The sequence below is a fragment of the Myotis nattereri genome, assembly GCF_964212035.1.
Source record: "Myotis nattereri genome assembly, chromosome: 9".
Lineage (NCBI taxonomy): Eukaryota > Metazoa > Chordata > Mammalia > Chiroptera > Vespertilionidae > Myotis > Myotis nattereri.
Genome location: NC_138084.1, coordinates 61251919 through 61396097, shown reverse-complemented (window position 1 = coordinate 61396097; position 144179 = coordinate 61251919). Strand labels below are relative to the sequence as shown.

The window sequence follows — 144179 nt, the reverse complement described above, 5'->3', positions numbered from 1 at the left end:
AGCAACCCTGGGACTCCTCCCTCCAGGTCCCAGGTGACTTGACTAGGGTGGATATATTGCCTAAAGAGTCCCTCTCTTAAAATTTTGTAGGAGGATGCCTGGAGATGACTGTCTTTGTTTGTTACCAGATTTGAGAGATGAGTGGCTATACTGGGCTGGGCCATGAGAACAATAAGTAACTAGTGAGAGAAGGAAACGAGTGGAGCAGACAAGAAACGAGAAATAGAGGCAAAACCTCACTGCCCCCGGGAGGTGCCAAGAGATCCCTGGAAACATCCTAGTTTCCTACAACCCGTTCCCGTGGGGCCCAGCTGTCCTTGCCTTCTGGAATTCTGTGCAGTTTCCCTATTTATTTTAATAAACTATTTTCTGTGTTTTAGCTGGAATGGATTTCTGTTTCTTCCTACCAAAAGGTCCTTGACAAGAGTACCTTCAAATCCTTCCCTAACTGAGTCATAAACTTATCTTTTTAATCCGCTATTTTTAACCAGAGATACTTATTGTCCCACAAATGCATCTAGCCTTTTGCTGCCTTTATATTTTGGTTGATGGGTTCTCTTCACTTGGAACACCCATCACCTATGTCCAAGTGTTTTCGGTGGAAGTGGAGTTCTTGAGGTGCTGCAGGGACAAGATTATTTCCTAAGGCCCCCACATTGTTGATTGTGTAAAATTAAGAGAGTTCCCTTCCAATGCCCACTCCCTCCATCTCGCCATGGAAAAAGTCCAGTCTTGTCATCAGCATGCCAGAATGAAGGCCACTGCCTGGAGTTTCTGCTCCATATTTAAGTCCAGTCCAGTCCAGTCCAGTCCGGCATCTGGCTAGTGTAGCTTGTGTTCCCAGCTGCAGTTCATTGCATGTGGGGTCTGCATGGCCATGGCCCATGTGGCTGCTTGAGGCCATATGGTCATGGAGAGACAGGGGTGAGTGTGGGTCATAGAGCACAAAAGAAGAAGGAACAAGGAGAACAAGAGAGAGAGGGAACTCTCTGGGGATTTTACCCTCCGAGATTTTGTGTGCTTGCAGTGGCTTCATCCTCCAAGCCAATGATCTTTTCCTCAGACTAGACTGACAAACTAGCACCTCGCTATGTCACCCTGACTTCACTCCGCGTGTGCCCATCTCCCCCTTTGTTCGATCCCTTCCCACCATGATCTGCAGGGAATGGACCAGTGAATCCCTGAGTGGCATGAAGCAGTAGCTTCCAAAGGACCATGCTTACAATGTCTGGCTTCCCCTTTGCTCTTTTTCTATTGTTAATGTTAATAAACTAGCTAATTATGATGATAACACAAGTGTCTACATCCCAGCCAGCTTTGAACCGCAGCTGGAAACTTCCTCCAGACGGAACCCTCTTGGTTACCCGTAATCTCTCCCTCCTTCTCAGGATCCTCTATGTAGGTTTCCTGGCTGTGGTGCTTTCTGCCTTACGATAGAGCTATTAGTATTACCCAGCTTACCTTTCCTAATAGATTGTAAGCTCCTGGAGGCAGAGACTTTTGTCTTGTTCTTTGCAAACCTCATTAGAGTTTAGCACACAATAGACACTCAAATGTTATTTATAGATTTAGTAAATAAATAAGTAAATTTGAATTACCAGAAAGCATAATTAACTGAAAAGTATCCATACTTGAATATTAGAAAGGGGAAAAACAAATAGAGAACTTAGATCATATCAAACATATGGTCAAAATACAAACTACAGTATGCCAGAGGTCAGTACAAATTCATTCAAATCTTGGCCTTAACCTCTAAGGTTTCTTCCCCTAAACAAAACGCGTATTTATGGGAGTCTATGTTTTATAGAGCTGCAGCATTCTGAGCCTTAAGATGCAAAGCATTTTCAGTGACTAAAAGACAACCTTGTTTAGAAATACTGGAACCCAACAAAGAATTAAATTTTACTTTGCTAAGAGAAAATGTCAGTCCTACTATCCATCTACTATAGTACTTACCACCATATCACCTGGTATATAATTATTTCTTATATCTATTTGTTTATTATCTCATGAGCACCATAAGGAAATGATCTTTGTTTTACTCACTGATGTATCATCCCATATGCCTATAATAAGTGGTTGGCATAGAGGTGGTACACAATAAATAATTACTGAAATTAATTATGAAAGGATGACTGAATGATGGATGAATAGGAAACAAAAATATATACATATGTGCTATAGCCTCTAGCTATCTTTAGTGTAGAAGACTCTTTCAGTGCCCCACCCAGATCCCCTTTACCAACCAATACCCCTAACCCCCAGCTATTGCAAGTGGCTGCAAACAACTGGCAGCTTCCCTCTTCTTCTGAGAACTGGCCTTAGTGGATGGGCACATCTCTCCCAGAAAGGCCTACAAGGATGCACACTGATTCTAAAGGTGTCTTGTAGCCAATGACTGACTGAAAAAGGAATTCAAAAAGTACTGCCCTTGCCTTGCTATGGAAAAGTTCTGTGCTGTCATTTTTCATCTGGAGCTCCCCCTGAGATCAAGCTACCGTAGCCATCAGCTGCACACACACCTTCCCTGGCTCTTCCTCATTCTGCTTCTCTCACTACTCCCTCCCTTACAGGCTTTACCTGACAGCGCTCCCCCAATAAATCACCGCCAGAAAAATCCTTGTCTCAGGGCCTGATGGGATTATTTATTATGTGCCATGCACTATTTATGAGATTTCATATTCACTTTGGAATTTAATTTAATCTAATATTACCTTCACAACCAATTTTCAGGACAGTTATTATCATCTGTAAATTGCTCAATCTGACATATAAACGTTGAATATATTCTATATGGTCAAGGTGAGATTTGAACCCTGACCTACCTACCTCCAGAATCTCTGTGCCTCATATTACATTACATTAGGGCAGGAGTTCATTCATATATTTCAGAAACATTTTTAATGACAAAAAGAGAAGTACATAAGATTTTGTGGGTGATCTTTGGTTAACCAAAATATGAAATTAATCATAACCACCCAATCTCTAAAATGCAAGCTAATCAAGTAGTCTCTCTTTCCTCAAACTGTCTTTCCCATCACATTCTGAGGAGAGTCACAGTAGGCACTCAAATGGAGTTTACATTTTAAGGAATCTTTCAGTATTTTTCAATGCATCGGACCTTTAAGTGAATTCACAGCGCCATGGGAAAGCAGATACATGTTTACCTGTTCTGTTGGTTGATGAAGACATCCAGATGTTGAGTGATCTCCCTTGAGGCCACATAACACATCTGCATCAGCACCAAGCATTTCAAATTCCTTCCCCATGCCTCATACTTGTACATTTTTATCTCGCACGAATCCACCATTTCTGCTTTCACCATTACTGAAAGAGATGAGACCTGTTTTGACTCTTGTTTGATTCTATTAGTCAAGAACGGAGCAAAAATTTTTATAAGACAAGAGCAACCATTGTACCAGGACAGAGTTTGCAGTCTCAAAGATCAGATTTAAATGGAATTTGCAGTGGATAATATGTAAAATTTAAATATTTAAAGTATTTAAAAGAAAGAGAAATGGACAACTTGGACATTTTTCTACTTGAAATACTGGGACTGCTTTGCTTCCAGAACCTATCTCTTTTGGTGGGGGTGTTGTATTCTTATAAAGAAGATTTTGAGCTTCTAAACACTTTAAAAATTTTTTTGCTGATCTGAAAAAGAAGGGAAAAATAGCAGATAAATGTATTTCAGGCAAAATGTGGGTTAGAATGATAAAATACAAGCATAATACCCATAGAATGGGAAATTATATTGAAATTGTGCTCATAGATGCTGCTGGTTCTTTCAATGGAATTTTTTAAAAGTATATGAGTTAGATATGGATTTCTGTATTCTTTTTTTTTATCACTGGTTATGTTTTTTTCTATCAAAACAATACTGTAGATTTTCAGACCTATCTAGATTTGGTTTGCGTTGGACAATAGACTTTGAAAATACAGAAGGGAGATTTCAAATAGGTCTCCAGTGTAAAACAGGAGAATTGCAATGTAATCTCCAGTGCATAAAAAAACAAAATCTGCAACTGCATTCTCCTGTGGGTATAGCTTTTTTCCTTATTTTGAATGACTCCATTCTCTAAAATTGAATCTCCCAAAACAAAGATTTTCAAAAACATTTTCAATTCAATAAGGTATACTTGGATATCAACTTCTCAAACAATTATTACAATGTGAACCTCAAAGGTGGTGTCATAGAGTGGAAAGACCAGTGCCCTGGGTGTTGGGGCCTATGATTCCACCCAACACAAACTAATTTTGTGATATTGGACATTTTACTTATTCTTTCTTGGTTCCCATTTCCTCAATTGCATATTGAGAGGATTGAACGAGACAACTCTTAGGGTTTCTTTCAGCTCTATCTTTCTGTGAATGCATAATAAAATTAGTTTAAGTACTTTGGAGAAGGAACTCAGAACCTCCATAATAATTTTTCCAAATTAGGTGAATTATATTTCTCGGAGCATTTCATCTTAGGCTGTGGTTATATGAGAATACATAGCTTTCTCCCCCAGAAACATACGTCATGTTGAGATCTGTTCATATCAAATATATTGATATTTTTATTGAAAGTATGTTAAGACCAGATATGTAAACAAAGAAAATATGATAGGCATGGAGAAAGGAAATTGTATAAGAGCAAAGATCTGGGTAGTGACTCTGGAGAAGTACTCAAGATTAAAAAGGCTAGACAGACAACATAAATCTAGATAAGTCAGAAGTCAAGTCCAAACAAATCAGCCAATGCAGAAAGGGTAGAATATGTGCTGTAGGTCAGAACAGACAGTCTGGGATTGGACAATGAATTTTAATAGTACCGAAAACAGAAAATATCAAGGAAAGGTCAGATTTTAGGGCATAACTTATTTCCTCTCTATGCTGTTTATATTTATAGGTAGCTGTGCCCAGGGATGATCATTGTAGTCGGAATAACGTGAGAAGGAATACTGATGAAGTAAGATACTGCCTCAAGTAAGATACTGGTAAAAATTTTGGAGGATTACTTTCCATCAAAGAACATCAGAAGATTCCGATAATTTAGAGATACTGGAGGCAGGAGAGGAGATGAGATAAAAAAAAAAAAGGAGAAAGCAATATGTCTTTCTTTGACATGTATTTTGTTTGGGCCTTGTATGGAAAGAAAACAAGCCACTCCCTGCTTCCCTCTCATTCTCCTACCATGCTGAACCAGTAGAGCTAGCACCAGGGAACATGATCTGGGTAATGAAGGCAGGGCCACAACCCCCACGCTGATAGAGGACTCCGCACAATACCATAGCCTCCAACTCTTTTACAGCAACCCCTCTTGGCTGCCCACAGGAGATCAATGTAGAAGGCCAAACTGTATAAAGACTTTCTCTTATCCATCTGGCTCTGTGGGAAAATGCTCTGGTCCATGCTTCATAAAAAAAGAAAAAAAAAAGATTTAAGAGAATAGTTGTTATAGAAATACATGGCAACACAAAAGGTGCTGTGGACACAAGAGGGGTTTCTCTTCTCAAAGGGAATTCTTCTTGTGTACCAATTGACTAGTTGGAGAGGGATATTATGATTTATGTTTTAAATAAATCTCCTAGTTGCTTTATAAAGAGTGTATTTCAGGAGTGAATATGGAAGGAGAGAAATTAGGATACCTTTTTGGAATCCAAGTGTGAGATGGTGACTCAGAATTCTGATGTTCATATGTATCTGTTTTCCTCACCTTCTACCCACATGGAAGAGTTATACCTCCTTGTTCCCTTTGCAGTTGGATGGTGCCATGTGATAGTTCTGGCCAATGGACTGGTGGCAGAAGTCGTATGGAACACTCCCAGACTAGAGCCCTTGATTGCTGGGTGAGACCTTCCTGGACTACTTATCGCCTGCAAGTGTATATGTAGCCCAAGGAATAGATAGCCCAAGTAAGAAATAGACATTTGCTGTTTAAGCCACAGAGATTCAGGGGTTATTGTTACCATAAAATAACCTAGTATATCCTAACCTAGTATATCCTAACCAATAAAGATACTAAGAAGAGCCTGGCTGGTGTGGCTCAGTGGTTGAGCATCCACCCATGAACCAGGAGGTTCCCAGTTTGATTCCCAGTTATGGCACATGCCCAGGTTGTAGGCTTGTTACCCGGGGGAGGGGAGGGGGGCGGCAAGTGGGAGGCAACCAATCCATGATTCTCTCTCATCATTGATGTTTATATCTCTCTCTCCCTCTCCTTTCCTCTCTCTCTAAAAATCAATAAAAACTTTAAAAATATATGTATACTAACAAGAAATGGTGAAAAGTAATCAGATTGAGGATATAGCTCACAGCTTATAGGACTTTCTGACAGATTGGAGAGAAGAATCAAGGATGACTGCAGCACTACAATGAGCCCATAGCTGGTTCAGCTAATCAATTATCATTCTTGTTTCCACTGAGCTCAACACAGTCTCACAATCCTTGTTAACACAATGCTATAGAAATGTCAGAAGGAGAGATGAATGGCATGAATTGCCATATCTGGGATTGTATGGTCTCTTGCATTTTCTAGTTAGAACAGTATTTAATTCTATGAGGGGCTTATAGGCAGATGGTTAGAATTTTTTATCATTGGTTTGAGATGGAGTAAACAAAAAACAAATTCCTTTCAACTTCCCCAAAAAGTATAACTGAGGACACTTCTATATCATCACCAGCTACAAAGACAGTAAGGAAATAACTGAAGCATTAGAAGAAATCTACCTCAGATATTTTATAACTAGAGGCCCAATGCTTGAAATTCATGTAAGAGTAGGCCCTCGCAGCCGTGGCTTCATCCAGAAGGTTGTATGGAAGGTCCTCTGGGTGGTCGTTCTGCTATTCAGCCATCTGGTCTAATTAGCATATTATGCTTTTATTATTATCGATAACCAGAAATCAGAAAGAAAGAACTAACTATTCTTTGGTATTACCTGTTGGTAAATTTAGGTATTCAATATATTTTACCTTAAAACTTGTATTTGATCGGCCTAGATTTAAAAGAGAATTTCAAAAGCCCTTTGTTGAAAAATCTTGCTGACACAAACCATGTGACTTTGGACAAGTCACTCTACCGTCTGTGAGTTTTAGCTTAGTCATTTATAAATCAGGAGTAATCATGAGGGTTATTTTGAGAATCAAATGAAATCATGTGTGTGAAACTCTTTGTAAACGATACAGTACTAGTCTAATATGCAAAATTATTAATATTTTTAAAGAATGAAGCACAGAGGCTTCTCTCTCCCTTATTTTTGAGTCCATGTCTGATCCTGATGAAGCTATGCAAGGGGAAATTTGATATCCATGTGCCCATCAGCAGAAGAGAGGATAAAAAAGCTGTGGTCCATTTACACAATGGAATACTACACAGCTATAAAAAGAAATAACTCTTACCATTTGCATGGATGGACCTGGAGAGTATCATGCTAAGTGAAATAAGGCAATCAGAGAAAGATAAGTATCACATGATCTCACTCATATGTGGAATCTAATGAACAAAATAAACTGATGAACAAAAAGATCCAGAGACATAGAAGCATGGAACAGAAGCAAGGCAGGGGTGAGGTTGGGTGGGTGGGGATGTTTAACCCAAGAACTTATATGCATATATGCATAGCCCATGGACACAGACAATAGAGTGGTGAAGGCCTGGGAGGGGCAGGTGGAGGGTGGAGGGCGTCAATGGGGAAAAACAAAAAAAAAACAAAGGGGACATCTGTAATACTTTTAACAACAAAGATAAATTTTTAAAAAACTAGGGCTCAATTAGTTGTTAAGGAAAACTAATGGCTTCGTGATCATTTTAACCTTTTTTACCTCATGGCACACATAAACTAATTACTAAAATTCTGAGGCACACCCAAAAATATATTTTTTGCAGATTCGACCAAAAAAAAAAATAGGTCTAATTTTGAATCATTCACACTGGACGACTATTGTTATGTTGACTGTTGTCATTTTTTAATTTGAAAATCTAAGGAAAGAGAGGTCAGTGGCCCTGACTAAATAATCAGGTCCTGCATGTTTTAAAAATTCTTGCTGCAAAAAAGAAGGAATTCTTACCATTTGCAACAGCATGGATGGAACTGGAGAGCATTATGCTGAGTGAAATAAGCCAGTCAGAGAAAGATAAATATCACATGCTCTTGCTCATTTGTGGAATATAATGAACAACATAAACTGATGAACAAAAACAGATCCAGAGACAGAGAAGCGTTGATCAGATCATCAAACCTCAGAGGAAAGCTAGGGGAGCGCGGGGGTAAGGGAGAGAGATCAACCAAAGGACTTGTATGCATGCATTTAAGCCTAAGCAATGGACACAGACACCAGAGGGGTGAAGGCATGAGTGAGGGGGGGGGGGTACTGGGGGGTTAAGGACACATGTTAATCAATAAAGAAAAAAATAGCACTATGCCTAAATGTTTGTGAGGATCCTCTAGATTCTACTTCGTTAAAGAAAGTTACCAGCTTAAAAAAAATTCTTGCTGCACAATGGTTGAAAATCTCTGCCTTAGAGAACAGACACCTTATCTAAGTTATTGAAAATCCAAAAGAGAAGGAAGTCAAGATGTGGTCACATTTGTTTAGAATCTAATTAGAGAAACTCTTTAAAATTGTACACACCCTTTATTAGAGTTGATCACATTCCTAAACTGTGCCAGGAGTAGCTTATTTTTGCTTTTCACGGCAGCCCTGTAGTGGAGCTCAGGCATGTCTCTCTGTCTAATCTCGGGATTAAATGCTATTGTGTGCTTGCATTACACTGAAAGGTCACTCAGAGATTCGTCTTGATGGGCTCTCCTTCTTCCTTCCTCATTGCTTCTATCTCTAGGTCTACACAACACAAAGCAATGAAAAAGCAGAACAAGTATACAGTAAGTCTGGGAAAGCTAACTGGTAAGGTACTGCCTAGAGTAGACTGTTCAAAATGACCCAAAGGCCAGTCTGTGGGATGAATTCACATAATAGTTTCTGGTCCTCCACTCTGATAGCAGTTTTAAGAAATATTTATTGAGCATTTATAATGGACCAGACACTTGTGTCAGATACTAGGAATGCAAAAGTGATTTAAACTTCCCTACCCTTCAGGTGCTTAGGGGCTAATGGGAAAGACAGATATACAAACCCTATCAGCACAATGTGTTAAATATTTAGAAAGATTTACAGGTTATGAGAAACATTCAGCACACCTTGACTTTCTGAAAGAGATGGCACCTGAGTTGAATTTTAATGACATATAGGAGTCAGCCAGGTGAATAAAGCAGAGAAGGTCAGATTTGGAGACTACAAAGAGGTCAGCTTAAGATGTATTGTGAAAGAATGAAGTAAACTAAGGGGGCATTTTTAAGAAATATTTTTATTGATTTCAGAGAGAAAGGGAGAGGAAGAGAAAGTTAGAAACATCAATGATGAGAATCACTGATCGGCTGCCTCCTGCACACCCACTACTGGGGATCAACCTGAGCATGTGCCCTTTACCAGAATCAAACCTGAAACTCTTCAATCCACAGGTCAACGCTCTATATACTGAGCCAAACCAGCTAGGGCCTGAGGAGGCATCTTGATATAAAAAAACAAAAACAAAATAAAGCTTAGAGGAGAGTTATAAGTTGGGCCTACAGATTTGGGAGTCATCAACTGATGGGGACAAAATGAAGCCAGGAAAACATATGAAAATAAAATTTCAGAAGGTGAATTGGGACTCTGAGGGACACAGGCTTAAGGGGCAAAACAAAAAGAGAGAAAGACTTCTTGAAGAGACAACAGGAAATGGTAGAAAAAGAACCTGGGAGGAAATTTAGAATGTTGAAAGTTTCAAGCAATGGCCAACTATGACAAATATTCCACAAACATCAGTCTAAAACAGGTGTGGAAAACATCTGGCCCATGGGCCATATAAGACCCGTGAGATCATTTGGTCTGGCCCTGCCAAAGTATTAGGGGTGAGTTAATTAAATGTTTGACCAAATATAGCAGGCTAATTTTTAAGTTGATTATTTTGTATGGCCCACAAATTATGTTATAAATAACCAAATGGCCCTTGGCAGGAAAAAGGTTCCCCACCCCAGGCCTAAATAATATGCATTTCATTAACAATATGAAGAGCATTTGCTTAACAAGAAGTTTCAATGGTGTGGGGGTTGGAGGAGTAAAGAAGGAGCTAGAATTTAGATTGTGCTTCTTGACTAAGTAGGGAGTTGAAGGAAATATAGGGCAAGGTAGGGTAGTTTTAAGTTGGAGAAATTAGAGGGCATTATAAGCTAAGGAGAAGAATCACTAGAAACTAACAAATTAAATACGTAGAGAAGATAGAAGGTAGTGGAAGGAGTGGGAACGCTGTGGAAATGTGAAGGGGTGGGGATAGGGGTCTTGAACAGGATGATGTTTTTAATATTTTTTACCATGATCCACTATAAGGAATACACCTCACTCAAGACCCAGTACACACACAAAGATATACACATGATCATATATGTAAAATAAAGTTTATGAGATAATATCTGTCCTTACTATATATTTTATACCCTGAAGTCCTATTCTATTCTATTCTATTCTATTCTATTCTATTCTATTCTATTCTATTTGATTAACAAATGCTGGTCACAATTCACTATGTTGATCTCATATCCTACTAGCTCATTTGGGCCTAAAGTTAAAAAAATAAAACAAAAAAAACCCCACAAAACACCCCGCCCAACATTGCTCAATGATTGAACTAGGAGGTCATGGTTTGATTCCTGGTCAGGGAACATGCCAGGGTTGTGGGCTGGATCCCCAGTGTGGGGTATGCAGGAGGCAGCAGATCAATGATTCTCTCTCATAATTGATGTTTCTGTCTCTCTTCCTCTCCCTTCCTCTCTGAAATAAATAAAAATATATTTTAAAAAAAACACACGTAGGGAATGAGAGACTCTTTAATGTCTAACTCTTCCAAAATTAGAAGAAAATAAAGTTGAGTAGAGATGAGGATAGATATATAGTGATACAGAGAAAGTTGAGGCATTCCAGGCCTTATGGCCTCACATTTCTTCAAGTAGGAGTTGAAACCATCTGTTGAGAATGGGTTGAATGGAGTCAGAGTGGAGGGCACAAGTGGAGGGGAGATTTGGAAAAGTCACTGAGGACAATGGAGGAGGATGCTCAGCAAAGAGAAGGAAAGGACTGTCCGGCAGAAAAAAGAGAAAGGATTCTTGAAGGGAAATGGTAGAAAAAAGAACCTGGGAGGAAATTTAGAATGCTGAACGTTGCAAGCAGTGGCCAATGATGACAAATACTCAATGAATATCAGCCTGAAACAGGTGTGGGAAACATCTGGCCCATGGGCCATATAAGGCCTGTGAAATCATTTGGTCTGGCCCTGCCAAAGTATTAGGGGTGAGTTAATGAAATGGTTGACCAAATATAGCAGGTAATTTTGTATGGCCCACAAATGATGTTATAAATATCCAAATGGCCCATGTGAGCCAGAAACCAAAGCGTGTGTTGCAGCACCGGCTTCGATGGCTCTGCAGAGCAGACTCTCAGTCCCACCAGGCTTGTCATGTTTGCTTTCTACTCTGTCACCAGGGGATCCAGTAAATTCTCAATAAATAGTTACTAGGTGAATGTGGAATCAAAGATACTCTCTCTAGATAAGCTAATTCACTGCCTGAGTCTAAAATGTTACACTGATTACTTAATTCCTCCCTCTCATGCTGAAAAGATACGGGGCACGCTCCTCAGATTCTATCCCCATTAAGACTTTCCTTGGATGCTTCTGCACTCCGAGAATTCTTCAGCTGTCAAGTTGATGGCACCAAACATGGCACTTGGCACCCTGTGTATGCCAGTTGTTTGTTGATTGGCATCCAGCTTGCAATGTTCTGTGGAAATATGCCATGTAACCAGCCTTTTTGTTTATACTGTTTGTCCGACCGAACAATCCTACGGGATAAACTGTGACTGTTTGGAATAATCTGGCTCCACTCATTCATTCATTTAACAAATATTTATTGAGCACTAACTACATGCCAGGCACTATTCTAGGACTGGGGAAGAGAGTGTTAAGGAGAATGGCATGGCCCTTGCACTCAAGGAGCTAACATTCTTTCTGGGGGAGGAAAGAAAATGATTTTGTTTTGTTTTGTTTTGTTTTGTTTTGTTTTGTTTTGTTTTGGTGGGGGGGAGATGGTGGTAGGGTGGACAATAAGTGTGCAGGAAGAGAGAATAGCTTAAAGCTAGGTATGACATGGAACCTGGTGATGGAGTGTTCCATGAGCTGATGTGGCTACCACCTGGTGACCGAGAAACAGGGCCCAGACTGTTGGCCTTGTGGGCATGTTAAGGATATTCTCTCTCCCAAGAGCAAAGAGAAAAGCCATTTTAGATGGGAACGATGAACAGAGTGCCATTCGTGGATGGACCTCAAAGTCTGTATACCACCCAATTGTTTATCCCAAGCGGGCACCTCTCAGCTGGCAGACTCGTTCCAAGATCTGGTTTCCCTTTTGCTTTGTTTTGCCCTCGCCCCAAATGTAAGCTTTGTTGAGCAGGGTCTGCCTTTTGACCCACTTCCCTTCCACCCTCACATTTCACTTTGTCTGGGGCTGCTTCTGCTTCTACCCACTTCAACTTTCAGGTCAAATGTCAACAGGAGTCTTTGGGGAAATTTGACCTTTCTAAGAGCAGGTACCACTGAGCACTCAGAAAGAGTTGCAGGGGACTGCTGGAGTTTCAGTATCACAACATGGAACCATGTGGCTAACGGGGGAGGGTTTTGCCTCCACTCCACTCCACAATGCCTATTTCCTTCCAGAGGGGAAATCTTAGAACTGCCAACTCCATTTTGCCTTCGGGGTTTCCTTCTGGATGTCCTGTTGCCCAGGAGCCTCAGAATCCACTCAAGCAGCCCTCCCCTTCCCTCAGCTCCAGAGGTGACTGCAGACCCCGGCTGGTATGCCGAGCTCATTCTGGGAAGTGCACCAGGCCGGGTGTGGCAACAGAAATGCCAGCTCCTATGTCATGCACAGGGCTTATGTCTGGTAACTGCAAATCCCTGGGCTTAATGATTAATTAGAATGACAACAGAGCCCTGCTCAAGAGGGCTGCCCAGGATTCAAGCACAGCTGCACCTCAGGGACGCCTGACAACCTTGCCCCTGTGACCATGAACATGAGACCAAGGTACTATGTAGATTTTATTCAAAATATCCCTTGCCAGGCAGACCATGAAATCAGTATGAAGCCACCACCTCCACCTGACTGGGAGGCGGCGGGGAGCTATTATCTGTCACCCTAGGAGAAAAAGCCAGCATCACCATTATTTTTGTAATTATCTCCTTCCATTTGCTGACCTTTGGCTCTGCCCCTTATGCATTCTGATACTTTCCCTCCTACTCCACTAAATTCTAGGAAATTTGCATTTTTAAAAAAATCAGTTCTTTCTACTAAAATCTTCTTAAATAGAAATTTTCCTATGGTTGCAATGAAATGGAATTAACTCAACAAACAGACCTGGCTTTGAGTCGAAGCTCTGACTACTTTAACAATCTAACCTTATTTTCTCAATTATACAATAGCAGGGACAATAGAAGCCACGGCATTGAGTTCTTGGGAAGATTACATTAAATAAAATAATGCAGTGTCTGGCATATAGTATGTGCTCAATAAAGGTTAATTGTTATCATTATCCTCCATTAGTCCAGGCAGGAGGGAACCACCTGAGGGTTGAGCTGACATAGACATCACAGACACCCGAAGAAGGTGCAGTTTGTCCATTGCAGCTCAGTTCTGTGTGGCGCAGAATTTAGCCAGGATTTCTAACAGCTCTGACCTCCAAGCTTAGGAGGCATGGACGGGGCTGAATGCCACCTGCTAAACACAGTCTGTGTTATTCAGATGTTCTTCAGGACTTGTGCTCTTCCAAACAAATACATTCATTTTATGGAAGCACCAGTTTTCTTTATTTAGTCAAAATGCAGAGGCAGGCTAGTCCCAAGCCAATGAACACAGGGTTCCAAACTCTTAATTTTCTAGAATTTGGTAAAATCCTCCCAGACACTGTGGGTGTGTGGCTTTGGAAACAACACACTAATCAATTTCATGCTTCATCCCTTGTCTGTAGCTAATTCCACAGCTGAGTCCTCTCTCCTTCCTCCTGTGGCTAAGCAAGCTCTCGCTGGGCCTTCTGGATGCTCATGTCTCAGCCCTCCATTGCAGTGACTCACAGCTTGTTTACTAAACCTTGGATGGGCTTCTGGGTTTTGTGCAACATGTTCCAGAATCATAGGCCTGGATTTAAGTTCCCTTCAACTTTTCTATTTGCTAGGAGAATTGTACTTCTCCTTGTCCCCAAACATACCTGATTCTTTCCTGCCTCCAGACTTCGCTCAGACCATTTCATTTCCTGGGGAACCATCCCCATTGCCTGCTCTCCCTCCCTATGGCCATGACTGCTGCCTGTCAATATTCTTCCTATGGATTTAAGCTCAATGTAAATATCACTCCTCCTTAAAGCTTCTCTCTTATCCTCCCATGTCCCACTTCCTCCTCTGAATTCTTAACTTACAGTCCCTATCTTATTTAAATAATTACTTACAGTATTATTTTCTATGTACACATTTCTCTTCCCTAATCCTATATAATAAAGAGGTAATATGCAAATTGATCATCACTCCAACACACAAGATGGCCACCCTCATGTGGACACAAAATGGCCGTCAGGGGAGGGCAGTTCAGAGGGACCAGGCCAGTAAGGGAGGGCAGTTGGGGGTGGCCAGGCCAGCAGGGGAGGGCAGTTAGGGGTGACCAGGTTGGCAGGGGAGGGCAGTTGGGGGTGATCAGGCCGGCAGGGGAGCAGTTAGGCCTCGATCAGACTGGCAGGGGAGTGGTTAGGGGGCAATCAGGCTGGCAGGCAGGCGAGCAGTTGGGAGCCAGCAGTCCTGGATTGTGAGAGGGATGTCCGACTGCTGGTTTAGGCCAGGGTGTGTGTCCCACTGGGATTGGGCCTAAATGGGCAGTCGGACATCTCTCGAGGGGTCCAAGATTGGAGAGGGTTCAGGCTGGGCTGAGGGACACACACACACCCCTGTGCATGAATTTCGTGCACTGGGCCTCTAGTTTAGCATAATATACTAGGAAAAGAAATCTATGTTTTCATCACTGTGTCTCTCACAAAACTTACAGAACTTAACAGTATACACTAACAGTTGAGCGATTGATTACATGAATTTATTCATTCAACAAATATTTATTGACTGCCACTGTGAGCCTATAGAGGTGATTAGAAAGGCAAAGCCCTGGTCTTTGGGGAGCTGTATGAATAAATTATGAATAGATGTATGAATAATGATGTATGTATTTTTTAATCACTCTGAAAATAATTTAAAATGAGATGTTCAATTTAAGAACATTGACCTTGCAGATTTAAAAAAGTAAAAGAAGAGTTTGATTCTGGCTCTACTACTTAAGACCTATGTTGTTGTGAGGCATCCTGCAAGTGAATAAACTGCTTTGCAGTTGCTGTAAAATAGGGATAATATTATTTGGCTTAACTATTGAGAAGAAAAAATGGGATAACATGGTGGAACACCCAACATAATGTTGGTACATGGAAGGTTCTCACTAATATTTCTTTCCTTAAACAATAATAATGATAATAACAATTTAAAAAAAGATTTGGTTGGGTACATTTTTTTAAAATATAAATAATAAGAGCCAGAGTAGGTCTGGGATGAATTCTTATTACCTTTGCTTTAAAAAAATCTTGTCATTTGGAGGCACGGGTGCTCATAATTTTAAAAATGCCATTGATGGGCCAAAGGAGTTCTGAGTTAGCCTACTTCCCAAGAAGTTTGCCTGTCACACATTATCTTGCACTGGCCAGGTAATTGTCCTGCTTGAAATACCTGCAGGATTCACAAGAAGACTGTAAGTCAATTTAGCCCTTTAGCTCTGAAAGCTTTATAATGGAGGGAGTTTCAAGTGACCAGAGTTCCCATTATCCCAGAGAGGTGAACGTTACTCTCATTTCCTGGAGGTTTTCAGTCTGGTGATCTGATCTACTATCTCAAGATATCCTAGGAATAAGGTGAGCAAGATCTCAAGAAAACCCTCAAGAGTGTTTGAAACATGAGAACGCAATGTCAGCTCATTTGATTTTTTCCCACCCAGTTCCATGGGGAAAGCTATGGGCACAGTAGCCAGGTACATAGCAGATTCTCAGCCAATGTTACTTCTTCTCCTCACTCTTCTCCTAGGAAAGGTCCTCATTTCACAGCCACAGTATTTGGGCAAAACCTAAAAGTTGATTAAAGAAAGATAAACAAAAGAGTAAGCACAATGTCATGGCCTCAGCAGCTACTAAGCCATGGAATGTTTTTCACTTGCCATTTGCAAGTTAATTATCTTTCTAGTCTCTTATCAGTTCTGTGAGCTAGGTATTGTTATCGTCATGGTTACAAATAAGGACAGTGATTATCAGAAAGGTCAGAAAGTTCCCCAAGATCACTCCGCTTGTGAGAGTTAAAGTCTGATTAAAACAGAGGTCTCTGGACTGCAAATATGGCTCTCTCCATACATCCAGCCTTTGGCTCTAAAGTTACATCTTTAAGATCTTTTCCCGCCTCTAAATACCTACATGATTTATTATTTCATTTACTCAAAAAATTGAGGTCCTACTACTATGCAGGTTCTACCACCAGGAATAATAAAACATGAAATGTAAGATCTTGTTTGACACACACACACACACACACACATAATGGTCATAATACATGATAGAAAGAGAAACAGTCATCTAGGGCTCTAAAACAAAGGGCTCAGGGACTTTGGAAGAGAGAGGAATTGATCTTGCGGAGTGAGCCAAGAGACTTCCTGGTAGAGGAAGAGCATGATCTGGACCCCAAATGTCCATTCAGTGTTCAAAGCAAGAGACCCTTCTATTGCCCAGGGGTCAAAACTTCTAAGGTTTTCCTGCTTCTCCATTAAGGTTGAAAGAGCTTGGTATTATTTTGGACAATACAAAGGCAAGAGAACTTCAAGTGCCAAAATAAAATACATTTCAAAGTGCTTGATTTAAAAAGCCATGACATTTAAGGTGCAGTTCATCATCTTTGTCATTTCTTCTATAAATCATGCACACATGGACATCCAAAGAATACAGAAGGCTTATTGTCATGTCTCTCCTCTTAGAGGCCAGGGAGAAGGATTAGATTTTAAACCTTTGACACTAAACAGAGCTGTACTTGGTTAGAAGTCACACTGTGGCAACAGCAAACACAAGTACCCCTCACCACGTGCTAGGCATGGCTCTAAGTGCTTTACATTATAAATATTATTCTCATTTAATAGATGCAATCATCCTATGGGACAGATACTATTAATATTCCTATTTTACAGATGGAGAAACCAAGATTTCAAGAGGTTAAATAATTTATCAAAGGTGCCCAGCCACACTAGTGTCACAGACAAGGTATAAACTGGTAAAGCCTGGTTCTAGAGACTATGCTCATCACCGCTATTGCACATGACACCTGGTTTAAAGCACTGAAAAAGGAAAACGAACCCTAGCTTAGTGGTCGGCAAACTCATTAGTCAACAGAGCCAAATATCAACAGTACAACGATTGAAATTTCTTTTGAGAGCCAAATTTTTTAAACTTAAACTATATAGGTAGGTACATTGTTATTAACTTAATTAGGGTACTCCTAAGGCTTAGGAAGAGCCACACTCAAGGGGCCAAAGAGCCACATGTCGCTCGTGAGCCGTAGTTTGCTGGCCACTGCCCTAGCTGCTTTGGCTCAATTGATAGAGCATCGGCCTGAAGACTGAAGGGTCCCAGGTTTGATTCCAGCCAAGGGCACATGCCTGGGTTGCGGGCTCGATCCCCAGCAGGGGGCGTGCAGGAGGCAGCCAATCAATGATTCTCTCTCATCACTGATGTTTCTATCTCTCTCTCCCTCTCCCTTTCTCTCTAAAATCAATAAAATATATTTTAAAAAAAGACAAACTAGTGTGATTGTAATATTTAGGGAAAGCCAAAAATGTTATTAGTTTGTTCGCGTATACGTTTTCAGTTCAATACATACTCATAGTTTAATGGTCTGAATTTTGCAGCCTTAGATTTGAAATTTATTGTTAGAGTATTTATATTGCTATTTTCATAACTGTAAATGTAGATCAAGGTCACTGTGGAAAAATTTAAAATACAGGATAAAAAAGAAAACAAGTTACTTATAAAACAACCACTATTTATATATTGAAGTATTGCTTCCTCCATTATTTGGTCCTATGTACAGCTATGATGTGCCTGCTCGATATGAATATTGGAGACCACAGTGTACCCGATTTAGTATCTTCATCTTTGTCCATAGTGGACCTTATTAAAAATTCTTCTACAGCCTCATTTTAAGGGCAGGAAAATATACCACCAAATGAGTATTCTAGGACTTATTTAATCAAGTCTTTATTGTAGGCACTCAGGGTGTTTCCATTTCCCTTATTAAAAAATGTTTCCATAAATATTTTTTTCAATAAATATATTTGTACATTTTTATAACTGATATTACTTTTGCAGGCTTTATTAGGATTATAAGATTTAATTAATTTATTCTATACGTGTTTACTAACTATCTACAATGTGCCAGCTATAGTTGAAGGGTTGAGGATACTATGGTGTTGTTACCCGTGGAAGTGGGGTTCTTGGGATACCCCATGAGAGGATGAGATATTGCAGAAAGCTTTATTTCCGTGGAATTACACCCCTGGGTTTCCAAAGTCCCATTTCACTTAGTCCAGTCATAGAAGAAATGTAGCAGGGGCGTCAGTAGAGCTGGAAGCAAAGCCAGTGTCCATATGGCTCCATGTGCGAGCTGGGTCCAGCTCAGCATCAGGCTAGTTAAAGTCTGTTAGTCCACTGGTCCTGTGGGGTCCACAAGGCTGTGGGCCATGTGGGCGAATGAGGAAAGCAGGGGCAAAGAGCCCCCTAAGCCCAGAGTCACACAGATCCCCAGAGAGCAAAGAGACCGAACTCCTTGCAGTTTGTTCTCAACCTTCTGGCCCTTTAAATACAGTTCCTCATGTTGTGACCCAACCATAAAATTATTTGCGTTGCTACTTCACAACTGTAATGTTGCTACTGTTATGAATCGTAATGTAAATATCCGATATGCAGGTTGGTCTTAGGCGACCCCTGTGAAAGGGTCGTTGGACCGCCAAAGGGATTGCGACCCACAGGTTGAGAACCGCTGGAGGAGGTTATGTATCTTCTCCCTGCCCCTACCCTTCCAGTGGCCACACCCATTCTGACCAAACATTTCTGTCCTTAGGTGTGATTGACAGGAAGCACCTTCCTTAGTCCCCCCAACTTTGCTGTATGAGGCTACCTTCCCTTTGTTGGGCCCCGGTGGAGTGTAAAGTTGTAGCTTCCTGGTGAAGCTGCCCAAATGACATGTCTGTCATATCTGGCCTTCCCTTTGCTCCTTTCCTAGTATTAATAACCAGCTAATTACGACGATATCAGTGTTACTGGGTCAAAAGGGAAGACTATGATTAAGAATCTTGACACATGTGGCCAACTGCTTCATTTGAAAGGTTGCTCTACTAATTTATCCTGCATGAGCTGTTCGAGACTTCGCATTTCACTAATTCCTCCACAGATTAAGAATCATATTTCTAATTTGAAAGGTGAAAATTTATATTTCATTGTTTCTTTTGTGCTTTTTAATTTCTAGTGAGGTTATACCTTTTGTATATTTATTATTCATAAATGTTTAATTTTTAAACTCTTGTTCAGGCCTCATCTAATTGAAGAAATTTCTCATTTCATACTTCTTTATAGCTAGAGAAAATGCAAAAATATTCCCTGAAAGCCTTAATGTTGCCGTTTAGTATCCATAAAAGTCAAGGTCAAGCTTTTAAGACACTCAGCTCTCAGAAATCTGGGTTATTGGGGAACATCAAAATAGGCCCACTGTGTGAACTGAGGGCTTGGTATGACCTAGGCAGAGACATTAAACAAAATTGGGCAGATGATATAAAATCTGTTGGTTTTCTGGCTCAAGGAAGTTAAACACATGCTATATCATAGTTGGAGTTCTTCTTTTTAAAGACTATTTTTATAATCCCAGGTTTGTTTCTAGGACTAATTGTTGGCTAATATAACTTCATGTAAGTTAATGTATTGTTACTTAATGTCATGTGTACATCTCATTGAATCCTACAGGCATAAAGTACTTCAAAGCCCACTAACAAGTATTTTTGCAACCCAAGCTCAGAAATGATATCCTTTCATCTTTACCATATTCTATTAGTTTGAGGTGAGTCACTAGGTCCAGTTCACACTCAGGTGATCACACAGGACCTGACTATCAGAAGGCAGAACTTATTAGGGACCATCTCAGAGGCTGCCAATCACACTCTCTATCCTTTTCCATATTTTCTAGTTTCCATAGCACTTACCATTAGCTAATAATTGCTTATGTTTTTATAGTGTGTCTCCCTCTAGAATGTAAGCTCCATGAGGGCAGTGACTCTATCTTTCTACTAGAGGCCCAGTGCACAAATTTGTGCACAGGTGGGGTCCAGCCAGCCCGGGGCCCAATCAGGGTGGATTGGGGCCAGGCTTATCAAGAGGAGGACATGGTGGTGGGAAGTTGGCCAGCCCACCTGCCCCACTGGGGCCTGATCAGGGCTGGGCCAGCTGGAGGGAGGGGCCGAGGATGATTGGCTGGCGGACCAATTGGGGTAGGGGGGGGGCGATTGGGGGCCAGTGGCCTGGGGGAGGGGCCATGGGTGGTTGGCTGGCCAGCCCTGCCCCTGATCTTAGTGGGGAGGGGGGGGCTGATGGGGGTGGAACTGACTGGGGGGAGGGGCTGCGGGAGGTTGACCATCTGACCCCACCCCCCAATCGGGCCAGTTCGCTGGCTACAGTGGGCGTCATAACAACCAGTCATTCTGGTCGTTACCATGTTCCACTCCCTAGCTTTTTACATATATAGATTTGCATGTTACCCCTAGACCTTCAACAGCAACTGGTATAGAGTAGGTTTTAAATGAATATTGTTTAGTTAATTAATTTATCAACTTGATAGGCTGCAATGGACTGGGAAAGTAGAATGTTTCATAGTCAAGAGCAACGTTTATGAAGTCAAACAGACCTGAGATAAATTTCTGTTTTTTGCTCCTAACTAACCAGGAACTTGCACACATCACCTCAATGTCCATATCCAGAAAATGGGGATAGTAATAGCTACCTTGCAGAATTATTAGAATTCACTTCAGTCATATACATGTGATCACACCGGGAGACATTTGCTATGAACACCAGCCTGGAGAGCAATGTGCGCCACTTTCCAGGAGGCTTTATCTCCTCTCCACCCACAGGCCTTGGTTGACCAAAGTTAGCCATGGAGAAGGAGACAGGGAGCAGACCAAAGGAGTGACCCATTGTACGGACCCACAGGCCCTCCCAGGCCCTGACCACTACGCTCTCGCCCAGCTGCGGACCCTCGTAATGAGTTGGTCCTTTTGGATTTCCTGCTCTATCTCCTGAGTATGCAAAGGGGAGGCCCTGCCTGCAAAGTTTGCTGTGCCTTACCCCAAGTAAGGGCAGGATAAGTCAAGAAGCCCACCCTTGGCACACGTTCTGGCCAACTGAACTAAACTGTGATGGCCACAGTCCATGGAAACAAGACAAGTCGACCAAATTAAGGCTAAACTTTTCCACTTACAGCAGATGACTCAGAGTTTTGCCCTAAATAAGCAAAAAAAAAAAAAAAATGCACACAAACATTTACAATAATAATATGCCCATTATGTACTTGTCCAGATACCCCCACAAGCATTTATTTAGTACTCATGTGCAAAGCATCATGCACCAAGCTAAAGGATGCATGGCTGGGAGAATTGACATAAAATTGTCACAGGGCAATGAGAGCTGCCAGGGAATGCCCAGTTCAGGTATTCATTTAGGGGGAAGAAAACCCTTTGAAGTAGGTCTTGAAGAATAAAGGATCCCTTCCTTTAACTCATACTTATCAAGATCTTACTCCATGCTAAGGAAAGTCTAGGTATTAGAGAAAAAAAACAATGAATACGACACAGTTCCTGCCTTCAAATTGTTCACTATCTTGTGGGGGAATAAAAGAGTAGGGGGAAGTTTCTGGGGAGTAGATGGTGCAGGATTTTAGAACAGGGAAGTTCACAGCTGTTTAGGAGACAGTATATTAGTGTAGCGATATATAAATAGAAAATGTGGGGTGAGAAGAACTTGGAGGGCATTGGTGGGAGACAAGCCTGAAGGCAGAAGTTTGGTCTAGACGTGAAGAGCCTCATGTCAACTTCAGGAGGGAGTTGCGACATGGTGCTGTAGTCCGTGGAAGGCCGCAGAGGGCTGGGGGGGCATGATGTTATCAGATCGGTGTCTACAGGAATCCCTCAGGCACGTGTGTGATATATGTAGGTTGGAGGGGAGAATAGTTTTGCAATTTTCCAGGCAAGAAAAGAGTGGGCCCTGAACCTTATCGGCAAGTGCAGATGGGGAGATGGAGAAAGATTCAAGATCTAGATCAGAGGAATAAAAGCTATAAAATATTGAGAGAGAACAGCACTATTCTCAAAGGATTTCAGCATCTTTTTGAGTCATCTACTCCAGCCATTCTACAGAGATAAGGAAAAGTTCTTCCAGAAAGGTTGAGAAATTGGTCCAAGATCTCACAGCTGCCATCTTTACCTTGTCTGGAGTGATAGCAGTCATTTTTTTTTATTGCTGTATATGTTAGCTTTTTAGGGCTGCAAAGTACCAAAAATTAGGTGGCTTAAAACAACAGAAACTTACTGCCTCACAGCTCTGGAGGCTCCCTCTGAGACCTCCAAGAGAACCCTTGCCCCCTCCTGGCTTCTGCTGGTTGCTGGCAATCTTGGGCAGCCCTTGGCTGGTGCGTGCATCATTCCAGTTCCCTGTCTTCACATGGCCTTCTCCTCTATGTGTCTGTCCTTTTCATACTGTCATTTTCCTGTAAGGACACCAGTTATATTTAAGGGACCCACATTACTCCTGTATGACCTCATTTTAACTTAAATAACTGCATCTGCAATGAACCTATTCCTAAATAGTGGCACCTTCTGAGGTGCTTGGGTTAGGACTCCAACCTGTCTTTGTGTGGTAGCGGGAAGGGGCACAATTCAACCCATAACACTATGTCAGGTAATTCTGACACAAAATGGCTTTCTCTGGAAATAAATCGGTTCCCCCTTAAACAAATACACATAGCAATCTGGTAGGACCTATATACCAAGGTGCAGTCATTAAAGAAACAGTCAGGTCTTGATGCTTAATGAAAGCTGCAGGTACAAATTTACCTATTTCTAACTTCTCCACTTGGACTTGAAGTGCTGCGAGGAGATCTCAACTTTCTGTGGCATTGTTTCCCTCCTCAGCATCTCTGTCCTGCTGTCCCAATGTGGAGCCATGGTTCACAAACCCCTGAGCCTGCCCACAGCGATCAGTGTATCTCTGGGACGTGGGAAGAGGAAAAGAGGCAGTTTCCCGATCCCTCCTCCGTGAGGCAGTAAGCTTTGCGTGAACAAGGCATTTAATCTGATACAACAAATGTATTTCTCAGGAGAAAGGAAATAATAAAATGTTACCATGTCCCACATCTTCTTGACTGCTGACTAATAAGGAACCGGAGTCTAAAATAGCTGATTGGGTCTCGCCCAGGAAGTACATCTCCCACCACTTCCTTCTGCCTCCCCTCTGGCCATCACAGCTGCTCTGACCTCGAACCTGCCCTGGGCTTTCACATCCCTACCCACTTCTGCCCCAGTCTCCAGAAAGCTTTTCTAAACCCCTTTGGGGACCAGGAGCAGGTCCCCTAGAGGGAAGTTCAGATGAGGGAGGGGGATGGTGACAGGGTGGGTTCAGATACTTCAGTTACATCTTTCTGGTGAAGCATGCCAGGGCTTTATAGAATGACTAGAGGCCTGGTGCACCAACTTGTGCACAGGTGGGGTCCCTTGACCTGGTCACGGGAGGTTGGCTGGTGGGGGGAGGGGCTGCGGGAGGTTGGTGGGCAGGGAGAGGGGCCACAGGAGGTTGGCTGCCCTGATTGGGGCCATCAGGCCAGCTGGCGGCGGGGGGGTGGGGGGGGGGGGCTGACAGGGGGCAGGGGCCACGGGAGGTTGGCTGTGGGAGCTCCTGCATTGAGTGTCTGCCCTCTGGTGGTCAGTGCACATCATAGTGACCGGTCATTCGGTCACTTAGACTTTTATATATATAGACTAGAAGGCCCATTGCATTCGTCTCAAGCTCCCAGAAAAGTGAAACTCAGACCACACTAATGCCACCTTCGTTTGCAGTTTTGGGGTCATTCAAACAGAGCCTGAGCTGAAATTTAATTTTGCCCTAGCAGTGAGGATTTGCCGAGCCAATTAATGCCGGCGTGTAAACAAGGCTTTCCAGGTCTGCCTAAGAGCCTGGAAAGAACAACTATGCTTTCAAGGCTTGGAAGCAATCCTTTTACATGCTAATTACAACCCCTCCGTGTTTGTGAAAGCTGGTCCCTCCGGGATTTCTATTTGCCAACAAGTTGTTTATTTCCAGTTTCAAGGGGATGGAGGGTCTATGAATTATTGAGGAGCTGCAGTGTGTTTTGCCCGTGCTGGGTGAGAGATTGTGTATCTTTATCTTCACAGCCATCCTTGGAGCTAAGCTTGGCCCAGTCTGCACCTGGGGAACTGAGATTTGGCCAGAGGGCAGAGCCTGTAAATCCTGGAGCTGGACTGTAAAACCCGAGTGAGCCTTAACTCCAGAACCTGCCTGCCCCCCTCCAGCGCGTCATCAATCTTTGGACATATTAAGTCTGCTTTTCTCTAAAGTATGTTCCCTAAGTCAGTCTTCTCAGTATTTCGAATGGCCTGTCCCTCATTAGCCCAAACTACCTCGCTGTTGTCAACTCTGTTTTCATCCCAGTTCTGAGGAAAATGAGGCCTTCAGTCAAGAAAGAAGCTGTCGCAGGAGAGAGAGGTTGCAGCAGAAATCATAATCCTTGCTGCTTCCTGAAACCAGCCAACGACTCAGACACCACACGATGGAAAGTCACTCCCTCTTTGTTTATAGTCTTTTCTTTTGGAAAGACCTGTTGTCACCACTCAGAGGAGACACTGCCTCTGGCCTTCCTGCAGACATTGTCTTGTCAGTGGGGCAGGCTGGAGAGGTAAGAACCTGCGGGGGTGTGTAATAGGCTGTTTAACTCTTTCAGCCCCTTGCCAGCACGGCTGTCACTGTCCACTAGGTCAAAAAAACTGACTAAGTGTCAGGACATAACCGCATGTTCTCTGAAATGTTACACAGCTTAACCCTCCCCCACCAAGAGGTGATACCTCCGGGTTACATCATAGCCTTCCCGCTTACACTTATTTTTAAAGCACGCACAAAACACATCTTAGTGGAATTAGAGAATTGGAGCTTTTGACCCAGAAATGGAACAGCTGTTGGCTTCCAGACTGCTTGTCATTACAGAGAAGACAGGAACCATCAGAAGCAAGTTCAAATTCTATAAGGTACCGTATTGAAGTGTATATGTAGCTCATGTGCCTAGAGCTGCCAACTGCCCCATAATGCATGGAACAGAACAGGTTTCAAACAATGATAAGGCATGATGTGTAATCAAGCCTTTAAAATATGTATTAATGCTAAAATTTTCATTGCAAAGTAACCCTCGCAGAAAAGCACCAGATATGCCTCTTTTTACCCCTAGGACTGGCTGTTTGGATGCAAATAATCTTAACTGCGTGCACACCCATTCGTACCCTTTCAGCAAGGAGACATTCGGTCTCGGCTTTAAGTGCAGAGGAAGTGCAAATAGCTCCTGCACTTCAGAGCTGAGCTTGCTTTGCTAGGAGACCGTTGAGCAAAATCCCAGCTCGCTCTGATTCATTCTGCCTGCTGATTGGTCCTCCTCCAGACCGCTGACATCATCCTGTTGCTGGGTGGAAAACTTCTGCTGCACAGCCCTGGCTACTGACTTCAGAGTCTCGTGAAGGGGACATTGTACCCAACAACAAAATCACGTTATAGTCCAAGTGGAACGAGAAGATCTCCTTTTTGTGTGATAGTTTCAGTCATCTTACACCTCTTAAATCCTAGTGAGCATCCCCCCCCCCCCCATAATCTAGCGAAGGCTTTGGTGTGGCACTCCCTCCTCCCAGCCATTTACACATCTCCCAGGTGAGGCTGGCCTTCTGATTAGTTTATGTTTGCTTTTATCAACAGAATCAATGTGTGTGTCCTTGCTTGCTACAGTGGATTGTGACTTTCTGTAATAAATGCCTTTTGAGCTCTCATGGATCGTCCCAGTATTCTGAGAGGCAAAGATACATGGAGGACGTGATGGCAGCAGAGGCCCACTTGTCTATTGCCCTTTACATTCTGCAGAGCACGTTTCACGAACGCTTTCTCATCTGTCTCTCACAACAACCCTATGGACCAGATCGATCGCTTCCCTCACTTTATAGATAAGGAATCAAGCCCCCAAACATGAAAACTTTTGCCAGCCACATAGCTCATAAATGACAAGATTGGGACCCATGACCCTTGTTTCTGAACTCTTCTTACTGGGACACAGCACCTCAGCCCCAGGAGGCTAGGTGGCTTGCAAGGGCCCGTCCAAAGTAAGTAGCCAACCCAGTGCCAGACCCAGCAATCCTCGGTCTCCATCCAGGGTCCTTTCTGCTCAGCCTCTTCTGGCTCTCAAAACGCCATTCTTCAGGTTTTCCTTCGAGATGTTCTTAGACACACATTTATTTTAGAAACCTCTAGGCTTTCACAAGCTTTTACTCATTAAGAGCAGCTTTGGGAGGTGGAGAGGGGGTGGGCAGGGGCAAGGAAGAGAAGCCTAATAATTCAGGTGCACATTTGCATACATTACATAAGGCTCCTATAAGGGGTGAGATCCTCTAGTTGCAGACTCATTTTAAGTTTTAATGGAATGACTTTGACAGAGCAGACATTGCAGGCTTAGCACCCAGCTCGGTAACAGCGAGTCAGGGACATTTCTCCCGCTCACCTCTCGGGCGACGCTGGCTTTCTCCAGTTGATCTTGACTTTCACCTTGCCTGGCACAGCTTTTCCTTTCATCTCATTCATGGCTCTGAAGCCTTCCTCTCCTCGACTTTTAAGACACATTTAAAAATAATTTCAGCGTCCCTGAGTTATTTTTACATGAGCGGAGCAAAAAAACCACAGTTACTCCTGGGAGCCCACCACATCTGGTTTGCTCAGGCGAAAACAATACTCCCTCACCCATCCTCATTTTCAAATGAATCAAGAGAACCCTTCAACAGAGGCTTAGGAGAGTGAAATGCTGGTGGAGGGAATGGGGGACCGAGGGGCACAGATGACTCAGTCATGAAAATGCAGGTTTTTATTCTCTTTCTTAGTCTTTCTGACTGCAGCCCCCAAACACAGAGCACTGTGACTTCAGTTTCACAACTGACGTAGCTAATTTCGTGTACTTTTTATGCTTCTGTCACTTTCCCAATAATTGCCCTTTTTTTCCCCCTTTGGTGACATTGTGTGTCCCCCTCAATCCTCATGTCTCATGCTTCCTGTGTACGGCTTATGTACCCACAGGTTACTCTCAATTTCAGCAAAATGCTCTCTCTAAAACTGGTTTCATTTCACACTGCTCAGGTGTTCATGTTTTCACCGCTGGTGGAAGTACAAACTTACTGATTTTTTTTATTTTCTGTGTTATTGAAAGGTAAATAATTTTTCATATTGACAAAGAGAATCAGTCTGGCCGGCCTGGCTCAGTGGTTGAGCATTGACCTATGAACCAGGAGGTCACGGTTCGATAACTGGTCAGGGCACATGCCCAGGTTGCAGGCTCCGTCCACAGTGAGGGGGTGTGTAGGAGGCAGCCCATCAAGGATTCTCTCTCATCATTGATGTTTCTATCTCTCTCTCCCTCTGCCTTCCTCTCTGAAATCAATAAAAAAGCTTTTTTAAAAAAAGAAAGAGAGAGAGAGAGAAAGAAAGAAAGAAAGAAAGAAAGAAAGAAAGAAAGAAAGAAAAGCTTAGAATCTTAGCCTCATGGATTCTCCAGCATGAACCTTGACAGTTCCCACATTGTCCCACGCTCTGCTCAGTGAACTCACCACACCTTTGCTCCTACTACGCCTTTGCCTGAAATGTTTGTCCTAAAAAAAAAAAAAAAGAAAAGAAAAGGCAGAGTTAGCACTCAATAAAGGTTCAAGAAAAAAAAAATCCTATGGCCATATAGCTAGTTGGTGGCAGTTAAAACTAAAATTAGATCCCAACCTCACTCGATTATTAAACAAATATTTTATTGATGAAGAAATATGTTAATGTAGGTTAAGAAATGTATCCATTCGGTTCCACAGCTCCAGACATGAAAGCTCTCTCCGAGGATCCCGGAGTTATATCCCCCATCTCCCACTCCACCATCTCCCCTTCCTGCCTTTTGCTTTCCACTGGGAGATTTATAGTGCCCGGAAAGTGACATAGCAAATCAGGGCCACAAGCACACATCCTGTTCTGAGCAAGAGGAGCTCAGAGGGCCTTCCAGCATGGCGTTCCAGGTCTTGGACCCTTTGTAAAGTTGCGTGTGCTGGGCTAAGAATTTGGGCTCTGAAACCAGGACATATTCAAACCCTGAGCCCTGCAAATCAGCTCTCCTCCCAAGGAGGGCGAGAAACCAACACAAATGTGTGGATAATTTCACCTCCCCAATCTCTGATTTTTTTTTTTAATAAAGCAAGGTTAGTTACGTATGTAGTTCCTATAGAACAGGATTAAATAAGATAATGCCTGTGAAGTCCATGTTGCAGAACTGGGATGTGGGATGTAGAAAAGCTCCAGTAAGTGTCACTAAGTATTTTTGCCAAACTGACATAAATTTAGATACAATAAGAGGGGGGAAAAGTCAAGGTAGTGAGGACTCAATGAAAGCAAATTTCAAAATGAATGGTACCCATAGTTTAAAGAAAAAAAAAAGTTAGATCATCAGGAATAGTATGGAAAACTACAAATATGTCTAGATGATTAACAACCAAAAGGAGAATTTTTTGGTGGTTGTTATTAATGAGCTTTGCCAATTAAACTATGGTGTCTGTTGTATTGGTATACCTGTTACCTAGAGTTCTATTGGCACAATCCAATAGAATTCTAGTTGGCATACCCTTTTGACATTCCCTGTTAAATTGGGATCAGTGATGTATAGAAGGAGTTACACAGATCTTTTCTCTTGATTTCACTGCAGAATCCCTAGGATAAACTAAAGACATGGAAAACTTGCACAAAGTACCAGGAGATGTTACAGAGAGCACAGCATATGACCCTGCAGAACCTACTCTGGGACCTGGCCGCAGACCTGGGAAACACCAGAAGGGATAAACTTTACACTTCAATCCTTGAAATGTATCAAATTGCCTGGCTGTTTTGTACAATTTCTGCAAGTCCATAAAAACTCTGCAGGCTGTCACTGAACAAATGTCTACTGAGTGTCCACCAGACGCAACATGCTGTACGTGGGTGGGGAATACGGTGATGAGTAAAACAGCAGTCCCATCTCTGGTAGGGATGTAACAAAATTAAAATTCAACTCATAGGCACTGCGACATGGGTGTTCACAGGTGCATGGGTTCCCATCAATAGTGCACTTATTTCTTGCTACAAGGTAGGGAGATGCCTGCCAGGAAAAAAATGCTGTATGGTACCCAACCTGTATTGATTAATCAATCAATAATCACCCAGAAGGGTGTTTCTACTACGGCCATACTAGTGGGCTTAAGAACCCTCTGAGACCTGTCGCCAATGTTTTAAGTAGGGTCTTCAATTAACAAAAAGAAGACCTGTTCATCAAGTCTGCATGTGGCATAACGTTGTTAGAGAGAGGGAGTAAATTGAACTGCTGAAAGCAAGACTTGAAAAGATGTAGCAAGCTGGAAGAACGGCCTGAAACCAAGAAAATGTACATTTATACTAAAAAACTAAACCTATAAAAACGGGACAAGAGAAAACTGTCTCCGAAGCAATCTATGAAGGAAGACATAGGGCATGATCACCTGGAAGTGCTTGGTTTTTCTATAAGCTTAAAGCAGCAAAATGTCATTATTAAACTCTACTATCCTTAAGGGCAGAGATCACATCTTAAATATTTTAATATCCCTCCTCTACCGAGATAGGGCCTAATACAGAGTATGAGCTCAACAGAACTTTCTTAAATGGAGCCAAAACTGAAAAAAAAAAAAAAAAAAAAAAGCCTAGAGCAATAGTCTCCACTAAAGAACGGGTGGTGGTATGAACACCAGGAAGGGCTGCCGGCTCTCCTCTGATGTACAACCTGCCTGACACTGCTCTGGGCTTCCTTCTCTCGTTTTCTTCTTAAGATAAAAATCAGAATCTTCGGCGTGATTTGGAAGGCTGACTTGGTGCCCCTTCTGACCTCCGGCCCCGTATGACAGGCTCTTCTTCGCTCCAGCTCTGAGTTCCTGCAAAGTCCCAGTGTCCTTCCAGCTGGATCTAGTCCTGGCCTCCGCATGGAAGGCTCCTCCCCACCCCCTCGCACATACAACTTTCCACCTGCTTCTCTGGGTTCGCCCTGGGTGCCGCTTTAACTTACCCGGGGAACCGTTTAACTGGACCCACAGCCCAGTTAAAATCCTTTTATGCTATTGCATGATCTTCTGGTCCCCCGCATGTCCCCTTTCTAGCACTTGTCACAGTCATCATCCACTGCTAACCCTGGAACTATTGTTGCAAATCGGCCTCCCCTGATAGAGTGTAGACTCCATGAGGGACCTCAGCTTTCCTCATCTCTGAATCTTTCTTCACCTCTGAGTCCTGAGTACCCAGGCTAGTGTTTCTCTTACTGCAATGTGCCGGTGAGTGGCCTGGGCGGGGCGGGGGGGGGGGGGGGGGGGTGTTAATCCACAGATTCTGAGTCCGTGAGTCTGGGGTGGGCCTGAGACCCTGCATGTCTTCCAAGTGGTGCTGATGCTACTGGTTCTCTGATCTGCTTTGAGTGGCCAAGTCCTGTAACAGCATGTCCGTGTGTCCTCTCTGTCTTTTCACCACAACCTTCTCTCCATCCTCAAACCCTTGCCTTAATGGAATCTTTCTGCACCTCTTGCCCAGATGACCTGGTCTCCTGGCTGGTCCCCCTGCCTCACTTTCCTAGACGTCTGGTCCTTGGGCCGTATACCTTCGAAATGCCTTCCTACAATTAAACCTAATCACATTGTCCCCTTTCTTTAAAGTCTTTAGAGACTCACTATCACCTTGTAGGAAGAAAATCCAAGCTTCTCAGTAGGCATTCATGGCCTTACCCCGCCCCCTTTTCTGGTCTTACCTCTTCTGTAGCCCCATCTCACACACACCCCACACCCCTGTCCTGTCAAAGCCTTTGCAGTGCTTTGAACTAGCTTTGCTGTTTCATTCCTCCCTTCCTTCGCTCAGGTGGCTGACTCTGGAACACGCCCCCTGCCCCTCACTCCCCCCCCCACCCCCCCCCCGCCCCCGCTCCCCGAAGCTTCATTTGTCTGTTCGAAGTCCACATTCCTGCCCTGACTCAACTCCCTGTGTAGGAAGCACTTCCAGGATTCCCCTCTCCAAGGAGAACTGGTCACTCCCTCATCGGGGTTCCACTGTGGCTCCCTGCGATGAACTAGCTTATTTCCAGGGCAGCCTCCTCTTTCTGGGCAGTGATGCCTCAGTGTCTCATTCGTCCCTGTTAACCTTCATGCTTGGCACGTGGCTGGCACCTCAGGATTGCATAACACTAATGAATGATGCTCTGCTTCAGATGCATGTTTTAAGGGGGTTGCTTTGACACAGTGGGGTCCTTCTGAGGAAGGAACACCAGCATTGGTCCAGAAGCCCCGTAATATGCAAAACAGTTCCAAAAAAAACAGTCTAAAAATAAAGCTTGGAGAAAATATATGCCTGCACCTAGTAGGTGCCCAATAAATGTTTATTGAATGAATGAACAAACGAGTCCTACCAGCTCTCTTCATAGGGAGCGGTCGGGTACAAAAGAGATTAATTACATGCATTCTGAGTTACCTGTGGCTCCAAAAGCTCCAACATTATATCTAGGCAGAGATCTCAGTCCAATAAAATAACGATCGTACCAACAGGACCAAGATGGACCAAACTTCACTTCCTCTAGGAGCCATCTAAACGATCTCGTTCTTTTACAAATACAAAAGCTAAGTCACACACCCAATCTCTGGACCAGTTAAGAGTTATTTTGGTGGCAGTTGACAGAAAAAAATAAGTGTGGTGCCTTATTGCTTCTGATGGTGTCTCTCTCTCCCTTCTCCTCACCACCCCCACCTCCCCCTGTGTTGGCTTCAGTGTAGAGACCTCCACAGCCCGAGATCACTTCTCTCCAAACCAAAAAAGGGACATGCTCCCACTCCACACCCCTCTTACAGGACTGACTGCAACGGTGGCTGAACAAAGCCCATGGCTCCAGGAAGGCAGTTCTCTGCTGGAACTGAGAGTCCCATGCTAGCATTGCAGCTGCCGCACCAGGGGGAGGAAGGCAAGGACAGGGCTGAGACTGAGGGAGGTGGGGTGGGGGTGGGGGGAGGGCAATTTCCCAGAGTAAAACTGGCTAAGAGTTACTCAAAGGAAAATAAAAGAGCTGGAGGACAAAACAGCAGTTAGCCACGGAGGCCTGAATGCTTATTCTTAACCTAGAATGTATAACTACATTAAGTATAGCATTTGCACATAATATAAATTCTGGTGCGACCACTGGTTATTAAGAACTCCTGAGCCATTCAACCCACATTTTATTAACCCGGTAAGAATTCACTATTCTTATAACACAGACCAGAAGACCTTTCTGCATTGACTTTCTCCATTCATTACTTCCAGAATGTTTTATTGTAGGAGGGATGCAATGATGAGGAAGACTGTCCTCACGAAGTCTATAATCTCTTGGAGAAGGTAGTCAAGGAAAGCAACAATGACAAAGCAGGTGGCGAGTCGTGTAAGGAAGGAACCTATCTCCATAGTGTGGTGCCGAGATATAAAAAGGTAAAGCGAATGTTTAATACAGCTCCTCCATGGCTGTCCATGTTTTGTTCACTTGACCAGCTGCCTCTCTGAGCTATGACGCAGATTGGCAGGAAGGGTAATGTTGCTGACATGATCTCAACGTGGCCCTGCCTTCCAGAAGAAGGAAAGGTATCCACTTGCTTGAAGCTCTCAGTTCCAAGCCCAGCAAGACTCAAGGGTGTAATATCGCAGACACTGAAATCGGCATCTTCAGAGCACAGAAAACAACAGGTCACTTCAGGGGAAATGAGCGGCTTCTATCGGTGGCTGGGTCTGCAAAGAATAAGAAGGAAGAAAGCGAGGAGCTTGGCAGTGTCTCGATTCCCACACTATTTAATCCCTTATGCCGCCCCTACTTCTGACTTTGGTCCTCAGTGTCACTTAGTTGTCTCAGGTTCCTGTTTGGAATGCCCATCATGATACCACAAAGCGGATGGCCTCTCAGGTACCATCTTTGCTGGGGGACAGCCTTTTCTCCGTCCGCAGGTGAGGCGGGCTCCCCGTCCTTCCGAATCTGCAGCAGGTGAGAAGGCTTGGGTGATACGCTGTTCTCAGGCCGGCCACAGCAATGCTTTATGTTACTTGTCTTTCCAGCCTCCATCGGTGCTGAGCGATGGCAGTGGTCACTGAACTACAAAGCTTACCAGAATGCTGATCTCTGCTAGGCACCTAATTTTATTTTTTCAGTTTTCCTGCTGCTCATTAACCACTTAGTTGCTATTGTCAAGTAGCGCCCTGTGTTTACCCTGAGCTGAGGAGCTTTCGGAAGCTGCTCTGGATTGTTTTGTTGTCCTTTTGTTGTCCCTTTTGCCGCGCAGGTGTGCCACACTCAGGTGATCCAAGAGGCAATCAGCTCCAATGTGATCGCTGGCCCACACTGTGGGCCCAGCTGGGCTGACATGTTCATCTCAGTCTCTTTTTTGGTTTCCATTATCCTGGAGGCCAAGGTATAAACGTGTCTGGAATCACAATTTGTGGAAGATCAGTAGAATTTTGGAACAGGGCCAGGACCATTCAGTGCTTGGGTTGGATTTCCTGGAGTCTCTCCAAATGTATGGCTTGTCCATTTGTGCCATGTGGCCAGATTTGGGTCTAGAATAGACATTTATGCTTACTGCTGCCTACTTGTAGAATGGGAAAAAAAAACAGAGGTGAATGGTCAGGAGAGGGTTGCTTCTGTGCTTTAGAAGGCTGGTTGCAGAGGGGCATGCTGCTTGGGTGTGGTGTGGTGAGGCTTGAAGATGCTCAGGAACCAGTTACTATCCTATTTAATAAAAGGCTAATATGCAAATCAACCGAACAGTGGAATGACCAGTCGCTATGAAGTGCGCTGACCACCAAGGGGCAGACGCTAAACGCAGGAGCTGCCCCCTGGTGGTCAGTGCACTCCCCTAGGGGGAGTGCCGCTCAGCCAGAAGCCAGGCTCACGGAGTGCAGTGGTGGTGGCGGGAGCCTCTCCCGCCTCCGAGGCAGTTGGACATCCTCCAAGGGCTCCCGGACTGTGAAAGGGCACAGGCCAGGCTGAGGGACTCCTCCTCCCCCACACCCCCTCCCAGTGAAATTCATGCACTAGGACTCTAGTACAAACACAAAAGATGATCTAAAGGGGAAATGATGGCTAAGACCAAAGAGCCTCTGGTTTTGGGCAAATGTTCTGTCTACTGAAAATGCAGGTAGTTCTACATAATGAATAAATGCTTGGCATTCTGGGTCAGCCTGGGTTGGTCTCCAGCTCCACTACTTGCCAGCTGCAAAACCTGGAAGAAAACAGCAATATTGTGAAGCTGAGGTTACTAGTAAATGATGTAATATGTATAAACTGTTTAGCATAATGCTCGACATTAGAAAGCGTCCTGCTGAGCCTTTTAAGAAGACAGGCTCAAATGTGGCTTATCCAGTGGCTTATCACGTTTTTGAGGTCTCAGATTACTATGGGAGTTTAATGAAAACTCTGGGTCCTTGTTTCTCAAGGAAAAAACTGCATATATACAAGATTTTTGCACAGTTTCAGGGATTCGGAGAGACAAGGCTGTACAGTAATAGACTTCAGCGTAATAACCTTTGTTCCAGGGCTAGACCCATTCCCAAGAGAGAGAATAAAGTCCTCAGTTTGTTTGTTTATTTATTTATTTATTTATTCATTCATTCATTTTTTAATATATTTTATTGATTTTTTTACAGAGAGGAAGGGAGAGGGATAGAGAGTTAGAAACATCGATGAGAGAGAAACATCGATCTGCTGCCTCCTGCACACTCCCCACTGGGGATGTGCCCACAACCAAGGTACACGCCCTTGACAGGAATCGAACCTGGGACCCTTGAGTCTGCAGGCTGATGCTCTATCCACTGAGCCAAACCGGTCAGGGCTATTTATTTATTTATTTATTTATTACAGTTTTTGATCATCCATAATCATAGTCTTATAACTTTTTACATTTGGAAGGGATTTTTTTTATCTTGTCTAACCCCTGCCCCCCTTTTTAGGAATAACATATCAAGGGCCTAAGAAAACAGTAGGTATTTCAGATAAACAGGAAACTGTATCAATTTTAACATTTCTATAATAAAAAAACTAAATTTTCTCTTTATCAACTACCCTTCACTTTGGAGATATTCCTACTTTGCATAATTCTGTCCTCTTTGACACATGTACAGCCCTCAGAAGCTCATGTTCATTCAAAGCCCCATGATGGAAACAATGATCATTTCTTTTCCGTGTGTTTTAATGAGCATATCAAAATCTATTCTGCAGTACCCGTTGGATACTGTGCTATTTAATGGAGAAGAGCCTTTTTGAAATCCAGTACTAGAGCAACAACTTCATCAGGTAGGAATTGAAATGAACGGACTTACTGAGCACCTCCAGTGGGACAGGCTCCGTTCCGTGCATGTGAGGTACGGGAATGAATGCAGCCCGACAGAGATGTGTGCCCTTGAAGCTTACAGTCTAAGAGTGAAAGGGACCTTTTCTTTTGGAGGCATGTGGCTACGCCAGAGGTAACCTGTAAGGTTCCCGCCATGTGGATGCTATCCATGCCTCCATGACCATTCCTCAAGGACATCTGCCTTCGTTTGCTTAAGCAATGCTGACTCAGGCGGGCAGCGCTAAACACAATCGCCAACCTGCGTCTGGGCAAAATCCTACCTGTACCGTCCCCCTGGCAGGAGGAAGAATTACATCAAGTGGCAAATAGGCCATCCTAGAGGTAAGTCATCACCAGGCTTTTCCCTACCAAAAATATATATATATACATATTTTTAAGCATTTCTATTTTGCTTCCATGATACTTTGAGTGACTTTTGAGGAGATTATGAACAAAAGAGCAAAGGAGCTTGGTTTTAGCAGTTTGTTATAATTAGGTGGTGGCAGGGAGTAGGGCTGATAATGTGGAAAATAAGCAGATTAATAAAAAGGATGGGAGCCTAACTGGCGTGGCTCAGTGGTTGAGCCGTCGACCTATGAACCAGGAGGACGCGGTTCAATTCCCGGTCAGGGCGCATGCCTGGGCTGCAGGCTCAATACCCAGTGTGGGGCCTGCAAGGGGCAGCCAATCAATGATTCTCTCTCATCATTGATGTTTCTCTCTCTCTCTCTCTCTCTCCCTCTCCCTTCCTCTCTGAAATCAATAAAAATATATTTTTTAAAAAATCACTATTTGGAAGTGATTTATTACACAGCCATAGACAAATAGCTAAAACACAGAGCACTATTAATTATAAATAAATAAATAAATAAATAAATAAATAAATAAATTTATTTTAAAAAGGGATGGGAGACTAGAACATGGAAAGTTGGCATTAGGTCAGATAAGTGACAAGACCAAAGTCAAGAGACAGTGAAAGGCTTTGAACTCATGCAGTCTTATTAAATCTGCAGCCCCTGAAGCAGATTCAACTGCATAAAGTCAGTGTCACCAGCATGCCATTGGAATCTATGGACTCTGAGGAATTCACCTGACCTCACTCCAGAATAAGGCTAGAATGGTGGTGCCGAAGGCAGAGGGCAAAGAGAACAGACTTGAGGTGGTGCTAAAGGAGCTCGGGAGCTGGCAGCTTGGGGCTCGGGCCTCTGCTCACCTTGGCTTGCTGTCCTACCTAGGGGAACAGACGACCGATCTTCATTCAGAAGCTACTTTGGGCAGCAGCTGGGTTACAGAAACTGTGGCATCCACACACCCAAGCAGATGCATCTTTGCTTTTTCTGCCTAGAAAAATCTGGCCCCTCCTCGCTACCCTCCACATCTAGAACCGTACCCTTGTTTGGCTCAATACACTCCTCAGTTTTTGGAAACAGGAACAAACTCTTCTGGATGCTCTCAGGAGGATCCAACTCAAGGCTTTGCTTCGGCCCCTTTTTATCTGAGATGTGACTGCACTTTGGGCTCAGAATGATAGTGAAACAGCAAAGAACAATGTTCCTAACATCTGAGGAAGGTGAAATCAATGTACACGAGTTGCGTCAGTCGCTCAAGATTACAGAATCATTTACTTGTGACCTGGTAATGCAATGACCTTTTGCATGTGCATTCCTACTTTGTAAGCCACAATATTTTTGGCATATGCATTGCTTATCTCCTCTCCCAGTGAACGCTTTGATAGACAACAGTATAAATATCCTGTAGCCTGGTTCCTTGGTTATATAAACAACCAGGAAATAAATAAGGCATTTTGCCTGATGACCAAGGCAGACTCGCAAATAGGCTTCTATAAACAGAAGGCAATCTTTGTAAAAGGCAAGGATGACAGGACCTGTGGCTGGGTCCATGCTTTCTATATCCTGCCCATTACACCACCAGGACCTATGTTTTTAAAAAGCAGGCCTATTTATAATTATGGTTAGGTTCTTCCCTGAGTCATACAGAATGTATCAGGTACATTATCTTCCATGATTTTGTTCATAACATGGAAGGTAGTCACCTCTAGGAGAGTGAAGCTGGGAATCATCCGCTATTGGCTAGTAGGCAAAGGTCTAGAAGTATTCCATGGCTCCCTGTCTTAGAATTCCAGCTCTTAAATGGGAATATTATTTCCTTTTCATTAACTGGCAAACTGAAAATCTTCAGTTAAAAGGTTAAAGAATGGTTATGACATGCTATCTCTAGCTTAGAAAAAAGAATTTGTTGAGAGCAGGACACATAAAGGTAAATATTCATCTTTGTGAGTGTCTGTGGGTATGTGCGTGTGCACACACTCACCTACATACAAGTTCTAGTCCAAGAAGATGGTAAAGAAGATGGTCTTTCTTCATTTCTAGAGAGGTCATCTAATTTCCCCAAGCAGTTAGGTTCTTCATTATTCAATAGTATCTTTGACACAGAGTTCTCTATCTTGGAATGTGATAGAATAGACTAACAGAAGACAAAAATGCACTTCCAAACACAAGTGTAATAAAGACGCTTGGTGGTAAACCTTGCATGACATCAAATATGTGAGGGGCCTTTCACGTAAATCAAACCAACAGTGTCAAATGGTATCAGGGAACCCATTAAAATTCAAGTAAATTTCAATTGCTATGGAAAAAACATATGATTGTGGCGTGAAACCTTACAGAAGTAATTATAGCTAACACTGAGTTCTCATAGGAGGGACACTGTTCTAACCACTTTACACATTACCCTTTCATTTAACCCTGAAAATAAAAAACACACACACAAAAGAACAACCTATAAAGAAAGTACAAGAAAATGAAATTTAAAGGCTTTTTGAACAGTCACTAGATTATATAAAATCACCATAGAAAAAAAAGTTTTCAAGTTCACCCTTGCAGAACTCTTAGGTAATGCATTTCAGGTCACAGCTAAAAACAACTTGTACAAAATGTTTCCATTTGTTTCTGTCCCTCAGCATTCTAGTTCCTCCTAACCATGTGCATCTCTAGATGTGCATGTTTTCTCAGATAAATAGAAAATGCAAAGTATCAGGTCTTCTATATACAGAAATAACAGTAGAATTATCTCATCAACAGCAAGTCCAAAACAACCACAGCCTATCTAGTATTACCCAGAGAGAAGCACCATTTCCTTTTCTTCCTCAAACACAAAGTGTTCAGAGATCTGGCAAAAGATGATCCTCACTGGTAAAGGGAAGTACCCCCTTTATTTTCCAAGGTCATCGCAAATCCCAGGAACTATTTTTTCTGTAAGATTAACTGACAAACGGCAAATCCCAGGAACTCTTTTTTCTGTAAGACAGAGAACAGATTCAGGGGCTGCTGAGCTTAGAATAAGCCCAATATAAAAGAGAGAGAGAGAGGGGGGTGGGGGGAGAGAGAGAGAGCGAGAGAGAGAGAGAGAGAGAGGGGTGGGGGGAGAGAGAGAGAGCGAGAGAGAGAGAGAGAGAGAGAGAGAGAGGCTTAAAACTGGAAGAAAAAAGCAGTGATTCCTATAGAGACAAGACATGAGAGGCACAGAAAGTAATGGAAGCCAAGAGAAGTCCAGATCTATATGGTTAGCTGAGATGAGCTACTCTAAGGCTAGTGGCTGGTTCTACAGCAGCAGGTCAGTTGTTGAAGCCCATTCCACATCTGGGAGGCTGGATCAAATTAGAACACTTATACATGTTTCTATTTCTAAAACAGATGACCTCCTTGGATATGCCTGGTCCCCTTTACACCCCATAAAGACAACCACAGTGGTTTAACCTGCAAGCTGATGCAGCCTCCCCTCATTCACTGTGTCTTTTTCTTGACTACGCAGTTCTTGGAAACTTTTAAGGAAATTTAATTTTGATTTGTTTGTCTTTACTTTTTAGAAAATATTTTTGGTTCAAAACCCTTAGAAAAATCATTAAACTGGGCCAGCAGGCATTACATTTGAATGAAGGATAAAAAGTAGAAAGGGAAAAAGTTTTGTCTCTGAGTTTTCTTCAGAGGTAGTTGCTACTGCAGACAAACCAGAGTTGCTTTGACATTAAGCCTGGAGCAGAAAAGCAGTTTGGGTAAGAGATTACCGATCTCCATTCTCCAACTGGGAACACAAAAAGGTCCTGAAACGTTTGAGCTTTTTGCAGAGCAGAGTTTCTTCATAAAATGTAGGCTGTGAGAATTTTTTATGTACAGACATGAAAACAGGGATTTCTGGCCCAGTGAGTTCTAGTTTTTTGTTCTTTTAGAGTGCCTGACTTTCACATCCATGTAGTAATGAGAACTAACAGTGATATATGTGTAAGTGCCTGCTATGGAAATGAAGGTTGTTTCAGTCTGTCTCTTTTGGTTGAAGAAACAAAGACACACTCAACTTACTTCCCAAAATTAGCAGAGAGAAGATTAGATTGAGGAGGGCAGGAGGGATTGCTACGAGAATACACAGCAGGGACAGGAACTGGAAACCACCAGAATTGAAGGCAGCTCTAAACACCAGTGTGGTCGTGTCTTTGCTTTTTTTTTTTTTTTTTCCTTTTTTCTGTGCATTGCCCCCTTCTCCTGTCCCCAGCAGCTTCCTCAACCTTTACTCTCTATCTGTTCTGTTCCTTCCTAGTTTTAGCTTGCATATGGTTCATGGCATCCTCTCACAATCTGACTTTGCTGCCAACTGGCTTAGTGTCTTAGTCTGCCATTGCCAAGTTTCCAAGAAAGGCATCTGATTGGCCCAGATTATCATTTTAAGTTAGTCCATACAGATGGCTGGCCAGGTCCCAGAATGGCTGTCTTTGAAGTCAAGTGTCTACCCTTTGGTCCACTCATCTGAAACAAGGAGCAAAACACATAGTATAGAATCTGACTATTTAGAATGAGGCCACAAGAAGAAAGATTTCTTTAGAGGAGAATATGGATGGGACAGGTATGCAGGCAGATTAATTGGAAACCAGTTTATTCATCTTCTTTTTAGAGGAGCTCATCTCAGCTATTCACAATAGTCCTGGGTGATCCTCGATACAGCCTGTATCATGAGAGTAGCAACAGCGCCTTCTTTCCTCTCCACTTTTCCTCAATTTTATCTCCATTACATCCATCACTTTATGACTAACCAAGTCCCTAGGAATCTTTAGATTTACATGTCAAAACATTTGGAATTTCAACTTAGAGTACCAACAAAAGTATTTTTCACATCCCAAGGTCACTCAATTGTTGTATTTTAGAGTAATATGCCAGTAGACAATAAAATTGTAGAATAGGGAATAAGGGACACTTCTCTTCCTACTCCCATAGAATTTATTTCATTAAGAATCCATTAATAGAGGTGCCAAACTATATTTGTCCACTAAGTCAGTGGACCTCACAGTTGGGTAGCCTAATACAGAGAATGAGTTCAGAAGAATATTTACAATAATGACTGGCTATATAATGCCAAGGCAGGATTGCAGAACACTAGAAACACTGGCATCAACTAAATCTAGGTTCAAATAACAGCTCTGTTTTGTAATGGTGTGACTCTGACCAAACTTTTAATCCATATAAATCATTTTTAAAATGGAGATAATAATAACCACTTCATAGCTTTTTATAAATATTAGGCAAGATGATTTATGTAGATTATTGCAAAACTGGCATGTAGCAAGCACTCAGTACATGGTAGTAGTCTCTTCTATTCCTATATCTATTATGATTATACTATTATTATCATGGTGTGATGGGGACCAGAGAATATAGATTAATAATATGAGGGTTATCTTCAAATACTTTGCAGTCTTAAGGCAGATAATATAAATGTATATATTAGAAATGGTACATACATGTAACTTGCACATACAAAAGTGGAACGCAAGCAGAATGGTGAACTCAATGAGAATGTTAAAAATGAAATAATGATGTTCAGTGATATTCTTTAATCAGGAAATATCTTTCAATATTCTTTTAAAATGCTGGTGCCTGGCTGGCATGGCTCAGTGATTGAATGTCAACCTATGAACCAGGAGGTTATGGTTCGATTCCTGGTCAGGTCACATGCCTGGGTTGTGAGCTCGATCCCCAGTGGGGGGCATGCAAGAGGTAGCCGATCAATGATTCTCTCTCATCATTGATGTTTCTATCTCTCTCTCCCTCTCCCTTCCCCTCTGAAATCAATAAAAATATAAAAATAAGATAAAATAAAATGCTGGTGAATAGTGCCTCTTAGAAAAGGAAGGAGGGTTGCTCCCAGCATGAAAGTGTATCTATTGTAATGTAAAAAGCCAGGATTCCTACGAATTTTATAACTGGGGCATGAACTGTATTTAAAGGGAGAATTGAAACATTGAGAGTTGCAAGTGGAAAGGACCTACTCAATGGAAGTCACTGTCAGAAACTAGGGGATAGCCCAGTCGGGTTTCCATTTCACTTCCTTAGAGAAGCCCAGGCCGCATTAGATTTCCCCGCTGCACATTCCCTTCCTGTGCTTTCCCTACTATCATACTCACTACATATGGACACCACATATGTGCTAGGTTTTAAGTTCTGTAAGACCCCAACTCTCAGTCTTTCACTTTATCTCCATGGCTAGCCAAGTGCTTGGCACATGGTAGATACTCCACCAAGATATGTTGAGTGAATGAATGAATGCATGAATGCAAGAATGAATTAAGTAATGATCATGGAATTCGGAGGTGATTTCATCATATACCGGCTGTATTGCTCTCTAACACTTATAAGAGTTAATCCCTAGCTTCCTGTTGACTTGGAAATTGCATTGAGACACAACAAACCGTCTGTATCATGATTCCATCGCTGCTACAAAGAGGCATCTGGTTACAGGTATAAGTGCTCAAAAGAGCTTTCTGGGCTCTTTGCTAATAATCCTTTTTACCTCTAGTTCCCATTTTCTATTTATCTCCCACCAATGCAGAGATTATACCTCAGTCTCACTGTTAGATTATGAACTGTTTGTTAGTTTTGTCACCAGGACTCACCACCTGGTAAGGGTCCAATAAATAAGTGAGTGAATAAAAGAATATCTGGATAGAATACATTTCAGAGCATGTTCTTCCAAATTTGCAGCCTTCCAGAATCTCCCAAATTGCTGTGGTGATTCCAAGCTTGCAACTCATGTAGGAATGCGCTATCCCAAGCCAACATGTTATCTTTGAAACTGCTGTCTTTATTATTACTATGCACATAAATGCTGAAAGTTTCTCCTTGCTAACAAGGCACATTTTACATTTGCATGAACATATTTTTACAGTTCTAGGACAATTTGGGGAACTTTTGTTGGTAAAAATAATATGTCCACTTCCTGTCTAGTTAAACTTCTAATAACAGCCAATCATTTCACACAACAAGCTTTTTTTGAATGCCTCTTAGGTTCCAAGTACTTAGAACACTCAGATAAATAAGGTGCATCCCTGAAGATGCTCAGTCTGTACGTACCATAGTCACATTCACAGGGTTTGGAAGTTGAAGTGTAGGCTATTCTCAGGGCCCCTCCAATCTCACCTCAGTCTGACATGTTGACTCCCTGCAAGTCCCTCCCAATAGAACATTATTGCATCTAAATTCTGAGTCTACAAATTATAAATCCTCTGTCCTCCCTTAACTAGAGCCTACTCCCAAACTCTCTTACTCTCATATCGATTCTTAATTTTATTCATCCACTTTCCTTATTAACACCTAGACAGCCAGCTTATTTCACAATGATATTTAACATGTATGAAATATTTCTGTCTCGGGCTCCTCAACTCCAAAAGAAGGATACTGAGGATTTGGGAGAGTAAGTCTGGAATATCAAGGAGATAAACAGACTAACAGGAAAAATGATCCCTGAGGGAACCGAGGGAAACCAGCACAATTCTGGGGCTGGGGGAGCTCTTTCTTCCTCCCTGCCTCCTTGAAGGAATTCTCCCACCTCTCCTACATCCTGCTCACGCTAGGTTCTCATGAGAATGCCAAGTCAAAACAACTTCGCAAAATTTTAAAGTTTGAAAAGATCTTTGCAATTCTCTACTCAGACAGGGGTTAACCACACAGACAATGAAGTTTAAACTTCACTAGTCCAGCCCATCACTAGCATTGGTGCCTTCCAAGGCCCTGAGAGAGGCCTGGGCAATGTGTTCACATGGCCAGATTTTTCATGAAATGTCAAAAGTAAGATATTTTAACCATTATTGGTAAAGACCACAGTCTCTTTGCCCTCCCACTCACCTCCTTTAAACTCTCCCTCCTGTTGGAGAAATTAGGGAAGCATGGGTATTTTTGTTGATCTGGCTAAGGGGAAGTTGAGATGAGATACTTTTAGCTCAGGTTTAGTGAGTTACAGAGATATATGTGAGTCAATCATTTCAGTGTGTGGTTGCTATTTCAAGTGTTTCCCATGTAAGAATGGGTTCTAGGAATATTTCCACTGCTCAACAGGCCAATTCACCATCATTATGTCACCAAAATGTAGTGTTAGAGTTTGTTTCATGATGCTTTTATGTTCGGGAGCACTCAGCACTAGAAATGTATGCTAGGGGGAACATAATCCTTTTACTCTTTCCATAAAAGATAATATTGCAAACATCATTGTCACATGAAGAGCAAGTCAGATTACACAGCCCCAAATCTGCAGGGAAAAAGTAACATAGGGTTGTGTCAGATAATTAATAATCAGTTATTTATTGAGCAGCAAGGAGGTTGGCAGAGTTCTCCAAATAAAGGAAATTCTCCCTTAGGACTGAAAACAAACAAACAAAAAACCCCCATCATTTATTTATTTGGATTTTTGTGATGTGATTTTTTCAGCTTTTAAAAATCTATTGTGATTTTGTTGCTCATTCTAAATAAGTATTCATTAATGTTGCGTCTCTAGTTTTAAATGTTTCCTTAAAGAAAGTTAAGAAAAACCCTAAAACCTGAATCTGCCCCTGAGCCTTGACTTAATCACCCCTCCATATTTAACAGATGAGGAAACCCAGGCCGAAAATCACATAGCTCACAGCAGTACTGAACTGAACCCTAGGTCTCCTGACTTTCGGTCTATTACTATTTCTACTCCCCCACATTATCTAACTTTTGAGGAGTACCTCAAAAATCAAAGATTTCTACTGGGGGTGGAGGGAGAAACAAATAAAAGGCCATAGTAAACAATAATAGCAAACACTTAAATAGCATTTCTTATATGCTAGCTAGGCAATGTTTTAAAGTGCTCTATAAGTAACTCATTTAAACCTCAAACAGCTCTATGACTAAGTTAATATTAATACCCTTGTTTCTCAGATGATGAAAATTGATTCAGAGAAAGGTTAAGTAAGTAGACCAAGGCTATACAGTATGTGAAGAGCATACCATCTTTTGTATTATGGCGCCAGCAGCAAACATTTTTTGAGGGCTTACAGTGTTCTAGTCACTTTGTTGAGAACTATAGTATATGATCTTATTCAATTTTTATACTCACCCTTACAGATAGGTAGCATTATTGCTCCATTTTACAGATGAGAAAACTCAAGTATAGAGAAGTTAAGTTTCCCAAGGTCGTATGCCTAGTAAAGAGTAGTCAGCACTCAGATCCACATCTGACTCCAGAGCCAGATGACTTTGTCTCTATATGATTATGTCCATCATAGATAACATCCCCAATGTCCTTCCACTATTGCCCCATTCCCCGTGGTTCCCTTTTCCTAAACCTACAATTAGAATAGAAATGTGGACAGAGTTAGAATAAGGAGTGAGATTAGCAGCTCAAAGAACATGGTAATTCCTTCTCAGGAGATACATATATATAATCTCCATCCCATTGTGTACACACTCCCAAACATATATGTGGTGTCAGGATGTCTAGCTATACATCATGATATTGCATCTGATTCCTGTCCTCAACTTTTGCTGTAACCTAGAGATGGCAAGTTTATTCTTAATTTCTATTCTATGATAAAGTTAAGTGACAACCAGCAGATCCATAACTTAGATGCTGGAGAAAGTTTGTGGAGGTGGAGCAAATCTCTACAATAATGTAAATAAAATGGCAAAATGGAGCCCCCAGGGAGCAATAGAAAACTTGGTAAACTAGAAAGTATTTATCCAAACCCAAATAGCAGTACTAGGCCCCGGTAAACGGTTGCCATGTGGCAGTATCAGTTCAGTGTGACCAGATGTCATATGCTTTCAAGAGAAACTGGAAGTCTAGATTTGGGGTGTAAAATCTCCTAAGTTGTAAATATTTTAAAGTAATTTGATTTTTTTAAAGCACTTTGTTGGCTAACATTGTGCAGGCCAAACAAACAACAACAAACGCCACATCTACAAGCCTCTCAGTCAGAGTCTGCCCTACCTGGGGTTAGGCACAGGAAGCTCTGAAATGGGAAGTTAGAAGAGAAGGCTGACAGAAACCTGGATCCTGGTGGAATATTTGCTCTTTGAAAAATGAGCTTTGGGATGAATAATTTTCTCGGTGGAGGTGGAGGATTGAGGGGGTGGGATGGGAATGGGCACCAAAGCCGTGGCCTTTTTGTAAGAGATCCTCCTCATTTCTCCTTTGGAGTAATATTGGTCTTGGGCCCTGGGGGAAAAAAAAATAGCAGGACTCTAATTAACAGCTCAAAGGGAGTAATCAATTTACAATTGTGTGAAGTGCAAATTCCTTTGTGCACAAAACAAATAACAGTATTTGTAAATAATACAGCACTTTGCCTGTAGTCCAAAGGCTTTGGGTGCTGAGACAAAGAAGTCTGCGAAGCAAAATGTGAGAAAATGACCTATTGTCTCAAGAAATGGAATTTTAAAAAACAATTGATTTTCAATTGAATCCTCATTTAGGAAACTATAAAGGGGCCCCATTCTGAGGTCAGTAGAATGAAGATATCTAGAGAAGTAAACAATTTCAAATCCAAAAGTCACAGCCTGTTGTTAACAAGGTAACTTCTTTCAAAAGTACTGAACATAAAAATTTGCCCCCAACCTTAGTTTGTGGCAAGAACTTTCATTTTATAAAAGAGATAGCAGATCTGGGCCTTAATAATTATTACATTCATTATTAGAGAGAGAATTGGTGACAGAAAAGGACATAAATCCAATCTCTCTGCTCCACAGCAATAGTGTGTGTGTGTGTGTGTGTGTCCGTGTGTGTGTGTGTGTGTGTGTGTGTGTGTGTTTAAACATTCAATTCACAAATATTGGGACCCTTTTATAAGATCCTGTAGCTATTATTAGAGATTCAAAAGTGATGCCCTAGAACCATGGTTGGCAAACTGCAACCAATCAATTATTTTCTCTCATCACTGATGTTTCTCTCCCTCTCCCTTTCCCTTCCTCTCTGAAATCAATAAAAAATATTTAAAAAAATTTTTAAAGTAGTTTTTCAACATTGGTTCCAACTTTACTCATATCCCACATTCCTAAAGTTCTTTCTTGTTCAGACATACAAAATAACAAAAAGGACGGAGTTTTTTTTGCTCTGTGTGAAATCAAGAGAAGTGGCTTTTGTTTCATTCTCTCTTAACAGTAGGAGGAATAGAGTGAAGAAATAAAATGGAGTCACTATAACCAAGCTGCTGAATTACTAAAATCAAGTAGGTTGAGGTATGAGGAAAACAATTCTATTCTTGTTCTAACTAGCCTGGGAACTTAAACTTTTATGTTTTTCAGGATATACACCAAAGCTCCAGATAACCTTCTGATTACCGACTGAAGGACCCAGGAAAGAATGTTCGTGACACCAGTCACCTAGAAGATTACCATTTCGGACCAAGCCGGAGGCTTAGATTGCAAAACCGACTCTCCTTGAGAATGTACTTTTTACTTATAAAGAACCCTCAGCTTTTCTTTCTTCTTTTAAGAACTCTGGGCGTTGCCTAGTTGTGTTTCCAGTTTGCAAACCCTATGACCCTTGAGTAAATCTTTATCAGTATTTCCAGCAAAGCTTCCAAACATTTTTTCCATTCATTTGGCATATATGGTGCCAGTGTGATGGAATTTGAAGAACACTCCACTTTGATTCTTGTGCCACAAGTTGGGCTTGAGCCCTAGTGCTCTGTTGCTCCCCCAGCGGCCTTGGGATTTCAGTGGAGAGTTCTCTCAGTTCTAAACCTCCCTACTTCGGTTGAGATTCAGAGCTTTTATTCTTGGGTCCTTTGATACTGTTTTTGTTTGTTTGTTTGTTTTTAATGGGGGTGCCCTATTTCTAAGGCTATTATGGAGGTCCATTCTAGTCCATTCTCTGCTAAGTATTTTTAGATGGGCTTCTGATATGAAGGACAATTTGGATTTACAGTGAGCACTCTGGGGATTTTTGGAGATCCCTAAATGAGTATATTTCTGTGCCAATTGGAGAATCTTAGAAATGTTAAACAAGCTGAATGAGAAGCATTTTTCAATTGCTACTTAGAAGCTTCTAAGAAATTAAATTATTCAAAAATGATCACCTTAACTGCTCTTTCGTCTTTGTGTCCAGCCATGACAACTTTCGGGGACATTCACCTGTAGCGTGGGACCTTCACCCTTTAGTTGGGAACTCCAGCTAGTTATATATACAAACATTTTGGTTCCTTCTCTTGTGCCTTTTTAATCAAATGGACCAACTTAGCCAAATTAATTTAAAACTCAAATGGCCATTCAGGAAATCCTTTAAGTCTACACCTCAAGGGCCCTCCTTAGAGAGAATTCCAAACTTCTTGGGAACAACAGAATGCATTCTTTCATTGACAGGCACAGATTCTAAAAGACAAATTGACTTTCAAAATAGTTCTAAAAGGACCCTAAAAGAAACTTTGCAGGTGCTTTAAAATTTCTATTTCTCCCTCCTGAAACCTGATATTTCAAAAAATGTAATAACTCTATGATCAGAAATTCAGCAAAATTAGAAAAAGATTCAAAGCCTAATAGAAAATTTTTTAAAGCCTTCTCCCTTAAACTAAAATAAAACTATGTATCCAGAGGGAAAGAAGCAAATTAGGAAGATGTGCTTGGATGGGTAGATATCCAAACTACATGGTTAAATTACAATCCAGTTCTTTGGAGGAATTGAGAGCAACTATCATAATCTTCTAAATTTTTGTGAAACCAGAAATGCAACTCTAAAAGCAGTTCAAAGCCCATCTATCTTTACCATCCTCAATTCCTCGGACTGAAGAAAAAAAGAAAATGAGGGTTTTTAAAAACACTAACTGCTGATCTGGCTCCAAGATTTCTTGCCAAGGGCAAATACAAATCTTAATTGTCTTCTGAACAAATATTAATAAGAACAAAGCCTTAACCATCTGAATGAATAAATGTAACTTATAAATTAGTGGGTTTTGTCTTATTATACCTGTCTCATGGCTAAAATTTTAAAAACAAATCAGGTATGTGTTTACATCTGTCTGTGTTGTGCGCTATCTTCTACTTTCAGATGATATTGCTAGTTTGTAAAAGCTGTTTAATTGGATTAAATGAATTCAGTGCTTATATAAAAATTCTCAAAAATAACAGAAACTAACCCATATGCTTTTCAGAATCACTTGATCTGAGAAAATATTTCATGGTAAAGCTGTTTTGAGCTTGGTCTGGTTAAATAAGAATGTCTTTAGAGTTATAAGAATTAAGTATAATACTTTTATTTTACCTGGGATTACAAAAAGAAGTTCATATGATCTCTACTACAAAATTTGTCAGCAGGAAAAAATACCTTGGGATAATAACTACTCAATTATAATTATTGCTTGATATCTCCTGGAGTTTTAATGGGTAATCTAAACATAATTACTAAGAACTAATAATCTAAATAGATGTAAGTAAGATAAAAAGTTAGATAAAATGTTTTAGCAATAATTGTTATATATACTTAAAATTGTTTCCCAAAATCTTTTGATAACTTGAAACTTTAGTTTTACTAAGTTAAGTTAAATAAGTTAAATTCATTGAATATCAAGATAATTTTCAAGTAAGATAAAATACTGAATCATTAATTGTTGTGTTAAATAAGTATGTATTTATCTACTTTTGACTTCTTATTACAGAGAAGCTGTAAGATAAATTTGGATTTGCTAATGAATATGTCTTGTGTTTTGTTGAGGAAGCATATGTTTCTAAAAATTAGGAAATATATTTGTCACTAAAAGAAACTTTGTTTCTAAAAGCTATGAAGTGTATTCATACATTTGCCAATCTAAAGAATGCTAATTGCTTACTGTTTAGTTGTCATTAGAAATTAAGGTTTCTAAAGGGTAGGAGTTCTAATTAATATGGAACAATGCATTTTCAGCAGAAGAAGGTTAAAAGTATGGAAATGTTGCCCAGCCTGCATGGCTCAGTGTTTGTGTGTCAACCTATGAAACAGGAGGTCACAGTTCAATTCCCAATCTAGGCACATGCCTGGGTTTCAGACTCCATCCCAAGTGGGTTCATGCAGGAGGCAGCCAATCAATGATTCTCTCTCATCATTGATGTTTCCATCTCTCTCTCCCTCTTCTGTTCCCTCTGAAATCAATAAAAATATTTTAAAACAATAAATAAAGTATGGAAATGCATTTTTGAGAGAATTAAAAGAAAATGGTTTATTTTAAAATAAATTGATTCTTTCTGAATGAGTAAGAAGAGACAAACTAAGAGAGACAAGGAAAGTTGTAGAAGATTTGGGAAAAGAAATCTTGGGGAAAAAATTTAATATGTGACCAAGATGAAAAAGACTGAAGAAATTTGTTAAAAAGATTTTTTACTAATAAGCTTTAATATCACTAGTGTGCTAAAATAATAGTCTTTCATCTGCTAAAAGGAAAACGTCTTCTTAGACTATTTGTCTGCTCCTATTAAGGTAATGTGAAAAGTTTTCATCTAATAAAGCAAAGTTTCTGTGTTCTATAAAAGAAATCTGTTTTATGTTGCCTTAATCAAGTCTTTGATTAGCTAAGAAAACTGAATCTTCTCAATGATAAGAGCTAGCATTCTGTATCTGTCTTTAAAATCTTTTATTGTTACTTTGGTCATATAGATAATTGTGTTATTTTGTAATAATTTGTGACTATTTAAGTGTATAAACGTTAAGCCTTCTTTATGTTGTATCTGGATAGTGTATGTTGTAATTGCTCCAGAACTTGTGTGAAAATCTGGAAGTCTCATATGTCCGGGCTTAAGATGTCTGTCATCAAAACTGAGGCTCCCATTAAAGTGACTGAACCTGAGTGTCAGGATAATGCCCTGGTTGACTTATACAAAAGCAGCAACAACAACATCTATAAAGACCGTGGCACATGTGGATGCAGTCTCTTCTGCTTCTGCAGAAATGACCCCTCAGTGCCAGACTTCAGTCGTCTTGATGCCCTTGTACCATGGCAACAGTCTGCTCCTAAATCAGAGAACCTAAGATGGGGACACAGTGGCTGTATATGGAATGAACAGTTGGAGTTATGGGAAACCCAAGACAACCTGTGGCATTTCCAGTTTTTGCATTCCTTCATCCAGCATAGTGCGTGTAAGCTGGACTTCATCCAACTGCCACTCAGTATAGGTTATCAATATGTTCTTGTATGAATGTTTTCCAGATGGTTTGAAGCCTTCCTCTGCTGTAAGGCCAATGTCCTGCCAGTAGCAAAGAAACTATTAGAAAATGTATTTCCCACTTGTGGATATATCTTCCACAATTTCTAGTGTTCAAGGCACAGTTCACTGGGAAAATCATACAAGCCGTGATGGAAAGCCTTACAAACTTCCTGGAATTATCACTGACACTGACACCCTTAATCATCAGGCAAAGTTGAGAGAACAAATGGAAAAACTGGATTCATAAAACTGTTAACAAAAAGATCAAGATCAACAAGAATTAATAACATGAGACTGATAAGGATAATGATCATTTTTATGACTTTTTGTTTGAAATATTACTGGGTCTTTAATCTTCTGTTTACCAGATACAAGGAAACCTTTTCTCTGGCGCTACCTATGACTTAGAGCAATTTGGTAAACTACCCTATGTGAGCAGATATGAAAGATTTCTCTTTTTATCCCTATTTAATACCTCCAGAATTCAGAAGCTCTCAGTGAGTCTTCTTATTTTTTATGGCAAATTTGCATAAGTTCAATAAGAATCTGTTCTCCTTGTAATAGGACATAATTGGAAACTGGTTATATTACCAAGGCTTTGACTGAAATGTCATATTTGAAGAAGACATGCATAGACTCAGATATGAGCAGACAGCTTTAAGGAACTGCCTTACGAAAGCCAATAAAACCATTGGGTATATCAGCTTGGTACCTTGCTTACAAGATTCCCAGCAGCCTTACCAGGTGAGTCAGGTAGGTCAGTTCCTGGCAGTGCAGGAATCTTAAGATATTTGGGGGATATTGAGAAGAGAGGAACTCACCCAAGTATTGCAGGCAAATTTTCCTTATGAAAAATTCCAGAAAGATTTAATAGAGCCTATAAGGTTAATTATTATTTTTCTGCTCCTATGTAAATAACAGGCTGTTTATTGAAACTAGAGCCATTTTGCAAACAATTTAGTATTAATTTGGCTATCGGTGGTAAAAATGAGACTGATTTAGAGAGAAAAATTGTTTCAATCATATACTTTTGTGGATGTTAGAGACTAATGCTGTTCATTATGTTTTAAGGTTTTGCTCCTACCCATAAACTGGACTGGATCTTGAATTATTCTAGTTTCTCCCAACATCTGGCTTATTCTCCAAAATAAATTTCTAATTTTTCTCTCACCCTTCTGATATGGAATCATTGAGAACTAAAACTGCCCTTTTTCCAACACAGTGCAAGCTAAAATGGAACAACTTAATATAGACTTTTCATATAGAGATAATAATTTGCCTTTTGTGGGAAAATCACCAGGGCCATTCAAACTGCTAACCAGGAGAATCTATCAGATTGCCACTGCCTGCCTTCACTCCATCTGAAGTTGCTTCAAGCCAGACATCTCAAAATCTTCTCAACTAGCTACCTTTAACACTCAGAAACTAGAATTATAGTGTGCTTAAATTAGACATTGCTTTTCTTTTGTTTTTATAGAGATGCCTCTTATTAAATACTTGATTGCTTGTACCATAGGCCTAACTTTGGGAGTCACCTGCATCATTGACTTCTGAGATGAGAGACAACTGTTTAATTGAACTGACCTATTCTCAAGACTGAGACTGGTTTCTAAAACTGATATCCTAACATATAAAAACCCAGGGTCCATAATGCTCAAAATGACAGATAGCTTGACCGACTGGAACTCAGTCCTGGGTTGCCATGGTGACCCAGCACTGACTGCCCCTGCTGCGGGCACAGCGACCCAGCACTGACTGCTGAGGAGGCTGTGAATTAGGCCCAGAGAGAGGCATGGAGAGAGAAGCAGGGTCTGATCCATAGCCTCCGTGGCAGCTGTTGATCAGCTCTTGCCTCTCTCTTTCTCTCTGGGCCTGGCCAGCAGCTGTGCCTCTCTTTTCTCTCCAGGACTCTGAGGGGCTTCTGATCAGCCCCACCTCTCTGATCAGGCCCAAAGACAGGCCCATAGATGCTGACTGGCATAGAAACTGACCAATCAGAACCAAATCTAGGTGAAATGCGAGGAGCCAATGGCTGCCTAGGAGATGGAGATTGACGCTGACTGGCATAGTAACTGACCAATCAGAACCTAATCTGGGTGAACTGCGAAGGCAGAACCTAAGGTGGGGACTGAGGAGGGGAAGGGCAACAGCTGTTTGGTCTAAGGTGTAAGAAAGTGGTTCAATTTTTTAATGAGCACTTTGACAGTATAGTGCATATGGCTGGCTATCAGTCCAGATATAGGGATTATGTGTTTTTGTCTGCCAAGAGCATCTCCTCCTGCTGAAAAAAATCCGCCCCCCCCCCATTTAAACAATTCTATCCTATATAATCTATCTATAGCAGGGGTGGGCAAACTTTTTGACTCGAGGGCCACAATGGGTTCTTAAACTGGACCAGAGGGCCGGAACAAAAGCATGGATGGAGTGTTTGTGTGAACTAATATAAATTCAAAGTAAACATCATTACATAAAAGGATACAGTCTTTTTTTTTTTAGTTTTATTCATTTCAAACAGGCTGGATCCGGCCCGCGGGCCGTAGTTTGCCCACGGCTGATCTATACTAATAAAAGGGCAATGTGTTAATTAGACTGGGTAGACCGGCCATCTTCTGGAAGTCTGACTTCCTTCTGGACAAAGCCATGGTGATGGGGGCTGAGGCAGATGCAGTTAGGGGCAATCAGGCCAGCAGGGGGAGGGGGCAGTTGGTGGTGAGATCAGGCCAGGGGGGGGGGGCAGTTGGGGATGAGATCAGGCCTGCAGGGGAGGGAAGTTGGGGGTGATCAGGCAGGCAGATGGGTTAGGGGAGATCAGGTAGTCAGGCAGAGGGGTTAGGGGCAATCAAGCAGGCAGGCAGAGGCAGTTAGGGGCGATCAGGCAGGCAGGCAGGTGAGCGGTTAGGAGCCAGTGGTCCCAGATTTCGAGAGGGATGTCTGACTGCCAATCCCACAGGGATAGGGTCTAAACTGGCAGTTAGACATCCCCCAAGGGATCCCCCATTGGAGAGGGTGCAGGCTGGGCTGAGGGAACCCACCCCGTGCACGAATTTCATGCACTGGGTCAGTAGTATAATTATAATGTCTCAATTGGTCCTTTCCCAATGACTCAAACTAAAGTATTGAGCTGACTATAAATTCATATATAGCAAGCATGTCTTTAATCCATATACCAGCTCTGATAAACCTAAGAAAGACATTGCCACCTTGCCATCAGATGACTTCAAAATGTTTTGTTGGATCTATGATGTCTTCTGAGAGGAAAATCCTGATCAGAGGGGGAAAACGAGGAATAGAGTAAAGAAATAAAAAGGAGTACTGTAGCAAACTGCTAAATTATTAAAATCAAGTAGGTTAAGGTATGAGGAAACAATCTATTCTTGTTCTAACTAGCCTGGGAACTTAAACATTTTTTAACTTTCTTGTGCTGTGTCAATGTCTGTGTATGTATATATATATATATTTCAAACCTCCAGATGACCCTCCGATTACGCCCTGAAGGACTAAAGAAAGAATGTTCTTGGATCCAGACCACTTGATGTCCAGTGTCCAGACCATGGGCCATGGAGACGATTACCATTTCCCCCCAATCCAGAGGCTAGGATTGCAGGACCGATTCTTCTTAAGAGTGTACTTTTTACTATAAGAACCTCAGCTTTTCTTTCTTCTTTGGAGAACTCTGGCTATTGCCTGGTTGTGTTTCCAGTTTGCAAACTCAGAACTTTTAATAAATCTTTATCAGTTATTTCTAGCAAAGCCCCAGACTCTTTTTGATTTGGATCAACAAGTGTGATCCAAGATTTATTTGCAAGTCGCTTATTTTCTAAGTCCCACTCTCTTGATGATATCCAGGCTAGCTAGGAAAAGAAGGGAGGGCAGGTGAGGAATGGATGAGACAGAAAGGGTCCAGATGCTGAAAATTACCACAGAGTAGCGAGAAGGTATGGTAGGCCTGAGGGTGTGAGAACCAGAAGAAAGTGTGGTTGCTGTGCATTGAGAATGAGTTACCAGATTGAAATTTTCAGGCGTGGAACATAAACACACATGTAACAGTTCAACATAAGAAATGGCACAATACAATACATGGTTAACTGTCAATAAATGGCATTATAGACAATTAATGTTATAAAAACTTGGGGAAGTTTGGTGGAGAGAGCCATCATTAGGTCACATACATGTATCTGGCCATATATTAGTGATGATATTCCTTTAAAACTTCCCTTTAACAATCTTTGTTAGAGGAAATAACTGTGTAGGGATGAACTCTCCTGCCATTCTTTCTGGAAAAATTTAGTTACTGAAGAAGCTAAAAGGGCTTCATTGTTAAATAATTTTATCTATTAAGTAAAAAGAAATGTTATAAAAAGAATATGATAGAAAATAATTTGGGCTCAGTTGGTTAGAGCATTTTCCTGATATGGCAAGGTTGCAGATTCCATCCCTGGTCAGGGCACATATAAGAATCAACTAATGAATACATAAATAAGTGGAACAACAAATTAATGTTTCTCACTCTCTCTCTCTTCTCTCTCTCTCTCTCTCTCTCTCTCTCTCTCTCTCTCTCCAAAAATCAATCAATAAGTAAAACTTGTGAAGTGTTTATTTCTAAAACAAACAATAAATAAAATAATTAAAAGTTAATATGCTATTTGAGGAATTTCAATCTCTGCACAAAAACTGACTTCATCTTTCCATTTCTTCTTTCCTTTAAAATGTAGTCACATGAAATCTGCTTTATAAGACAGAACCAGTTAGGAATGTAGTCCAAGAAATTTACCACTAAATTGAGACACATACATATTTTAGTTCTGGGAAAACTGGGCCTTGCTAACTTTCTTCCCGAATTTCTTGGTTGTTTTTTTGTTTTTTTGTTTTTTTTGCATTGGAAAGTATTTGGTAATTTCCCCCATTGCTGAACTTTCTTGCTTTTTACAGTTTCTCCTACCTGAATTTTAAGCACCTTGTCCATTCTATTGCTATTCTAAGCTATATTCTAGTCTACATAGCATTAAGAGACTTTTAGCTGTCACTAGTTTAATGGATCAACACATTTACCCAACCACATAACTTAGACCCTTTGGGGGTTTTCCAGTCTATTTTAATCTATTTAAACCCAACACTGGCAGATTTCCACTTCCTTTGTTCCTTGTGTAGACTTTGGTTTATGCCTGTTGGTCTCTAAAAAGGAGAGAGGAGGCAGCTGTTGAAAAAAAAATGAGATTGGCAGTTTTAACCACACAGTTTGGTCTGATAGCTTTGATATGCTAAACTTGCTAGCTCCTCCCATTGTACCTTTCTGACTTTGCATCACAACACCACACTGAATCCCAAAGGAAACCGGGGCAGTTTTTTTAAATTAAAAAGGAAAGAAAGAAATGCAAACCAGCGAGACGGTTCCTCTCAATCATCACAGACTCAATCTGCTAACTGCAGGCCTTCACAAATCTGCGCGCACTAGCGACCTTTAAAACGGGAGAAGCCGAGAATACTGATCGTGCTCTAAAGAGGGAAAACAGGTGATGTCATAGCGCACAGTCCTGTCTGGCTGCAGCCCAGGCCGGGCGGGGAGTTGGGGACGCAGAGCTCGGCGTCAGTGGCTGAAACAAGTTATCTCCGGGGCCCCAGGACACCGGTGAGATCCCGGCACCAATCAGGTTCTTGCTCGGCGCCTGCCTTTGTTCTCACTGGGGAACAGGTTTCGGGGTGTCTAGCCTCGGGAACCGCATTCGACCCGCACGCGCATTGCTGGCCTCCTCGGGCGATCTGGCTCTCCCATTGGCCTTGTCCCCCTCCCATCCGGTCAGCTAGAGCTTTCCCCAATGACATCTGCCTTCTCTCTCCAGGGCGCGAACGCAAAAGCCCTGACACACCATTTTTTTTTTTAGCTGTGGAAGAGGCCGGTACAGACCAATAGTTTTAAAAGGCAATTTGTTCTCCGAACCTTTAGAGAACAGGGCTGTGCGTTCTGCAGGTATTTGACCAGCTGCTTTAGAAAGGACTTTTGGGTGAGAAAATAAACCTGTCTCCTTGCCCCTTTAGTGCTAGACAAATAAAGGAACTTCCATTACCGAGGGGACTGCGAGAAGGGGCTTCAGATGCAGAGGAAACCGCGAAACCAGAGGTTTTGTGTCCTTCCCCCCCTTAACTGATTAATGGTGTAAATATGCCTCAAGCATCCCCTACTTTACGCCCTTGCCTCAGGTAACTGGTCTTTTGCAAACCGAGACTCACGATAAATGATGCATAAAGTTCTTAGAGCTCCCTGGATGCAAAGCGCTACGTGACTGCAGTCTTCTTTACAGCTAAGGTAACATTTGGGCAGAGAGAAAGCCTACCCATTGACGTGATGGTATGAAAATTTTAGTTCCCCATCCCCACGCCACCTTCCAAACCTTTCTCAAGAAATCAGGAAATATTTAGTTCAGTTTTAGATCAACTAGCAAGCTCTAGCTCCCAGCTATTTATCTCACTCACTATTCCTGCAGGGACCTAGAGAAGGGGGCGTGGCTTGGCTGCGGGGAGGGACTGGGCTTCCCGAGTTAATTTGCATATGACACACCTTCTTCCTCCTATTGGCGGAGCAGCACAAACTGTATCCCCTCCCATCTCACAGCCTAACTAACCCGCCTTCTCCCTTCAGTACTGAGCCGCCGGGATGAACTTAACTTGCCCAGAGATTCAAGGCATCCTCGGCCTCTGTGATTGGCCGACGCCGCTCCCGACCGAGCTGTAGTTGCTCATAGGCGGCGGGCTAGCGCCCGGGGGCGTGGCCGGAGCTGTCCGATTGGTGGGAGGGGGCGGTACCGGAGCGTGAGGTGGTGAAGGTGGTGGGGAGGCAGGGGCGGGGCCGCACTGAGGCGCTGCGGCGGCGGCGGCGGAGGCAGCGGTGGCGGCTGCTCGTCCTAGCCAGGCGGGGGCGGGGGTCTGGAGGATGGGGGCGGGTGGAACAACGGGCCGGTGAGGAGCAGCCGCCGCCGTCTCCGCCGTCGCTTCGGCAGCCGCCGCGGTGGTCGCCTCGGACAGCGCCGCCTGCTCTCGGGTCGTCTCGCCTCCTAGCCCGATATCCCGCCGGAGGAGCGCGGCCGGCGGCGCGGGGACCGTCCGGCTCTGCAGCGGCCCAGGCGGCCGCAGTGACAGCCCCGTCCCGGCCCGCCCGCCCGCCCTCGGTGCCCACAGCCACGATGAACCGGGGCGGCAGCAGCCCGTCGGCCGCCACCAACTACCTGATCTGTACCAACTGCCGGAAAGTGCTGCGGAAGGTACGGGCTCGGCCTGGGGTCCGGTGCGGAGGGGCGCTCTCCGCCGGCCTGGGCTCGGGCTGCTCGGCCGGCCGGGCGCGCTCCTGCAGCGAGGCTCCGAGGGACCCCGGGCACCTTCCCCCGCCGAGGCCGGGAAAGGGGGCGTAGGTGGAGGGTGCAGGGTGGAGGCTGCTGCTTTGTAGCTCGGCGGGGACAGACTCTGGTCCCGAGGGGTTGGCGATTTTTTTTTAACTTTTTATTTTTTTGGTAAGGGGGTGCTGTGTGCTGTGTCTCGGCTCATCTTACCTAACCAGCCGGCTCCTCGGGCGCAGGGCAGGGTGCGGGGAGGACCTGTTCGATTCTCCTGCCGGTGCTGTTGATGGAGGCCGGAGTGAAGTCGGAACGGCCAGGTCTGGTCTGGAGGAACCTGGCTCCCTCCCTCTTCGCGTTGGCTCTCTCTTGCGGGTGTTTTTGTTGACTCGGTTCCCTTCTGCCTCCCTGGCGTGCTCTCTCCCCTTAACAACCTCCCCCCCCCCTTTTTTTTTACATTTTTCTGATGGTCGTCTTGTGCCTATAACTCAATCACGCAAGGAATTGGTAAAGCAGCTTGAACTTTATGCCCATGGGAAATGCTATTCGACCTTACAGTTCCTCCGGCAGGGATGGGGCGGGGGTCGGGGGGGCGGGAGGAGACGGGGGTGAACGAGAGTGATTCCTTTTTTAGCAGCCCCTCCCCCGCTCGCGTGTGACCCGAAAAATCGGACGCACCACCAGCTTATTGCTTCCCGGAGTGACTGATGGAAAGTTTACTCCGGTATTGTTTGGCTTACTTGGCTTAATCGCTCCGTTAGAGGGAGGAGGAGGGGGGGGGCGGGCATGTCGCTTTAGACCGAGAAGAGCTTTTAATCAGACTTTAACACTGGCCACTGGGTAATATCATAATCAATCTATTCTTTCCCAAACCCTGTTTTTTGCATGTCGTTAAGTGCGGACATTCGTGGCGGTGCTTCTGTTTGCCCAGTACAAATGAATTAAAATTGCTGAGTTGTGCAAACGCGTCGGGACTGAAGGACTAAGATGAATAGGGCACCGTTTTTTAGTCCACTTCTCTAAATACAGTTCAGTTGGGATTGCTCTTTATATATTAAAGAAAAGAAAAAGAAAGGAAGCAAGCATATAAGTAAGCAAGCTCAAATATTTGCGCTCTTTGTCCAAAAACTGTTTTTCTTCCTCTGTGGGTCAGGCCAAGTGCCAATCAAAGTTGTTTTTCAAGCCTCTTTTCCCTGCAGTAGGGCTGCTGCTTCCCTCCGTCCCCCCCCCCCCCCATTTTATTGGAGAGCTTGAAGAAGGCAAAGAGATTGCAGATTTGAAGTTAATCGAACAGTTAAATATGTCTTAAATTGTGTTTATTGAGTATGTTTTTCTTGAAACAGATTTTTATTCAATGTTCACGTTGAGTATGTGCAGTTATTTTTTTCCATAAACTCTGGGATCAAATTACAGTTGATACTTGTTCAGCTCATTGTAGGGCAGCTTGTGAGAAATGTAATGGATCAGAAGTGCAGATCTGCTTAGTTCAATGTTAACTCTTTCGCTTCAGGGCCAGATGTCCACTGAACTAAACTTTTTAAAAAATTATTATTTCCTAACTGTAAAAGTGGTAAGTTATGTCTTTAACGTGAAAAAAAAGGTGTTGTTTAATACACATTTGATTAAACTCCAGCCTGGTTAAAATACCTTTTTTTTTACTGAAGCAGCGGTTCTCAACCTGTGGGTCGCGACCCCTTTGGAGGTCGAATGACCCTTTCACAGGGGTCGCCTAAGACCATCCTGCATATCAGATATTTACATTACGATTCTTAACAGTAGCAACATTACAGTTACGAAGTAGCAACGAAAATAATTTTATGGTTGGGTCACAACATGAGGAACTGTATTTAAAGGGCCAGAAGGTTGAGAGCCACTGATAGAGAGCTATATTGATTTTGCTTTTTTTTTTTTTTTTTTTTAGTGGCTTTGTCAATTTGGTAGGCTAATAAAATGGAGGGGACTTTTTTTTTCTTTTGTTTGAACTATGGCTATGGATTCATCTTATTTTGCTACTACCATTCTTTATATCTTTCTCTTAGCTTTTAGGAAACCATTTCTGTTTACCTAGAAAGAACATCATCATTTCTAGCCATTATTAAAAGAAAAAGGTAAACGGAAAATGGATATTCACCATTTTTATAGTTTAATTACTATGCATACCTCTGCCAATATTCCAGTTTTTAACAACTCCAAGGGATATTTAATATTGATTCATGCAGTAGCATGAAATAGCTTTAGATGGAAATGGAATTGTTTGAGCCAGTTATGACATGACTTGGCAACATAAGTAGCTTTTTAAGAGTAGTATTCTTAAGTGCTCTTTAAAAATAAATATCAAGTATTTAGCATTTTAAATTCTTTATCATTCTAAAAGCATGTAAGAGTTTATTTCTAATAAAGAGATGGTTTTCTTTTTGATACAAAGTATATATATATAAATTTTGATACACAGTATATAAAATTCATCTGCAACCCTCAAAATGTGATTCTCCACATTTATTCTGTTTTCTGTTTAATAATGTGTTTAGTAATAACCAAGTGAGTCATAGCATTTTGAATTTTTGTTGGGAAGAATGAAACTCATGCACACCCAGTGTAAATTATTCTTTGCAGTTATAATCCTCATTAATGATGGGGAAGAGTCACCTTTATAGGTGGCATGATGCCTTTTTCTAAGTGGCTTAATTTGTTGAAGTGTGTTGATTTGGGGGTATCTTCAAAAGGAACTGGATTCACCTTCACATGAAATAATTTGGTTTAACTCTGTATCTGAAAATTGAATTGTATATTGTATGAGAATCACATTTATTCTTAGAAGTGCCTTTATAATTTTGATTCAGTGTCCTCCAAAATAAAGAGACTTCTTAAAATATTGAATATAATTTGGTAACCTTCGGTCAGTAAAAAGAATGGAGAAGTAAACCACAGAGGGAAACAAAACAAAAAGACTGCCCTCAAATCTGTAACTCCTACTAAGTCCAACTTCCTCTGTTATCAGTGAAATAATTCAACAAGGTTTCTAATAAAAGAGGAAATGCCTATATTAAGGAAAAGTTAATGAATTTTTGAAGAGTAATACATTTTACTTGAAGAAATTCCAGGAGCAACTAGATAATATTTTAAAGTGGAGTGCTGAACTACATTAAGAAAGGTAGGTCACTGTCAGTCCACTCATTTTCCAATAAGTAAAAGGTGGCCTATTACAATAGGCTATTAAGCAGTTAGTGCTATTGAAGTAAATAAAACTCTGCACCATAAGTTAAAGGTTTAAACATTTAAAAATTCTTAGTATGTTCAGTAGTTCCAGTGGTATATGTTTGTTGGTTTGTTGCGTTTTTCCACTTTGCTTATATAGTAACATATTTTGACACCTTTTCTTATGGGTTTATAAGTGAAGAGACTATGAAATAAAATGAGAAATATTGGGTTGAGCTATATGGACCTCATTTTTCTAGTCAAATTTGTCAGTTAATAGCAATTTTATATGGTTGAACCAATAGAATAGAATTGCTATGACTATGGATTAGTGGTTGTATTCTACCTTGGTTAATCAGGTTTCTTATGTACATAATTTTGATTGTCAAAAGCAGTTTTTTACTGTTTTATTTTAAACTAGAGGCCCAGTGCACAAGATTCTTGCACTGGAGTGAGGGGTAGGGTGTCCCTCAGCCACACCTGCACCCTCTCCCAGTCCAAGACCCCTTGTTCCTTCCCCTCCCCCCCCTTGCCTACAGGGGAGGAAGGAGAGAATATGCTTGCCAGCTGTGAACTCCGCCAGCTAGCTGTGAACTCCAGCTAGCTTCTGGCTGGGGAGCGCTCCCCCTGTGGGAGCGCACTGACCACCAGGGGGCAGCTCGTACATTGAGCATCTGCCCCCCTGATTGTCAGTGCATGTCATAGTAACCAGTCATTCCACTGTTCAGTCTATTTGCATATTATGCTTTTATTATATAGGATGAACTAAGCAGAAATTAAGCAGTGAATTTATGATAGCAATCCAATATGCAATGGTTTGCAAGCTGTTTTTTATGGAGCCCTAAAATGCTTGTGTTCAAAAATGCTTGAGTTGGATTAAATTTTCAAGTATATTTTAAATTACTTTAAAATTATAATTTAAAAATATTGCTATCCCAAAATATGTTTTATCAAATTTTAACATTGTTTAAAAAGTTATCTTTTGCTACAAGATTATTCTGGTACAGGGTTAAAATTCAATTCTGTACATATCTACTTATGTTAAATTTTTACTTGTGAGAACACAAAGTTACTGTTATCAGTAGTTGTTACTTTGTCACAAAAACACATAAAAATAATGGTTTTGTGTATTTATGTACTTCATAGTTCAGTTTCAACATAAGATTTCATTTGTAAAAGGGATTCCACTGCTCTTCCCACTTCCCCCATCACCAAATAAATTGCTAAAACATAACTGCTAATGTAGTGATTCTGGAATTCACAAAATGTACTCACAGTTAGGTCTTTGGTAGGTTCTTATATTTTGGGCAGGTTAGTTAACTTCCTTGAAATCTAGTTTCCTCTGTAAAATGTTGATAACTTCTACTTACTTTATAGTTAGCTGCATAGCTTGAGAGAAGTAATGAATGTCAAAATACATTATAAACCATAAAGTACAACTATAAATATAAGAAAGAAAAAGTCAAAACTATTAATTTTCTTTTATCCAGATACCTTAATTATTTGTATGTGGTGGCAATATATTTCAGTACATATTGAGTAATTTGGTTAGTCTTCACTTTTCTGTCCTGTTTCCTTATTGCCTGTAAATGAGAGGTAAAAATATGCTTTTAGTTAGAATGATCAATACTTTAAAATTTGTATGTATATATATATTTATATCCAACTCCCACTTAAATAATAATTCATTGAGTACCTTTTGGTTTTTCAAATAATTAAATAAAATTGCCTTTTGGACACTTTTAACAGTTGAGGGAAATTGGTACTCAATTTGAAAAGACTAATAGTTAAGGATGGTTGTGTTTAATAGAAGTTGGGGCAAATCAAGGGTAAAGCAAATAATTTTTAATTATTTTAATTTGGGAAAAAAGTTATGAAAGTAAAAGTCTGTCTTTTGCCCCCATGCCTTCATCCCTTCCTTTTTTGCTCTTTTGAAGGGATTGGGTTATGTTTGTCTAGAGTCGGGTTCTCAACCTTCCTAATGCCGTGACCCTTTAATACAGTTCCTCATGTTGTGGGGACCCCCAACCATAAAATTATTTTCGTTGCTACTTCATAACTGTAATTTTGCTACTGTTATGAATCATAATGTAAATATTTGATATGCAGGATGTATTTTCATTGTTACAAATTGAACATAATTAAAGCATAGTGATTAATCACAAAAACAATATGTAATTATATATGTGTTTTCCGATGGTCTTAGGCGACCCCTGTGAAAGGGTCGTTTGACCCCCAAAGGGGTCGCGACCCACAGGTTGAGAACCGCTGGTCTATCCAGTGGTTGGCAAACTGCGGCTCGCGAGCCACACGCGGCTCTTTGGCCCCTTGAGTGTGGCTCTTCCACAAAATACCAACTTCTGCGCATGGGCCACGAAGTTTCAATCACACTGTATGTGTGCGCCCGCACGTGGTATTTTGTGGAAGAGCCACACTCAAGGGGCCAAAGAGCCGCATGTGGCTTGCGAGCCGTAGTTTGCCGACCACGGGTCCAGACCATTACAGTTTTTAGAGTGTTTTCATGTAGTCTTAATTGATTGTCACAAACTGAGAAAATTCAAGTGGCATGGACTTTGCCATATAATTAGTAAGATGCCCATTTAATTCTCATTACTGCTTCTATAGTAACTAAACCGTATTTCCATACTTCTATTGTCTCTTGCAGTGTTGAGGTTTTCGGGGAATATCCCCACTCCCAGCTTTGCATCTGGGAAATGTCTATAAGTACCTAAAACTCTCCAGGTAATATTGGTTGGAAGTATGAATTTTAGCTACCCTAACACATTATTGCAGATAACTGGAGGGAAAGGAGAGGATATAGCTGGCTATTTTTATTATCTCTGTAACAGTTTTTGTTATATTCCTTAATAAGATAAAGTAGCACTTGTCAAATATGATCTTCAGATCCTGGGGGGGGATGTCCAATACACTTTGGGGATCAAGAGGTCAAACTATTTTTATAATCATACCAAGACTTTATTGCCTTTTTCACTGTGCAAAAGCATTAGAAGTAAAACTCTGCTGGCCCCATAGTGTAAGTTAACCCTTTGAGTGCCAACCAGTATCCTAGGAACTATGCTAAAATGGCCAAGGCATTTTAGCTGATTTTACAGCAGTTTAGGAAAAAAATTATGAATCGCAAGTAAATGAGGTTACATATTCAAAAACTTAAAGAAACCTTTACTACATTTGTTTTCTGCACTTAGGTGCCATCTGTCAATAAAGAGTGAACTACTAGCATCTAATAGTGACACTGCAGGAGGAGCGCGATTGCGCTCCCGCACTTTTGGCGAAAGACAGAGGAGCGCGATCTCTAGGGGTTAAGGTAGTGGCACCAAGCAGTTATCATTGTATTCTTCACTACCATATATTCAGTGAAAAAAAATGCCAGTTACATTTAAGAGTGTCCTTGAAGAAGCAGTAAAAATTTAAAATGTTAATACCTTAATCCTTGATTGTCCATCTTTTAAAAATATCTTGCATGACAAAATGAGAAGGATATAAAGCACTTCTATTGCATAGCATACTCCTCATTTCTATAGAAAAAACCCTTGAGCAGTTGTTTTAGTTACAAGCTAAACTAACCACTTTTTAAATGTAACCACACTTTAAAAAATGTTTATAGCAGTTTTATTCAAAACTAGAGGCTTGACGCACGAAATTCATGCAAGGGGCTTGGCCCTCGCAGCCTGGCTTCATCCGGAAGGACATCCAGAAGGTTGTTCGGCTACCCGGTCTAATTAGCATATTACACTTTTATTATTATAGATTGCCCAAAACTGGAAACACATATCCTTCAGTGGGTGAATGTAAAACAAACTACATCCATACAATGGAAACTTATCCATAAAAAGCAAATATATATGAATCTCAAAGATGTTACACACTGAAAGAAGCCAGTCTCCATATGTTACATCCTCTATGATTCTATGTACATGACATTCTGGAAAAAGCCAATCTAAAGGGACAGATTGGTGGTGAAGGTTTGACTAGAAAAGGGCAGTGTAAGGGGATTTTCTAGGGCTATGGAACTGCTATGTCGTGACTGTGGAGATAGGAAGACAAATATGTTAAGACACACAGAACTGCACATACGAAAAAGTTAATTTTATGGTATGTTAATTTTAAAGTTTTCAAACTGTAACCCCATTTTTATTTAAAAAAACAAACTTTGGATATTTGATTAAAATTTTCAAAAAACACATGGACACGGACAGTGTGGTGATTGATTGCCCAGGGAAGTTCAGGTGGGGGAAGGTGCAGAAGGGTATGAGGGGATGAGTGGTGATAGATGGAGACTTGACTTGGGGTGGTGATCACACAATACAGTGTACAGATGATATGCTGTAGAATTGTGCACCTGAAATCTGTATAATTTCATTACCTAGTGTCACCCCAATAAATTCAATAAAAAGGAAAAAAATCTTAAAAAAGAATAACGTGACCCTAAAAATTCAAAGAAAAAACTGACAATATTCATTGCCTTGAAGAAATTCAAACTTTTAAGGAAATAGTAGAATTTTGGAAAATGTGTATCTGCCATCATTAGCCTGAAAGCTTCCCAGTTCTTAAAGGCTTTCTCTTCGGTGATGTTAATGGATATGCTTTTTTGATGCTGTATAACAAAATGTGTCAACATTATGAAGATCTGCATAATTTAATAATCAATATCTTCCAGATGATCAATATATAAAGCCATTGCTACTCAGAGCCTTTCTTTTACAGCTAAGAACCAGCCAAGTAAGCACAATGGGCATAATCTTTGCCATCTGACCATTCTTCTTTATCCCAGGAAATAAATGTCAGTTGTTTTTCTTGAATTTTCAGGATCACTTGACTCATTTTTGAGAAAATGTTTATCAAAATCATACACGGATCAAATAAAAGATCCATTCAACGTATAAGACAGACAAATGGATTTTAATAAAACAGGATAGAAAGTTAAGTTTACTGGTGGAGTTTCAGATTCTACATGGCAGCTAACCTTCAAGAAGCTACTTGTCACGTTTCAGTGTGGTATCGAAGAATATTCACAGTTGTCTTTTTTGTTTTCCAACTACATATCTGTGGGAGCCATATTTTCTGCACTTGAAAGCATATCACAAGAGATTGAATGAAGAAGCAAATATGAAATTCAGCTGTCTTCTATTAAACAGAGATTTGCAAAAAATGTAAACTCCATTCTTTACTGTTTTTGTTTTGGAAAATTTATTTGTACAAAAATATGTGACTTAAGTTAACATTAATGGATTATTTAAATGAATCAAACATTTATATTTTTCTCAGTTTTAATTTATAATAAAATAAATATTGGCAGTTATAACCCACACATAACCAACAGCTTTTTGGGGTCTTCAATACTTAAGAGTGTGAAGGAGTTTCAAAGCCAGTATTTAAGAACTGCTCAGCCAGAGTTCCTCACAGCACTGAGTGGTACCTATAAATTCTTCAAAACCCTGTGACAGCTCCAGACAGTCTTCTCTAATCTTCAAACTCTGCCTTCTCCCTCTGTTCACAGGACTGCCATGCTACCCAAGTATACTGCATTTATTGCACTTAGTACATTGAGTTAGAATTAACAGTTTGCATATATCGTTCCCCTATGAGGTTGCCTCTTATTTGGGATCTGGTTAATGGAAAATTTATTTTTAGCAAAATAGGATTTTGATTTAAATATGTATTGCACTTACATATATTAGCAGTATATTTACATTGGATACAATATAATCCAATAAAATGAAATTTTTCTCATTTTCCAAAATATGTCAGATGTGGTATGTCTGTTCTTTACAGCCATATTTTGTTCTCTTTATCCATAAGGAACACTTTCAGAAGTTCAGTAGCAAGGATTATTTTGTCATATTTGTGACCATGGGAATGTTTGACTTAAATATTATACCACATTTTGGACAAAGTTCTGATAGGGAGCAAGAATGTTAGTCCATTTAGAGGGTCAGGATACTGGCATTGGCTGTTGATTCTTCTCAGAAATGTAAAATGGCCATTGCTTTTATATGGACATACGCTCTGCTTCATGGAATCTTCTAGTATTCTGTAAGGGATGGCTGTTTCAGAGTAGTTCAAGGCATACCTTCAAACTTCCAAGATTTTCTGTAGGCCATCTCCTAAGGTTCACTTCCCCATAGAATTCTGTCTAAACCATTTCCTCTTCCACCTCCCCTCCTCCTTACCCCCCAAGTCCTTTACTTTGGAAGTATCCCAAGCCAGCTGTGATATCCTTGGCCAGCAGGCACTCCCTTGGTAACTGAACCAGAGAATTGTTCATAGGCTTGGACTACCTCTTAGCTAGCCTTTACTTTTTAAATTCACCCAGAAGTGAGTCATTCATTCCTCTGTGGGCCAGGATATTGACTGCCTCCTGAGGGACACGTGAATATTATGGGTTATTCAATGATGGTTTGAAATACCTTGTATTTTGCTGCTCAAAGCTTCTGAAAGGAATGGCAGGCATTTAGCTTTATGTTTCATAACAAATGTATTAAGTATATATTTGAATAAGTATGACCAATTATAAAAATGGCTGGTTTGGGGTGATTTTTCTTGAACCAGAGATTTCTTAACAAGTATAAAGTATATATTTGTGTAAGACTTATTTTCTCTACTAATTAGTAGCTACTTGTAATGGAAGTATATGTTCTTGTTTCCAGATATTTTATTTTTACATCTTCCTCTATTGCAAAGATGGAACTAGTCAGTAGAAGAAATGAAATGTCTTTCCAAATAATGGAGATGCATAAGATGTACCTCATGGCTAACTAAAGCTAGACTTTGTGGCATATTATTGTAATTCTCTGGTACTGTAACTCTTAGCTTTGAAATGCATTTTATAATATCAATAACAACAGTAGCTTCCCTACTTCTTATGTGCCATAGACTGTGCTAAGTATTTAAGCCCTACTTGTGTATCACATTTACTTATTATGAACCTATGAAAAATTATTACATTTTGTGGATGAAGAAACTAGGGCTCAGAGAACTTCAGTTACTTGCCTAAGGTCAGAGTACCAATAAGTGGCAGAACTTTGAAACCTGAGTTTCAAAGCCTGGCTCATTTTACAGGTATAAACACTGTATTGCCTTACATTATACATGTTTTTCTTTTATACAATGTAAAGATATAAAATGTAAAATTAACTAAACTTAATAGGACCTAATTGAGAGAATAATAGGAGTGATTTCAAATTCAGATATTTTCTACTTTATTTTTACATTAGAAATGCAAATTTTTCTATCTATAATAAGTTAATTGAGAAGCAAATTGAAGTTCTCATTGCACAATTTGACCCCTCTAGCTAGCTCTTTTATCTATGTAAGTCTGTTGTTAATGATGTGGCCATTCTTTCCTAATACCAGAATATACTTTTCCTAATTTCCCAGCAAATTTTGGCTTCTTCTTTTTGCCAATCAGTCATTTATTAGTTCATAGCATTGATCAGTGTTGCTATAGTATCTGTTGTATAAGACACTGTCTGGAAACATTTTGAGTTTAATATTGTCTTTTGAATGGGACCTCTAAGAAACGCCCTCGCTTTCTAGTAAAGTTTTTGCAGTAAAAATGATTTATTTATGAAGATAAGCAATATGAATGCTCATTTCCACCATTCATTTTTGCTTTCTGTGTAAGGCAAAAATAGTGGTAAAGGAAGGAAATCCTGGGACTGGTATCCTTCCATAGGCCTTTTTCTACTTACAGCTTCTATAATAATTACTACAACTAGAGAAGAGTTTCTAGTCTTACAAAGGGTATATGGTTGGGAGATGTGGTTCTGCTACATGTAAATTAGAACTCTTGAGAGTTTTCCATGGAAACACAGTGAAATATCTAGTTAAATTCCAGAGAATTATTAATATGACAGATAATAGTCAATAGGCATTTACTGATTAGCCTGGAAACCTAACCACTAGGTACAACATTGTTTCCAGGGGAAAATGCATCTTGAAATCTAAGTAATTGATTCACTGGAGGCTATCTTTCTTAATTTGTTATATTTAACACTATAAAAAGCGTGGTGATTTTGTCAAAAACCTTTTTAATTTATTCACTCTGAGGATATGTTTGGTTATTGTTGTGTCTAATAGGAAAACTGTTAATGCAGTTGCATTCAGTATTCAAAGAGGAGTTGAAATGAAGAAAGGGATAAAAATTGGGTGATAATCAGGGTGTTGGGATAATCAAGGGCCAACATCAAGCTGGCTTATCCTTGTTCACTTTGTACTAAGCCTCTGGCCCAGCATTTTAAACTAGATGCCGAATTTTTTGCTACCTATCATTGTCTTTAAGGTAATATAAATGAAAAAAATAATCAATTTTAACCCCGTAGGAAGTTTTCTTTTTATATGAAATAAGGAATTTAACATGCATAACTTAATTTTGGGTATAAATTAATAAAGGAAAACAAGCCTAGCAAATTTATTCCACTAAAAAAAGAATGAAAACAAAACAAAATTGCCTAACCTAAAGGTACCTTAGCACTGAGCCCCAAGTAATGTGAAAACTATTTTATCAAAACCTTTTGTATAATATATTACATAAAATTAGTGAATATTTAGTTTGGGTATAGAACACCCATTTGTGTTGTTTTATTTTCTAATGGAGTATGATCTGTAGTCTTTTGAGACATCTATTTATATAAAACCCTAACATGCAAATAGACCAAATGGCAGGACAACCGAACAACCGGTCGCTTTGACATGCACTGACCACCAGGGGGCGCGCATGCAACATGGTGAGCCTCGGCTGTGGTGGGATGGTGGAGCAGGTGAGTGGAAGCTCCAAATCAGGGCGAGGTGCCAGTCGCTGTAATCAGGGCAAGCCTCTGGTGGTTACTAAAAATTCTTTGCTCCCACACACTGCAGTCCTGCTCGGTGCTCACACCTGCTGCCAGTGCCAGCCCCACTCACACCCGCTGCCAGTGCCAGAGCTGCTGCTCACACCCACTGCCAGTGCCTGGTGCTGGCCCGGTGGCTCAGCGCTGTCAGCAGGTGTGAGCAGCAGCTGCCAGCCTCGATTGCTCCTCGGGGCTTCTCCACCTCACCTGCCTCCTGAGGGGTGATCCGGGCAGCAACTGCTGTTGCACCCACTGCTGGCGCCAGCCCCAATCTCTCCATGCTGTCAGTGGGTGCGAGTGGGACCGGCGCCCCCGGCAGCGCATGGGAGTGGTGGCAGCGGGAGTGGGGCTGCAGGCAGACGGGGGGAGGGGCCACATGGGCGTGTGGAGGATGGGCAGAGACCCGCCCCTGTGCCCACCGCATCCTTGCGGCCCAGTTCCTTTCAAGGTGCATGAATTTTTTTGCACTGGGCCCCTGGTTTTATATTGTGTAGCTTTACAATAACTACAAGGTACAGTTTCTAATATTCTTTAGGCAAAGTGTATTGGTTGTTGAACACCCAAGATTAGCATGAACTCATAAGTATTCTTTTGATTATGCAAGATACCTATTTAGTATTTAGTGCCCTTAAAAAACAAAGGAAAATATGTTTTGGTAAATGAGAATGTAGAAACAGTTCTCTCTGTTTTTGGTAAAAATATATAGATTGCCATTACATGCCTATTCTATGTCTCAATGCTCTTACCCTTTAATGGCCTTCATATTCTTAAGCAATCGAGAAATGTAAAGGCTGTACACATTTATAAACCAGCCACGCATACACTATGTGAATGTTTTATTCATTTATTTAGTCATTCAACAAACATTAATGTTAGGCACTGAAAGAACACAGACAGTGAGGACATCAGGGTTCTTGCCCAAGCAGTGTGGTGAGTTGCAGCATACACCTGGATCTCACAAAGAGATCTTCAAGATTATGCCCCTCACTTAACAAAGAGTAGAGAATAGATTTGGCAAACTTTCTCTGTAAAGAGCTAGATAGTAAATAATTTCAGGGTTCAGGCCTGAAGTACGGCCTAAACAGTTGTTTCTGTGACACCTACTCGAGTTTGCCTTTGTATATGAAACCAGCCATAATCAGTTCATTAAAGAAGGGATGTGGCTTTGTTCCAATAAAACTTTATTTATGGACACTGAAACTTTCATATAGTTTTCATAAACATTCTTCTCATCTTTTTCAATCACTTAAAAATACAAAATTCAATCTTAGCTCTCAGGTAGTGTAAAAAGAGGCTGGATTTGGCCAGCAGTCCATAGTTTGCTGACCTCCTGGAATAAAAGAACGTGCAATGATTTTGGCGTGAGAGGCCTAGGGTATGTGATATTCCTAAATTGTGTTTTGCTCATATTAAAATATAGATAGTTATAGTACCTATTTTTAAAAAAGGTTTTCTGTATCATTCTAATTATACTTTTATTGGTGTGCAAAATTAATCAAAAGGCAATTATATGATAAACACTGTCATTTGTTAAAACTTTTCATTTGAGTGACCTATCTACATAGCACCTGGATAAATACCATATAATTTGGATAGAAAGTTACATTTGTACTCTTTCCCAAAACCTAATTTATATGAAGGGTTTGGATTGATATGTCCTAGCACAAAATGAATCCCTCAAGAATCAGACTGTTTTATGCTGGTCAGAGTCCCCATGTTAGGATTACAGAACTCTGTTATCCATGTTGTTTTTGAGGTCTCTGGTGAAAATAATATGCAGTAGTTCTATAGACATTCTGTGACTACAGATAGGCAGAGTAGTTTTTCTACAGTAAATAATTGTCTTATTCCCTTGAAGGCCTAATTCCATAACTGACTTCCTCAACCAATATTAATGTAGTGGCACTCAAGAAATGCCACTATGTAATAAGTGAACCAAACACATACTTAGGAGCTATCAAGGGTAGGATATACCTGAAGACAGAGATACATGAATGTTGGTGTTGGATCTTTTGCATGAGGGGATGGTATAATTCAGTAGAAGCAGACATCTCTAATGAGCAGAAGTGATGGCTGTCAGTAATTTTAAAATGGGAAATCGATAGTTACTCGAAATATTTTTATGGAGATGAGATTTAAAAATTTCACACTGAGCACTTAACCAGTAAGTATAATATGGGACCATTTATCTGGGTTGCACATTTGTAAAAGTATCAGTATATGTTTCCATGATTGAGATCTAATGACAACCAGAGCAGTGACGCAGGCAGTGCATTGTTCAAGGTTCAAACCCTGTTCAATCGGAATTTTCGTTGAAATGAAGATTGACAACTATGCATTTTCATAATGTGTGGTTCAAACTAGATCTGTAGGGAGTTCTTTTGACCAACTCCTGTTATGATTGTATATTATCTATATATATAAAGGCCTAAGCAACCTTAATGACTGGACGACCAGACGACCGGCCGGTAGCTATGATGCACACTGACCACCAGGGGGCAGATGCTCAACACAGAAGCTGCCCCCTGGTGGTCAGTGTGCTCCCACAGCCAACCTCCTGTGGCTGGCCAAACTCCTGCAGTCCCTCCCCTGGCTGGCCATGGTCCTTCCGCCCAGCTGGCCGGCCCCGCCTGGCCGTCCCAATCACCAGCCAGGCTGAGGGATCCCAGCTGTGCACGAATTTGTGCACCGGGCCTCTAGTGATTATATATGGGAGAATTAAGAGTATATAACACATTCATTGATAGAGATGATCATTCTTCTTTTATGAAATAATCACTAATCTGATGCACTATATTTTAAAAAGCAAATTCCCATGATGTATAAGCAGCCATTAGTATAAATTATTATAAAATATCTTATTTTTCATTGATGTGTTTTTTTCTCTTCTGTCCTTTACTATTGGTCTTTATTAAAGCTATTGCAGAGAACATATCTGCCACAATGGCAAATGGAAAGAATGGATCATTAATGATTACCTTTATGAAAACTCCATTTAACTTCAGATATTTTTAGAAACAATTGGATTTTGAAAAATACCAAGTAAGAAATTAACTTAGGATCCTGCCACCAATGTGTTACAGAATGTTACTTCTTTAATATTAGTGCCTCTAAAATTTGAACCTTTTGTGGCAGTGTGCATTTGTTAATTCTAGTTTTTACTAAGACACTGTTACCATTCATTAATGTTATTCTGATGTCATAAAAACAAAGTAATTTGTCCTCTAGAACTCCTCCATTACTTTTTCAGTGGCAGGTATGCATTTCATGACCGTAAAAGAAGAGTGCTTGTTCTACAAAGCCATTTCCTTTTATTCTATCTTTATAGTCATTTTAATGCATTTTAGTGTTTATGGATAATTAACTATTTGATGAGTTGTAGAGCACTTGAAAACTAAAATGTAATGTGGTGTTTCCAATGGTTGTAGATGAATTTAAGATAAGGAATTTCTAAAATAAAGATGTAAGCCAGTTGGAAGTTAGACTGGACTCACAGAAATTTGGTACATGCCTTCTTCTGGAACACATATAATGCATAATTGCTTTACAGTTATTTCTAAGAAAAATTTACATTCAAAGACTAAATTCCTCCTCAAAATTTTATAGTAGATACTTGCTTTTCAAGGCCAGTTGAATTCACAGGCGACATAGGCATTTACTGCTGGTCAGGGGTTTATTTCCCTGAATATCATTGTAACTCACAGCAGTTCTCCAACCACTGGATAGCAATTTTTAGGAATTAACTTGGGGTTTTTTTATTGAATTAATATCCTTTTCAAATTGGCTGTTTGTTCTCCTAGAGACTAGAGCTATTGTTTAATTGAAAGTGGTTCATTTTGGGAAAAATTGAAGTAATTTATTAACCAGGAATAACAATTTCTATAGACTAATAAGCTTATTTAATGCCTGGGACAGTGGTTCTTGAAGTGTGGTCCTGGAACCAGCAGCATTAGCACAACGTGGGTGTTTGTTAGAAATGCAGAATTTTGGACCCACCCCAAACCTGCTGAATCAGAAATTCTGGAGGCGGGGCCCATTAATAGGTATTTTAATAAGCTCTCAAGTGAGAAAGTAGAACCACTGTTGCAGGATTGTTAACCAAATGCTTCTTCAAGTCAAAATTATGTATATCCATTTTATTTTCAGTATGCATTGTCAATTATTTGAGCAATATAGTGAAAAAAGGAAATTAAAACAATACAGTACTCTTTATAGATAATAATGGCAGTACCAGCTCTAGAATCAGGGAGATTCAAGATTCCTTTAGCCTGTTTTTTAAAAAATAATTATAAATTGGGACCTTCAGGTATAATATGTTCTAACCTTAAGAAAAATATGTCTTATTTTATTGTTGCTAGATTCTAAACTTTAGCTTAAGGAATAAGAAGAGAGATGGGCTTTGAAAGCTTGGTTATGACTGAAATCAAGTGATAGTTTTTCTTGGAATTGCTTGTTTACATAAAAGTGTTTTCGTGCTAGTACCCATCTGACACCATACATATTATTACAATATTATTGACTATACTAGAGGCCTGGTGCATGAATTTGTGCACAGGTGGGGTCCCTTGGCCTGGCTAGCGATCAGGGCCATCGGGGCTGTCTCACCCAGTCCCAATCGGCAGCCGGCCAGGGGGAGGGACTGCAGGAGGTTGGCTGTGGGAATGCACTGACCACCAGGGGGCAGCTCCTGCATTGAGCATCTCCCCTAGGTGGTCAGTGCACATCATAGCAACTGGTCGACCTGTTGTAACAGTCGCTTAATTTACTAGTACATCACAGTGACTATTTATCTAACTGGCAATTTATTCCTCTCAAGGATTTTTTTTCTTAAACAGAATAAACGATAATGTCTGTCCTAAAGATAGTTTTAGTATTGATACATTGTGGGATCTTTTTTATTGTACTGAGTCTCTTAGACAATATTAAATATGCATGTAAATTATGGATATTCTTTTTCACCTGTAAATTGGTAGCTTACTCTTCAGTTACAATTACAAATGGAGTGTCAGGCACATCAGGAAGCCTGAAAATTAAAACAGAACAAACCTAAGGAATGAATATCATATGGACCTTAGATAAAGCAAAGGGATAAAAGATTGCTCGTGAAAAGGAGAGATTATTTCAGTTTGTTGCAGTTCTATCTAGGATACTGAATATAAGTAATTTCTTTTTACTATTTGGTTGCATGTAATTTTGAGGTAATGAGAGTTTTCCTCATATTGCTTCTAGCTTAATATTAAAATTTAACCTCTGTTGGTCTTACTCATGAAAGGTAAGGGACTGTATTAAATTATGCCCCCAACCCCACTTTCAAATTCCTTATATGTCAGCTGCCCCAGAAGCATATATAGTACTTAATTCTAAACCCCGGAGAGTGATGTTTTTCTATTGACCACTTTCCTATCCTTTTTCTGTGAGGAGAGAACTAATATAGTACCTTAAATAGAACCGTCTCCATGGCAATGGGCAGTCAGCTTTTGACTTTGAGACTCATAAAAAAGGAAATTTTAAAAAGCATTTTCATGGTCTAAAATAGCAGTATGGCAAAGTAAGGTATACGAATATTTCCTGTCAGTTTTTGCTTGACTGATTAAGCTAGTATAATATGGGGTTTTGTGTGTGTGTGTGTGTGTGTGTGTGTGTGTGTGTGTGTAAACAGCACTTTTTATCTTGAGTATTTCAAAATGCTATACAATTCCTTCCCTTAATTAATAAGTGGTAATATCTTTAGGTTAATAGAAATACTTTTAGGGAAGAAAGTTGCCTAGTGCTGGTTGCAGTTCTCTCATAAAAAAATAAAAATACTGACAAAATGATGGGTCATTCTTGCTTATATTTAAACAATTATTTCTGGCACACTGGGAGCAATAACAAGATTAAAAACAAAACCACAATTTGTGCATTTTTTCCCTAGCTGGTGCCTGTAATTTGGGGTCTAAGGATCACTTAAAAGACTCTGGGGACAGCCTGCGGCCTTGCTCCCTATTGCAGCCACACCCACTGCAGAGGCACAGCCATTGCTCTCACTGTGGGGCCACCCAGCCTTCAGTGAAGGTCAGGGCCAGTGCTGCACTAAGAACTGAAATATAATACATTATCCGTTGTAATCTTCTTTTGTTCTTTTCTATATTTATTTTCTCCTTGAATGAGCCTTATCTCAGCATAGGGTTAATTTCCAGTTGAATCATCTCATATCTTTAAAGTATCAGTAAATGCTTAATACTCGGAGGTTACTGTTAAAGAAGGAATTTGGTTTAACGAATGATTTGACATAAATACAATGAAGTACTGGATGCCTCTTAGGATGTAGATCTACATATTGAAGAGAACAGAGGTCCATAATAGGGATTTTTTCCCCTAAAGGTGTGAAGTTTTTATTTGCACTTAAAAAAGTAAAAAGATATAGACAGAAGGATGTATTCCAAAATTAAAGTATTAATTTCTAGTAGTGGAATTTCTGGAAATTATTATTACCATCTACTTCTCTTCATTGTCTTTTGTTTATTTTAATAGTAAACATGTATTTGTAAAAATTCAAGAGTTTGACGTAATAAGAGTAGGACAAATAATTTAAGTGAAGAATAGTGCACAGAGGAAATTCAAATGAGATGGTAAATTAAATGGGATAGTAAATTAAAGGTACATTGAGATAAAAACAAGAGTTCATAGATTTAATATATGAGCTACCCATAGAAGCTGTGGCTAAACTGCCAAGGGAATAATAATGTCTGGGTAGGTGGCTAATAAGAACTCAGATGTGTAGACATAGATATATACCATCTGAAAATGAATGAAGATAGTATAGCTGTCTCCATAGCACATTCCTTCATGCTATAGCAGCCATTCCAGGGTTTCTTTATAGGACAGAGGTACTTCATAATATTTAATCAGGAAATTACTTTTTTCTCTTTAATATTGAATTTAAAAGATAGCTACAATATTTTTTGCTCTACTCTTTATGATAGATAAGACTTGCTATATACAGCAACATAGTATTCCAATGTGTAGATGTATCAGTTTTCTAAGCCACTCATCTGCTGGGCACTTAGGCTGTTTCCAAATCTTAGCTATTATAAATTGTGCTGCTATGAACATAGGGGTGTATGTATCCTTTCTTATTGGTGTTTCTGTTTTTTTAAAAGAAGGAATTCTTAGCATTTGCAACAACATGGATGGAACTGGGGAGCATTATGCTAAGTGAAATAAGCCAGTCAGAGAAAGATAAATATCACATGATCTCACTCATTTGTGGAATATAATGAACAACATAAACTGATGAACAAAAATAGAACCAGAGACAGAGAAACATCCATCAGACCGTCAAACGTCAGAGGCAAGGTTGAGGGTGAGGGGGTAAGAGATCAACCAAAGGACTTGTATGCATACATATGAGCATAACCAATGGACACAGACGGAGGGTGGGGTTGTGAGGGCATGTGCTGGGGAGTGGGGATGGCTGGGGAGAGGTCTATGGGGGAAAAAGGAGACTTATGTAATACTTTAAACAATAAAAAAATTAAATTAACAAAAAAGACTGTATAAATTTAAATGAATTTATCAAATATATAACTTGAACATTGCATGTTAACCTATAGGTGTTATCAGTTAGAATGTGCACATAGGACAAGATGGTTATTTTATGAAATTATTTTATTTTACAGTTAATATTTACTTTCTAGGGTTTTGTAATCTTTACCCGAGGATATGTTTATTCTTATTCTTTTTCTTTTCTTTTAAATATATTTTTATTGATTTCAGAGAGGAAGGGAGAAGGAAAGAGAGATAGAAATATCAATGATGAAAGAAAATCATTAATTGGCTGCCTCCTGCATGCCTCCTACTGGGGATCAACCCCACACCCCGGGCATGTACCCTGACCAGGAATCAAACTGTGACCTCCTGGTTCATGGTTGGCACTCAACCACTGAGCCACACCAGTTGGGCTGATTTTTTGTTTTAGAGAGAGGCAGAGAGAGAGAGAAACATCGATAAGCTTCCTCTTGTACATGCCCTGACCAAGGGTCTAACCCTCAACCTATGTGCCCTGAGCAGGAATCAAACCTGAGACCTTTTAGTGTATAGGATGATGCTCCAAGTAACGCCACTCTGCCAGGGCTACCTTCTAGGATTTTTGAACAATAAAAAGGTATACAGCATGGCTGGTATGGCTCAGTAGTTGAGCATCAACCCATGAACCAAGAAGAGATTGGTTTAATTCCTGGTTAGGTCACATGCCTGGGTTGCAGGCTAGATTCCCAGTAAGTGGAGTGGAGTACAGGAGGCGGCTGATCAGTGTTTCTCTCTCATCCGTGTTTCTATCTCTCAATTCCTCTCCCTTCCTCTATTTCAAAAAAATCAATAAAATCATACTTTTTAAAAAAGGTATACAGAATATGCCCTAGTTTTTAGAGAGCTTAATGTGTGATTGGAGAGAAAGATGTTTTCTAAATAATTGTGAAGGGAGGTAAAAATGAAAAATATATACCCTTTTGACTTTTTTTTTTAAATACTGCAGAACTCTGCCTTTCAAACTTTATTATACATCAGTGTCACCTGGAAAACTGGTTATCATGCATATTTCTGGGCTTGTATTATGATTCAGTAATTCTGAGGTGAGGCCCAGGAGTCTGCATTTTTTAAAATATATTTTATTGATTTTTTACAGAGAGGAAGGGAGAGGAATAGAGAGTTAGAAACATCGATGAGAGAGAAACATCGATCAGCTGCCTCCTGCTCACCTCCCACTGGGGATGTGCCTGCAACCAAGGTACATGCCCTTGACTGGAATCGAACCTGGGACCCTTGAGTCTGCAGGCTGATGCTCTATCCACTGAGCCAAACCAGTTAGGGCAATTAATTCCCTTTTAATGTGCACAAATTTCGTGCACCAGGCTACTAGTAAATTCATAAGCTTTGATATTGATATTTTAATGAATAGACTGTATTCTTTACTTTTCCATTTTTAATGAAATAAACTGACGAAAAGTAAAATTAAGTTTGATAATTTATTTGAAAGTATTTAGTAGCTTTAAATGCAGCAATTATTTTTGGCATTCAGCATTTTCAGGGCAAGTAATTTACTGATTACATCTAAAGACATAATTTTAAGAATTTGTAACTTGTAAGTTTCTTAATTTTCTATTGAGATTAATTTATATAAAGTGATTTGGTAAATTGTTTATCTGTTAAGTGTCAAAATAAGCAATTTTCTAAATATAATTTATCTTTATCCTTTCAGTGTTTTGGTTTCCAGCAGATAATTAGGCATACTCTCAACTGATATATTTCAAGCATAACTTCTTTCAGCTATAACGTATCTGAAAAAAGATACTTCCCTTATGGTAGCATTCTTGAGATCACCCTTGGAAAATATCTCTTAGAACATATAGAACTGACATGTAGAAAGTAACAGTTCCTATTATATAGTTACAATTTGTTCTTGATTGAAATTATGAGATTTCTTACTTATTTGAATTTTTAGTTATTTGAACATTGTCATCAAATTAAGACAAGATCCCAGCCGGTGTGCTCAGTGGTTGAGTATCAACCCATGAACCAGTGCCCATGCTCAGGTTTTGAGCTCAATCCTCAATCAATGGAAGCAGCTAATCAATGATTATCTCTTATCATTGATGTTTCTATCTCTCTCTCTCCCCCTCCCTTCCTCTCTCTGAAACCAACAAAAACATTTTAAAAAATTAAGACTGAAGAACAGTATCTTCTCCAACTTGCCTTTGTAGTTCATTTATTTTACTGTGGGGTTTTTTCAGTTTCAATATTCAAATCAATTTTTATATCTATGAAGTAAGCTTAGTACATGTTTATTGTGCTTATTTTACTCCTGAATTTTTAGCCATTTTGTATCTTTTCATCAGCCCAGTAACTAGAATCAGGACTGATAACGCTATGGAGCAGTGCTGTACCATAGAACCTTTGGCGATGATGGAAAAATCCTAGATTTGCATTGTCCATCATGGTACCCAGCAGCCACATGTGACTATGGCACCTTTGAAATTTAACTAGTGTAATTGAGACACTAAATTTTTAACTTTAATCATCTTAAATTTAAATAGCTACATGTGACTAGTAGCTACTGTAAATGGACTATGCAACTAAAAAAGCCTCAAGGGCTTAATTGTTAGTTTTGGATTTTCATAGAAACAAAACAAGCCTTATGATTGAAAAGCCATTGTACAAGATTCAGCACTAGTATGATCAAAGTCATTTGTTCCCCAGAATAAGATATTAGCTTTATACTAAGCTCAGAGAGGAGGACATGGCAGTGTTGTTCTTCAGAACCAGTGCAGCAGCAGGTTATTTCACTTACAGAACAACCCTTCAGTTATTCTATTAGAGTGGCATCTGCTGAGAAAATATAGCTATTCCAGTTTGGGGTGTTTTGTTTTACATTAGGGAAAGTTAGCAGGAGAAAAAATAAAAATAAGACCTTATTTTGTTTTGTGATTTGAATTTTTTACATTTTTTATGTGTTGTCTTCTCAAAGCCTCCAAACGAGGGAAAGCCAAGACCTAATATTGATATTATTCTCAGTTGTGAGAGGAAAACTCTTATGGTTGAAGGGTCCGTTGAAAGGATGACAAAGATTTAGTTAGGGAAGAGCAATGATAGGATTTGGCAGCTGTTTGAATGCAGACTCCTAGGATAAAGAGTCAAGGGTAGCTGTAAATTGGAGCCAGGGTAACTGAGGGGGGTGAGGGGAGTGATTTTATAACTTATAGAGGAGAGTAAGCAGGAATAGCTGATTTGGGGCAGCAGATTAGTTTTAGATATGTTGATTTGAAGGTGCTAGTATTACAAACAGATGATGTCACAGGCAGTTCAGAATGCCCAAAGCCAGACCAAAAGGCTAAACTCCTAGATGGATGTAAAAGATGCAGGGGTCAGTTGTATGGCTTGCTCATTTTCATATCACACATCCCTTTTTTCTACTCTCTTCTCCCAATATAGTGACTGTCACACAATTCAGTAGAATTTTGTTTGTGCAATAAAAGATGTAAGCCATGGAAGAAACACTTGAGAGAATGACTCTTGAAAGAAATGTAGGGAACGAATAGGAAAAGTGTGAAAGTGGATGAAGAAGTGGAGTGGGTGGTTCGGTGCTGTGGAAGCCCGGCAAGGAGAGAGTTGCACAGGAAGAGGCAGATCTGAATTGTGTTGGGAGGTGAGGAAGGCCGGTGATTACACAGCATCTCAGCTGGGATCTGAAGAGTGTGCTTACATGAAAAGCAGGAAGTAGTGGTTGTCCAGGGCTGAGGGGTGAGGGAAATGAGGAGTTGTTCAGTGGTGTAAAATTGCAGTTAGGAAGATGAAAAAATCCTAAACATTTGTTGTACAACACTGTTTACAGTAAAGAATACTGTACTGTACGCTAAATTGTTAAGAAGGTAGACCTCGTGTGTTTTTTACCATCATTGTTTAAAAGGGGCAGAAGAGGGGGGAAATTCCTTGATATTTTTCTGGAGACTGTAATGTGAGCAGAAAATGAGACAAGGATTCTTTGGAACTGATTTTTTTTGTCTTTGCCCCCTGCATTGCTCCTGTCTGGATTCACTCTTAGTTTGGTTGAGAGGATTTCTGCAATTACATTAAAATGCTTGGTTATGGAATTGAGTAGGAGTAACCATCAAAGCAATAACTCCGCAGAGCAGTCATTTAACATTTCAGAAAGGCATTAAAATGCCTGAAGATGTGAATTTAAAAATAAGTGTCTTAGAGCAACCTCGCTGGTAGAACCTTCTGCGATGCCAGATGGAATCATCTGCACTCTCCTGTACAGTAGCCATAGCCACATGTGGCTGTTGGGCACTTGAATTGTGACTAGCATGATTGAGAAACTGCATTTTTAACTTTATTTAATTTTAATTCATTTAAATTTAGTCAAATGTGGCTGATTACTACCATATAAAGCAACACAGGTCAGGAGACTTCAGACAAGCTAGTTGGGGTATGAATGAAGTAGAAATTCAGTCCTAAACATTTTGGATTTGAAATAAAAGCTGAAGAAAGGAGACCAGAACTTCAGCTTATTGTTTTAAAGTGAATCTTTTGGATATGATGCAATCCTATTTATTTTGTGTTTGATCTTATCAGCTTTAAAAAGTTGATAGAAAGTATGTGGAGAAAAGAAACTTTCAGTAAAATGAGTTTACAGTAGAATTTATTAGCTGCTTTGGTCATTTTTAAAATTTTGTTTTTCACCTTCATATAAATATCCAAAGCAACCAGCTGACACGGTTGTAGAGTCCTCACCAGAAAAGGCGCTCCTTATGCAGAAGCAGGAGCTAGGCTGACCTTTCCAGAGTGATGCCATTTCAGAAATGCAACTGAGGAGAGGGTACTGATGGTGAAACTTAAAAATGTTCGTTTTTCCTTCTCTTCAGTGTCTAAACAACTCTTAGGTCAGGCACCTTATCTCTCCCTGGGCTATTGCTGTAACTTCCCAGCTGTTTTTGTGCCTGTGTGTATGTGTGTGGGGAGAGCATTGTTTTTTTTGTTTTGTGTGTGTGTGTGTGTGTGTGTGTGTGTGTCAGACCCAGGGGCTATATCACCCCCAGAATTATATTGTTGAAAACAGATCTCATCCACAGATATGCTTAAGAAATTTTACCTCAAATCAGTTTATAATAAAAAGTTTTGCACACATTTTTGGATATTGTTTTTCACTTTTGTAGTTAATGTGTTAAGTGGACCCAGCTGAAGGAAATAAACTTGGTAAAACTTTTTTAAAAATTTTTATTTATTGATTTGAAAGAGATCAATTTGTTGCTCCACTGATTGAACCTGTAACCTTGGCATATCTGGATGATACTAACCAACTGAGCTACCCAGGCAGGGCGGTAAAACACTTTTTGTTAGTATATTGGCAACAAGAACTTTATATTTACAGTCCAAACCCCAATAAATTCACATCTGGGAATCTTCCTGAAGAAACTAGCCTAAATACCACAAAATATGCCCCCCAAAACTCTTTGTACAAAGATACTTAGGATAGCATTATTTATAATAGTGAAAACTGTATACAACTTTGATATTCAACAATAGGGAAATAAAGTAAGTTGTAAATGCTAAAATTAATGTCTTTCCACATCACTTTGTGTATGCAACCACTATGGAACATATCATATACTATATGCAGTCAGTTGCATGCAGTTCTGCCGATCTAACCATTCTTTGTGTCCCTATTGTGCCTAGAACAGTGTAAATGTTTAATAGTTTGCTGAATAAATTAATGTTGACACAAATGAAATTTTGTTTCAGTTGCTTATTAATTGGTTAAAACTAAGAGATGTTATATTCTTTTAAGTGCAGTAATTTTCAGTAATCTGAAAATGAATTTCAGATGCAAACATCTCTTATTCCAGAAAATATTATTGTAAGCAAAATAACAATTTCAAACATTGAAAGGTAAGTTTAAATGAGTGTGTATCAAATAGTGATTTTTTTAATAAATCATCTTAGTAGTAAATCATTCTGCATCTCCAAATTCCCTTTGTACACTTTTATTTCTTCTCCCTGTATTTTTATGAATTTTATGTATTTTTATAAATGTAATTAAAAGATTCTACTTACCTTCCTATTGGCATTTTTCTCCTCAAACCTATGATTTCTCCTCAGAATTAGTTTCTCTGACTTCATTGTTTATTTGAAATGATCAGTTGTAAGGGAAATTGCTTTTTACATACTAGTGCATTAGGCTATATTAAATGGAGAGTATTAAAGTTTTTACTTCCTATAATTTCCAGAGAGTAGCAAAGGGAAGAAATCTGTTATTTTCTTTGAAGTTATTTTTCTGGGTAAATCTTGATTATGGTTGATGTAGGCAAGAAATGCCAATATTTAAAATTTGAAATTATTTATTTTTACATGGAGTCCTCTAATGTACTTGACCAGTAAATTGAGATCTATTTGTCATCACTTTATAAATATAACATAGATGATGCCTAGTTCTTTCTGAGTATGTAGCAGTTTAAGATTACCATTATTAAATATATTTATTTCTATAGAACCCTGAAACTTGATGATGAATTTGTGCCAAACTCATCAGGGCAGGGACCATATCTGTTTTGTTCACCCAGTGATTAAAGATCTGATTAAGCTCTTTAAAAACATCATTGACTGCCCCACTGCCTACTTTTGCCAACTTGTATGGTGACTGCTTCCTAATAAAGTAAGGGATTGAAGCCACTATTTTGTGTTTGGTGGGCTGTTTGTAACGAACAAAAAGACTCAGATTACTTTGTGCAGAGCTAAAGAAGGAGGGAGGAAAGGAGAGAAGAGAGCTATGATTAGGCTTTGCTTTCTCTAGTGAATCCATGGAAACTAGTGGTTTTCTCCTTAGAAGCAGGCATGGTTGATGCTTACTCTGGTGCCTCTTCATTATTCTCTCTTTGCTCCTGCTTCTGAGTGCTATTTGTTCCTCTTCTCCATCAGGTTACATTGCTTTCATACAACTCCAGTACTCGAGAGTGACTTCTAGTGTTGTGGAATCCTACTGCTCCAGCTAATTACCCTCAGCTATTTAGGCAGAACTCTCACCAAGGCACCCATGGGCTGCAGGTCAGCTTCCATGTTTATTGGTCTAGTCCAGCGATTTTCAACCGCTGTGCCGCAAGAATTCTTAAAACATATAATACCTGACTTTTTCATCCAGGGCACTGACTTCTTTTCCTCAGATTGTCAAGAAAAGAAATGACAATAGCCATCCAATGTGAATGAAATCAATATACCTTTCTTTTGTTGTCAGATCAGCAAAATACATTTTTTGGTGTGCTGCAGAATTTTAGTAATTAGTTTATGTGTGCCGTAAGATAAAAAAGGTTGAAAATCGCTGCTTAGTCAGCTGTAGCCATGGGAAAGAGATGTTGCCATCCTCAGATAAGAAATATCACCTGGAGGCTACCTCCTCAATTTAGACTCTTCCTGAGGAGGGCTTAGTGACACCGAAAGCTTAATTCACTCTTTTCCGGTTCCCATGCTCTGTAATTTCCCACTCAGTGTTTATAGTCTTTATAAACCATGGCACCGTACCTATTTTTATATTACAGTTTTGGAGGACTTCTTTTTCAGAACTTTAAAATATTACTTGTATTATAGAAAATCAAGTGGCCATTTCTCCAGTCTCTTCTCCTGCCTAAGAAGAGCTTCAAAGCTGGAGGGCCTCCCTTGACTATTCCCTGCTCTTCCACATGCCTTTGGAGAAGGAGTTAGTCCCTGATTGGAATTTTTGTGGCTTACAGATAATCACACTTAAATGGGGATCTAACAGATCAACATGTCATTGGCAATCTACCAGTTGTTAATACTAAATAGAATAGCAAGTGTCACAATAAGCATTGTTGTGTTCTCCTATTTCTTTGGTTAAATTAACTTCTACTTCTCCAAGTTTTACATTTTTCTTACTTAAACCCTCAAAACTTTATCTTTGATATAATTATTCCTATTTTATTTTTAAAAGCCACACAGGTCAAGTCATTCATTGCTTTGGGGAGTTGCATGGAATTTAATTCTTTGAATTTAAACTTTCCTTTAGCTTCCAATTTGAGGTCCTGTTAGGCAGGTTTTTATTATAGAGGCTGATAGTTTTCATTCATGTCAGCTATGGACTGAAAGTCTGTGGTGCTGTAGAATGTGCTGAGGAAGTGACATTTTGGGAGCCTACTGTGCACGCAGCATTGGTGAGGAGCTGGCCCCATTATCTCAGCCATACAGTGGCCCTATGGTTTTTGTTGATTTGAGATCTAACACTGATTTTACATAATTCTGTTTTAGTACTTTAGCAATAAGCATGCACCAGTGTAACTTTCTTAGAAAGTCGCCACTAATACATACAACTTCTCTTTTAACAACAGGATAAAAGGATCAGAGTGTCTCAGCCCTTGACAAGAGGACCAAGTGCCTTTATTCCAGAGAAGGAAGTAAGTTTATTTGTCATAAAATACATGACAGTCTGATAAATAGTAATTATATCAAAGAATATCTCCATTTTTTAATATAGAAATAAACGTGTTTTGCTTGTTTCTTATTTACATGTCATAAAACTACGGAGATATTTTCTTTTCAAGTTCACTTAAAATATTGTATGTGTAATAATCTGCCTAAAATAATCATTATTATTAGTAAGATTAGAAACAAATTTTAACATGTTTGATTTCAAATATAACTTTTCTAAGCAAAGCAGCTAACAGTCATAAAATTTAATATTAATCTGAAGGTTTTAGGTTTTAAAATGGCCACTGTCATGTTGATTATAGGTTACATAAATGTTAAAGGATATTTTGAAATGAAAAAGTAAGTTTCCCAACTAAACCTGTTAAGTTTCCTTATTAAACCAGTTATTAAACAAAACATGGTATTACATCACTAGTAGTTACTCTTTTCGTTTGTTTCTAAGTCTTGATTGTACAAAATGCTACAGAGTCTCTGATAAAATCTGTACCTTTGGTGAGGGTGGGGAGTCAAGGTGGGGAATGCAAGAAGGAAAGATTGTAAAATGACACAAAGGAGATTAAAGTCAGTGCAGGATTTGTGCCTGTTGTGTGGGTGTGCATCTCTATGAGGATCACAGCAATGTGCAGGACCTTCTAGATTCCTAGATGCCTCCCAGATACAGGTGGGCTAAGAAACGTTTGGGAACCACTAATAAAGGAGTTTTTCTCTGCTTCAGGGGGTTATTAACTCATATTGAATATGGTTATATATACTGATTCACTGTGTATTGCAAAGATACCATTTATCTCAAAGCATCAACATAATTCCCATATTGTTCTGAAATTAGTCAACAAATATTTATAGAGCATCTGTTTTGTGCCAGGCATTGTCTTAAGGTATGAGTAGAATTCAAATAAGACAGTCTAGGTCATTGCCAAAGTCAGCAGTTCCTTTACCTTCATTTCACTTTTTTAGTGACCTTGTAATTTAAATGAAAGATAGCAGTAATGTTTTAGGGGCTCAGTGACTATAGCTGACCTAGGAGGTGGCCATGCATTAAGAAACTGCTGTGCTAGCACCTAGTTCCCTCATATAGCATAGGTGTTACATATAAAGACTTCCTGAAAGAATCACTTTCACAGTATATATTTGAAGATAATCTGATCTGCAAAAGCTATCACTGTTTTCAGGATCTATTGCATCACATCAATCATTTGTTAATGTATGTTAGACATCAGTCTAACAGAAGAAACTTCTGGGGAAAACAGAACAAAAACAACAAATACATGGTATACTATCTCTAATTATATGTAGTTTATCAGGATCCTATTATTTTTAACAATCATCTTGGTCCCTATAGTTAACAAAATGGGGGAAATGGGTAAATGAACATATATTTTGGCTTTCTAATGAGCTAAAGTGAAATTGCTTTTTTACACCATTGTAATTAGCATTTCTTTGCAATTTACACTTTTCAAACACTATATTTCCTTTGGGATTAAATTTTTCTGTCAGTAGTGCCTTTTATATAACTTATTTTAAGAAGAGACTGTAGAGCCAGCCCTGTAAGTTAACAGGGTTTCTTTCGAGTAGTGTGGGTCTTTGGAAAGACGGTTAGTTTGGCCTTTAAGAGAACTGTTTCCAGATCAGGCTCTGCTAATAACAAGGTGCATGAGCTTAAATTTAATCTTGAATTTAATACAAGGAATACATTCTTCTTAAGTCTAGAACTCTAACTCTAAAATCAGTAAGTAATGAACCAGTACTAGAAATAGCATCTCATGCCTATTCATTCCCACAGAGCTGGGTCCTTCTACAAGGTGCTAATAAGCTCTTTACACCTTCCAAGCCAATTCTTGGTGTGATGCCCAACCTGTCATTGTGTATAAAATTATAATACAAAAAACCTATTTTTGAATAAGCTCTATTGATTCACTAGGATGGAGGATGTCCATGTTAATAATTTACCTTGATTTTATAATTAACATCATAGTCTCAAAATAGGAACAACAGTATTCTCATGTTATTAATTTTTCAGTTAACACTTTCCCATAAATGATCATATTTTCCTTTGTCCCTAAAAAGGATTTTAGAAGGCCCCTTTATAATTTTGAAAAACAAAAACAAAGGATCAGACTGAAAATATTTGTCTAAAAATAATGTGACTAAATAACTTCATAGGCTATTGACATAAAATTATAGATGTATATAATCAAATGCCACTATTTTGCCTCACCACAAATTGGTGTGACAATGGCCATGCATGTGGGCCCTGAAATATTTGCCTTATGTTCCTGGCAAAGCAGATGGAAGCTTCTTTTCTCCGATTTCATAGCTGTGTGTGCAGTGTTTGATAATTTGACATTTGTTGTTTAATAAATGATGGTACCAGAGCCAAAAATGAGTGGTGCTTTCTTTTTTACTTCTGTTTCCCATATGAGCAACTGTGTAATTCCAGCATCTGTTAATATCAAAAGAACATTCATTTGCTTCAATAGTGGCATAATTTATGTAAACCAAGGATGTGTTTACTTCTCAATAATTATCTTGTTTTGGGTTTCTTGGTTGTAAGGTTGCTCAAGCAAACACAGCAGATGAACGTACTAACTTTCTTGTGGAAGAATACTCTACATCCGGTCGTCTGGACAACATCACCCAGGTCATGAGTCTGCACACTCAGTACCTGGAGTCTTTCCTGAGGAGCCAGTTCTACATGCTGCGCATGGACGGCCCCCTTCCTCTACCACACAGGCACTACATCGCAATAATGGTGACGCTGCACTCACTTCTTTCTTCTTCCCTCTAGCATTATGAGTGTGGGTGTGTAGAACTAAGTATAATTGTAAGGACTGAAGAACTCAAGAAGGCTGTGGCCTTTTGGATACCAGGTCCCTTGGGTACATTCTGAATGCTTTAAACCACTTAATGTACTGAAAATTTCTCATTTAATTTTCACTAAAATCATTTTCTATACTTACTCTCTTATGATTAAAGATGCTTGTAGGGGCCAAAGTAATATTCCACAGGTTTTGTTTTTGCTCTTGATATCTTGTTTTTATTATTAGTATATAACCAGTTTGTCACATTTTATTTAGTCATTTTATACATGAAAATAATTACTATTTTGGCTAAGAGGAAAGTACCAGTCTGCACCAATGGAGACTCTGGAGAAGAGACGAATTCTTAAGTGAATGAAAATACTTTTAAGTATAGTACTTGGCACTAGTTAACTAGTTAATGTTTGTAGGAGAGAATTATAAATTGGGGTGTTAAGCAGCAGGAATGAGAAGGGTAGAAAGAAGCAGTGCCACAGTTGAACTATTCCCAGAGAAAAAGAGGAATGAATGTGATGCAAGTGCTTTATATTTGGAGATTTAGACCAGCTGGGCTGGCAGAGCTAGCAGAGATGGCCAGGACTTAGCAGATTGGTTTTACCAGGTTTACTTTGATTATCTTGTTTATGCTCTCACTGAAGTTTTAAACAAACACAAAAGGCAGCATTCTGTGTTTTATTGAATGATGAACTTGACTAAGAATATAATTTTAGCTTAAGGTTTTGATGATAGTAAGGCTGAAAACAGACCTAGAATGGTCATAAACTAAGAAAGAAATAAGATATAGAAAACAGAAATAATAAAGCAACCCTGTTTTACGGAGGAGCGCGGAGGAAAGGATCTGCGACAGTTTGCTGTGTGTGGGTTTATCTAGTTTGCAGTATCGTGGCTGATTTTGGCTGCAGAGGAGGGAAAGGGCTGGTGATCTTCAGTTTCTGCTCGGTGGTGTGCACAGAGAAGACTGATGTCACAGTTACACCAAAGGCAATAGGACAGTGGTTCTCAACCTTCTGGCCCTTTAAATACAGTTCCTCATGTCGTGACCCAACCATAAAATTATTTTCGTTGCTACTTCATAACCGTAATGTTGCTACTGTTATGAATCGTAATGTAAATATCTGATATGCAGGATGGTCTTAGGCGACCCCTGTGAAAGGGTCGTTCAACCGCCAAAGGGGTCTCAACCCGCAGGTTGAGAACCGCTGCAATAAGAGAAGAGAATTACCCAAATTAGAATGCATTCTGAATTGGTAGAATACAAGTTAATGAGATTTTATTGTTTTAAATAGACTACAGTTGATGTAATTTACCATAATGAAACAAACATGTACTTTCTTCACAAAATAAGAAAGTGGCTTTTAAGTTGACTGGCACCAACTTCTAGATGAGGAAGTAATTGACTTTGTGTGACAATTCATATGCTATATAAATGTCAGCTTCCTGTATTGATTCAAGAATCTGGCCTCATTGTGATGAAAGTTTTAAAAGGAGGAATATTCTGTAAGACAAGAATTACTGGCTATAAAAATGATTAATTCCATCTAGATTTTTGTTTAGAAATAGTAGAATAAGACCCTACCATGACTTTTTATCAACCAACTCTCTGTGTTTCAGGCTGCAGCCAGACATCAATGTTCTTACCTAATAAACATGCATGTGGATGAATTCCTAAAGACAGGAGGTATCGCTGAGTGGTTGAATGGTTTGAAATATGTACCACAAAGACTGAAAAACCTTAATGAAATAAATAAGCTGCTAGCACACCGACCCTGGCTGATCACGAAAGAGCACATTCAGGTACTGGATGTTTCTTTAAAATAAAAAAGATATTTACTAATGATTCCAACTGAGTAATTTTCTAGTTAGGTATTTTGCTTAAGACTCAATTTTTAAAACTTGCATATATGAGGAACTTGAAAAATGAAATATTAATATATGTAGAAAAATAAATTTAGGAAGTCAGTGGGTTTACTATAAGTATGAATGACTGCTTCTCTTTGAGTAATCAATAATTAGCTTGCACAAGTACTTTGAGTGGCTATGAGAGAAGCAGTGGGCAGAAGAAAGAAAATACACAGGCATGATAGGATACCTCTGCTCCTCAAAAGGTTGTGACCTTCAGTAAATTAACTTCTTTGGGCCTCAGTAGTTCCCCTGCTATAAAATAAAGGGCCTAGATTCCATGAGTTCTAAGTTCTTTTCAAGTTCTAACATTTAATCATTTTAAGATTCTCACAGAATGGTTTTGCAAATAAAGTGATTTGCCAGCTGGTGTGTGAATGTTTAAATACCTGTGATGGCATTTAGAGTTGTGATGGACTAAGCACTTGTACTTCAAAAGGACCTTTCATCAAAGGCCAGCAGGGTGAGGTGGTTATAGAATATTCTTAATACTGTGTGGGGCACATAGTAACTACTAAATAGGAGCAATCATCTAAGTTATTGTCAATACAAGCCTAAGGCATTTAAAATCTCTGTTTCTAATGCATTGAAATGTCCTTTTAAAAAAATATTACTAGTTTACATTTTTGTTAGTTATTTGCCCAGTTATACTCACTTAGTTTTTGTCAATCTGTATACGCTCAGATTTCAATTACCTGTTTGGGAATCTCTGAAGAACAGTGTTGTCCTGATGCTTATGTTCTGGTTTTGCAATATGTTCGTTAGATAAAGGAGTCACTCATTATTTTTATGTCACATGTTAATTACTTTGTGTCGGAAACTGGTGGGTCTAAAAGGATGGACACTGCCCTTGGGCCTGCTTGGAGTCTAGAGGAAGAGAGACAGTGATGGCAGCATTAATAGCATATGAATGTGTGAATAAAGAGAATTGACCCCAGGTTTCATGAAAGAGGTCACATTTGAGCTACATCTTGAAGAATAAGGGGGAGTTTTGGAATAGAAGAAGACATTCCAGACCGAGAGCAGAGTATCTACACTAATAAAAGACAAAGATGCTAATTGACCATACCTTCACTATACTCATCAGCCAATCAGAAGAGTATGCAAATTAATCCAGCAAAGATGGCCATTAAATTTGCATATTGCAGGTGGGGCGGGACAGCAAAATCCGCCGCCCGCCCGCCGCCATCCGGGCCTGCCATCTGAGACCAGGGGAGGCAGGGCAGGCACCGTGGGATCGGGCCTGCCATCTGCTACCTGTGGAGCGGGCCTAAGCCAGCAGGTGGTTCTCTCCCGAGGGGTCCCAGACTGTGAGAGGGCACAGGTCGGGCTGAGGGATACCCCCCGCCAGTGCACAAATTTTTGTGCACCAGGCCTCTAGTGGAATATTAGGATATGCTGAAAAAGTACTTGGCAGCTTTAGGCTACTGAAGTGGAGGAGTGGTTATGTGCAGTGGGGACAGGGGATGGAAAGAATTGGGATCCTATTGTATGACCCAATGAATACTGTGTTAAAGAATTTGTGTTTTACCCTCAGAAAGGTATGGTACCTCACAGAGTGCACAAGATAGTCCTTCAAAATGTTAGAAAATGTGTATGTGTATTCATATGTCATTCTTTTATCATTTTTGTTTCATAATAGTATTATAGTGCATGTATATAACTATAAAATTTTGTAAATATATATTTTGTAAATAAATGTATTATCAGAGGTAGGCTTCCAATTGTTACTGATAGAAATATATGTGCTCAAAAGAGCTTAGAAATCACTATGATAGAGAGTCAAGAATCATTAAGGTTTTGAGCTGAGTTGCAATATGAGTATATTTGTTGATGCAGAAGATAAATTATAGATGGTACAGACTAGAAGCAGGGAGGCTAGTCATAAAACAGTTGCAGTAATCCACCTGAGACACTACCTTTTTTAAATTCATAGGCAGATGAAGAGGAGGGATCAGTATACAGTTATTCTGCAGAAGAATAAGCAGGACTTAGTGACTGGCAGAATGTGAGGATGAAAAAGGAAGTGGGGTAGGAGAACCATTTTAAGGTTCTACCTTCCTGATTGGGCAAAAGGCAATGGCTTCAGCAGGAGATAACACACAGGCCTGAGAACAGGAGATTGTGGCATCCATGTGATGATGCCCAGCTACTGGAGGAACAGCAGGTCTGTAACTCAAGATAAAGGATAGAGAAGAAATAAAATTGGATAGTTATTTACAGACTAGAGGCCTGGTGCACAAATTCGTGCACAGGCGGGGTCCCTCGGCCTACCCGGGGATTGAGGCCGATCGGACGGCCACCTCTGGGGAGGGACTGCGGGAGGTTGGCCAGCCGTTGGAGGTTGGCTATGGGAGTGCACTGACCACCAGGGGGCTGCTCCTTCATTGACCATCTGCCCCCTGGTGGTCAGTGCGCATCATAGATACTGGCTGGTCGTCTGGTTGTAACAGTCACTTAGGCTTTTTTATATATAGACTAGAGGCCCAGTGCACAAAAATTTGTGCACTGGGGGGCGGGGGGGGGGGCGCGCGGAGAAGGGGTCCCTCAGCCCGGCCTGCGCCCTCTTGCAGTCTGGGACCCCTCGGGAGATAATGACCTGCTGGCTTAGGCCTGCTCCCGGGTGGCAGAGGGCAGGCCCAATCCCTAGGTGCAGCCCCTGGTCGGGCTCAGAGCAGGGCCGATTAGGGAGTTGGGGCGCCACCCCCTGTCATGCACAGAGCAGGGTGGATCGGGAGCTTGCGATGCCACTCCTAGTCACGCTCAGGGTAGGGCCAATTGGGGGGTTGGGGCACCGCCCCCTGTCACACTCAAGGCAGGGTCGATAGGGAGGTTGTGGTGCCACCCCCTGTCACGCACAGAGCCGCAGGACAATCAGGGGGTTGGGGAGCTCCCCCCTGTCACACACAGAGCAGGGCCGATCAGGGGGTTGGGGCGCCGCACCCTGTCACGCTGATCCCGGTGCTGGGAGGCCTTGCGGCTCCGCTGATCCCCGTGCTGGGAGGCATATTACCCTTTTACTATATAGGATAGAAGCCTGGTGCATGGGTGGGGCTGGCTGGTTTGCCCTGAAGGGTGTCCTGGATCAGGGTGGGGGTCCCGCTTGGGTGCCTGGCCAGCCTGGGTGAGGGGATGATGGCTGTTTGCATCTGGTCACACACCCTTTAGGGTGGGGGTCCCCACTGGGGTGCCTGGCCAGCCTGGGTGAGGGGCTGAGGGCTGTTTTCAGGCTGGCGGGTGACTGAAGCTCCCAGCCTGTCCTTTTTTCCTTTTTTTTTTAATTCTGGGCCAGCTTTAGCTCTGAGGCTCGGCTCCAGCTATGAGACCTCCGCCGCTGAAAGCAGGTTTCTGGCCTTTGTTTTCCTTCTGTATTTGAAACAATGTTGTGGTCCTGCTGGCTGAAGCCCGGGGTTTTGTTTAGCTTCTATATTTGTTACAGTGTTGCTTAGAGTGCAGCTGAGAGGCGGGCAAGGCAGGCGGGGAAGCTTGGCTTCCTCCCTCACTGAAGCAAGCAAGCCTCCCTGTTCATGTCAGCTGCCTGGCTGCCGGCCACCATCTTGGCTGGCAGTTAATTTGCATATCACCCTGATTAGCCAATGGGAAGGGTAGCGGTCATACGCTAATTACCATGTTTCTCTTTTATTAGATAGGGTAAGCAAAGGTCAGGTTGAAAGAATGAATGATCCATTCAGGGAGAAATTACAGAAAAGGAGTTCATGGGCAGAATAGAGAAGCCAACATTGTGGAGACAAGTAGAAAAAGGAGGAGTCTGCTTGGGAGATGGAGTCAAGGGAGATGAATTCCAAGAAGGAAGCGAGGAAAATGTAAATTCTACAGAGATCAAATAGGATAAGGACTAAAAAGAAATAGAAAATAGCTTCAGGAGTTTGTTTGAAAAAGAAATCAGATTACATTACAATAAATTAAAAAAGAAGTGAATATGAGGTGAGAAATTTGAAATGATGAATATTGGCTATCCTTTCACATCCCTCCCCGGCCGTGATCGTGCACCGGTGGGGTCTCTCAGTCTGGCCTGCCCTCTCTCGCAATCTGGGCTGACACCCTCCCACCCCCACCCCCACCCTGACTACACGAATTTTGTGTACTGGGCCTCTACTATATATATATATGAATTTAGATGAAGCCACAACAAAATCATAGTTAGGTTTGATAGTGTAATGTAATATTATTTGACTAGAGCCACTTCTTTAATATAGGAAACATTTTTAAAAGAGAATTTTAAGTTTTATTCATATAAATGAACATATATGAAATTTAATATATTTTTCTATGCTTTCTATTGCTTTGTAGACGTCTGTGATTTTCATTTTTACTCTGATTTGCTTTCTCATTTTAGAAACTTGTCAAAACTGGAGAAAATAATTGGTCTCTGCCCGAACTGGTACATGCTGTGGTCCTACTGACACATTATCATGCTTTGGCAAGCTTTGTTTTTGGTAGTGGCATCAATCCGGAGAGAGATCCAGAAATCTCCAATGGATTCAGGCTAATATCAGTCAACAATTTCTGTGTTTGTGACCTCGCTAATGACAACAACATAGAGAATGCATCCCTTACAGGCAACAACTTCGGGGTCAGTTTTCTCCTCTCCTTATTGTTTTGCCTTTGTAATTTCTAAAATTAACAATATCTAGAGGCCCCAACTGGTGTTGCTTAGTGGTTGAGTGTTGCCATGAACCAAGAGGTCACCGGTTCAATTCCCAGTCAGAACATATGCCTGGGTTGTTGGCTTGATTCCCAGTAGGTGGCATGCAGGAGGCAGCCAATTGATGCTGTTTCCTTCTCATCAATATTTCTAACTCTATCCCTATCCCTTCCTTTCTCTCTAAAAATCAATAAAAACATTTTAAAAATATCTACAGAGAATTTATTCTCTGATTAAATAAGATACATATATCCAAATATATTTATATTTGACATATTTTAGCATAATTATTACTATAAAAATGTATCCTGTACCTGAAATTCTGAATTGTCTTGAAGAGGCTTTTACAGCAGATAGATATTATTACAAATCATAAAGACTAAAAAACAAGGCTGCATTCCAGTGATCCTAGGCTTTTAAAGTTAGATCCTTTGAACAGCAGATCCTAGAACAGTTTATCTTTGGTCCATAAGATGCTGGACCAACCAATAGAAAATACATCTTATGACAGAAAAATTAGAAATTTGAAGTGGCCTCACTTTAAAAAATAAACCATAATATGATTTAATATATATCAAATGCTAGAATTCTAGATCAAATATATATCTCAACTTTCTACTGGTATATTTTATAACTGAAAATGTTTGAAGCTGTGATATGATTTTCTTTGGGGTTGGTGGGAATCCCACTCAGGAACTTAATAATAGTACTGATGCCTCCGTACATCACAAGGTGCCTGTGGGAGGGAGAGATGTTTGCTGGAGCCACTTCTCATATTAACACCATCGTCTTACCTGTCTCCAGATTGTAGGTTCCCTAAGTGAGCTGGAGGCCTTGATGGAAAGAATGAAAAGGCTTCAAGAAGAAAGGGAAGATGGAGACACATCTCAGGAAGAAATGACCACTCGTTTTGAGAAGGAGACGAAAGAAAGTCTTTTCGTTGTCTCTGGAGATACTTTTCATTCATTTCCTCATTCAGGTGCCTTTTTTTCACTGTCTTTTAGTTGTTCTTGGAACCCTGACAGGCCACCTTCAGTGTTTTCCATGTGGTTTTGTAAAAATGGTTGTGCTACCACGTTCCCTTTATTTCTTTCTCGTCCTCTGCGTTAATAGATGGTATACCTGACACTACTGCTTCCTCTATTATGTTGGTTCATCTCTGAATATATTTCAGATCCAGGTGGGAGGAACGCCCAACTTTGTACTTCATACTCTATCCTGGATAAAATGTATTCAAAGCAGACCAGTTGCTTATAAAATTAGATAGAAATATTTAATTCATCCTATTTTTGTGAATTTTTTTTCATGATCAGTGAAATCCTGTTTCAGTAGATATAATTTTTTAAAAATATCTCTGCCTTTTGTGTGGGTGGAGAGTATGTAGGAGGACTATTCTCACACTGCTGCTTTTCCAGGTTAGTTTAAAATTATATTGTACTTGCATTTGCATTTCTTTGGAGAAATCTTTGGAATTTATAAAAACATATTATTTGGGTTATTTTCTTAGGTTAAATTTGGAGGAATTTATTTCATACTTAAAGCTAGGCTTCTTTGCTGTAGTCTTAAAAATACGTTTTTATCTAATACTCTAAGAGACTTTGAAAAAGGAGGGAAACTTTTTAATTATGACTAAAAAAGATATTAAACACCATGTAGTAAGTGTTATTAAAATAGCATAGACTCAGTAGAAAGCATAAATCCTTCAAAGTCATCCATCTACATAACATTTATTTTTAAATAACAGTTCCATTTTGGCTTAAAAGGGGGCTTCAAAATGACTAGTCTTAAGACTAGTCAGTCTCATAAGTTCTGAGAGTAATTGATTTGGCCATACTTACTTGTTAACTTTAAACATAGCATCAACCAATAGCTCTCGGAAATTTTGCCAGGAAAAATAAGAATTCCTTTTATTATTTCTCATGATGATCCTTTTTTTCTATGAAGATATTTATCCTCAAAATTGAGTATTTTAAGTACTAGTTTCTCAGAGCTTCTAATCAGTATGAAATCCCCCCAAAAAAGGAAACCTGGTGTTTTAGTTATTTGTTTAATATTCGCTCTACAAACATTTACTGAGCCCCCCATATTCTCTCAGCACTGTGGCAGATAGATTTTCAGCCTACATGAGGCATGGTTCCTGCTTCCAGGGAGCTGTCATTGCTGGTGGGAAAGGGAAGTAATGACAATGCAGAGTGGAATGCAGAAGGTTTGTGAGCCCAGAAGAGGACCCTGAACCCAGCCTTAGTGGGGGGAGGAGTGTGGACAGAAGGGGTGCCCAGAGGATGACTTTCTCCAACCATTTGGCTCTAAGCTGAGTCTTAGATCTTGAGTGCAGGGATGTCAGGCAGTGGCTGGGGGACAGGGAAGTTGGTGTAATCAGCATCCACGCCTGAGCCAAGGCACGATGGTAAGGAAATAGGATGCTTGCTTCAGGAACAAATGGCCGTGTTGTTAGGACATAAATCATGAGATAGGTAATGTGACAAGGAGCTGGGTAGGTGGACAGGGTCTTATCATGGTGATTGATCTTTCTAACCTTAAGGAACAGATAAGCTGCCTTAGTTTGGACATTTGGAGTTCCTATGTGTATACAACATTCAGTCCAGGGATGTCTGCCCAGTGCTTCTCAAGCTTTGCTGTGCATGTGAGTCACTGGGGAATCTGGCTGGAGCGCAGTCAGTCTGGGCTAGGACGGGATAGGCCACACTTTCTGTCACAGCTCCAACTGGGACTAATGCTAGTCTGCAAACACACTTGGAGTAGTAGTGATGATCAGGAGAGGGCTTTTAGCTCAAGATAAAGTTTTGGAAGTTTTCAGCATATAATTAGGGGTTAAAATCAAAATAATTATAAAAATCATCCAGATAAAACAAATGGGACAATGAACAATAATGGGCCTAGGGCCCTGGCTGGGTGGCTCAGCTGGTTGGAGCGTAGTCTCATACACTAAAAGGTGGTGAGTCAACCCATCGATGTCTCTCTCTCCCTCTTTCTCCTCCTCCTTCTCCCTTCCCCCATCCTTCCTTCCTCCCTTTCTCTCTCTCTCAAATCAATAAAAAAAGTAATTATTATAATAGTAATAATGAGCCTAGAGTTAACCTTCTAGGTAAGCCAATATTTTTAAATGTAAACAATTTTATTAAAGTTACTAATATCTTTTTGCTTTTAGACATTACTTTCTGAGAGCTTCTCTAAGATCACTAGAGTTTAAAAGATAGGTTTTTGTTTTTATTTTTTACTACTGAAAATCTTTTTTGGATCCCAGTTTCGAGCAGGACTACTGCCTTCTAAAATGAATTTTTGACTAGCAAGTCTTAGACCCTAGCCAAAAAATTGTGTTCTAATTTTAACAGAAGAGGCTGTATCATTTGTAAATCATTCAAGGAAATAAATCATTTCATTATTTACTCTTAAACATACTCTTAAACATACCCTGTACTAAATGTGCTGGTCACACAAAGATAAGTTAGAAAAATAACTTCATACACTGGCTAATTGAGTCATTTTTATAAAGTTAGCAAAGTTTTAAAATAGAAATTTATTTTGTCCTATGCAAAATTTCTTGATTTAAAAAAAAAAATTAAAAAGTAAAAAATTTCTTGGTTTAACCAGTGTGATAAAGCATTCCAGATTCTATGGAGAGATTCTAACAATAGATTTCAAGTCTTTTGATGAAAATAAATATTTAAAGTGTTATATGGGGGTGATATTCTATAGCTTGGTAACAGACTTAACTAGCTTTTATTGGGTGTGGTTTTGTTTGTTTTTTTTTCAAGTTAGAAAGGTGTTTCGTTATAACGTTTTCTGTATTTTATTAATAGTTACTTCTTAGGGGCAGAAGAGTGCAGACAAAGTGCAAAATACTATTTGTTTTCAGGTCAGACTTTGAAATATTTATTTAGGTAGAATTAAAGTGAGAGCTTTAGATTTGTTAATCACAGTAGTAATTTTAATTTTTTTAAACTTTAACCTCTTAAGATAAATTTAGGAAAAAGATATGTGTGGTTTGAGAGATCTTTGTATATTTTTTTTTTCTGTAGACAAAACTGTCTAGAAAACAGGTCTCAATTGACTCCTAATTTAAAAATAAATGAATGGATAGTATTCATATGATACATTTTTATGTTATTTGGTTAGTTACTCCTCATTGTTTAAAGATGTTTAAAAGTCATATGACAATCCAAATATGTATATGAGCAAGACAAAAACTATCATTAAAGTCAAAAGAACCAGCTAAGTAAAGTCAACTGAAACCACCGAGCTGTCCAGTGTGAGGGGAAAATCACTTCAAGAGAGAAACTGTTTTACAGAGTTTAGTTATCACTTACTGTGCTTGGTTTAATTTTACTTTGCACTCCACAAAACTCCTAACTTTCATTGTGGCCTCGGCAATTGCATTTTTTTTTTTTGCTTTATTTTATTGATTATTATGGGATGGACAAGCTTAACCTCATTGGTAAATGTTAAGAGATAATGCATTGAAAACGCCATTTATTAAGCATTTCTATTTCCCCAGAATAGAGAACTGGAGCATGAGGAGGAGGCAGCAGAGTGGTTGAGGAGTGGTCCAGGGGAGCCTGAGATTTCTCTTTAGAGCTGAAAGTCACTTTGAAGCTTTAGACCAATTTCAGTGATTTAATGTTTACAAGTTTTCCACGTCATCTTTACTAATCCACATTGTATTTCTTTCTGACACTCAGCACCAACAATAGTATTCCTAACTTACATTTGGTTTACTTAGGTCTTAAGTAGATATTTCTTTTACTGTTAATGAAACAAAGAAAAAAATAAATAACAGGTATGTAGCATAGTACCTGCTATAGAGTAAGTACTCAACCATGCCAGTTTCATTGGTGTAATTAAGGAGTTAGGCAAGAATTTCAGTAAACTATTTCCTAGGTTGGGTAGTCTGGGCACTTGATCTTTCAACTAAAAATATTAGTGACTCCTTAAAGTCCACTTTCCTCACTGTTGTGTTCCCTTCCCAGTCCTTCTCCTTATATGCCTCTTGGTAAACTAAAAATGAACTTATTTTCCCTGTGAATCCAGATGAAACACCATCTATCTAATTTTAATAAAATCTCTCTTAACATTCGGCTCACTTAAAGTGCTCTTTACCTTCACCTCTTCTCTTTCCCCACATCCCACTTCATCCCCAGAAAGATCAAAAGTTTAAGCGTTTTAACCAGAGGCCTGGCTGTCTTCCTTGTCTAAATGTGCTACTACTATTTAGGTATTTTAATTTCATCAATTTTTTGACTGAGTAATAACTATAGTTAAATGCTAAGATGGCCAAGATTTGGTAATGAAATTGTGTACGAAACTTCAGTAGTAGATATTTTATTTGAATTTAAGCCAGGTAGTCAATATTGTCACTTTGGAAATCCATGGAAAAGCTAAAAAGTGGAGGAAAATGGAGAGGTTTCATTGTTCTAACTAAGTGGTTTCCCTAACACTAGTTTGTTGTTGTTCTTAGATTTTGAGGATGACATGATTATAACATCTGATGTCTCCCGATATATTGAAGACCCCGGTTTTGGGTATGAAGACTTTGCTAGACGAGGAGAAGAGCATTTGCCAACATTCCGAGCTCAGGTATGAGATATCTGTATTTCAGAGAAAATAGAGAATAAATACTGTTATTTTAACTGTGACATGTTGAAATATAAATAAATTGACCTCTAAAGAAATTAATAGGTCATTTTGATAGAGTCTGTAAATCATTTTCTTTAATCTTGTTTTCAGCCTAGTTTAATTTGATGTCTTAATAGGTAGATTATTATTTCAACACTAGAGGCCCGGTGCATGAAATTCATTAAAGGGGGGTCCCTCAGCCCGGCCTGCAATGACGCCAGCGTCCCTCGCCCCGGCCTCTGGCCCGAGGCCCTTCCCCTCCCTCCGCGCAGCCAGGGCGTGGACGCTGGGCTCGCATTGCCGGGGCAACATGGCCAGCGTCCTGCCCTGGCCACAATGAGTGCCGCCATCTTTGTTGCGGCATGACAGTTAATTTACATATTACTCTTTAATTAGATAGGATTTTCCCAGCTAAGAAGGCAAAAGGAAAAGGTTTTCTTCAATTACAGCATTATTACATTGTAGTTGTATAATATTCATACCATTTGGGGGGGGGGCATAGCAGAGAAGAAACCCAGTGATGTATCATATCACATTTATAATAAAAAGATATTTTGTAATACGATCCTAGATCGGTAGCTAATGGCTTCAGAGTTATCCCCTCCCCACCCCTAGAAAAAACAGTCACAATAGTGATGTGACCCCTAAAGTGGGTGCAAATTTGAATTAAGACAAACTCCATTGTGCCTATTTCAGATGATCTGCTAACTGTCCGTGTCATTGAATAGGTTTGGTTACATAAGAATAGTCCAAGATCTTCTGGGGTTCTTTCAGATAAGGGCGTAGTTTGCATAGCATTTGACCACAGGAAGTAGCCAGTTTATCACCGACATGCTACACCCTGAACCCCACTGAGGAAATAGCATGGCACTCCAATCTACAAACTGATGTGAAGGCTTTTTAGCAAAGCTACAAACTTAGAAATAAATTTGAATATCTTCATTTACTTGCTTAAGTAGTTATAGTTAATAAAAACCTAGAGTTTACTTAAATGAAGAATGCACATTTTGTAAGTGTATACATTTTACTCTTTTAGGACTATACCTGGGAAAACCATGGGTTCTCCCTGGTGAACAGACTTTATTCTGACATTGGACATCTTCTTGATGAAAAGTTTCGCATGGTCTACAGTCTCACCTATAACACTATGGCCACCCATGAAGATGTCGACACAACCATGCTGCGCAGAGCTTTATTTAACTATGTCCACTGTATGTTTGGAATCAGGTATGCTCATTGTGGCGACGGGTTTACACATTTCTAAAAGAAAAATCTGACACTAGCCTTACTCCTGTCCTGTTTAGGAGTATGTATTTTGGGGAGAAAATATTACATGTGGACTTCTGATTTTGGAAAATTAATTCCATTTTATAGAAAAGCATTTTTCTATGGTTAACTGTTGTGAATATTAATATGCATATGTAAATACAGTAGTAATAATTTACTAACGAGGGAAGAAAATATCAGGAATCATTGCAGATAGGATAAAATCAGACTCAGTTTGAGAATCCTTCCTGGAAGAAATAGCAGTTAAAAACCATATCTTATATTCCTTTAGATCACTTTAATAAATGCTGGTTAGTTAGTTAGGTAGTTAGTTTGAATGAGTGATAATTAGGATATAAATAAAACTAGGATAGATTCTTCTTTCATAAAGCTTGCATAAGTTCACATAAAAACACTGAAAGAAAACTGTCAGTCAATGTAAATTAATAGCCTCTACATTTTTTAAAGATTAGCATTGAGAGGACAGTGAATAAATGAGATTGAATAGTCTAATCATGGTGTAATCAGGAAAGCTTTCTTTTTTTTAATATGCCCTTTTGAGCTGTTTTTTGAGCCTTTATGGAGATAGATCTGTAGAAAGAGAAATCCCCAGATGTGGATGCATTCAGTTTGACTCTGTACCATGTTCTTTCAGATATAGTATCAGAAAGTCTCTGTGAAGTGGAATTAGAATTTAAGTGAAGTAGTTTCTATAATTTTAATGTAAAAAACTTTTTTTCTGAAAAATCAACATTCTACCTAGAAGACACTATTATGATGATAAATAGTAATTGCTATTTACCCACTTACCATCCTAGACAATAAGTTATCACAGAATCATTACATTTTAAAACAGATATTATACCTACCTAATTAAGAAAAATAAACAGCAATAGAATTTAATTCAGTTGTGATAAATCTTTATTCATGACAATAAATAACAAATGTTATGGTGACTTTATCTCTGAGATGCTACTAAATAAAGCTTATAAAAAATCCTTGAGATACTATTATTTAAGCATTGTATTTGGGTTAAATATTAACTGAAAATATAGACCAGAAATTCTACAAACCCCCACTACTGCATTTACCCTCCGGTCTGCCTCTGTGCCTACTTCTTCTGGCTCTTCTTACTGTGGATGAACTATCTATGCTCCTATGCCCTTGGGCACAAAGTCCCATCTCCTCTTCTTCTAAAGATCCTTATTCTAGCAATCTCCCCTCTCCTGCATGATCACCTTTACTCTCACTATTGGGTCTTTCCCATCTGTATATAAACATGCATTTCTCTCATCTGTAAACAGATTCTTTTTTAAAATATGATTTTAATGATTTTTAGAGAGAGATGAAGGGAGAGGAATAGAGATAGAAACTTGGATGAAAGAGGAACAGCATTGATCTCCTGCCTTCTGCACACCCCCTACCAAGGATCAAGCTTGCAAACGAGGCATGTGCTCTGATGGGGAATGAACCAGAAACTTCTTGGTTCCTGGGTCTACGCTCAACCACTGAACCACGCTGGCTGGGCTGAACAGATCCTTTTTCTTCATCATGCTTTTCCCTCTGACTATTGCCTCATTTTTCTGCTCCTGTGCACAGCAAATCTCTTTGGTAGTATATTTACTATCACTATTTTCTTACCTCTCATTCTCTCTTGAAACCACTATCTTATTTAGGTTGCCAGTGACCTCTGTACATGCTACTTCAGTTTCCAGTTATCATCTTATTTGAGTCATTACTCCTTCTTCCTTGAAACACTTGACTCCTACTTAGGGCTTTATACTTGCTCCTGGTCTTTGCTCAGATGTTGACCTCTCAGAGAGGCCTATCTGAAACCACAGTTCCTCTCCTCCTAGCCCCCAGTTTCACTTTATCTCCAGAGCAGTTCTCACCGTCTGACATACTATGTTTATCTTTTTAATTTTTTTTTTTTTTGCTCCAATAGAATTTAAATTCTACAAGATTGTGGGTTTTTGTCTATTTTGTTCATTTGCGTATCACTAGTGCCTAGAAGAGTACATGGAAAGCACATGGCACATAATGGGCACTCAATAAATATTTTTAGATGAATTTAATTAATGAGCTTTTGGTATTTAAATTACTGGACAATAAATGTCTCCATTACAGCTTTAGAAATCAGAAATTGTGATTTTGTCATAATAAAGCTGTTGTCATTACTCATAGGTATGATGACTATGATTACGGAGAAGTTAATCAATTACTTGAACGAAGCCTGAAGGTTTACATTAAGACAGTGACCTGCTATCCTGAGAGAACTACCAAGCGCATGTATGATAGTTACTGGCGTCAGTTCAAACACTCAGAAAAGGTGTGTTTCATGACTAAACATTATACCATAGATAGATGTTCAATATAAGAAGTAATGATTATGAAAATATTAATAAATTAGTGCCATTATAGAAATGGAAGTGGCATAATCTAGCCAACTGTTTTTTAAATATATTTTTAGCCCTAGTCTGTTTGCACAGTGGATAGCGCGACGGCCTGCAGACTGAAGAGTCCCAGGTTCGATTCCAGTCAAGGGCACATACCTGGGTTGGGAGCTTGATCCCTGAGGAAGGGAGAGGGAGAGAGAGAGAAAAACATCAATGATGAGAGAGAATCATTGATTGGCTGCCCCCTGCATGCCTTCTACTGGGGATCCAGCCCGCAACCTGGGCATGTGCCCTGACCGGAAATCAAGCTGGTGACCTCTTGGTGGATAGGATTGTGCTCAATCCACTGAGTGACACCAGCCGGGCACAAGAGCCATTTTTTATAAACAGTTTTCTTGTGAGTTTCACATCATGTGCATGTATAGCAGTGCCCAGGCCTGTATGTTTGTGTATGAGTCTTTATATACAAGAAAACCTTTGTGAATGTCTGCTATATGAAAAAAGTTTAAAGTTTATCAGTTGTTTATAATTGTCATTAAATTGATAACATTTTTATTTCCAGGTTCACGTCAATTTACTGTTAATGGAAGCACGGATGCAAGCTGAACTTCTGTATGCGCTTCGTGCCATAACTCGGCATTTGACCTGAAGCCTCACCCAGGGAAAATGTCAGATGTGTGTAAAGACCTTTTCACATAAGATATATACATCAGAAGCTGTTTGTGATGTAGCATCAAAAGTTATTCAATTCTCTGTGTCAAAGTTTAGCCGTTTTTGGGGGCGGCTGTAATGTGCAATGATGTGTTTTCTTTTTCTTGATGCTTAACATTACTAACAATTGCGAAAATAATACTGAGGAGCACTACTTTGTATTGTTTATAGTTGGAGTTTTGGAAACTGATCATAAATCATGAACCTGGTTTGTTAATGCTTAACTTCAGCGCTTTGGGGTTTGTGTGTATGTGTATTTCTCTCCCCACCTTTTTTTTTGTTGTCGTTAAATAAGGAAAAGCGCTTACAATCTGCTCAAGCAATTGTTTATTCAGATATTGGAATTCAGCAAAGAATAACCTCTGGCCACTCCACTTTTCATGGTGTGTCCTAAATCTGGCAGAGGGAAAGCATGCGCTGTTGAACTAAGCTGCTCACAGGACACAGCCCTGTGTCCCCAGGAGATTATTGTCAGGCACTGTTTGGTTTTTTTGTTTGTTTTTGTTACTGCTATTGGCGATAACGTGAAATGTGATACAGCCATTGTCCATAATTTAATGTGAAATTAATCATGATGAATTCTATAGCATGCTACTGAAATGCCAAATTCAGCTATTTTCTTTCTCTTCTGAAACAGAAGTTTCAGTTTTCCATATCAGATGTGTATATTAAAGGTGGAATTATACACAATCCTTCCTATCACTGACAGTAATCCTCCGTCATCTTCAGTTATCAGTGCTCACAGTGCTGCTTATAGTTCATTTAGTTGGCACATGTAATCTTGTACCCACACTAGGCTGACCAAAAATTTTGTTTGCACATATTTCTTTTCTCATAGTGTTTTCTATATTGCAGTATGCGGAAGAAGGTTACTATACCTATATTTTTTCCTGTTAGGCTTTTAGAACTTATTTTCCATGATTTTTCTTATAATAGGTTAAACGGTTTATTATTCAAAGGTAAAAATTGTGTTTCTATGCATTAATGTGAATGAACAACAACAACAACAACAGAAAGAGTGCAATATGTTAAAGAAACATACTAAACTTCCCCCTATTATGTCACTGCAGAAGTGTCCTTTAAGACAGAGCCATAAAGAAATTTGGTTCAGATTTCTTTATTGCACAAGGCTTTCCCCTTACTGGGGTTGACAGTGTTCCTTTCATAAAGCCAAAGCATCCCCTTCCCCAGAAAAATCTCTTTGGACGACGAGTTTAAAAATAATGAACAAGTCTTAGGGGAGGAATATAAGCATCCAAAAAGTCACATTGTTGCATTGGTTTATGTTGCTTGATTAGACTATCTTCACAGAGCACAACATTATGTGTTTATAGCTTTAATTTGTGTTACGTTAATGAACCAGCGAAGTGCCTAAAGAGATGCTTACAGCCATCTGGTGGGACACAACTGCACGGCTTAAACACTTTGTGGTTAATTAATGGTGACTTGAATTGTACACCAACATGCTAATTTTTTAAAAGCAGATCAATTTTTTCCTAGTAAATAATAGTAAATAGTTAAAATTTTTGTTAGATTTCCCACAAAGATTTCATTTTAGACTTATTTGTTATATAGGACTTGCTTTTTCCCCCTCTCTCATGAAAGAATAGTGGGCTAGTGTTTTGTTTAATAATTCCCCCCCCCCTTCCATTTATCATCCTTTTCTGGTACAATGCAGTAGGTTGCTTTCTTTTAGATTTTGTTCCAGATGAGAAAATAGAAAGATGACTGTGAGCCCAGTAACATAAGGCAGTTCTGCATTTTTGAATTCCAAGATCTTCTTTGAAAACTTCCATGTGAGGAAAAAAATAACCAATTTTTTAAAGACGAGGGTGGTTTATTTAAAGAGATTACTCAAAGAACTTGTGCCAGGTTTCTTCTGTTTTGTTTATTGATATGCCATATATTGGCTTTATTCAATATCACATTATATAGATACGTATTTTAAAAGTATATAGGAAAATGGCAAAACCTAGACGACAACATTAATGTCCATTTAACTTTCCAAACTTTAGAAAACTTTCAAGCTGAGGATCTCTTTTATTCTTGACATTTGTTTTTTTAATAGTAGTCCTTCAGTTAATAGCCCTGTGTTTGTGCAGGGGACCTCTATTACAGGAGGAAGATGATTGTTATATATTGAAAAGGAGGAGAAATTCTGACAGAACACCATATGAGCTTTAGACCAAAAGAGGAAACAAGGCTTAAGTAACTAAAATGGCCACTTCATTTTTGTTTTTTGCTTTTTCCCCTCAGAAATGTAAGTAGTTGGAGTTTGGGTTACGGAAACTCAGTGCCTTTACTAGATCTCTTCCCTAGCAAGGTTTCTTCCCTCAGCATTGACCCATCTCGTCAGTAATCAGGAAGATAAGTTGGCTTGGAACTATAAACAGAAACAAAACCATCTATTTATGAACCTCAGTGAACCAGCCTAGAGAAGGTGACCTCTGGAGGTGCTTGATTAAGCACCTACTCAGACGCATGCGCAGCATTCCAGGTTGTGGATACCATTTTACAGCGAGCTTGCTGTGGACTTTATCTAATGCAGACTTGAAATTCCGATGCGGTTTTCCAGGGTGGTATTTTTTCAGAGTATTGAATTTACTATGTAGTAATTTATAGTATAGCTTTTTATATTAAAATGTGATATTTTTAAAAGAGCTATCTGGTTCAATTGGTGAAGTGATGTGGTTATACGAGACTCTAACCTATCCCATGGGCTCACATCGTGCCAAACTTTAAATGTGCAAGTGTACGTGGAAAAAAAAGCACATGCGAATGTGAATTCTCTACCTTCGTAGCTTATTATGTTAAAGTTAGTTTAGTCACCCACTGATGTAAACGCTTGATCAATGTCGATTTACTTTGAATTTCAAGTTTTCCAGCTTCCGTTGCAATTCTTCCTTTCTCAGATCCCCTTAAGAAATAGCTAAATACTCTGCCATCTGAAAGTGAATCTGTCCGTTAGCCCGATCCCTTGACCACAGCAGTGGCCTCACAGGATTCTTGAGATGAGGCCTTCTTGGCCAGACTCATAGTATGTAGAGGAAAAGAGGCTTTTACCTTCCTCACCTTTTTGAACTAAGTATATTGTCTTAGTCTGGGGACGGATCTTTGTCTCATTGGGGTACTTTTAAAATAAGAGATGGCCAGTGTGGAATCTGGGGCATGGCCTTGGCCTTTCATCATGGCTTCAAACCCAAATAATAGCCAAGCTTCACAGGGCTGTTTTAGAACAGAAAACGCAGTGTAAGCTTTATGTCAGAATTCTATTTGGACCAGAACCCCTATTTTAATTGTGTTACAGTCTCCTAAAATTGTTCAGTGCTTCTAAACGCTAACTAACATTATTTCAGAACTGTTTTTCCTTTTCCACCTTACAGAGGTTTTTTTTTAATCCAAAAACTTAGATTTTTATGCCACAGCAAAACAAAATTAATCAACAAAGATCTGTGCTTAAAAATAGTTCTCCACTGTAGTGCAGAGTGCGTGCATATATGATGGTAACATTCTTTTAAACTCTAAGGAAATTCATCAGGGAGAAATAAATAAGTGTCAGTGCATATTATAAAAATGATCTGCACTGTACTAATAGAATGAGGTTTTTGTGTTGTTTTATGTTGTGTTTAAAGACAATTCTGATTTATTCCTCCAGAAAGCAAGCCCTTAAACTCTTTATCTAATAGGACTTTTTCTTTTTATGCAAATAGATGGTCTTACACAGAATAAATTTATGCAACCATAATGTTATATAAATAGTATATGAAATGTTCTTAGGATAATTGAACAGCAAACGGAAACACATATGGCTATACTGTTCAGATCAAGTTTTAAGTTAGCTAATCTGTACAATCAGCCTATTCTAGGTGGACGTCATCATAAACTGTGTTTCCCTATAATATCCCTCTGGAGACTGAGAATCAAAATAAGTAGTCTTTCCTCGAAGCAGTACTGTAACATGAATGTATTCATCTCAGTCAACAGAACTTATATGCCCCCTGTATGTGGAGCTTATTTTCATGCTAATGTGGCTTAGTTAGCAGTGTCTGCTCAGGTGAGACCTAGAACAAAAACAGCAGGGATGAAGTGGATCATAGAGGTAGAGGTATATGTCAAGGCAGAGCCTGGTGAGGAAGGAAAAGGTTTTCAGAGAACACATGGAACATAATTCCGAGACAGTGGCTGTCCTCAGCATCATACACTTATTATAAAGGACATTTCCCATCGTGGGAGCTCCTGCCTGCATTCCATCCACCCTTCCCGCCTGCTTTCTCTTCCTCCAAGTGCCTCAACCTCTACCCGCTCCCTCCTCTCTCCTCAGCCCATCTTGATCTGAATGCCTTGTCACACTACAAACCAAACATCACCAGCCACCTGCTGATAGTCACCAGCATTTACTTTACCGAGGCATTTTTTTCTCCATTGTCCCAACTCCCTCTAAATTCCACAGCCATCAGCTATATTTTGGCTAATCCTTGCCCCAGATGCCCTACCAGATACTATATAGCACCAAGTGTAATCCTGTCCATCCCAGACTGTTCCACCTTTCCCAGCTGCCAAAATGTCTTGCTCTCCTCTACCTCATCCCCAAAGAACCTGTAAATTCAGAGTATCCAACCTTTTCATGGATTCACTCTCTGTTGTTCAGTAATACTACTTCCATAGTTTAAATAAATCATAGAAGATTTTTGCCTTCTAACAAAGTAGGAATCTTTATATTTATACATGATACAGAAAGTGAACTATTTCTACCATGCAGAATTTAGCACTTAACAGGACTTTAAAGTGATTGAATTGCCATTCTACCCTGGATCTGTATTAGGTAGTTAATACTGGTATTAGTCCAAGTTATTTGAATGTGAAGTTAAAGTTCCCCAGGAGTCCAGACGGATCTGTAACCCTTCAGTGAAACGGGGTTTCTGGCATACAGATGGGCGGTGTTTCAGATCACTGGTTTTATTTGGTGGTATCTGAGCCTTGGAACACATGTCTGATAGGAGGATATCTGATAAAGGATGGTTAGGTGGTCTGTTGGATCACGGAAGCCCACTTGATTATAATATGTTTAAAATGCCACAAAATAGGCTGCATGAGAGTTTGATGAAGCTTTCCTGGGTTAGACCAAGCTTCTCACCCCCATGCCGACCCTGTTCTCTTGGGGGGAACGTCCTATGGGATGGAGAGGGAATGCATTGCCTTTGTCATCTGTATTTTCTGGCTGCACTTCGGTACATCCAGACAGTTATCTGTGAGGAGCAGGAAATGCAGAGGAGGAAGACGCAACAGTTCTTCTCCCACCAGTGTGTACTCATGTCATCACAGAGGAAAACTTGTCAGGTTTCTAACATGGGGTGGGTTTGTCTATCGATGGTTGTCTGGCCTGGGGACGAACGAACCACCTGTTTGAAACTATCGATTATTATGATCAATGGTGGCATCTGGATGCTGTCCACTCCCATTCATGAGCAACCCAACCTGACAGCAGAGTCTAGTCCATGCCTTTAAGGGCCCAGGAATGAATCAGTGCCTAGCTAAGGAATGAGACAGTAATGGAGACTGAAGGAATGGTTTTTATTAAATCGTATGTCATGAAGTATTTGTTCCAGCTTTAAATTCATCGTGGCTGCACCACCATGAAGTATAGAATTGAAGAAAGGAGATAAGAAGTGGGGGGAAGGAAGACTATCTGATTCTTTGCAGTGCTTGTGGAAATTTCTGGAAAAATGAAATGCATACTATAAAATAGCCTTTAGAACAAACACCCCATTTTATAGCTCATAGGACAGTATCAAACATTAGTAAGTTTAAATGTGACAAATATAACTCTTGGTATATAAATTTATCAAAACAGTCTCTTCTCTTCCACCCCTCAGTTTAACCTCTTAAAAGCGAATGTATGAATCCTGGTTAGCTAGATGTATCCAGCATGACACCAAATGAAATGGATTGTACATCTCTTTCTTAATCAGTCTTCACAAATTTTCCAACTGGCTTCTAAGTCTGATATGGAAGGATCAAAATGTAGGCTAAAGGAAACATATCAATTTGTAATATGGAGACTGTTTTCTCCTGTCTGAATTTTATTGCTTCTCTAAAATAAAATGCAAGAGTTAAATGGTACCCTTGTTCCTCGAGGAACATTATCCAAACTCTATCTAATGCAGATATTTCCTTTGCATTGATATATCTTCCCTGGAAAGAAAATACAATTTTTCCCTCCCTCTTCCTCTTCACATTTACTCTTCTCAACCTAAGACAGGAGAGACAGAAAAAGCAAACCACAGCCAGTGTGGCCTCTTTGTGCTACTAGAGCAGTGACATCACAGGCACAGTCTGAGCAAGGTCAAAAAGGACCCTGTCAGGTCGATGTGGAACATGGCCTTGCTACTTGGATTAGCTCCTTCAAACCTGAAAATACCTTTTCTGGTCATGGAAGAACTGGATGTATCCTTTAGCTTATGAAATAGGATTTGAACTTGAAATCTTTTTTTTTAAATCCTGATTTTGCAGGGCAGCTACATGATGAATGTATATATTAAGACTTTGTAGCTGAATTGCACATGAAATCAGATTGCCAACTTCTTGACTTTCAAATTTAGACTTCATTTTATCCTTAAGTTGTGAGCGATATATGTAGCATGCTGTGAAATGTCTATTATAGTTCTTTAATTCATCAGTATTAATACAGAATTATCTTTTGCGTTCCTTGGTACTTTTTATTCAATGTAATCAGAAGCTGTGATGTTTTGCCTTTGTAGTCCTGTGCTTTGTTACTGTAATGTTTTTTTACGAAGCACGTGACTTTGGACTATTGTGAGGCTGATGATCTTAAGACTGTTATATATATATCAGTCTCTTACTATATAAGGTTTTCCATTAGAATAAGCTTTTATCAAATAGATCATTGATGAAATTTAGGATTTACACAATTTGCATTGTCAAATGACAGTCTTATATTTATAGTTTCAATTCCAAAAATAGCAAACTTGATAAACAGCCACTTTAAACATGTTCTGGTGAACCAGACCCTGCTGTAGATGTAGTCTGAGGTAGTTACCCATATAAGCCTTCTCCACTGTTATGCCCTCCACATGAGTCAGCAGTTAAAGAGATTATAGAACCCATGAAAGCTTTTTGTATGTATAACTAGGTTTTATTTTTCTTATGTTGCTGATTTTACAACTCTGACTAAAGCTGACCTGAATGGATCAGTGTATGTGTAATATTCTAGTGCTTTAATGCCTTTTTTTTTTTTTTTTTGGAGGGATGGGTAATATTATTTGAACAGATGCAGAAGGAACTGTTAGTGAGTCAAGACAAACACATTTGAAATAAAGGAACTGTGTATTAACATGTTAACAATTCATAACTGCACTTTTTATGACATTTTGAAAATCTATTTATAGGTACAGAACAATGGGTTTTGTTAAACTGTATCACATTTATACTTGCAAAAATTTATTTCATTGTTATTAGTAGGAATTTTATTGGTTCAATAAAATTGGCAAACCTGAACCCCGATTATTTCCTTTTTCTTATATATTTATATACATATTTATACTTACTTTGAAGTAGCATTCTTGCCCAGGTTTGTTTCTGCTTGAGTATAGACACATGTATTCTAAAAGACATCAGAATCATAAGAGTCACTTTTCATCTTATTTCTTTCTGACCCACAATTTTCTCATGACATTTCTTACATTCACTCAATATTACATTAGTAGACTATTGCAATAGTATAAATTGGGCAAAATATATAGTTATTGTTACCTTTTAAAATATCAGTTGTGAACTCAGCAAGAGACAAATTAATTTCAGTATTATCTCGTTACTAAAATAGTAAAGAAGTGATATCATTTTATAAGAAATTGAGACATAAGAGAACTATTTGCCCGAGAGCTGGCACCTGGAATGGGCTTGGAGAAGATTTGTGCTCCCGTCTTTGTGCTCCCGCCTTTCACACTGAACTTCATTACCTCAGGTCAGCCCAAGTGGCTTGCTTAATGATCTAAATGACCATGCTGTCAGCATGACATTTTACTGCCAGCCAGAAGTTAGATATCTTTCCTCTCTGGATAACATGCAACTTTTACAGTTTTAAAATAATCATTTTTGTCCCTCCAGTCCTGAATGGGCCCTTTGATTTAGAACAGCGGTTCTCAACCTGTGGGTCGCGACCCCTTTGGGGGTCGAACGACCCTTTCACAGGGGTCGCCTAAGACCATTGGAAAACACATATATAATTACATATTTTTGTGATTAATCACTATGCTTTAATTATGTTCAATTTGTAACAATGAAAGTACATCCTGCATATCAGATATTTACATTACGATTCATAACTAGCAAAATTAGTTATGAAGTAGCAACGAAAATTTTATGGTTGGGGGTCCCCACAACATGAACTGTATTAAAGGGTCGCGGTATTAGGAAGGGTGAGAACCACTGATTTAGAAGAAGGTACCACAGGGGAAGGTGCACAGACCAATGTAGACAAGCGGTACCTGTCCATTTAAAGGTTGACCATTTCTCCCAACACAAAGCCTGATGCTAAGAAGACTCGGGAAAGCTTGCAACTGCTGCGTGTTATTTCTAGGACATTCTGCTGTGTGGTGGAAGTTACCATTCCAAGCCATCGTTTCTTATGCATGTAACTTTCTGTGAGTTAGAAAGTCAGCCTCAGAGACTATCTCTTCTCCCAGGATCTCACATACTTCACATTTCAAAATGCAGGTAAGCCCCAGCCTTTCCACGGAACTCTTTAAAAGGACAGTGAGGCAAGAATTCTTAATACTCCCTCCTACACTGGCCTGCTCCCAAAATAAATGTAAAGAAATCGTCCATCTTTACATCCAGGTGAAATTCAGAGAAGCCTCCTGGTTGCAGTACTTTTCACCTTTGTTTTGCGGAGGTGGTGCATGCCTCTCATACCCCACTTGGCAGTCACCATGGCCCCTCTAACTCCCTCCCGTCCTGCTGCTGTGGCCACCAGGCCCATGCCGGCTGCGGCCAGGTGTTCACAGGTTCAGTGGGAAAGTACCTTCGGTGGCCCTGGACTGCTGTCTGGTTTCCTGCCCCGGGACTGCTGGAGTCTGGCAGGATGCCAGAGGGAACTGCCTCTGAGCTGAGTGTGCACAACCAGAAGTGCAGAGAGTTCATGGTTAACCCAGGAGCAGTGACTGACTGGAGACAATGCGTGAATGCTCCCTCCTTTCATTTCTCCAGGCCACGATTTGAAGACTCTAAGAGCCTGGTGGAGTTGAGTACCAGGCCAGCTCTATTGGTCTTCCCTCCTTTCCTATTTCAGCCCCCCTGTCCTGCAGTCCTGCCCCCTAGATCTCAAATCAGCCTTGGTCTTGGGCTTTTCTCCCCTGGGAGCCCAGTCCAAGATAAGGCAGTAGGGGGTTAGAAAGCAGATCCTGGAATGAATTCAAATCTAAGTGCCACCATTGCTAACTACCTGACCTTGAGCAAGTCACTAGATATTGTGGTTCCTTTGTTTCCTCATCTGTAAAATGCAGGTAGCAATAATAAGAAAGAAGGCAGCCCTTGTCCTTAAGAAGGGGAAGTGTGGGTAAGAAGAGGATAAGATAGATAAGATAGGTGACATCTGCCAACATAGGAAAGAATAAGGTAATAGCTTGTAAAATAGGGTCATAAAATAGCCATCATTTATCAAGAACCTTCTCAATATTAGGAACTTTAAACACATTTTTATTATAATCTTCCTGCAAGTGGATATTATCCCGATTTTAGACAGTTAAAAGTATAGGCTTAACAAAATTAAGCAACTGTCTAAGATCAAACAAGTTGATGGTTGAACTGTTCTCAGATTTGTGTGACTTTAATACTCTTTCCTCACTGCCAAGTAAATAGGGAAGGAGTGCACTGTATATGCTGTTATCAGTGACAGCTTTTAAAACAGGTAATAAACAGGGACCTACAGAATAAGATTTGGATTTGCAGAGACTGACAAACAAGACATTTAGGTAGAGAGGACAGATGGAGAAAACCCCACTGTAATAGTGCGGATGTGTAGGACTTAACATTAGGATGTGACTTTGGAAAGTGTTGTTTGGTCAGACTGTGCAGGGTCTGGAAGGTTAGGCTAAACCACTTGTATTTATTCATTCGGAAACGATGGAAACCACTTTCAATGGGTTTTTTGCCACGGGGGTGGATGTGCCCCTTGCTAACCAGAGTCTGGCTAGAATTCCAGGGCAGGAATTCTACACACACCCTTGACGATGTACACCAGGCTCTGCTTATTAAAGCAGACTAGTGACATACAAGGCCTTCCCTTCCCACTATGTGCCCAGGGCCAGAGGAGGGCCTTCAGAACATTGTGCTGTCTAACTACACTTTACCTAAATGAATGACAGTTAGGTGATGGTATGGTCAATTGTTTGCATAAGAGGCATCAATTACTGTCCTCCCTGCAGCCACACCCTTAGGACTGTAACTTAAACAGCTTCCCTCATCCAAAGGTGAGTCTGCTTCTCCACTTTTTGAATATGGGTTTGTCCTGTGACTCGCTTTGCAAACCTGCGCTTTAAGAGCCCTGGCAAGCTTCCACTCTCTCTAGCATTCTGCCACACTGGGCTAGCCTGCTGCAGGACCAGCCAGCTGGTTAACCTGAGTTGTCCCAGGTATTCTGGCCAAGGCCTCAGGGAAAGTCCACCCAAGATTGATCAATTCAGCAGACCTGCAACAGAAGCTGACTCATGGGAGTGCCTCTCCAAGCCCAGATCAGAGCAGCAGAATTGCCCAGCCCACCCACAGACTGCTGAGCAAACTCCCAGTTTATTGTGCACCACTGGGTTTTTATGGTTGTACGTTACACAGCGTTATTGTGGCAATAGATAACTGACATGATGTAAATGCTCCAGGTGGCTGGCACTTCATAAGAATCGGGATTGGGAAATTTCTTCCTTATATCACAATCTATTAAGGATAGCCTTGGAGGGGGAGATAGAAGATAAATAGAAGGATAAATAGAAGGAGGCTTGAATTGGGGTGATGAACACACAATACAATATGCAGATGATGTAGTATAGAGTTGTACACCTGAAACCTATACAATTTTATTAACCAACTAGAGGCCCGATGCATGAAATGCATGCAAGAGTAGGCCTTCCCAGCCACAGCTGCCTGGATCCCTCCCTCACAGCCGCAATGGCTGCCTTGATCCCACGGCTGCAGCCCCGGCTTTGTCCCAGGAGGACATCCAGTCTAATTAGCATATTATGCTTTTATTATTATTATAGATGGAATTCCAATAAATTCAATAAAAGAAAAAAATAGGGTGACCTTGGAAATAGCCTTAGGGATTTTTATTTATATCTCTAAAGTAGAGTCAAAGTAGTTGGTAAATTAATATTCAGCCCTTTGATCATCCTTCTTTGTCCCCTCTTTGTGGGGTAAAATATATAATATTTCTGTTAAGCTTGTTCTTAAGCCTTCATCCATAATAGTTTGGACCCTAAGCATGACTGTACCCATAACTAGACTAGTGAGTTTAGGACCTAAACTATAGACTATATAAGAATCATTGAGGATCATGTAAAAAATCCAGATCTATGGAACTACCCTCAGAGATTCTGATTCATTGAGTATAGAGCAGAGACCAGGAACTTCCATTGATATCCTATATAATAAGAGCTAATATGCTAATTAAACCAGGCAGTGGAACAACCTTCCAGAATAACCTTCAAAACGACCAGTGCATAGGGAGCGGGGACAAGGGGCTGTGAGGCAGCCAGGGGTGCGAGGGCCTACCCTTGCACAAATTTCATGCATCGGGCCTCTAATATATATATGTATCTTGGGTACCTGGGAGCCACACAGAAGGTAATATTTTAAGGCTGTGAAGAGAGAAAAAAGAACAAGAAAAAGAAACCACAGAAAGACAGTGGACACAGAAAGTCACCGTGGAGTCAGAAATGTAGGGGGCATGGAAAAGAAGTATTTGTCTCCTGATTTTCAATGAAAGTTCTTGCTATGGTTCTATTCCTATCTCAGGTGGCATTTAGACCCAATGAATAATTCTCAACCTGCACCTAGAATCCCCTGAGGACTTTAAAAATACTCATATCTGAGAACCAATGCCCCACCATGAGGTTCTGATGGGCTCAGTCTAAGGCAGTGGTCCGAAAACTCATTATTCAACAGAGCCAAATATCAACAGTACAACGATTGAAATTTCTTTTGAGAGCCAAATGTTTTAAACTTAAACTATGTAGGTAGGTACATCATTATTAACTTAATTAGGGTACTCCTAAGCTGGCCTTTTGCTAAAAACGTCCTCAATCTGAGGGGTCGACCTCAGAGAACATACCCCCACTTCTTCTAATGCCACTTCTTCAAAATAGACTCACCCAGGCCGAAAACCGACTTCTGCGCATGGGCCACGAAGTTTCAATCGCAATGTACATGTGTGCCCGCACGTGGTATTTTGTGGAAGAGCCACACTCAAGGGCCCAAAAAGCCGCATGTGGCTTGCGAGCCGCGGTTTGCCGACCACTGGTCTAAGGTGCATACAGGCCCATTTTGGTTTTGAAAAGCTTTCCTAGTGATTCCAAAGCCCAGCACATTTTGAGAATCAGTGGGCAAAATTCATAACACCTCCCACCAAATAGCTATCTGCCTAACAGTGGGGAGAACTGCAGCCCTGATTCACCAAACTGACCTGCAGGCCAAACGCAGAGAAGACCGCTGGATGAGGCAGATACGAAAAGGAATTCCCAGCGGCTTCTAAAATCACATTATGGCGGAATCTTAGTGCCGGGAAGGTGATCATGGGAACGTGGACCCATTTTCCATGACCATGACCCCCCAGGAAAAGAAGTCAAGTGTCCACGCTTGCTTGTAAGCAGAACACGTTTGCATAAGGAAGTCATCCTAGATTTCTCTGTCTCTAGTAGCGTGTGCACTTAAAAATGGTATATGGGTTTCATAATGTCTTTTGAAACTACTCTTCTCCCAATAAGTGTGGTAAGAATGCTTGTCTGGTATTTCAGATATTTCTTGAATGCAAGGATCCTATGTGACATACCATATTCCCATGACAATAAGACCTAGGGGATTTCTTTAAAAACGAAATGGACTAGGGTAGATTTTGGTCTACGCTGTGGTTCTCAGAACCCTTTCTCTGTGCATCAAAATCTGCAGGGAAGCTTCTTAAAAATAGATGTTCCTGGAAACCACCCAAACTTCCTGAATCAGAGTGGGAGGTGCGGACTCATACAGTTTCCCTTTTTACAGGCTCCCCACACGAATTTTTGTGCACTCAGCACCGCAGCAATCCCCTTTTCAGACCCAGATATCATTTGGAAGCAGGCCCCCTTGACAACGTTTTCTGCATGAACTTGGATCCTCATTGACTGCCTCACCCTCTCTGTTCAGTCTAGGACCGAAACCAAAGAAGGTTCACATCTTATTACAGCAGCAAATCAAATGGAATCTAGAAGAAGTTCCCTCAAAGTTGGATTCCCACACTGGCCAGTGTGCTCAGTGGTTACAGCACGGAAGGGTCTCAGATTCAATTCCCAATCAAGGGCTCGTATCTGGTTGCAGATGCAATCCCTGGTCCTGGTCGGGGCCCATGCAGGAGGCAACCAATCGATGTGTCTCTCTCACATCAATGTTTCTCTCTCTCTCACCCGCCCTCCTTTCCACTCTCTCTAAAAAAATCAATGGGGGAAAAAAATATCTGCCAGAAAGGATTAACAAACCAAAAAATAAAAAGATGGATTTCCCATGGGGAAAATGAACTCCCCATCATAAACCTGTTACAAACTACTCCAGAATTGGAAACTACTAAAATGAAATTACTCAATCAAAAGGCAAAAACACTCACTGCTCTTAGTACACATTTCTAGATTGCTATCTGGGGCTGGTGGATAATCCCTACAGAGCCGTCTCCAAAAGGAACCCATCTGGGCTGAGACAGGGGCTGGAGTCCAGATGGGGTACAGGGACTGACTGGGAAGGAGGGAGGTCAACAGATGTGGGTGAGGGTGAGGCCCTCAGATACCCTGAGCTCTAACGTCAGGCAGCAGGCATGGCGGAGAGGAGCCAAGTTAGCCCTTATCCCCTCTCTTTCAGCTTCTTGGTGCCCTCGTGGGGTGCTAGCTGCTCAGGGCTTTGCCTACCCAAGTTCTCCAAAAGGAACATGTTCCTTCTTATATAACAGTAGTTTCTAACCAACTGCTTTCATTGAGCACCTTCTATATAAAACAGGATTCTGTAACTGGCACTTTTTCTGCTCAGTTCTGCCTGTGGTCCCAAAAGGATTCAGAATGTGGCAACGTGCTCCCATGCCCCAAAGTGAAATGATGGTCCATGTGCTCAAGACAAGCAAAACCAAAAACAACACAACCTGTTGTGAGCCTTTCCTCAACCCTACCCCTGGCTATAAAAGACTTGAGGTTGAACCCTCGCTGGATGCTCAGTGGTTAGAGCGTCTACCTGCAGACTGATGGGTCTCAGGTTCGATTCTGGTCAAGAGTATGGACCTTGGTTGCAGGCTCAATCCCCGGCCCCAGTCGGGGCGCATGGGTCTCTATCATGTCAATGTTTCTCTCTCTCTGTCTCTCCCACTCCTTTCTAAACTCTCTAAAAAAAAAAAAAATCAACAGGAAAAAATACATTCTTAGGTGAGGATTTAAAAAAAAAAAAAAAGACTTGAAGTAGAAGAGGCAGGAAGAGACGATTTAATTAGAATGAACTGTGGCTTGAACTGCCCTCACTGGCAGGCCAGCCTGGGGGGGAGGGCGCAGGGGGTCAGCAAAAACAAGTCTTCCAGCCTTCATCCTGGCAAGGCCGTGCAAGCTCCCTGTAGACCAAGCAAAGAATGGAAAGGTAACCAGGATGGCCATATCTTGAAGGGACACTGTCTAAGTGAGATGCCCCCAGCACACGGGCCAGAGAACACACTCCTGTGACAGTCCACTTGTGGTCTGGGCTGTGCCTGAGCAATGGAAGCTCCAGCAAGAGTTTTCAAGTGAGTGGAGGAGGGAGGAAGGATACTGGCATGATCGGATTTGCATTCCAACAACATTCTGGCTGGAGCATGAAGAGTGAAGGCGACCAGAATAGAAGTGGGGAGGCTAGTTAATAAGCCAGTCAGGTGAAAGGAGCAGGTGGCGAGGACCAGGATGGGAACTGCAGAGATGGTGAGAAGTAGTTGGGCTGGGGAGATAAGTAAGAGATAACAGTGACTGGATTGGGGGGGGGGGGCGGGAAGTAAACAATAAGGAGGTGTCAGGGTGACTCCTAGGCACCTGGCCCGCTCATGTGGCTGCCCGATGGAGCCATTTACTCCGAGAACAATGGAAAGGGGCCAGGGCTAGGAAAGAAACCATGTGTTTGCCTTGGTCACTGAGAACTTGGGGTGACGCTAAGACGTACAAAGATATCAAGTAGGTGAAATGAAGCAAGGATGAGATGGCTTAGGGAAAAGAGGGATGAAGATAACCAACGAGCCAGCCTTGAAGAACTCGCCATTTAAGGCCAGAAGGAGGAGAAGGCACCAGAGCCAGGGAAGGAGGGAGAGAAGGAACAGCCAGAAATGCAGACAAAAGAGCCATGGGCCCCACCTGGCTGCACAACAGGGAATAAAACAGGCACGTTCCCTGCCTGCATGGAGTTTACAGTCAGGTGGAGGGGCAGGGACATTAAGCAAGAACGCCATAACATTATAGAACTATAAACTGGAATGAATGTTGCAAAGGGAAAGAGCGAGAATAAGAGTGAAGTGTGGGACGGGCAGGGCTCTCCGAGTGACATTTCTTCAGAGCAGCTCGTCTGCACTGGGATGCCAATGCGGGGACCCTGTCCCAGGGTAAATGCCCTGGGACCCCTGGTGACTTCTTTTTTTTCTTCTTTTTTTTTCTGTTGTATATAAATACATTAGAAATAGATCTTTAATAAAAGGGCATCTAGGTTCTCACGGGCTTCTGCTTTCTGTTCATCCAGCCATGCGGTTAGAAAACCAACTTGGGGGATGAAAAGGCCAAGTATCATCTCAGTTTCAGGTTTTCAGCCCAGGCATTCTGAGAAGGCTCTCTGGGCCTCCTAGGTCCAGGACCACGTCGTCTTAATAGCCCTGCCCAGGCTCGGGGCCTGCTGTAGTTCCTTACCAAGTCCCATGGGCACCTGGCCATGGCACATTCATTCTATTCGCCTACCAGTTCCTAATGCAGATCTGGGGCTGTGCCTGAGAATGCGCATTTCTGTCCTCCTCTTCCCTTTTTCACTCCGAAGGGCAGTTACTTATCCTCCCCAAATAGTGCCATCACGGTACCAACTCTCCCTGTCAAATAGAGGACCCGGGAAGCACTGCCCGCTGCCCAAAAGGAAGGTGAGGTTCCTCTCTCTCCCCAAATCAAGTTATTTGGAATCTTGACTGAAGGCAAACACCACAAACACACAGCAACCCCCCCCAACCCCCCCCCAACCCCGCCACACACACACACAAAAAGCCCCTGGTGATTCCTTAAACCCCTGGCACTAAAGACACTAGTCAGTGCACAGAGAACAGGGAAGTGGAGGAGGGGAACTCCCTAGCGCCTGCTGCCTGCTTCCCCCCTGGAGAACCTTCTTCCCTCCCCAGCTACTTCCTGGCAGGTGCTGGGGGCCCGCTGACTCAGTGCCTTCCACCAATGAGTGTCTCCCAAAGGAAGGGAGTGGACCTGCCAAATTGACCCAGGGCACAAGTGCCCAGCCAGCCGGGAGAGGGTGGAAGAGAAGGTATCCCAGGCCCTGATCCAATCGGAAGATATTTGAGCTCTTGTCCAAGGCCTGGAGACCTGCACACCCTGGTCTGCGCTGACCCCTAAGGGAGCCAAGTCCTTGCTCAAAACAAAGTGACCCCAGAGGGTATCAGGCACCGCTGGGCCCTGCCAAGTCGTCTGCTAAGAAATGCTCACTGGGGCTGCCATGGCGGTCTTCGTGCTGAGGGCATGAGGGGGTCAAACAGCTCTCCTCCGGGCCGAGCCTTGGAGATACAGCCCGAGAGTTCCCCATCCAGGCTGCCCGACACACACCCAGGCTGAGGGTGCATGTATTCACCCAAGGTCCCTGTCAGACAGCTTCATTGGATTCCTTTAATTTATATCTTTCAAAGTAAACAGTATGGTATTCTCAAACAATCCCATTTAACTAGGCAAATGGGAACACTGTTCTAAGGCAGCAGTGAGAACACCATGAGAAACACCACGGCACGGTTAAGAGCTTAGGCTCTGGACTCAGAATCAGGTTCAAATTCCAGCTCGACTGCCTGCTGGCTCCACCCCCTACTGGCCCAGCGAGGCTGGGCCAATTATGTCACTTCCCTAAGCCTTCCTTCTCTGTCTTATAGAATGGGGACCACAGAACCTACTTCCCAGGGCTGTCTTGAGAATTCAGTGAGATGATGTTCGTAAAGAACTTGGTAATAAAAGTAGTAATAACAGTGCTAACATTTAAGCGCTCGATTCGATTGTCAGATACAGTTGAGGTGACTCACATGAATGAATGAATGGCCTAGGACAAGGCACTCAAGGCCTTTCCCAGGCTAGCCTGACTCCACCTCTCCAGGCTCCTTATTGCTTTTATTCCCTCCCCGATCCAGATACAATCCTTGGCTGCGGCCACACTGGCCTCTGCTCCTGCTACGGCCACCGCCTTCCCTCCTGCCTCTGCCCAGCTCCCTCCCCTACCCCCACCTGGGCCAGGTTCACTGGCATCAGCTTTGTCTACCGAACTCCTACTCATCTTTCAGGGTACAAATCAGCTGTCACCTGCTCTTTGCAGCCTCCCCTGCCACATGCAGGCAGTCAGCTGCCCCTGCTCTGTGCTCCCACACCTTCTCACCGAGAGTGATAAACACAAGCGCCAAGCACTGTGCTTCAAAGTACTTTTAACTATTTTAACTCTTTACATTCTCACAGGAGCCCTATAATGTAGGGTTTAGAATAAACCCCGTTTTAGGATGCAAAAAATGTAAGGCACAGAGAAGCTAAGTAACTTGCCCGATGCCACACAGCCCGTAAGCAAGCAGCAGAGCCAATGCACAAGCCAGGCCTTCTGACTCTGCAGGCAGTGCCCCTAACCACTGCACTGCACTGCTTCTCCTGGGCACAGGGCACCTATGTCCGGTTCCTCCATCAGGCACGGAAAGCCAGGGACTGTTTCATTCATTCCTGCACCTGCACCCCCAGCTGCCAGCACAGTACCTGGCACACACCCACATGGACACTCCCTCCCCCTGCCCCCAGACAATAAACCATTTAAGGAAAAAACACTAATCCAGTAAATGTCACTCATGTGTCCTGGTCTCCTTTTCTCTCTGTTCCTGATTTTTTTATTAAGAAATTCTGCTCTGAGTCCTGCCCATGGAGCCTAGCATAGTCACTTTGAAGTTGATGAATAGAAAGAACTTCTTCAAGTTTATTTAATTTTTAAAAAGCATTTCCCCACCCCCCGTGGAGAAGTGTGGAGCCTAATAATAAAAAAGAGACATATTATTTGTCATGACAACCTTTTCCATTGAAAGGAAGGGACTCCGTTTAAAAAGAAAAAGAGGAATAAAAAATTCCAAAGGCAATTTTGCAACAGCATGGATGGAACTGGAGAGCATTATGCTAAGTGAAATAAGCCAGTCAGAGAAAGATAAATACCACATGATCTCACTCATTTGTGGAATATAGAGAACAACATAGACTGATGAACAGGGACAGATCCAAAGACAGAGAAACAGCGATCAGACTATTAATCCCCAGAGGGAAAGTAGGGGAGGGAGGGGGCAAGGGGAAGAGATCAACCAAAGGACTTGTATGCATGCATATAAGCCAAACCAATGGACACGGACAACAGGGGGATGAGAGCATGAGTGGGGGGAGGGGAGGATGGGGATTTAATGGGGGGGGGGGGAGGATGAGGACATATTTGTAATACCTTAACTAATAAAGAATTTAAAAAAAAAAAAACAACTCCAAAGGCAAGGGGCCTTCCAAAAGTTTCCTGCCCTGCCCGGGCAGCTTCCAGGAGCCGCCATGCAGCAGGAGGAAGTCTTGAAAAGGAAGCCCCAGGAGGGCACCGCTGGCTGCAAAGCAGACCGGGAGTGGCAGCCCAGCCAGCCCAGCCGACCTGCACTCAGCACATCACCGCCGGAGTAGCTGGGGAGGCCAGGAATCATGCGGAGGGCGGGGAATATTTGAAAAATCTTTGGAGTTAGCAAAACTGAAAGATTGCCTGGCTGGCACTGGTCCCTTTCTTTTTCCAAGCTTCAAGTCTAATTCATATATTTCCAGGATCCGTGCCCTTTCCCAGCAGAAGCGGATCACATCTGGGGCCAACTGGTCCTTTGCTCTGAGTCATCTGTGTTCCTCCAGCCTTTTCCCCCCTTGGAAACAAAAGGTGGGGCTCGGCCAAGATTAGCTGGTATTCCTTTCAAAGCTCCAAATCTGGCTCAGTTCAACACGCACAAGAGGAGGCCTTTGAAGGTGCTACAGCTCGTTTTCCAATAGAACAATACTTTTTTGAATTAGGGCAATACAGAACCAGCATCTTCCAAATTTAGGTGCTGATCAGCTCTGTAAAAAAAAAAAAAAAAAGGATTTTTAAGCCAAGGTTTAAATTGTGCTAAAGGCTTCAGATTTAAAAAAAAAAAAATGCTTGTAACTAGAATTGGGAGGTGTGGGAGGTTGGTAAGGAAATGTGGGGGCAGGAGACGCACTAGTGGGTGGTTTTGCTCCAATTTGCAGTCATTAAGTTCATGCGTTTGCACGATCTTGGCCCTCTTGGTAAATATACACTGAACACATCTTTACACCACAACTTAATATAGAATTGGGGGGTATATGGCCCACGGTTGCTACCAGAGAGTGATTCACCATCTCACCAAGAAGAGATCAACAATAAGCAAGTATCTGCATAGAAAAGACAGGGCATCTGGTAGGGGCCTCTCAGAGTCACTTCCCATCTTCCCCGCGGACTGTTGGAGAGTGCTGTCCCCGAGCGAGGAACATCTGACCACGGAAAGGGAAAGGTCGCTGTGGGCCTGAGTGGCCAGCAGGACTGGCATAGTGGAAGATGGCCAGGGGTGAGATGGGCCACGGTGAGAGAATTTGCTGGGGTGGGGAGGGGAGGGGTCTCTTCGGGGACTCCCATGCCAGTCCAGTGCTTTGGCTTAGCCTGGGTTTCAGATAGGAAGTCAATTCCAAAAGCCGTGTGTGTGTGTGTGTGTGTGTGTGTGTGTGTGTGTGTGTGTGTTGCTTCCATAGGGACTCATTATATATTTTTTAATATTTTTTATTGATTTCAAAGAGGAAAGGAAAGGGAGAGAGAAATAGAAACATCAATGAAGAGAGAGAATCATTGATTGGCTGCCTTCTGCACACCCCCTACTGGGGATTGAGCTGGCAACCCGGGCATGTGCCCTTGACAGGAATTGAACTCGGGACCTTTCAGTCCACAGGCTGACGCTCTATCCACTGAGTCAAACTGGCCAGGGCCATTATATATTTTTAAAATCTGAATTTGAATGTCTGGGGTGGGGAAAAATGTGCTCTTCAATTTTCAGTTTAGCTCCAAGCCCTCCCAGTGATCACCCAATTTATACATTTATACCACCTGCCCAGGCCCTGTAGGAATTAGAGTTTGTGGCCCCGGCCCTATAGGTCATGGGGACATTAATCATTTTCAGAATAATAAAATAATGTTTCAGAACTAACACTTGTATGTAGGATTGTTAGATAAAGTACAGATAAACAAAAAAATTTAAATATACTATATCCCATACAATAAAAACTATGCATTACTTTTTAAATTTTAAACGTAGTTGAACATCCTGTGTTGTTTTTTTAACCCAACGCTATTCATGTTGCTTATATCAAACTAATGGGAGGCAAGAGAGGAGCAGCTCGAACGTGGAGGTTGTGCAATAGCCAGAAAGAGATGGAGGCTCTGCCCCTGTGGCAGGGCTGATGGCTGGGCTGCAGGTGAGACACCGTCTGAAGAAAGGATGAGCAGAACGTGCAGCCTGCGAGGAGATGTGACCAAAAGCAGAGAAGTAGCCCAGGCGTGACAGAAACGCTGTAGCTTGGCCACTTCATCACGTGAGATACTCCCAGCCTCAGCTTCCCCATTCCAACTCACAGTGTGTCATGAGGAGTAAAGAGAGCATGAGATGCCCTACCAGGGCTGCGCAAACATGAGCTGTGACATCAGGGCCCCAGCCCTGTTCTTTTCCATTTATTCCTCCGCGGAAGCCAGGCCTCTGCCATGATGACTTTGCCCAAGTACTTGTTCCATCCCCCATGCCGCTTGGATTCGCACAGTTGCCCACCCTTCCGCATGGGCACTTTTAAGTTCTCAGTGTCCTGTCCTTGGCAATCTCGATGGCCTTTGCTCTGCTGTTTAAATGAGCCATGGCTAAACATGTCCATTAGGGCAGAGCTGGGGACAGAGCCCCACAAGCCAGAAGCTTTGACCCTCCAGGGGCCATCAGTCCATGACCACACACCCTCTGGGGCCCATCTAACGTACCTGGGCCTACACCTGATTTCTCTGCTCAGCCATCAGGTGGAGACCTGCTCTGCAAGTGACATGAGGCAATGGGCCCTGGGATGCACCCTCCCCCCCCCCCCCCCGCCCGGCTCTGCCACTTTCTAACTCTGTGGCTTGAGACAGATGGTTTGGCTTTTCCATCCAAATATAAGGTTTCACTTTGTTAGCTGATGTCCTTTTATTTTACTGCTTTTCCTTTTCTTCACTGCAACTTTAAGACGCGTGTTTATGCTGAAAGTGGCAACAATTCCTCTCTGAGTTACAATGATGGAGAGACGAGATGTTTTTCCTTCGCCTGGGTTTTTTTTTGCCACCGTGCCCCTGCCCCCAGGGAGCTCTGCCTTCCTGCACACACACCCAGACCGGGGCTCCTGCCCAGACGCTGCACCTTTTCTTGGCCTCTGTTGCCACCTGCAGGATCATTTGGGGCGAGTTCAAGGACCCGGGTGGCAGCAGATGAAGAGGGTAACAGCAGTGTCAAGTCCTTGCGCTTCGCCCGTTGTCAAGAGACTTCATGAGGCACGCCCTCATCACCTCTCTGGAGCCCAGACTCCAATATTTAATGGGCTGAGTGACTTTGGGCGAGTCACTTCTTTGAGCCTATTTCCTCATCTCTGAAGCAGTACTCGTACCCATAAGAGTGCCTTGATAGCGATTACGGATGGGTTCATTCACTTAGATGTTCACGAAGCACACACCACGTCCAATACAAAGACATGGAAACAATAAGAAGCTCTCTTACAGTGGGGCCGCTCAAATCCACAGGAAACTGTCCATTTGCTGTGACACTTGCTACCACAGAAGTATGAACAGAGGGTCATGTGAACTAAGTGGTGACTAGCTCTGGTGCAAGCACGGAAGGCTTCACAGTAGAAGTGACATCTCAGCTGGACTTAGAAAAACACACCGTAGTTCACCAGAATGTGGAAGTGCACACAGGAGTTGTTCACTGAATAGACAGGAGGGAAAGGACACTCCAGAGAGAGGAAGCAATGGGTCAAGTGCTTTGGTCTAGCTGGCTCCACACAGTTCTCAAGGAGCGCCTGAGCTTTCAGATCCGAAGGCGGGCTTGGTGGGAGGGGCGTGTGAGAAGAGAATTTTGCCCGCTTCAAAGCCAGTAGGCAGCCCCTCACTTTACTTATAGGAAGGCCCAGCCCTGGCAGCAGTCCAGGATGTGAATGTGAAAGAGGCGCTACACGGTTGGAAAAAGAACATTCAAGTCAGGATCAGGCTGTCGGCTTCGTGACCCAGGCTCTGCTACCCACTCACCGCGTGGCCTTGACTAAGTTAATCACTCTCTCTAGGCTTCGGGTTCCTCATTTGCAAACGAGGAGAATAACACCCACCTCCGAGTGTTACAAGATACAAGCAAAATCATCAATACAGTGCCTGACACAGACGTGCTCAGCTACGTCAGCCACTGGTATTCCTGTGAGATGGGCGCCTTCAGGAAGTTACTCTCCCTCCCCAAGCCTTCTTTCCTCACCTACAAGGTGAGAACGCCGTAGCAGTGTTTGCCCTGCATGCACCAGGAACTAATTGTGAAGCTACCATTGTGATGTAAGCTATAAAGTTCTTTAAAACCTGAGTTATAAATAAGAGTAGAGAAGAGATCGTCAAAACTACAGTTTTAAAATATGCTGTCTATTAGTTGTAAGCCATTTTCACTCTCATCACCTCGTTTAACTTTTCCTGACAACACACTTATAAGGTAGGTATCATGTTTATGTTCATTTCACGTGTGATGAAAGGGAGAGTCAGAGAAGTGAGCCTCGTTAGCTTAATAGATGTTCTCTGAGCAGGTTCTGTGCATGGAGCCATGAGCAAGAGAGGATCCTGGGAGTTATGGCTGAGCGGAGGGAACAGATGTGATGTGCATGTTGGCAGCCCCAGGCTCTGTCCCATTCACTCTCTCCAGGATCATATGTATCCCGACGAGCCCACATTTCTCACCTCCAGCCCAGCCCTCTCTAGACACAAGGGTCACCCTAGTCCACCTCTCTCCTAGTTCTTCTAATCGAAACCTCAGGTCCAAAGTTAAGCTCTTCTCTACCTCTGCTCCACCGCCCTCCAGCCTTCGTCAGCAGCAGCTCTATTCTCCCATTCCCCTTTCTCTCATACCCCACAACTGAACAGGAATCTTTTTTATCTCCTTGGGAATAAATATCCAGGATCTGACCACTTCTATCCACCTCCAGCACTGCCCCCGCCTGACAGAGCACCCTCTCTCGCCTGGATCACTACCTGTGCCTCCATTTTCCTCAGTGACCTCCCCAGTCTATTCTCAGCACAGCAGCCAGTGTGATCCCGGGAAAGGCCATCTGCTGCTCACAACCCATGAGTGGCTTCCCGCCTCTTTCGCATGAAGACCGAAGTCCATAAATGCCTGCAAAGCCCTATACAATTGGTCCCCTTCCAACGGATATGATATAGTTATTCTATTGATTGCTTATTGTCTGTCTGAGTACAAGCTTGGCAAGGGGTCATTTACTGGCACAGAGTGGGCACTTTATAAACATGTATTCAATGCCTAAAACGATTATACAAGAGTTTCGCTGCATAGTGGTAAGTGCTATGAACAAGATGCACGACTGGAAGAGTAAATCCGTGGAAAGAGAACTCCAGCTGGATCACAGAGCTTGCTCCAGTAAGACTGTGTGCAATGCAGTGCCTGGCACAGAGTAGGCGCTTTCACATGCTAACTGAACTGGAATCTGAGGTGATTTCAGACAACTGGGAAATCCTCCCATCGCGCGCTCTCTCTCTAAAAATATATTTTATTGATTTTTTTACATAGAGAAAGGGAGAGGGATAGAGAGTTAGAAACATCGATGAGAGAGAAACATTGATCAACTGCCTCCTGCACACTCCCTACTGGGGATGTAACCGCAACCCAGGTGCATGCCCTTGACCGGAATCAAACCTGGGACCTCTCAGTGACGCTCTATCCACTGAGCCAAACCGGTTGCAGGGGTGGGCAGACTTTTTGACTCGAGGGCCACAATGGGTTCTTAAACTGGACCGGAGGGCCGGAACAAAAGCATGGATGGAGTGTTTGTGTGAACTAATATAAATTCAAAGTAAACATCATTACTTAAAAGGGTACGGTCGTGTTTTTTTTTTTTTGTTTTTTTTTAGTTTTATTCATTTGCCCACGGCTGGTAGGGTCTCCCCTTGCTCTCTTTCAAAGACTGCCCAGCTCTCTCTCTCTCTCTCTCTCTCTCTCTCTCTCTCTCTCTCTCTCTCTCTCCCCCCCCCCACCTACTCCCCCCTCCCCCCCCCCTTTGTGCTCTTGCACACACACCCCACACCCTGCTTCCAGGGCCTAAAGAATAAAAAGACAAGTCATCTGGACACAGCCAGTTCAGACTGGCTCTGCTAGAGACAAGGTGTCTTGGCCGGGACCCTCTCCCCTAAGCCTCACTGCGGGAGGGAGAGGCCAGACCTCCTGGACCCACTGGAGGACGCCCGGTGCCAGCCGGGGAGGAGGAGAGAGCCCCATGGGCAGGAAAGGGCGGTAAACAGGGAAGTGCCAGTCCCACCCCCCTGTAGGTAGGCAGAGAGGAGCGTGGGGAACCTGGGGAGAGGCTGCCCTCTGCCGGTGAACCTCTGACACCAGCTCGCGGTGGAAGAGCGCGGAGACGTTTGTGCAAAGAAGGCCTCGACTAAATTGTAACATCTTGGAGGCGGGGCATCACAAAAAAGGGGCGGGGCATGGGCCTAGGTGAGGTTGGGCCTCTTGGGCTCAAGGAAGAACCCGGTCCCGCTGAGATGGGTCGGCCGACTGAGCCTGACGCCACCGTACGGTCCATTCACCGGCCTCCGGCTCCGAGTTCACGGTCCCGGCACCTTCGCCTGCTCCGGCCTCCCCTGGCTTGACTGCAGGGACCAGCCGCACCCCCAGGGGGACGCCCAGGTGTGGGCCCCGCAGCCTGTTCTCGGTGTAAATTAATGAGTGACCCTCCCTGGTTAGCACCGCCCAGCCCTTCCCAGCCGGGCGGGGCGAGACCTCCGGGGTCCAGGCGCCCACCCCCGGGGGGGACCCGAGAGGGCGAGAGGAGCCGGACCAGAGCCCCGCGCCGGCCTCCGCGGGACAGCCGCCCTTCCCAGGGCGGGATCAGGGCGCACGGGGTGCTCCCGGGGTTCGGGGCGGCGCAGGGGTATGGGGACTCGGGTAGAGGAGGCCGCCCTTTTCTGGGGGGCGTCGGGGCTTCCTTCCAGGCCCGAGGAAGGGAAGACCCCGCGCCCAGAGCGGGGGCGCGAGGCGGGACCCGTGGGAAGGACCGGCAGTCCCTCCGGCCTCCGCGGGCCTCTCCAGGCGCATTCTCCCCGCAGCGCGAGTGCGGCCGAAGGTGCTGGGAGCGGGGAGGGCGGGTGGGGGCCGCCGCCGTGGGACTCTCCACCGCCCGCCCTCGAGGGGCGGACCCCCGGGGGTCGGCGGGGCGGGCAGCGATCGTAATGAAGACTCTTTCACTCCCGGATCTCCTCCTCCTCCTCCTCCTCCTCCTCCTCCTCCTCCTCCTCCTCCTCCCTCCCCCTCCCCTCCCCCTCCTCCCTCCCCCTCCCCCTCCCCCTCCCCCTCCCCCTCCCCTCCCCCTCCTCCTCCCCCTCCTCCCCTCCTCCTCCTCCTCCTCCTCCTCCTCCCCTCCTCCTCCCCCTCCTCCTCCCCTCCTCCTCCTCCTCCTCCTCCTCCTCCTCCCCCTCCTCCCCCTCCTCCTCCTCCTCGCCCGAGCGCCGAGGCAGCGGACAACCGCAAGCAGAGCCCTCCCGCACCCAGTGGCCCGGCTCCCATAGAGAATCTCCCCGCCGCGCCGTCGTGGGGCTGGGCCTGGTCGAAGGAGGTGCGGGCTGCCTTGCGTATAGGCCCGATACATAGGCCTTTTTTTCTGCAATCGGAGCTGCAGGATCGCCAGCTTTTAGTACTGAGCCCCGCTCCGTCTCCAGGGTCTGAAGAGGGTAGGAACGGGGGTAAAGTGTATCCCTGCTGGGGCCTGTGCGTCCCCGCGGTGGGGCGGGGGGCTGTGCGTCAGGCATCAGCACCTCCTTTCTGCGCGGAGTTCACCTGGCCGCCTCCCTGGGGACCTCGGGACTGGGTGCAACCACCCCACCAGCGGGCAAGCGCAATGCAGTCCACGAGGAGGGGCGGCTTTCTCCCCTACCTGTCCCAGGGGAAGACAAACGGCCCCTGGTCATGTTCCCGCACGCCTGCCTGACATTTCACAAAATTGTCGTTGGAGGTTGCCCGTGGCGGGCTGGGCTGGAGGAGGTCCCCTGGGGGTGGGGTGGGGGGGGGAGCAGACTGCCCACTCCCAAGCCAGCAGCCCAGGCAGCGCCTGGACAGCCAGCCCTTCCCAAACAAAGCCCCTTTGTCCTCCAACCCCCTCCCCTAAACACACACACACACACACACACACACACACACACACACACACACACACACCAGGCTGGGCTCTGGCTTGCCAGTCCTCCCTCAATGCACTGCCAGAACCTGGGAGGACCTGTGCCCTCCCCTCTGCTCTGCAGAAAGTCAGGGCCTCAGGGTGCAGTGGATAATGGTCACCCCCCCCCGCCCCCCTCACCCCTGCCCAGTGAACTATTGGCAGCTTCCATAGTTGTCCACACAGGCTAGAGCCAGTCCCAGACCAACAATGATTGCCAAGTGCACAGGCTGTGGGGTCACTATGGGACCACAGACCAAAAGTACAGACTGAATGATTCCTTGGGGGTGCTGGTTATTTAGGAGATGGGGAGGCAAAAAATGAGACATTTGTACTCACAGCTCCATACATTACAATATTCTCTCACCCCTCCCCTTTCCTGCACTCCTCCTCTATTTGCATTGGCTGTGACCACTTCTTCCTGCCAAAGACTCAGGACAGGTGGGAGGTTTAACCTATTTGAGGGAGGCCTGTATGCTACATAGGTACCAAGAATCATCAAATAAATTGAGTTAACTAAACAAAAATAAAATGCCCAGGACTGGGGTAACTGGTCTATGCCAAATTCGCAAGCCCTGATGGACCCTGAATGTTTGGATCAACCAAAGGCAAAGCCAGGGCAATATTCATACAACTCGCAGACCTCAGTAACCTTAAGGCAGGAGGGTCAGGTGAAAAGTGTGGTCTCCAGCCTGGCTTAGAGTCCTGGTTCTTACACCAGCTGTTACTCAAGCTCTCTGAACTTCAGATTCACCCTCCAGAAGAAATCACCACTATTTGTCTTGACAGGGTTGTTGTGAAGAGTAAATGAAATAACATATTTGAAAGTTCCTGATGCATAAGGAACCTGTGATTCTTGTTGAAAATTGTATTAGGAATAAAGTGAACAGTGATTCCTGTCATCACATGTCAATACCTCTGGAAAGACAATCCATCAAAGGTCGTTGGGCACCTCCAGCAGAATCAGGAGATATTTAGACAGGAGAAAGGGAGGTAGAATGAGGACTAAGGGTTCAGGGACTGATTTGCCTTTTGGTTTCTCAGTTTGGGTGCAGATGGAGGAAGCATGGTTCTGTCAGCATGAATATGTTTTAGTGACATTTTAAAAACTGTCCCCTAGTCCCTGACCAGGTAGATCAGTTGGCTAGAGGATCTTTCCGATATGCCAAGGTTGTAAGTTCGATCCCCAGTCAGGACACACACAAGGAGCAACCAATGAATGCATAAATAAGTGGAACAACAAATCGATGCTTCTATTTCTCTCTTCTCTCTCTCTCTCTTTCTCTCTCATCTCTATCCCCCGCTCCCTCTCAAAATCAGTTTTTAAAATGCCCCCTTTTCTAATAAATGTACCCAACTCTAGTTTCCTCCTTTCTCCCTTCACTCCTTTCTTCTTCCCTCCCCTGTTCCTTCCCATAGTCACAGTATCTCAATTAGTCCTTTTGAATCTCAGTTTCATCATCTGAAAAGCTTATAATTGGAGTAATTTGTAGGGTTGTGATAAGGATTAAATGAGACAAACATATTCAATACATTAGTCCTATTTTCCTTAAGTCATCTCATCTTTTCCTCTTCCCTGTGGACTTCCAATGCTCCCTGCGTCTCCTTCCTCCTGTTCTCCACAGAGACTGAAGGCGAGGCTGGATCAGGCCCAGACCTGTGGAATGGGTGTGGGAAATGTGCGGTTCTTTGGTTCATTTCTCCCTCTTTGGACACCACCCCTTGAAGATGACTGTTGTGATGATTGGCTCTTAACATCTTTCGGCTGATGATACCCCACCACTGGCCTCTATGAGTGAATAGCTCTTGAATTACTTACTTTAAGGAACTCCTCATTGGGTGTGTGATCACACTTTGAATCCTAGAGCAAATAAACTCAATACTGTAAGCTGATTCCCTTTGCGGCCATGCCTGAACTCAACAACATTAAAAATGTACCAGCCTGAGCTGAGGGCTCCTGGGGCAGGCCATAGAGTGGACTCACTGTTCATCTAGCTCTTTTTTCGAGCTTAGAGATCTGGCTTCTCCTGAGGACTGCCTGGGAGTCAGGGCCCCGCACGGTCTAGCATTCTTCAGGAAAGCCCCTCCTGGGCCAGAGCTAGGCTGGCTGGCTGCCTTTACGCAGAAGCCATCCCTCCCCCTGCAGTGCTGCCTCCCTTAACACTTCCATCTGGATGGATCGCTTGGCCCATTTGTTTATATGGCAACTATTGACTGTGATGCCTGCTGGGGGCACGGGGCTTTGGTAATAAATGTCCAGACCCCTCCCCCTATTCTGGCCAACTCTGAAGGGTTACCCCAGCTCCAAAGCTCTCATGGGCCTGCTGAGCTCTTCGTTCTGACTGTATCACAGCCCGCCCTCTGCTTTGCCTAGTGCTGTGTCTTTCACGTCCCCCACAGGTGCTGCCCCTGAGCCATCCTTATTAACTTCCTTCATGTCAGTCTCACCCCAGAGTCTGCTTCTGAGCCTGACCTACAGCATGGAGCAGCCTGGAAAGTGGACTGAGACACACCTGTGGTAAAATCCTGGCTCTAGCATGTAGTGGTTGAGCGACTTTGAGCAAGTTATTTAACCTCTCTAAGTCTTTTTCATCTGGGAGAAAAATATTATTGTGAGGATTAAATGGGTCTCTATATAGTGTGTAACTACCTGGGCCACTGAAGCAGCTCAGCCAATGGCAGTCATGCGGCAAGAGAAACCAAAACACTGCCTCCTGGGGTTGCTGTGAACATTGAATCAGGTAATGCATGCACATTGATTGGCATAGTCCTTCGTAAATATTACTGCATTTGCAGAAAAGGATGTGCTAATTATATGGGGAGATAAAACCTGGGTACAAATAACCCCAATACTACACAGGCATCACATGCCAGGCTCTTGTCACATGTCAGGTTCTCTATATGATCATAAAATCTCTGAGTAGAAAAGAATCCTGGAATTCTCCTAGCTCAACCTTCTACCCAGTGAGGACATTCCTTCTTGAATGTTTGTTTATTCCAACAATTATTTATTAACCCTGCTCTGTGCCAGGAAGTGTAGTGAATGGAAATGCTGACAGAGATGATTACGATGCCGTCCAGTACCGGGGCAAACACAGGGGTGGTTTCTGCACAGCGTAATATCTTCAGAAGAGAGGGACACATTTTCCCCGCATTGAATAGGGTGAGTTATTTCACTGTCGGCCACCTCTGGTATGTATTCTCTGTGTACCGACTTGTATTTTGAGTGGCAGTCCTTGGGTTCTTTTCCTTCTTGCTCCATATCCTGCAGCCAGCTATCTGCACATCCACTTACCCATCTCTGCTCAAGCTGACCCTGGTCCAGGAAGGTGGGCTTCACCTGGCACTTGAACCCCAGCCTGCAGGCTCTTTGAGGGCAGCAGCTGGATCTAACTCATCACCGGGGCCCCAGCTCCTAGAGCAACCAAAAGAAGAAAAAGAAAACAACAATCCCAAAACGCATCCCATTATGTGTGGGTTCAAAAACAAAAATGACAAAGATGCCTTTAATTCAAGTTTGTTATAAACAATGGCAGCAGAGAAAATGACCAGCATAACCTTCCTCAAGCTTCACACACAACCCTGCGTTTTTAATAGGCGGGGTTTTTAATAAGTGGGTGAAACCAGTTTTTGAAAACCCCAGAAGAGTTCACTTTGAGTTCACTACAGGCAAGTAGTTCAGGAGCCAATCGATGGTTCCTACACACAGCGTTCTATGGCTTCTGAAGATTACCTTTAGAGAGGTTTCCTATACCATGAGCTTCACACAAAGCTAGCGGGGAGCATGTTATTTTAAATGGTAAAACTAAGTTCTATATCACATCTGAGAAAGCTCTTGACTTCTCCTCTTGAGAAACAGGACAGGATGACCCACCAGAGAGAGCACCAGCCTCCTGAGTGGGGCCCCTTTCTCCCAGCCCCGCTCTCCTGCTGAGGAGCAAGGCCCGTTCCCCACAGGTATTGGGGGGCAGGAGCAATTTGCATGAAGAGACTGAGGTTTGCTTCATTGCCTTATGTTTGCCTTTAACCATAAGTCAGATCCTTCCTCCTCATTCTCTTCCTCCTTGTTTGAAAATGTTATCACTTATTCATCTGTATTGTTTCTCTGCATGCCTGCAATTGTAGTTCATATAAAACACAGCTAAGGGATCTTTTATTTAGCAACTTATCGTATTTGTGTTGCTACAAGATATTCATACAATGGGAAAGGGGAGAGACTCTGTTTAATCAGCTGTAAGGAGAGGGCTATACAAATTCACCGAGACTTTCCTCTGGAGGAAAATACAGGAAGTCAGAAGAAAAAGAAACACTGATGGGGAAAGGCAGAGCTACAATTGGCAGAGGGAGGAATGGTTTCAGGAACTTCAGAGACAACAGGGACCTCTCTTGGGGGGAGTTGGGGAGGATTTGTCTACTCTTGGGACAGAGGGATAAACTCTTTGACTAAGATACTCACTCAAGGGAAAGAATATGTATGTGATGAATGGTAGGAATAAAATAGTTTTCAAGGATAAGATCTGCTTACATCTTTTCAGTAATTTAAATAAATCAGCCCAGCCAGTGTGGTTCAGTGGTTGAGCATCGACCTGTAAAACAAGAGGTCAGGGCACATGCCCAGGTTGCTGGCTAAATCACCAGTAGGGAGCATGCAGGAGGTAGCCGATCTATGTTCCTCTCTGATCGATGTTTCTATCTCTCTATTCCTCTCTCTTCCTCTTGCTCTAAAAAAAAAAAAAAAAAAAAATCAATAAAAAACATACTTTAAAAAAAAAATCAAAATAGATCCTGGAGTTTCTTTACTGACTGGCTGCATTTTTGTTACATTCAAAACACTTCCTCTCCCAGTGGGGGTGGATGGACATAGTTTCTCATTATTGAACAGTTGATTTGGGGTTTTTTTGCTCTTTTCACTGACTTAGTTAAAATCAACCACCTATCTTTGATTTTTTACTCATCCTTCTTAAAAAAACAAAACAAAAAAACAAAGGCAATATCATGCTCTTACATAATGTTAGCATTTGGAGAAATGCCTGAACAATGTCTAACTTCTCACAGTGAGTCATTCATTCCTTATGTAAATGTGCTAGAGACAGATGTGTGTGAATCTTCTTTGTCCAGGCCAACGGCGTGGAGGTGAAGCCCTGGGAGGGTAGAGGCAACACTTCTCTGGGCAGGAACATGGCTCAAGGGGCTGTGGCATGTGAGCATCTGCAGCAGCATCACAGCCTCCTCCCGCAGCCTGCCAGGGGAGCCCGGAAGCAGGCGGGATGCTCACACACTGCCGCATCACAGAGGTGGTTTAGAAAGCTCTTTCTCTGTGCCCAGCAATGGGCTACGCACTTTTCATCCATCTTCTCGTTCTTCACAACACAACAGTAACTGGTAATAAATGAATAATTCTCCAGGGTCACATTGTTCTGGGACTGTGTAAGCAAACAAGGACACTTGGATGAGCTGATGGATCAGAGAGTCAACTTGACCCTGAGTTCCTTGAGTATAGGTTCTTCAGCTGACTCAATTTTATCTCTGCAGAGCGACACACTAGAAAACTAAATAGACAGTTTCTGGACCGTGGCTCAACGGGCCTCAAGGTTGAAGGGACCAAGAGAGATTGGGTTACTGAAAGAGCAAGGAAAATTGCAAGGCACAAAATCACCCTTAAACGGTTGTGGCCATCAGGCTGCTGCTGACAGCATGACAACATCGGGTATGGGGACAGAGGAGCTGACGTCTAATGAAGCCCGGATATTCAGACGCACTCGAGACCTCCCAGTGTGGTAAGGCCTCCACATAGTGGCTCATCTGGCCTGAGCCCGTCTACGTGCAACGTTCCCCCAGGCAGCCTAGGAGAGCAGCCCGAGAGCCTTCAGTTGCTCTTCCGAAGCCTTTGGACCCCTCGCTGAGTGTCTCTATAAAAGCTTACTGCTGGGCTCTTCCTGTCCTCAGCCTCCAACACAGTCCCATCCATCACCATCACGTCCCAAGCTGGTACGACTCGGGTACCGCTGTAAGCCCCGACTGGCGGGCTCAGGCAGAACACCAGGTCTTCCCAGTGTGCAAACACATCTGAAGGGGGGATCATTGTAGATGAAAAGAATGGCCGGTGCTGCAAGCTTCAAGGGAAGCTGATTTTTCTCATGATGTAGATGGACTTGACAAACTTCAAAGGAAGCAGCCAGTTTAGCTCCAAGTTCCTCGCTGACTTGAATCCCCTTCCCGGGGTGTCATGCCAACAGCCAGACATCAGGTACTATGAGTTTGGGGCTGGTGTCTGCGATGCCCAGTGACCATCTGCACGCTGTTGTGCACATTGGTCACTCCTCTTTGCTGATCTAGATGAGGTTGCTCTCAAACATGGGCGTGCACTTGAACATGGCAAACTCGCCCGTGCACAGTTAGTTACCCCTGAGCTTTCCCATGGAACCACGGAACGTGTGCAGCACGTGGCTGCCCTTGGTGCTGCCCTGCGATACCACCCTGTGGCTGCCCGCCTCTTTCTTTTGTTTTATTTTTTTAAAATATGTTTTTATTGATTTCAGAGAGAGGGATAAAAATATCAATGATGAGAGAGAATCTTTGATCAGCTGCCTCCTGCACGCCCCCACTAGGAATCAAGCCTGCAACCTAGGCATATGCCCTGACCAGAATGGAACTGGTGACCTCCTAGTTCATGGGTCAATGCTCAACCACTGAACCACATCAGCCAGGCCCACCTCTGTCTTTCATTAAGACCATTGCACACTCTCTCCTGAGCCAAAGCTCACCCCCACCTCTCCACCCTTCCTTCCCACCTGCCTTTAAGCTTTTGCTGTCCATTGTGACCTGCAGGGGTCACACACAGCACCATGTCCACATTCCCACCACCCCTCCTGCAGGAAACAACAAGGCTCTCCTGCAAACAGGAACCCAGAGAGTATAAGGCCTATTTTTTAAGAGAAGTAAAAAAGGCAAAATATCTGTGGTTCAGCTATAGTCCACTGACAAAAGTGAAAGGGCTTTATTAATCATATGGCACCTTATAAACAGCATCATCATATATCGTAAGTTGAGCTGTGACCCTGTAAGGGACCACTGGAGCAGTCTACCTTGAACCCCCTCCGCTGCCTTTCTTATGGCATCTAACACCACCATCACATGGGGCCGGGACCCAGACTGGGTTAATCATCCTATCATAGCTTCCTGGCCTCAGCGATTGGTCCAAGTGGGTTGTACTCAACTAAAGAAGAAAACTTCCTGGGGCTTGTCCTAGCCAGAGCTAACAGAGAAGCTTCCCTCCCTCTCTGGATATGAGGCCGTAAGGGTAAGTCCCCAGAGCTGCCAGTGGCCATGCTCCTTGCTGTATGAAGAACACCATTGATGCTAGGGGAGAATGACGACAACACAGAGAATGTGACAGAATCCTGTCACCATGTGAGTCCCTGAGATTAATAAGCCCTTGCCAAGCTTTTGTGACAGGATCCAGCAAATTTGGGACTAGGCTAGCTTGAAATGGTTTTCTGATGTGTGCAACCAAAGGAATCCTGACAAATACAGGTTGCCATCTTGAAATACCATGGCAGCGGATGAGTTTTCATCAATCTCCAACACCTCCTCATGATATTTGATTCAAAGAGGTTACATAGCTAAGAAGTGAGTCTTGAGAGAAGAGAAACTTGGCTGTGGGAATTTTCAGGGGACGTTAGCCAGGGATGTGCAGAATTCTCTGTGTTGATTTGATACCACAGTCTGAGATGTTTTCTCAGATTTGAAAGCATGGATGTGGGCTTCCAGAAGTTATGCGCTCCAGAAAAAAGATTCACACGAGGACACCTGAGAGGTTAAGGGCGACACCATAGTGATGTTCAATTAATTTACACTGACAAATAGAAATGATGTATAGACGGAAACATTTCTATTAGTATCTTAATACATTATGTTCTTAAGCTACACGGGAAACCGTAACATAATAGAAAGTTACTTTGTTAAAATTTGCTGTGAGTTTGTGTGTGGGGGGGAGGTTGGGGGTTAAAGGGGGGGATGAGGACACATTTGTAATACCTTAACTAATAATAATAATAAAAAAAAATAAAGTGTTTGTGGCTTGATAGCACAAACATATTTATAAAAAAAAAAAAATTTGCTGTGATAAAGCTTTGTCAAGCAGGTTTGAAATCTATGTGTTCCGTGTACTCTCGCCATCGAGATAAACCAACATAGGAAGGCAGCTCAGGACAAAAGAATGAAATTGGAAAAAGAGTTGTTAGGTAAGTTGGGATTAGGAGGTTGTGTGATCAGGAGCGCAAGTTGTATGCAGTGATGTCACACTGGCAGCTTGAAATCGGCCGTGGTGGGAGTATGTATACTAGAGAAATTGGCAAACACCACAAATCTGGGCTTATTTACTCCCCCCTCCCACCCTCCCGCCAAAAACTGGCCCGACAGCCTTGTTACTTCTTCCAGCTGTGTATTTGTGCTTTGATCCATTACAGGCTGATGTATGGACACGGAGAGAGCAATGTTTGGTGTTATTTCTTAAAGGGCACCTCGCTTTCTCTCCAGCCCTCACATTAAAGGGCACCTCGCTTTCTCTCCAGCCCTCACATTAAAGGGCACCTCGCTTTCTCTCCAGCCCTCACATTAAAGGGCACCTCGCTTTCTCTCCAGCCCTCACATTAAAGGGCTCGCCTGGCCAAGGCTCGGGCCCCATGGGAAGCTGGTCTAGTGCAGACACCCCTGGCCCTCAGCACAGTGCTTCCCACCGTGCCTCTCACCCCTCAAAGCTACTGTGTGTCCCAGCTCCCGGAAGGATTTGGTAAGACCATTCATTCTAAGTTAGTATTGACGCAACATGTAACTCGCCTCAGACTATTTGCATTTTCATAGGAAACAGAGACAGTTTAAGGGAAGAGAGCCAAAGGGTAGGAGTTCTAGCAACACTGCAGACTTCTGGGGAGTTATTTGGGAGCGAGGAACATTCAGATATTTCCTCAATGTTCTCAGGTTCCCTAAGGTTAACCCCGCTAATTAATTTTGCAAGTCTGGGAAGGAGTGCTGCTAATAATGATAATGATGATGATGATGGTTCACTGTCCTTCCTCGGTGCATGGGTCGACTCTCAACCATTGAGCCATATCAGCCAGGCCAGCACGACTCTTAATGTTTGAACCAGGGTGATCCATTAAGTGAGTCAAGTCAGGACACATAAAATAGGTAGACCCCTTATTATTTCAAAATCATCTTTCAGTTCATCTGATTAGAATGGGTTCTTCATTGTAAAAATAATCCCTTATTTTAAAAAAAGTATAATGCAGTCTTCAGGATAGCAGGCAGTTTTATATTATACTCACGTCTGCAAAGGCAAAATGTGTTGTCAGCATCTGCTTTGGATGTGGGCATTACAGATCGGATGAGCTCATCCACAGATGGCACCGAGGACAGCAGGCAGGGCCTCTTGGAGGCTGAACCTAGTGAGCATGTGGTAGGTGGCTCATCAGTCTAGTACAGGCCCTAGGGGTCAACCATGGGTTCCAACAATTCTACCTTGTCAATACCCAGGGTCAATTCATCTTTGGACACTAATTTGTAATGCCTTAATTCATTAAAGGCTGAAGAATAAAGAAAAATGGCTATTTACAGTAGGGCACATAATTCTTCTCAGCAGCTAAAATGTAAATACTCTGTCTAGTTCACTCTTTCCAAGTAATAGGCTTGTTAGGAAGCTGAATCTGTTGTAAGGCTGTGAACTCAGCAAGTAAGAAGCCTGGAGGGAAAAAGCGCTCTATTTGAGACCGGAAATGCTCATGCCTTCCTTCCTGCATGGTGCTGGAAACAGGCTGAGGTCCTGTTCCCACAGCCTCATTTTTCTAGAGTCTAGGGCCAAACCCTCACCTATTTCTTCAGTACGTTGACACCACTGATGAGGCGCTAGATTCCTTCATTTTCATTCATGACCTCAACTCCCAGACTGTACCTTAACCTTGAACCTTCCCAGCTCTAATCTAGAAACATCCTGCGATCCAAGGACGGCCAATTTCATCCAAGATGTGTGGATATTATTACCAACAACAGCTACAGCAGCAATAATTAACATTCACTGAGCACTTACCATGTGACAAGCATGGCACGACATGCTTTATCTCCATTAACTTATTGAATTCTTATAACCCTCTGAAGTAGGTGCTAATCATTAGCCCCATTTTACAGATGGAGAAACGAAGGCTTTGGGTGGTAACTTGCCCAAGTTAGTAAGTTGCCCACGTCGCCACACAGTTAGTAACAGGCAAAGCCAGGATTCAGGCCTAAGTGCTTTTGACTCCAGAGCCTGGGTCTTGAGCATTAGGCGATACTGCCTCCAGGAGAAACGTCCAGGAGCCCACCTCCTGAGAGCATCTCACTGTGGACTCAACACAAAAAACAATGACAAGTGGTTGTCAGCACTCTGTTGAAATTTAAGCTTAAAACTACAGTTGACCTAAGCAGTTGAGAAGCCATATATAACTTTTGACTCTCCCAAAACTTAAGTTGTCCCTTGGTATCTGGAGGAGATTGGTCCCAAAATGCCCTGCGAATACTAAAATCCGTGGAGGTTCAACTCTCCTATATAAAACGGTGTAGACAATGCATACATTCAGCCAGCCCTCTACATCCTCGGATTCCTGACTGCAGACCATACACAGTACAGGTATTTATTGAAAAATGAAAGTGTTGTTCAAGGATCAACTGTAATTGGTTTGGACGTAATTGTTAGGAATCAAGCCATTATCTGGGCGGGGGGGGTGGGGGGGGGTGGGGGGGGCGATATCTACAAAAAGAGATAATGTGAAATCTGAGAACCCATTTGGGACAGTCAAGGAGCCCACACTCTATTGCTCATCGTGTAACGAGCTTGAGGGAAATGCTGAATGGGACAGAGTCACACATAAGACCCTGCCCTCACTGGAAAGGCAGCCAAGAACTACTGCCACCTCCCCCCAGAACGGGGCCCTACCAAAGGCCACAGAGAAGACAGCGCCCCCTGCAGAGACTATTTCTGACGCTGTGGGAGTGTCCTAATGAATAAACAAATAATTGAGTGTTTCTATCATGTCCCT

General features: G+C 41.7%; 1 protein-coding gene across 1 annotated transcript; it reads left to right on the top strand.

Moving 5' to 3' along the window:
- Positions 1-58251: 58251 nt before the first annotated feature.
- On the top strand, positions 58252-107922 carry SESN3 (sestrin 3). Its single transcript, XM_081100143.1, has 10 exons — positions 58252-58650; positions 86633-86698; positions 89284-89481; positions 91160-91342; positions 95805-96041; positions 96918-97092; positions 101590-101708; positions 102784-102974; positions 105198-105342; positions 105972-107922. The coding sequence occupies exons 1-10, from the start codon at positions 58573-58575 to the stop codon at positions 106056-106058; spliced, it is 1479 nt and encodes a 492-aa protein (XP_080956269.1). The 5' UTR covers positions 58252-58572; the 3' UTR covers positions 106059-107922.
- The last annotated feature ends 36257 nt before the right edge of the window (positions 107923-144179 follow it).

Coding starts and splice junctions, on each gene's coding strand:
- SESN3 (XM_081100143.1), top strand. CDS start 58,573: ATGAACCGGGGCGGCAGCAGCCCGTCGGCCGCCACCAACTACCTGATC. Junction 96,042..96,917: donor TTACAGGCAACAACTTCGGG/GTCAGTTTTCTC, acceptor ACCTGTCTCCAG/ATTGTAGGTTCCCTAAGTGA. Junction 105,343..105,971: donor AGTTCAAACACTCAGAAAAG/GTGTGTTTCATG, acceptor TTTTATTTCCAG/GTTCACGTCAATTTACTGTT.